Genomic DNA, 143,016 nt, shown 5'->3' with positions numbered 1-143,016 from the left:
ACGCGCTTTTGCGCACGTACTCAAGGTAATCTGGAGACCCTGGACAGATGACATTGTCAGCTAGCAGAACGCTGCCCTTCTGAATAAGCCCACACTCCTAGAGAGAGAATAGGTACAAACAATCACAGGACAATTATGGAGCATCACAGTGAGACCACCTCACATAAAAAACAAACAGTACCAGGTCGGGACAGGATGGTGAAACGAGGTTACTGGCGGACTGGTGTTACCTCTAGCAGTTTGATGTCAGGCAGGTAGCGATCTTTCCAGTGATCCAGAAAAACAAAGTCAAACGTTTCAATCCCAAAGCGCTCCCTAAGGTGTGGGATCAAGTCCCCAGATGCTCCCTCCACTATATTTACCTGGGGAAGGTGTAAGAGAACCCTTTAAGTCCCTGGGCAAGAGTCCTCAAGCTACATGTGTGCAGTTATGCATATATATATATATATATATATATATATATATATATATATATATATATATATACATATACATATATATATATATATATAAAAGTCAAGTGGTGTCTGGATGCTTATGCGTATATAAATACATATATATATATATATATATATATATATATATATATATATATATATATATATATATATATATATATATATATATAGGTATTTATATACGCATAAGCATCCAGACACCACTTGACCTTTTTATTTAAACAGGTGATTTATTTAAGAGCGCATAAGGCACTTTGTGTTGGGAACAAGTTAGTCAGTTAACGTATGAGCGTACACAGTAGGTACAGTAGCTGTGCATCACATACCGTGTCCTTGAGGCCTGCCCAGGCAATCACCTGGCGGGCGACTGCAGCATAATCCGGGTTAAACTCCAGCGTGATGAGGAGGCCACCAGGGGGCAGCAGGCGGGCGATGCGCACGGTGGAGTAGCCACAATACGTACCGAGTTCCAGCACCGTCTGAGGATTCACCTCACTCACCACTGAGTCCAAGATCAAGCCTAAGAGAGTTCAAACACACACATACACACGGACATAAATGCACGTACATTCATACGGCCAGACGCTCGTGACTAAACGGAAATCCACTCACCTTTCTCGTCGCCCACGTTCATGGCCCACTCCTGGTGCCTGCAGAAGTGGTCAATGGCAGAGATCACGCTGACACAGTCCTTCTCGGTGGCTCTCTCCTGCACAGCTCTCAACAGACGCTAAAATGAAAACAGGTAACTAAACAGGTTGGAAGAGAGTTTCTTCAAAGTCATAATAGAGAATGAATAGCTTATATAAATAACTAATGCATTGTGTAATATTATTAAAAATTTAACTATGATTGCCATGGTATGGTTGATGTGTATACACGCAGTACACGTTTGCCTCCGTCACCTGTGGTCTTGTGGTCCCAGTAAACGTATCAAGCACCCTCTCCACAATGTCGCAGTGCCACAGCAGGGCTAGACTGCCGTTGAACTGCACTACAGCAGGGATGAGCCAGGACCAGAGAGCATAGAGCGCCCCCAAGAGGCCTGCACAGGACAGTAGTAGCAACAGCCACATAGTGGACTAGTGGGGGGAGGGAGACAGGGAGAATATCAGAGAGAGAGAGTGTGTGTTAGAAAGAGTGTGCGCTAACAGCGGACCATACAGCACACAACCTTAACTCACCACAGGAGCAATGATGTGTCAGCCACACTACGCTACACTATACTGTTTCTGTTACATCTTAGCCTGAAAATCCGCTTGTTTCCTCAGCATTTTATTAAGCGCCCAATAAATTCATCAACCGCAATACAGTTTATTGAAATCCTCCCAGATTTAACTACTTTGGCCTTCTCACCATCAGATCCAGAGGAGTTAGACAGTCTTAACCAACTGCTTAGAAAATACCTGCAGATCAGCTCAAGATATACTAGTAGCTCCATTCAAATATAAAAAGGCCAAATTAAAAACGCTCGCTTGTAAACTTGAATAGTAAAGTCTTTATGTATTTATTTAATAATAAAATAGTGAATGTTAGACTAAATCTAAAACCTTTTATAGGAAATCCAAGTGGTCTGTCATCTGGTGTGGTTGATATTGAACAAAAATTTGCATTAGAAGAAATTATTGAAGCCTTTCGTACACTCCCACAATTAAAATTGGAGAAAATAATTTCACTGCTATATTGTAGTACTTGCACTTTAGACTCAATTCCATCAAAATTACTCAAAGAGGTATTACCAGTTGTGATTGAACCTGTTCTAACGGTAGTTAACTCATCCATTACCATAGGTCACATGCCCCAAACTTGTAAACTAGTGGTCATTAAACCTCTGATCAAGAAACCAAATCTTGATCCAACTGTACTCTCTAGTTATAGACCCATTTCGAACCTATCATTTATATCCAAGATCATAGAAAAAGCTGTGGCCCAACAATTATGTTTATATCTGAATAAGAATCACATATTTCAAATGTTCTAATCCGATTTAGGCCCCACCACAGTAACTTCCCCATAGCCCTAGTTAAAGTAACAAATTATCTCCTTGCCTCAGATCAAGGCTATGTATCTCAACTAGTGCTTCTTGATCTTTGTGCAGCTTTCAACACAATAGATCACAGGATCCTATTAGAAAGGTTAGAAAACTGGGTTGGAATCTCAGGTACAACCCTTTCATGATGTAAATCTTAGTTAATGGATTGCTATCAAGTTGTAGAGCTCAATAACGTTCACTCCAAACGCACAAAAGTGAAATATGGCATCCCACAAGGCTCCATATTAGGACCACTGTTATTTACATAATATATGCTACCATTGGGCATAGTTACAACTAAACATGGTGTCAACTTTGGATGCACAGTTATCTTTCTGAGAGAACTCAGCGTGTATTCTTTAATGGTAGTTTTTCAGATAGTAAAAAATTAATTTGTGGTGTTCCGCAGGGGAGCTGTTTGGGTCCACTTTTATTTTCCATATTTTTAAATAATCTACTTTATGCTGCCAATAATTCTGAAGTAGTCATTCAGAATGACTGTTGATGATGTAACTTTGTTCTATGCGTCACCAACCTTGGCGGAGTTGAGAGACAATTTAAATGTTAAATTGCAAAGCATTGTTGAATGGGTGAGATTGAATAAATTAGTATTAAACATAGCTAAAACTAAATGTATTGTTATTGGTAGCAGGAGCGCACTTGCCAAATCTAATGAACTTAATTTGTCTATAGATGGGTTGACAATTGAGCAGGTTATTAAAACTAAATTATTGGGAGTCAAATTAGATCATTTGTTATCTTGGTCGGACCAAATCGATCATATTGTGTCAATGATGGGTAAAGGCATTGCAATTTCAAAGAAATGTTCTTCATATGTTCCATTGGCTGTCATGACTGATGTAGTGCGGTCACTTGTTCTGTCACACTTGGAGTACTGTGGAGGTCTTTTCTGGCTTGGAATATGCTTCCTATAAATGACAGGTTGATAATTAGTAGATTTACTTTTAAAAATTTACTTAAACAAAATTTGATTGAGCTTACATGAATGTTGGGGTGTTCTCTGTCTCTGTCGTTTATTTTGTGTTTAAGTTTTTGGATTTTTTTTCTGCCTTGTCCTTTTTGTTTTCTGTTGAATTTGTTTGACTTATGTTAATTTCTGATTGATTGTTTATTTCGATTGATTTTGTTTCTGTGTGGACCCCAGGAAGACTAATAATGGGGATCCTAATAAAGAATAAATAATAAAGAATAAAGAATAACTTTCACTGCTATGCAGAGGACACTCAACTTTACACATCAGCCAAACCTGATGACAAATCCAGAAAAATGGAAAAAAAAATTGAGGCCTGTGTAAGAGATGTTAAATGCTGGATGTCACAAAACCTCCACCATAATGGTGACAAAACGGAGGTTTTCCTTCTGGGCCCAAAGGCTGCAAGACAGAAAATACCAGATCTAATGCTAAATCTCGCAGACTACCCCATTACACCTGGCTCAGTAGCCAGAAATCTCGGCGTCATACTTGACTCTGACCTGTCATTTGATAAATACATAGACAGTACTACTAGGATAGCGTTTCTACATCTCTGTAACATTGGCAAGCTAAGAAATACATTATCCCAGCATAATGAAGAAAATTCACAAAACATTGTTAGCTCCAGATTGGACTACTGTAACTCATTTCTGTCATGATGCTCTAATAGGAATCTAAATAAACTTTAAGTAGTTCAAAATGCCACAGCCAGAGTTATAACTAGAACTAGAAAATTCGATCATATCAGTCCAGTCTCATCAGCCCTGCATTGGCTCCCAGGTAAATTCCGGATTGATTTTAAAATCCTTCTATTAACCTATAAAATACTTCACAGGCTTGCTCTTATACCCCCCCCCCCCCCCTCCCAACTATGGAATAACCTTCCAGAATGTTTCCGGGACTTAGTTTGGCATTTGGTAGTTAATATGCCCGCTTAGATGAAGGTACAGATCCAGGCGTTCATGGGCAAGGGGTTTAATGGTAAACTGGGGCGCTGGGGCCCAAGTCTGTGTTACCTTCTGGTTCTGCCCTTTTAGCTAGGCTGTAATAATTTAATGCCAGGGTTGGTGCCACACTCCAGAAATGTTCAAATTTCCTCTGTCCCACATACAGTCCCATACAGAGCTAATTGTCCCTTTCTTTTCCATATAGCTGCCGTCCTACCAGAGAAATACTGAGACATGGAAAGACAAGATTTTCCTGCTATCCACCCTGGGTCTGCCACCTCCTGCCTGACCAGTTATAGATGAAGGATCAACCCACTGCCCTGTCTAACCAGTTAAAGATGAAGGATCAACCCACTGCCCTGTCTAACCAGTTATAGATGAAGGATCAACCCACTGCCCTGTCTAACCAGTTATAGATGAAGGATCAACCCACTGCCCTGGCCCCTCTCACCACCCCGAATTCTGTGGGCATTCTGTGGTTCTTCTCTATGTTACGTAGGTGCCAGAAGTGGGATACGTCTGCTGAGCTAGAAGAAATCAACCTATGCATCAATGATCTTGAAGGTTGGTGGTGACGAAGAAATAGGGGAACCAAATCTTCTTCTTGCTGGATGGATCCAGTCAGGTGAGAGCTTGTACATCTGCTGCTAGAACAGCATGATGACCCAGACCACGGCCCTCCAGCCTCACACAAGAACTGTGGGAGCATAATGAAATGAGTACTTATGCAGATGAGCCCTCACGGACCGAGCCTGCTTTCATCCCACCACTCGTGTCTCTATTATTATTAGTTTTAATGAGATGGGTGTTTACTGATCAGAGAGGCCTTTTGCAGCCAGACCTCTCTTATTCAGCCAATCAGCGATGGCCACACCCGCTACATGCGTTGGGTTGGTGTTTTGTTCTTTATCAAAGAAATGAGAAATGCGGAGGGGTGTACCGACCCCTGGTCCCCCGCCAATCACAATCGGCAGAAGCAAGGAGCTGCTAAAGTCCCGCCCTCAAATTGAGCTTTAGAAATTGCATGGCAACAAGCCTTTGGCTCGGAGCAGTGAGGGAGATAGGGCGTGTCTTTCCTAGAGAGGGACCACGGCCATCGACACAGGCTCTTTGTATGAGCGCAGACACACACAGCCTTACTGAGGACAGTGCAACATGGAATTCTGCCTCATTGAGTATTCTCATTCTGTGGAATACTCACCTCTGATTGGTCAATCAAAGTGTCCGGCGGTCTGTGAATTCTACGTTGCTACAGGCAACGTCTGTAAGAGACTATATTGCATGTAACTGTTAACCCTTTGCAGCATGGTGGTCACTATTAGAAGTCACCTTGTTTTTCCTCATTTCTTAATTTGCATTGGTTTTTAAAGAGGGAACCTCTACATTTTCTGAAAATATTTCATGTTGTTATACAGACTCTTAAAACAGTAGCACACTGGAAGTGATGTAAGCATTGTAGTTTCTCTGTTTTTTGGAGGGGTCTGTCCAAAATGGCTTACCAGGTGATCCAGGTTGGTTTTGTATGTATGGCAGTTGTTTTTAATTGTAGATAACATATTATAGACTGAGAAAATAGAAAAAAATAAAAATAAAACTAAAACAATATACGCATTTATAGGGCTAAAATGGGGTGGTTTTGCCTAGTAACCACTGTGAAAATATGTCAAGTAGAGGGTCACATGGCTCAAAATTGGTGGTTACCCATAGTAACCACAGTGCATGTAGGGCAAACACAGAAATCACATGGAGAAATGGTGATAGACATTGAGCCTATATGATCAAATTCAACATGTTCATTTATTTATTCTAATTTAGAGATATTTTATACAGCTAAGTTGATATACTCTATTTCGCAGTGCGTCATGTCAAAACAAAAAATGACTGCTGAGGAGGTAGCAAGACTTTTGGTAGAAGCCATTCCATCAGATTCTTGTAGTGAGAGTGAGAGTAGTGATGAGGATGATGAGGAAGATCAGGGCAGTTATGGAATCCAGGGAAATTAAAATGACAGCAGTAGTAAATGTGAGCAGGGCAGTGATGAGAACCAAAATAATGAAGGTCAGGGCATAGACCAAGCAGCAGCAGCTGAGGGCCTCAAGACAAAAGCAGGGGGAGTAACACTGTGACTATTCTTATCCCAGAATGTTGTGAACAAACTGGTCCAGTTGACACTGATGAATTGACCAGTCCAGTAGACTTTTTCATGTGCTTATTTGATGAGGATATTTTTGAGCATATGACATTTCACAGTAACCTGTATGTCACATAAGCAGGGAAAACTCTCCAGCCTGTCACCACTGAAGAAATTAAATGGATGTGCAGAGTGCAAAGTTGGACTTTAAATCAATCAGCTTTTTATCACAAAAAATGAAATAATACAATGCAATCTTACAGGAAGCTGAGAATTAAATGAAAATGTAAATAATTTAGTAAGCGCCAATTAATGCACAGTGGAAAACCAGGGAAAGCACCTCAGAAATGAACTTTGACCCTGAATAAAAAAAAAAATACCCCAATTTTTTTGTTTTAGTTTAATGGTTTGTAACTTGTTCATATCAATAAATTTGGTATTTTGCAAAACAAATTGTGTGTCCACCACCAAAAGTACCGGGTCTACAGCTGCCCTGGTAGCACTAGAGCAGAGCAGGAGTATTAATCCATATGGTCCCTGGGTACAGGAACGGGCACCAGGGTACAGCTCCACACCTTCAAGGTGTTTGTACCACGAGTGCATTTCTAATAAAATGAGAGTGTTCAGGCAGCAATAGAGAGGGATGGTATTAAAGATGTTATCTTGACGGAGGACGTTGGTTTTGTGTTGTGAACAGAAGCAGACAGGACCTTGAGCTGTGCTGACAGCATGATGAGTAGAAGCATCACAGAGGGTGATAATGTGCAGATGGCAACATACAAACACGGCCAGTAAAAGCAAACCCTGATAAAGCCCATAGGTGGCAGCTTTGAATATCTGATGTGAACTCTGACCCTGAGCCGCATTGCAAATAAACACTTCGATTAAGAGAAGAGAACATGAAGAGAGGGGAAATGCAATCACGGTAGCACAAGAACAAAATGAAGAATGGTGAGAATGTGCACATTTCTACCACGCCAGATCAGAGCTGATAAGATACATAGAATGTGTAGGGAGTGAGTGCCTCCCTACAGAGACAGTAACAAACCCAAGACCCATTAAACCAAGGTTACGATACGTTCAGCTCATGGGAAATTGCTGAAAGAGATTCTAAAACAGTCCAGAACTACTATTAGTAAATCAATAAAGAAACACTACATTAGACAATGTAGAAAACGCTACAGCAGAAAACATCACATTAAAAAAAAACACATTAGACAATGTATAAAATAGAGTCAAAACCACTCACTTTTCCCTGATAGCTGAACCCTTCGTTACTTTGGGAGTTGCTCTTCGGTTCAAAACTTTGTTTTTAGCTTGAAATTTCACTGGTCACAGGCAAGAACAAGGACCCGCATTCCCAACAAATTATATCTGTCCCTCCCTCTCTCTCTTTCTCTCTCTCCCTCTCTCTCTCCCCCCCTCTCTCTGTCCCTCCCTCTCTCTCTTTCTCTCTCTCCCTCTCTCTCTCCCCCCCTCTCTCTGTCCCTCCCTCTCTCTCTTCCCCCTCCTCTCTTTCTCTCTCTTCTCCTGTCAGGGAAAGGTATGTAACGTTAGATTGGATCACTCTCCTTTACTTGCACACACTTGCACTCATGCACACCCACACACACAGCTTATGAACTCAACAACAGCAGACCGACTTAACGGAGCTGCCTGTGTGAACTGAGACAGGGCATTATACAACTGAAACAAAGGGTTGCCAGCAGCTCCTAGCACCCAACCAATCAGAAGCCTAAGCAGGTATGTGAGGAGTTTCAGCTGCAGAGATTCACCCTTTGCACTGCTGGTTTTAAATTGTGACAATGCTAATTTTATTAATTGTATTAAAAGCTTTTTTTTAATCTTGTTCTTCTCTACTACAGTCATCTCTGCATGGAGGTTCCTCCACTGAACCATTAGGAGAGTTGTGTGTAAAAGTGCTGGCTGTGTTATAGCTGACCTTGTGCAACTCAACATGCTCCAGGTTACCATTGTTCTTAATCAAGTCATCAGTTTCTAATCCAATCAGGATTCCTAAACACACATAAAAACTCTTCGTGCATGATCAGCTTTAAATAATACAAACACCTGCTGTGGCATTGCAATGAGCAACTAATGTAGTTAATCCCGATTCTTTTGAAACGTCAATTTTGTGAGATCTGCACATGTGCTCTTACTTGGATTCAGTTTGTTTGGTGTGCATTGCTTTTGCCCTTCAGAGCTTCTCTTCAGTCTGAGCCTGGACACAGTTGCTCTTGACAGGCTGCATGTCTGCAGGTCTCCTGCCGGTCATAATCCATAAAGCTGTAAGCCCTCTAGGATCCTGCAATGCTATGCAAGAAACCGCAGGTTGTTAGTCACGTGCTTTAGATCAGATGTGGATAGTGAGATCCACTCTTCAAATCCCGTCAGTAATGTCATCTGTTCCTCTGTATTAGGGTGGTGGGGTGTGATAAGCAGCTCTTTGCTTAGCTATACTTGATTACTATACAACACAGAAAAGTACATACAACTTTGAGAGAGATGAGGAACTATATGACCCACAATAACAATCTGTATACTGTAACATATCAACAGAGATCGTAGAGATCCCACAAAATTTTTTCAACAATGTATATTGTGCAGTGTTATGCACACAAATGTGTGTGTGTGTGTGTGTTTAAGGTTGTTAAATCTGGGCAGTTAGTGTCAATTTCCTCCAAAATAAAGAGCCTTCACCATCCTCTTCCTCTTAACAAGTCCAGCTCCTTTACTCCAGCACCCAGGTGTGATTGCTGAGAATTAACCACTCAAAAGCAGATAAGGATTCATTCATCCTAATAGGTTATGCAACAAGCACTGATTACCCAGGGCTTCTCAGTGGATCTTGGGGTTTCCCATCATAGCGATGATTATGATGATGATGATCATGATGATGATGGTGGTGATGAAGAACTCCTCTAGTCTGAGGAGTAGGAAGAGGGAGGGGTGGGGCTGCCCCACGCTTCTCCTCCCCATATATTCCAGTTCGATCCATCTTCTCCAATCATGTCCATCATTGAATTGAATTTAATTGAATTGAATAAACTTTATTGAACCCAAGAGTGGGAAATTCAGTTCCCCTAGGGCCCCGGTGTAAAGCACTGAGATCCCAGAGTGGACACAGCATCAAGAGAGCGCCGCCATTGACAGATTAGGGGAGAAACATAGAGAGATAAACATTAGGAGGAGACAAAAAAATATGACCACAGATTTTTCTCACAACAGGACAACAGTCTGTGAGCACACCAAAAATCCCCATAGCACATACAAGCATTGATAACACAGACAGTCAAGCAAAGAGAAGCGAGATTCATTCAGATAGGGAGGGGGGAGCCAGGGGCCTGGCACAGTTTTTGTGTCAAAGTTTGCGGTGGGAGGCGAGAGCCATCTCTGACAGTCTCTGTGTAGGAGAAGGAGCAGGTAACCAAGACAACGACCTTCTGGTAGAATTTTGTTTGGGTGTCAATGTAGATAAAACGAATGAGGAATTTAGCAAGGAGCCTGTCCTTGAGCACATGAGCACACGGAACCCCTTTTAAGTCCGCGGGTTCCCAACTGATCCAAATGATCCAACTTCACGCGTAGAGCATTAATACCATCCACGATCGAATTCAAGCTTTTACTAACAGTCACAGTCTGCATTCCAACAGCTCTACCCATCGCATCAATCATGTTGGGCAATTTTCGTGGGTGTTCGATAACTGACCCCACTCTTTTAATTTCCAGATACACCAGGGCAACGCCTAATCCAATCAGCAGATCCCCAGCGATCAAAGTTCCAAATAAGAAGACGTCCTCGACATCTTCCAGGGAGAGAGGCGCAAGACACACATTACGCCACGTCCCCCATGAGTCAAACACATATCCAGCTGAGAACGTCCCGTCCGGACATGTGGGTTCTCCTGCACCATGAATTGTGTAAATTGCGTGAGAGACCACTTAATCAAATCCATTTTCTTTATTGAAATTCGAAGAGCAGTGTCAGGGTACTGAGACGAGATAGAGAAGCTAAGCGAAGTGCAGGAGCAAGAGTGCAGGAGCAAGAGAAAGTGTGACTGCCTCTCATGTTCAAATGTGGAAGGGAGGATGTTGAGGAGACTCTGGTGGTGTTTGCTGTGACCCTGGTGGAGATTCTGTTCGTGCTTGCTATGACCCGAGTGGAGATTCTGTTCATGTTTGATGTGTCCCTGATGGAGATTTTGATGGTGTTTTGCTGTGACCCTGGTGCAGATTTTGTTGGTCTTTTGCTGTGACCCTGTGGAGATTCTGGTGGTGTTTGCTGTAACCCTGGTAGAGATTCTGTACTAGTACTAGTACTGTGGGTCAGAATCACACTCACTTCTGTTCACCAGCACTTATCAGTTAGAGGAATTTGCTTTGGTGTGATGATACTGAAGTATCATCAAGATACTGAGTAAGAACACAAGATTTACAGCAGACGTGAACAAGTCACTAAGTTGCAAGTAACAAGTATGTCTCAAGTCTTCACAATCAAGTCTCGAGTCAAGTCCCAAGTCAATACAATCAAGTCTCAAGTCAAGTCCCAAGTCAATACAAGCGAGTCTCGAGTCAAGTCCCAAGTCTTAAACTTCAATTCCTAGTCAAGTCACCAGATGTAATTTCAATATTTAACACAATTGATGCAGTTGATTAGTAGTATATTAAGTTAGTCAGACTAACTAATGTTAGGCATTTGAGTGTTTCGGTTGGCTTATGTGAGATGTCATTGCAATTGTCGTCGTCACCTACCGCCCCCCCTCGCCTCAGTGACTTTCGTTCGTCCGTCCGTCCCCCCCGGTCCCCGCTTTCGAATTATTGTTGGTGCGGACAGCTCACACAAGTCAAGTTGCTCATGTGGACCCTTGTAAAGGTTAATTTTCGACCCCTGAGTTATCATATCCCAGCTAGCTAGCTAACCGTTATAGCATTATGTTAAATATACACAGCAGAGACTTGTTTGTGCAGCCTCAAATGTTGAACAGTTTGAAGTGGTTGCATCTCCATCTCTTATCCTGACTCCACATGTCTTGCATGTCACAGTTCTTCTTTTATTCACAACAGCATAATCTTTATAATTGAACAGGATAATTTTTGGGAGCATGTTGCTTGTCCTCTCCGCACAAATTCAACGCTGCTGCACCCCTCCCCCTCTCCCCCTCTAGGTAATGGATAAACTGAGCAGTTCTAATTTTACAGCACCATTTAATACAAAATGATCCAGTTATGTGATTCTATATTACTTGTTTATTGTGTTAAAATAAGCATTTCAAGTCTTTACAAGTCTTAAAGCTCAAGTCCGATTCCAAGTCCAAGTCAGTAAAGGTAAAGTCTAAGTCAAGTCACAAGTTTTCAGTGATGTTGTCGAGTCAAGTCACAAGTCATCAGTTTAGTGACTCAAGTCGGACTCGAGTCCACGTCATGTGACTCGAGTCCACATGTCTGATTTACAGTATGAACATAACAACATTAGAGATAAAGACACATCGCCCTCAACAAGATAGTATATCAAATGTATAGATAGATGCATAGATTTACAACACTGGGAAGATCTGGGAAGAAGAAACACAAAATACTTTGTGTGTATGCTACTCTTGCAGATATTACACCACATCATAGATCAAGCATTGACCAACTGCAGTTTGTTCTACTTTGCAGAGAGCAGGATTTCAAGCATTTTGGTCAAGATAAAGCCCTGGGTGCCCTGATAAAAGATCTTAAAGATCTAGAGATGGGCGGCATTGCTTTTCCTGATGGACAGGTTTGCAAGGGAATATTGTGTTCTATTGTTGGGGACAATCTAGGTGCACATAATATAGGAGGATTCATAGAAAATTTTAGTAAGAGTGAATACTTCTGTAGGTATTGTACCATTGACAGAGCAACTTTTCAAGCAGATCCTCTTTTCAAAGGCAGTAAGCGAACAGTGCAGTTACATAGAGACCACCTCCAGTCTCTTGAGTGATGATGCAGCTTTGAGTTGCAGTGGTGGTGTCAAATTTGATTCTGTGTTTAATCAACTAAGCTATTTTCATGTGTGTTAGCCAGGGTTACCTCCATGTCTTGGTCACAACCTTTTTGAAGGGGTTGTATCTTCTGATTTGGCATTATACATTTGTTATCTTGTAACAGTGGACAAGCAATTCACATATAGGGAACTGAATCGACAGATAAATCAATTCAAGTACTTAGGTAATGATGGTAACAACAAACCCTGTGAGGTTAGTTCAGGGGGAGAAAAGCTATCTGGCCATGCTGCACAAAACTGGTGTTTACTCAGGATGCTGCCAGTCTTAATCGGAGACAAAATCAGTAATCCAAGTGACAGTGAAATATGGAGGCTGATTTTGCAGCTAAGAGAGATTGTTGAGCTCATATGTGCACCAGCTATTTTTACTGGTCAAGTAGCCTATTTAGGAGTTCTAATGGTGGAATATCTGTATTCTCGATAGCAAGCCTTTCCTACTCAACCACTAAAACCCAAGCATCATTACCTTAGTCATTATCCTGAGCTGATCATTCACTTTGGGCCTCTCATACATCTATGGTGTCACGCTCGATGGAGGAGGCACGACGAGCGAGAATGGTGCAACACAAGACGTTTATTAAACACTTCTTGACGTGAAAGCTCCGTGCGGAGCGCAAGCCCAACAGACACACTCACGCTGACACGAAACTTTAGACAAAGACGAGCACACGACACTGCGCGAACGCACATTAAATAGGTGATTTACAAAGACCCACGTGACCTCGAGACAAGGCACAGGTGTAACTAACGAACACGCTCAGAGACAACCCATACCCACGGAAGTACAAACATGGACATAACACGCGTTGCGCTGCTCGGGGCTCCCGCTTGACTTGCTCCCGATGGCTTCCCTCGGGGAGCGTCTGCCCTTCTTCTGGGCGCCACCGGAGTCTTGGCTCTCTGCCGTGCACTGGCTGGGGTCCGCCTCGTATCCAAGGGCGCGCTGAACGCCCGCTTTGAACCGCTGGCTATACCAGAACCTCTTCGCACTCCCGAGGACGCCGACGCCTCGCCAGTCGCCGTCTCCATCTCCTCCTCACTCTCGGAGACGCTGCGACCAAGCGACATAGGCTCCTCCGGGGTCGGGCAGCGAGAACAGTCCATACCGCTTTCCTCCGAAGGAACCCGATGTTCTTCCCGCGCGGACTTCATGGTAGCCTCCGAGCACTGAGCGTCGCTGTCTTCCTCGCTCTCGCTATCTTGCTCGGAGGGAAGCAGGCGAACGGAGGGAGAGGGACTGGCTTTCTCCTGTTCGTCGGATCGCTCGGTGAACTCCGAACACTCCGATGGCGGAGGGCTGAGGTTACCCTCCTCCTCGCTGGAGTGCTCCGTCGGAGCCGAAGACACTGACGGAGGGGGGCTAACGTTGTTCTCCCCTTCGCCGTAGTACATGGTGGGTGACGAATATACCGATGGCGAAGGGCTGACGTCATCGCCCTCCTCACCATAGTAGACGGTCGGAGCGGAGAACAGGGATGGGGCGTGACTGGCTCCGTCGTCCGTCTCCTCCCCTCCCGACTCATCACTCCCGAACTCGTTCTCGGGTGGGGACATGACGAGGGAGCCCACGCTCACGAACAGAGGCGCATCCGACTCCTCTTCGGGATCCTCACTCCCGGACTCGTATTCGGGAGGGGTGAGGGCAAAGGCGCCTACACCCACCTCTAGGGACTCACTGGATCCCCTCTCTTCGGGGAGTACCAGGTGCGGTGCGCTCTTCTCCTCCTCGGGGCATGCCTGGGCTGGAGCGCCGCGCCTGACGCTCCACATCCTCTCGGAGGCCAGCAGGAAGCACGCTGCCCCTGCTGCGCTTTCGGCCGCCTGAGCCTGACGCAGCAGGCGCGCACACACGGGGTCCTGCTGCATCTCCCCATCGGGTACTGGCACCGCGCAGCGACGCGCAGGGGAAGCGGCGTGACGGCGCTTGGCCTTCTTTCCCTTTTTCCTTGCTGCGGTGTACCCTGGCATTTGGTCGGCTCGTCTTTATGTCACGCTCGATGGAGGAGGCACGACGAGCGAGAATGGTGCAACACAAGACGTTTATTAAACACTTCTTGACGTGAAAGCTCCGTGCGGAGCGCAAGCCCAACAGACACACTCACGCTGACACGAAACTTTAGACAAAGACGAGCACACGACACTGCGCGAACGCACATTAAATAGGTGATTTACACAGACCCACGTGACCTCGAGACAAGGCACAGGTGTAACTAACGAACACGCTCACAGACAATCCATACCCACGGAAGTACAAACATGGACATAACACGCAGACAACGTAACGGCACGCCCACAGGGAGGGGTCCGGAGCTGTTCCGTAACATATGGACTCTAAGATTTGAGAGCAAACATACATATTTTAAGCAATGTGCCAGAAAATTGCACAACTTTAAAAATCTTTGTGGAACCCTAGCAGAGAGACATCAGCTGTTGCAGGCATTTCTTTATGCTGGAAATTTTTTTCCAGCAGATGTTGCTGTGGTCAAAAGCGCAGAGTTTTTTTTAGGTGACTATAATGAATGAGATTAGACAATCAGTTTCGCATCTCAACTTTGAGTCTCTCAACACTGAGATAGCACATGAAGTTACAGTGAAGGGCACAAAATACAAAAAGAACATGTACATCTTGATTGGTGAACAAGAAGGCCTTGTAGTGGGAAAAATTAAAGTAATTCTCATTCGGGTTTAGAAATACATTTTATTACAGAGGAGCATCAGGCTGTGCGTCTTCCTGACATGGGTGCTTATAGTCTTAAACCATTAGGGAAAATGTGCTGTGTTAACCACAAGAATTTGCTAGATTACTACCCCTTGCCTGAGAACATGTGTGGGGCATGCCATTACTAATTCTTCACCATACCTTTCTGTCCTTGTACAAAGATGCCCCTCTTGATTGAAGACATAAAGGCTATCATTCTCAAGGCTTTGCCCAATATTTCTGAAGAGACTTGTGGACAGCTGATCTCTTTACTTCAGAATTGTGGAGTAGAAAATAAAGACGACCTACGATATGTACAACAAGTGTAACGGCGGGTGTAGGAGGCAGGCACCACGACGTTGTATGTGAACAATTAACATTTATTGTTGACTCAAACGTGTAAGCTCCGAGCGGAGCGTGAGCATCACAAACACCTCTCACGCTGACACGAAACTTTAGACAAAGACGAGCACACGACACTGCGCGAACGCACATTAAATGGGTGAATTACACAGACTCACGTGACCTCGAGACAAGGCACAGGTGAAACTAACGAACACGCTCACAGACAACCCACACCCACGGAAGTACAAACATGGACAAAACGACACGCAGACAACGTAGCGGCACGCCCACAGGGAAGGGTCCGGAAATGTTCCATAACAGAACCCCCCGCCAGGGGATCGCTACTCCCGGAGCGTCCCACGCAGCTGGAAAGCCCCGAACCAACACCGACGGGCAGGTCCGGAGCCGCCAGGATCACGAGCCTCCGAGAGCCGTCACCTCCGGAGGACAAATTTCGATTGGGGTGTGAAAATCACAATTGACAAAATATGGCACATTTCATTCATTTCATTTCTCGCTCTTCTCAGCGTTTGTATCCGCCTCCTCGCTCCGCAGCGCGAGCTGCTTTAAAGTTCTTTGATATGAAGGAGTTCAAATTCCTTTTTGCACTTTTTTATTAAGCAAATGTTTTGTCTTTGTTGCTTATTAAGGACATATTAATGCATTTATATGCAGATAATAGATGTATGTTGGTGCAATAAACATACAGATCTGAATTCATTTAAAATGTGTTCTTATTGAGAATAATTTGTAGTATCTTTCATATCCAATTATTTGAAGTGCGTGGTCATGTGGCCCTCCAATAATAGTGCTGAAAAAATTCTGGCCCTTTTTATCATGGAAGTTGCCCATCCCTGGTATACAGACACTACAATGACAGTCAATTTCATGGTATGTTAATACAATGGTAAAAATCTGTAATTCAGAATATAGTATAGAAACTGTAAAATTACAGTAAAGAGCTGGAAACCTTGCTGCCAGTATTTTACTGTATTTACTGAAATTCACGGTATTTTAATGTATTTTATACAACAGTAAGAAACTGTAAGTTAAAATACAGTACAGAAGCTGTAAAAATTACAGTATAGAGCTGGAAACCCTGCTGCCAGTATGTTACTGTAATATTACAGGTAATTTTTTTACAGTGAATGTATAGATATCTGTGTGCAAATTGAACTCAAAATTGTGACATCAAAGGTGCAGTTGAGTAAACACGAGAGTTCAGTGATACAGGCTGTGTGAGGTGCTTCAGAAGTGATTACTGATCAGCAGTGCAGGCTGTGTGAAGAGGCCGTCATTATGGTTTAGCGTTTACCAGCTTGACTGTAATGTTCTTAAGGGAGGATGGTGGTACAGCAGTCGTAGGAACCAGGAAAGAAGCTGCTCAGGCACCTGCTGGTTTTGGTTTTGAATGCTTTAAGCATTTTCTAGAGGGGCCTTCTAAAATAATTGGTAAGCGTGTGAACTTTCTCACGGCCTTTCCCAACCCTCGGGCAGCATTGGCACTGAGAAGCAGCGAGGCAGCTAACACCGCAGGATGACAAATTGATCCTCCTGCTCTAAAAGAAAACACTCTCACCCTCTAAAATAACACTCGCTCTAAGATAAACACTTAAAAATGCCATAAAATTAACTCACAAGTTCTAAAATAAACACACATGCTCTAAAATAAACACTCACGTGCTCTGAATTCTGCCCTTACATGCAAAAGAACAGAAGGATGTGCAACTTTGTTCAGGTGTAATTCTGAGGACATCTGAGCAAATAGTATTTAGAGATGCCAACCGGAACTCCTGTGGCTCCCCCTGCTGGTGGACAGATTCTTTGGCTCCACCTTCTGGCCAGAGAGCAGTTTCTTCCTCAAGCTCCTGGAAACAGCTTACAGCTGCTGAAATAGTGTGTGTGTATTATTACTCTTTGTGAAGTAAGTCTCATTTCCACAGGATGAAGCTCACTAAAATGTTGACCCTGGTTACGGCCGTGGCTACACTTCAGGTGATGAATGATGATTCCAGCTGATGAAGCAGAACAGCTTGCAGGAACCATAACTCCCATAATTCTGAAACATACCGATACATTTACTAACGCTTCTTCGTCTGATGCAGTCTGCTTTTTTGCCACTAGGGTGTGCTCTTCAGCAGCCTACAAGCCACAAAACGCTCTTTTCAGGATAAGTGTCATTAACTGCAGAAGTGGTTGCAGTCAAGGTTCCTAACCACCTAATCATCAAATGTCTAGGCTGCAGGTACCGGATGTCCAGTGACACAATTTACCAAGACAAGACATGCTGACACCAGATAATCAATGAAACAGCTTAAAGAGACATGAAGTATTCATAATAAATGGGGGTAGTAAATTGTTGCAAATAATATGCACTGTGTGTGTGTGTGTGTGTGTGTGTGTGTGTGTGTGTGTGTGTGTGTGTATGTGTGTGTGTGTGATGGAGAGAGAGAGCTAAAGAGAGAAAATATGCTTGTGTGAGAGTTAGTGTGTGAAAGAAAAAGAGAGAGAGAGAGAACGAGAAGGATGAACCACCTCTGCACCTCACCTCTATTGGATGAATAGAGGTTTCCAGCAGCTCTGGGGGAGGGTGTACCACTGTAAATGTGATATGATTCTGCTGGTGGGGGTGGAGAAGGGTGGATGTTAATGCTCTCTGTGGAGTGGTCAGTGCACTGGCTGGATCCTGATCAACACGTCATGTCTGTGAAAATATGCACTGCAGCCTGAACGAGTCGAAGCAACCACACACTGGGGCATCATGAGGAACCTGCACTGATCCTGCAGCTCTGGCAGCTCTGGCAGTGTTTTTGGAGCATTTGGTCAACCAGAGTGAGAACTTCACATTTCTCAGGATCACAAAGCCTGTACACTCACAGAAACTGAGCTGGTTTTTAGTATTGCACTGTGTTACATTTAATAATTACATCATTTGTGTTTCCTCAAATTTGACATCAAGTTCTTGTAGGCTGAAATGTCCACACGTTTTGGCAGACACAACTGACAACGCATTATATAACTGTCATAACGTATTTACAAAACTAAAGTAACGGTATACTGCTATAGCACATAGCGCAAATCCGATTGTAATGGAGTAAAAATCGTTTTCTCACCACATATTTACTCAAGTAAAAAGTCTTTCATATTAAAACTTCTGACAAGTACATTTTTTTCCAAAAAGCTACTTGAGTAAATGTAATGCGTTCCTACCCACCTCTGATATGACAGCTTTTATTGTTGTAACGATTCAGGGGTGGGTGTGACGCAATTGCAGAAATTTATGATTTTGTTAAGGAAAAGAGAACAAAAACACTAAACACAGGAGGGCCAACAAGCAATACGGTGAGTAGACTAGGGGAGCTATGCTAAACACTAGGGAGAGGACACAAACAAAGGGACCAGGGAGGAGGGAGGGGCTGGACGTGACAATTGTCATATGGACAATATTACTTCCAGTAATATGATTACAAAGTGGCATAACAAAATAACTAACAAACTTAACAACTTGACCCTGAAAAAATACAGGGGAAAGCTACTGAAATCTACATTGTTCACCCAGTGAGTAACCTCTACAGCTTTTCTTTTTTTCTCTCTCCGCTTTTCAGCGCCACCTTTATGTTTCGTAGATTGTTTAGACCCTGGCTTAGACTGCTCCATCTTTACGGCAATGCAGACTTATTTATTCACGTTTCAGTAGTGTCAACCGTGTCGCGGAGGGATCACATGATGAGCAGTGTCCGTGTGCAACTGGCGTCTCTCTCTTGACTCGACACTCGTGGGACACAAACAGGGAGATATAATTAATGTGGCATTAGTATGGACAAGGCTTTTCCAGTTTGTGACTACTTGTATTAGTAAGTGACACAGCGGCAGTATGTTTTCGTAGTCCGGCCTGGATTTTCCGGGACAAGTTGGTTTTTTTCTGATCTCCGCTGCATACCGTCAGCCTGCATCAACTGGCCCAGTCCGGAGCTGAGCAGGTTTGCCTGACTGGAGCGGGGGAGGTAATAGGCACCATTAAACAGCAGCGTGACTACGGGCCAGGGCCGCAGTGTGCGGCAATGGCTCCTCCACGAGCTGAGTTAAACCACCGGTGGCCGGCGGCCCAGCGGCCCACTACCCGTTGGCCCACCGGGGAAATCCCCAGTAGTAATGTATGGTAGTCCGCCCCTGGATTATGCCCACAAAGAGTCTAATTCAACCCAGTTGAAGTGGACTGAGGAGGCCCATTCAGCATTCAAAGCGCTTAAGGAACTACCTGCTCTGGGAATTCCAGATCCCCAGAGGCCATTTGAACAGACAGTTATAATAATAATAATTTTTTGTTGGTGCCTTTCATGACATTCAAGGTCACTTTACAACAATTAAAACATACAGTATGTAATAAAATTCTAACACAACAAACAGAGATAAAATAACTTTTGTTAAAGACAATAAGCCAGTTTCAACAAGTGAGTCTTTAGAGCAGTTTTGAATTCTGAATTAGAATGCAGTGTTCGTATGTGTGTGGGGAGTGTTGACGTTAAAGGAGCCTATATGACAAGTGTTTTGACTCAAGCCCATGGTGACAGAGAGCTGTAGCCTAGTCAGAAAAACTAGACCCCTTGGCTGCCCGGTGTGTAAGTGATAGCAATTGCAGAAAAGGCACTAGTAGCATCCAGAGACATAGTGGGGTACACCCAACCCACACTTCTGGTCAAACATGCTGTTTCTTGAATTTTACAGGACCAGAAAGTAGCACATTTATCCACACAGGGGTTTTGGAAACTATCACTCCCACCATATTATTCTGCCCAAGCAGCTGAGCTCACCGTTCCTTACCAGCTCAGGGTCAAAGATAAACCACCAACTAATCTCACAACTGTTGGGGCCATAGTACCGCCATCACAAATTGCAATCATCAAATGTGCCGCACACACCAGAACAGACAACACAGTAGCAAAAGGCAATGCCTTCACAGATGCCACAGCCCAACACACAGCCTCACAGGCTACACACACAGCAACAGAGAAGACACACTCCTAACAACCAGAGCAATACAAACACAAGCCACAGTGAAACAAAAACAGAGATGGGTAAAAGGGGGGTGCAAAACGTTGGGGGGAATCTGGATACACGCAGGGACAGGTAAGCTGTGTCTCCCAACAGCCTACATGAGAGGTAGGAATTGATAGAAATTGCGGTCTTCCCGCTTAGCAATTGACACTCGCACACGCAACTTTCGTTCGCCATCCCCCCCCCCCCCCCCCCCCCGCTCAACATCTGGTAGCCCTCCGCAATAACTGGTATCCAAGAAGTAGCTCCCAGTTCCAAAAAGGTTGGAGACCCCTGGTCTAAACGGTCTTCAGCGGTTGGCCACATGTTTTCATCCACATCACATCTGATGTTAGCCCTTGCCCTGCACCTGGGACAGAAACACTTGACATTCCTTATCCACCCCTGGCAGTCTTCAGCTGAAATGTCTCTGCAGCCGGCATCCATTGCATCCAGGAGAGACATTTGGTTAAGGGGCCCGATGATAAGACGATATGGCGGGAGTGTCAGGGCTGGCTCGGATGCCGTGCCTCCAGCCGCCACTAGCAACGATCCGTCACAGATGTTGACTTTTGTTCTGTTTTCTCCCGAGTACTTACGGCTTTATTTCTTACGCGTAGATTTTTCCGCGTTGTTTTGTGATATTTATTTTCTACAGTGAGCTCGCGTCTCTCTCTCTCAGTAGAGGGTTTTCCATCCACCGAGTTTTTGCGCATTTTGAAAATGCGCATGAAAAAAACTGGATGGAAAAAGTCCAAAATTCGAAAAAAGCCCCAAATATCGCAAAAAGATTTTTACGCTAGGAGGAGGTGGAAAAGTTAGACGATCGCATCCATAGGCGGAGCCAAAGGATGGGCCGGGGTGGCGCTGGACCCCCCTGAATTCTGATTGGCCACCCCAAGTGCCCCCCCAGATGACTGACATGTCACCGCATCGCACATCTTGTTGAGAGCCTGTTGCGTTTTGTAATCGGTAATAATAATCAATGCTCAATTTCATTTAGCACATGCAAGCAGCAGGCACGACGAATAATTTTTTTCAAACGAACGTGTTGTGCCAAATTCCGAGTCCCCTCGTTAGCACACGCATAAAGACGTTACAGTGATTTTAACTTAGTTCATTGAGCACTCTAGTTTTGTCCTAACTATATAATACTGCTGTAATACTGCGATGTCGTGGTCAGAGGTGAATTTCGGTATAGCCAGTGTGTATTTTATTTAAAATAATTAACACCCTTGAGCCAGTGTGGCTTTGGACATAGAATTCCGTGCCGTTTGCTGTGATGGATAATTAAAGTCTAGCTCTTATTATGTATCTGTAGCGCAGTGGTTCCCAAACTTTTTCTGCCGTGCCCCCCTTTAGTAGATGAGAATATTTTTGCGCCCCCCCCCCCCCCCTCCCTATTGACTAGGGATGCACCGATTCATGTTTTTCACTTCCGATACCCATTCATATCTATCTGAGGCTTGGTATCGGCCGATACTGATCCGATACCGATCTGATAAAACAGTGCTGAATCGACTTAAAACTTTTTTTTTTTAAACACAGACATACTGAATTACAAGTTTATTGAAAACTCTGCACCAGTATAGCACACTTAAACACACATAAAAACATGTAAAAAAAAAAGCACAACTTGCATTTGTTCAGTCAGGGCAATTATGAATATAACATTGAATGTAAAATACCAAAGAACCTGAAACAGACAAAAACAATAGGTTCACATCTTTGGTCAAACATGAAAAAAATAAACTGCAAGAAACCTTTGAAATGGTTCAAGAATTCTAAATATCATTTAAAATAAATAAGGAGATGAAATAAGAGAAACAGCAATACCTATGCGGCTAGTTTGCTAGCGTTGACATCACGCAGAGCACAAAGCATGTAACGGCCAGAAATATGTGTACTGTCTCTTTAAGGGAGCGAGTTGAGCGCGCGTATGGAATATTGTTGTTATTTAGCTTTCTGCCGTAGAAAACCACTGCTCTTTATTTTATCTTTATTTTATTTCTGTAAGTAACGCATTCAATGAGCTTTGGACAACTCACCAGTTCATGTATGAACAGTCAAGTAATGATGGAGCCCAGGTTTATTTTGGTCAACCAGCACATAAACGGACTAAGTGGAATAGCACCAGCGCGAGTACGAGTCAGTGATTCACCTCTTCTCTGTGTGCTTCGTGTTTCACTCGCCTGTTAACTGTCCAAGTTTTCTGTCCGTGTCGGAGTGTAACTCCGAAAAGCGTTACAAGCATAGAATTAGACTGAATAGATCTGTTTTAATGGATCGGTCACATTGTCACTGATACCCGATCTAGAATTTTTTCAGATATTAATATCGGAATCGGTGCATCCCTAATATTGACACATGTGCACGTTTTACTTTCAAGCTCCGCGCCCCCCCTGCAATAGCTCCGCGCCCCACCTAGGGGGCGCGCCCCCCACTTTGGGAACCACTGCTGTAGCGTCTTTATGCGGATAAACGAGGGTTGTCGGAATGCCCCACAACACCGGCTGAAAGCAAAAAGTGTCGCACGTGAAATGCTACAGAAACTGATCAGGAGTGAGTTTCCCAAAACGTTCTTAGCGCTAAGTAGGCTACTTCGTAACCTCGTAGGCCTACATTTCATTACGAAGTTACGAAGTACTTAGCGCTAAGAACGTTTTGGGAAACTCACCCCAGTTCAGTTAAATGTGTTCACTTCAGTAGATATATGCGGCTTTTAGCCCGGTGCAGCTTATAAAACATTTTCCATTTTTTTAAAAACTTTGAAGGTGCGGGTAATATTATGAATGAATTGTATTATAATTTTACATATTGTACATAAATAAATAGTAAAAAAGACACTTTTCTAGGAAAAATAATATTATACTACACATTACATCTACAGTGGTTTCTTTGCCCCCTTAAGTTTGTGTGACCGTATCAGTGATGTAAGTTACTGAAAATATGTACTCAAGTGCAATTAATTATTTCAAAAACAGTCACTCACTGATCGAGGGAATGCTGAAAGCACCTTTCCTATTTCGTATATTTGGATTGTAAGATATGCCAGAAGTAGCACATCTGTGTTTTTACTTTTACATGTTGTACATTTTGCACATTGTTAAAAAACTGCAAATTTCATACACAAATCTGATCTCCTGCGTGCTTAAGATGTACTTGATATGAAAAGTATAACATTTACAGATTTTGATTGCAATTGAATGATTTTTTAAAATATACATTGTCATAGTCTATGGACCCCCTAAAATAGCTTTGGCCACCCTCTGGCCACCCCAAGGATAAAAGTCTAGCTCCGCCACTGATCGCATAGCCAAAATTAGGAAAAACTGGATGGAAAAGGGTTTTTAAATGATAAACGTATCATGCCTCAAGTCATGTGGTTCTGTACATGATCGGGATGTAAAGATGGCAAATGCATACAAAAACAAGACTTAACTTCTCCATGTATAGAAAAGAAAAAGAAAAAAATGTTTCAAAACCTCAACATGCAAAAATGCGTAACTGTCAGATGGATGTAAAAACCACTATTGTTTGGCGTCCTCTCACGTGATCTAAAGTTTATTCGCATAACTGTAATTAATGGAAACAAGGCTTAATTCGCATTTTTTTCTGCCGAAACTTGGAAATTGCGCATTATTTTTTCGAAAGGTTTGAATGGAAACCCGGCTACTGACGATAGGCTCTGCCTATCTTACTCTCAGCGTGAGCCGGTGTTCTGTCGAGTTGTGCTACTTTGTCGAAAAATGCTTCCAGTTGTGTGTTTCCCATAAAATATAGCCTAACTCAGTATTATGACGCATTGTAATTATAAAATCAAGTACTTGCACTGTATGTATGGACAAGGGAAGCATCAATTTAAATCCATTATAGCTTCCTTATTAATATTTTACATACATGGGTAGCATATCTCGATAGCCTGATATCATACATCAAATCATGCTTCCCTTATCAAATCATGCTTCCAGTACAGACCCATGCACGTGTTTGCTGACAAAAACATAATTAAAAAGATAAGAAATTACTCACCTGAACGTAAACTCAACAGAAACAAATGACAAGCCTGTGAGTCTGCGCATGCGCAAAACCGCAAACTAGCACACGATGCAAAGCACAACTCGACAGAGCATCGGCACTTGGGTCCACCTCTCACAGTTTTTACACGCGGTTTGTAGGCCTACTCGTTGGTACCACCGCGTTACAGGGAGGAAAAGGAACCTATGTATTTGACCTCTGTAAAGACGTTCAGGGCATTTGTACATCTCCTTCATTCAGACACCTGCACAGAAGTTGACATAAATGACATATAGTTGAAGACATTGAGAGTGAAAATAATAGAAAATGTGAAATGTAAATGCATGTCAGTTAGCACTGCTCTGTTCATTTACTATAGGAAAAACAGGGTTGCCAGATCTCTCGCAATAGGCGCAGCATAGAGGAAGCATATAATACATACCTTCCCCCCAACCCATACCTACACACCCCCCATCAACATTTGACACAAACACCCCCCCCCCCCCCCCCCCCCCGTCAAAGTTTGACTCACACACCACCACCCTAAAACAAATCTCACTCCAAGTGAATTTGAAAAGTTGGCAACCCTGGAAAAAGCTAATTATGTTTTCTACCAGTATGGTACTGGTAGAATACCAATACAACCAGTAGTTTTAGCAGTGCTATCTGGTCAGCTCTAACAGGCTAGCCTTAGTGATCAAAGAAGGTCCATGAACATCCATGCTTCTGTATGTAGGTGTATATGAGCAAATCACATTACATGAGCAGGGTCTGATGTTAACACTTCCCACCACATCCTAGTTCTTCTAACATCTGCCCTCTTCTGGTGGTTGTAAATTGAAACTGCAAATCATTGTTGTTCCAGATTAGTAGCTCCACACATATTAATGCATATTAACACATGCTAACACACATTATCATTTCATGTAAAGCAAACACCAGCTCAGTGCCATCTGCTTTGAACAGAAATGTCTCAAGCCCTTTCAGTATGTTGCTGTGCTACACTGTAAGCACTAAAGTGTCCGGGGCTTCACTGTAAACCCACATGATGTTCAAACCTCCGGAGCTTCTGCCGTCTCCCCTGTCTAGCAAATCTCTGTTATGATCCTTCAGTGTAACGCTGTGTGACAATTTCCCCGCATGTAGATTTCACAGAAGCCAAACACATGCGATTGGCCAGTTCAGCTGCAAGCCTAGCAGATTATCAACCTACGCTAAAACAAAACCGCACTGCTCGTCGGATGGGATTATCCGAATTAGACAGGTTCTGCTGCTCGGAAGGAGATTAAAAATGATGTGTGTCAGTGTGTTTGCAGTGTGTATATGTGTAAGTGCATGTATGTGTGTGAATGATCATGAAATCCCATTTTTAAGAGAAAAATCCTATTTTAAGGGAATCCCTATCCAAACCCACATATGCATATGTATCCAGGTGTACAGTCCAGAGGGACAGAAATATTATTATATTTACTTTACAAAAGTTTCTTTCATTCAGAAAGATGAAAAATCACCAGCATGGAGAAGGTCTATATTCCCATTGCTGTAATCACAGTCTGTCTTGCTGATATGCAGAAATAAACCCTATTGGAACCATAGGTATACCTTGTTGTCTTGTGGCATTGTCAGGACTGTAACATAATGGAATAATGAATATCTATAGGCATACTCAAAACACAAAACTGAACTATTTGAAGCTGCTCAGTTACATGTTGAAACTGTTAATTTATTTAGACAATCCTTTCCCCAATTCCCACCACAAAAACTGTTGAATGCATTTAATGCATAATGAAGAATTCATGCATGTCTACTCTTCAAACCAGCCTGACCATCACAGACCCTCCAGCTGTACTTAAATGGTTCACCCCAAATGGTTAGCCATTTATCAAGACTTTTAAGCTACTCTTGTGAGTTTTATGCTAAGTTAAAGTAAAAAGCAATAATAACGTCATGCTATTTGTGCTATTAGTCATCTGGTGTGGACCAGAGGGTTCCATGTCTCGGTTCCTCTCAACGTTTCATCCTCTTGCTGTCAAGGATGTTTAACTCATCACTGTCAGCTCTGGGGTGCTCACTGGGGACCTGGGCCTGGAGTATCTGTATATATGATTTCTCTCAGCTGTTGAATGACAGCGCATGTTGTAAAAAGCACTACAAAAATAACTTTAAATTTGAACTTATGAACTTGTCATTGGAAGTTATAACTTATATTGGTAAGTTATAAAGTCATTGTCATTATAACTTATATGAGTAAGTTATAAAGGAAGGACTATATGATGGGAATTACAATATAAATAGGCAGGCTCATTAACTCAGTTAATGTTTAGGGTTAGGGTTAATGTAACTCATAATAGCTACAAAACTTCACTTAACTCTCCCTTACCTGACTTAATTGACACAGATTAGCCTAGTAACCTAGAAGACAGCAGCACAAAATAGTAATAGCAATGCCTCTATAACACATTTAACAGTCAGATTATAATTTAACATTTACCTGATGGGTACATTGTTCAAGTCTCTGGAGGTTTTTTTTGAGCATTTCCTCAAACCTTGTGTTGTATTGTAAATTTTGTATATCAAGTTGTGGATGGCAAATGCCTTCTCTAAATAAGAAATATTATATACAAAAGCAATGGTAATATTGTTTTATAGAGATACTTACATGCTAAATGAATAGAACCTTGGGTACTGCGCAGAAGTGAAATGCCATCAGGATGATGATGGAGGCATGACTGATGAAACAGTAGCTGAGTGTCTCATAACATTATTTAGTCCTTTGTACACGTTCTGGTTTGTTCTCTCGCATTCGATTGTGTTATGTGGCATTAGCACATATTCATTATAATATTCATTCATAACACTTAGGATAAGTAAATGCTTATCCTATTCTTTCATCAAAAAAAACCTACATTTACTACAAATGTACGATGCATTTTCTTTACGTTTCTATGAATAAATGTGTGCTTTGTGGCTTAACTGTCATCGTTGATGTATCACAATCATATGAAATTGTCTTTATTTTAATGTATCCTCACCTCAATTCTCACTTCCAGTGACACAAATACATCATTAAGCCCAGTTAGACACTTTCATGCTGCAGAGGCCAGAGAGGTGTGGGACGGTCTTGTAGTCACCAGCTAACTGAAAATATTAATTGGATTGTGACTGAGATTTTGATAAAATATAAAATACAGAAATGAACTGGAATGAAGTTCTACATAAAACAATGTTTAAAACAGAGATTATGGTGAACAAACATTTGCTCTTGTTAACATAATTTTTATTATGGTTGCCTTTTATATTTCTTAATGTATACTGTGTATATATGCACACGAAACAGTACAAAACTATTCTTCCATTAGAAATCCAGGCTTAAAACTAATTCTGAGAACTAAAGTGTCCAGAGGCAGCATTCTCATAGAGACCCGAAGCCCCTGTGTGTGAACTGAAGCCCAGAGTGAAGAGTGAGGAGTGAGTTTTACAGATTGATCTCAGTCCTGTGGCTCCGTCTCTGTCTACCCATGATGCTCTGCAGACTCAGAACATTCCCTTGCACGGCTGTTTTGCAGCAGACAAGAGTGGTGAGGTTTGTGGGGGACAAATTCACAGCAGGATGTGACAGAAGATTAAATATGACCCTGCTGAGGTTTTCTCTTAAACCCTGCTTTCCCCAATTTGAACCAACAATCCACAGGGCTTAGAGGGGTTTGGCCTGCATGCCTGTCAATAGTAATTAGGATCTGTGTGCAAGGTAACCACGCACCCCAAATGTCCCAGTAAGCTGCTTTGGAACCAGCAGAAATGTCAAACAGTAACATACATGACTCCTTGTGTTCTGCACATGTTTCACATGTAATTCATTAAGGCATGAATTGCAAGCTGTAAGAAATGCTAGTTAAACATGGTCCTTTCGAATAAACACTCTCTCAGTCTTTTCTGATCAATCATCCTCTAGCTATTAGGAAATAAGTCTGATTATGACTGATCAGCTGTCAGCATACAACATCAATCACATCACACTGGCCCGACACTGAAAAACAAAAGCAAAAAATAAAAATAAACACCCCAAAGACCTTTTATTTAGATAATAAGAATAAAAGGGCAATACAGTTTTGACTGATACATTTGATAGTCAAAATTTTAAAGAATTAATCTAATATTATTAGATATTAATATTAATAAATTATTATTATCTAATCTTATTCTCTCTATTTATTAATAATGCACAGTGCATGCAGAGTACATATTCTGTTGCAATTTAAGCAATGCATGTGGAATCAGATGCAATTCATGAGACTCATTCCATACCAGAGGGTCAAGGTTAGGAAGACCTTTAGCATTGTGGTCGTCATGACACCACGAGGGCTGTGCCTTTCTTTGCTTCTTAGTTTAGTCCAGCCTGCTGAACAAAAATACTGATGCAATAATACTCTCTCTATCCTGCGACGTCCCCTCTAAGAGATAAAGGAGGTTTGACTGCCATTGTGACCATGCCAAGCAGGATCTGTTATTAGGATCTGTTATTATGATCTGTTATTAGGAGTTATGCAAATATTTGAATCAAAACTTTTCTTAAATGTGTGTCCAACACCTACATTCGTATGACAAATGCTTAAAGTCTGTCACAGTTCAGTAGACATGATGGACAAAAGTTATTTATGTATTAGAAAAAGTATTCAGTGTATATATAACATGTTATGTTCCAAGGTTATATTAGAAATATTTTACTGTGATAAAGCCAAGTGGCAGGAGTGATCTGAAAGCTAAGATGTAGTCTGGGCTTAGTCTGGATTTGTCATTTGAAACAAAGCTTTAAAAATTCATGAAACTTAATATTTCACATATAACAAAGTATCAAAAATATTAACTCATCACTAGTAATAGAATTAACTTGTACAAGTTCCTCTCTCATTCATTACTGTTTTAGTTATTTACAAAAACAATTAATAAGCTAAAGTACAAACACATAATAGCTGCTGTTTTCATTGCTTTGTTTTAAACAAATAAATCTGCACTGCTATACCAATAACAAAAAATAAAATTAACTCCATAAGACCTAAAAATTATAGAATTCCTTCCTTCCATCTTCACAAAGTGTTGACGTAATGAACAATTGCAATAGAATGCATATGGTCACCTTGGGAACCACCAGTCAACCTCAGTATAATCTGTGTAAGTCAGTGAGATGGGCTGGACTTTAGCTCTGCGGTGCCCTGTGTTTAGACTTCACCTATAACATAGCAATCCCACTTTCAGGAAGGAAAAGCAGCTTAGATCTTTGTAAGCCAATAGAATCTTAATTGCACTTTTCTTCGTTTTTTTTTCCCCTCTGTAATGGACTGTCCGATAGACTCCATGGGGCCACAGACAGTGGTACTGACCCTGTTTGTAGGATTCCTTAACTCCTCCTTGTTTTCGCTGCTTGGGTATAAAAGCGTACAGAAAAGACAAGGCGATCAATCTGTGTGAGCAAAGAGTTCTGCAAACTGGATTAGAGAGCACCATCAATACAGGTGACAACAGGTAGAGGGAAAACCAGGTACGCAATCAGATCACTGATTGGAACTCCCTTAAAATTGCCTCGGGATGGCACAACAATGGGGAGAAGCAATGTTTGCGGCCAGAAGACGGGGTGAAGAAACGACACAGGAGTCACTCTTCGTATACACAAACAGCAATAACACCAAAGGTAAGGCTGCTATTCCACACAGTGGTATAGATGAAGGGTTTCATCTCTGTCGCTTCCAGTCGCACAGTCCATACAACACAATGACTTATGAAATTGCTAGAAAACTGTGACAGGTGGTGATTGAAAATGTATGGCAGCATGCGCTGTGGAATGAGGAGGCAGACACAAATGCTGAGGAGAGCGAGATTTATTAGAGGGAATTCTATAATCACGGTTGTTAAAGGAGGCATGGGTCATAACAGGTAGGCAGTCCAAACACGAAAGGTAGACAGGCATGACTAACACGGAACAATAATGAAACAAGGCAGGGTAACACAGAACAGGCAAGAATAACCACTAGAATAACAAACTCACAACTGAACAAAATAACAGATCGTAAAATAACCGACAAGGGACAAGGGAAACACAGGGAGTATAAATGCATAACGCTAACAAGACACAGGTGGAAACACTGATGACACGGGCGTGGCAGATGGAGAGAAACCATGACAACAAATGACAAGAAGGGATCGACAAGCAGGGAACAACACAGGCACAATTAACAGGGAACCGGAGTGACAGCTAGAAGAGGGAGGGCGTAGATCTACGTGACAGAAAAGACCTGATCTGGAGCAAGAGAGGGATCTAGAGAGGAATCTAGGGTGGGTTTCCACACCATCACAGTTCCAAACTCAGTTCCCAAACTTGCTTTATTCAACCCATCAGCTGGTTAAACCAGTGAGTTCAGTGGGTTCAGAGTTTAGGTTCAGAGGTGAGGTTGGGGTTAGATTGAAGATGAAAGCTTCTGGTCTTAAATCATACAGCACCTTTGCCCCATTTCATTGAAGGTTATGTTAATATAATATTTTGTTTGATATTTAAATGTAAAAAGGGTCAGAGAATAGCTTTGGTAAATTAGGAAATTATGTTTATTGGTGGCTGTATTATTGTGACCAAAATAAAGTATTAAATCAAATCAAATCAATCAAGGAAATGTGGCTGCTGAAACACTTTGGGGGGAAAAAGGGATGAAACACTCTTCTAAACCCTTCTAAGAATGTACTGAAAAGCAATTTGAAATGTATTTAACCCTATTTTATAGGACCCTTTGAGGGACCCAACTACCACATTGCCCCAAGATGGGTATACCATCTTGCTACACTATGGATGTTTGTTGTGGTTGTTCTTTCAACCTTCACCAATGGCCTGGTGCTGGTGGCCACAGCCAAGTTCAAGAAGCTACGCCATCCTCTGAACTGGATCTTGGTCAACCTTGCTTTGGCTGATCTTGCAGAGACACTAATTGCCAGTACTATCAGTGTCTGCAACCAGTTCTTCGGCTACTTCATTCTTGGACACCCAATGTGTGTTCTTGAGGGTTACACAGTGGCTACGTGTGGTACGTAGGTGCCGTCCAGATATAAATCAGTGATGAGACAGCAAATACACTGCATGGAAATGTAGAATTTCCATTTGCTGTATAATTGTTCTGCTGTGTTTTAAAACCTACCTCTCGCTAATTAATTCCTCAGGTATTGCTGGTCTATGGTCTCTGACTGTGATCTCATTTGAGAGATGGGTGGTGGTGTGTAAACCTTTTGGAAATGTGAAGTTCGATAGTAAAATGGCCATCGCTGGGATCATCTTTACATGGGCGTGGTCTGCATTTTGGTGTGCTCCTCCCATTTTTGGTTGGAGCAGGTAAGATCAATCATGTAGTAAACTTAAGTAGTGTCTTAAGTAATGATCAAAATGGCATTTAACCACCAACAGACACTTTGTAATGGTCAGAACTAGTGCTAGAGAATGTATGAAATAATCTGTACCTTTTTTTTCCATTTTCTTCCAGGTACTGGCCTCATGGTCTGAAGACTTCATGTGGACCTGATGTTTTCAGTGGAAATGAGGATCCTGGAGTAAAGTCCTACATGATCACGCTGATGATCACCTGCTGCATCATCCCGTTGAGCATCATCATTATCTGCTACGCTGCCGTCTGGTTCGCCATCCACACTGTACGCATCCCCACTGTTGCCAGTATGAAACTTCCTCGATTCCCTCATTACATCTTGGTAAACACTGGCATATCTGTCTCCAACAGGTTGCAGCACAACAAAAGGAATCTGAATCGACACAGAAAGCTGAAAAGGAAGTTAGCCGAATGGTCGTTGTCATGATTGCTGCTTATATTTTCTGCTGGGGACCCTACACCATCTTCGTCTGCTTTGGAGCCGCCAACCCTGGCTACGCCTTCCACCCTCTGGCTGCATCTATGCCGGCCTATTTTGCCAAGAGCGCCACCATTTATAACCCTGTAATCTATGTCTTCATGAACCGACAGGTAACTAACAAGTCGCCGCAGGCTCATGCTAACCGCCAAGTGATTCTTCATACTGTTTTAGGTTTTTGTTGACTGGTCTCTTGTAAGTTGTGAGAAAGATGTTTGTAAACATATCTTCCGTTGCCTTTCAGTTCCGTTCATGCATTATGCAGCTTTTTGGAAAGAAGGTTGATGATGGTTCTGAGGTGTCGTCCACATCCAAGACAGAGGTCTCATCTGTTGCACCTGCATAAAACACATCTTCCTGCTCACAACAAACGAGACCACAGGAACTTCAGAATGTTGAATGTGTAAACATGCTCTATTTATTTCTGAACTTTGAAGATGTTTGCCTTTAACATTCAGAATGTTGAAGGATGTGGAATCAGATGCAATATTCCATCAGCTGTTTGTGTTTGCAATAAAGTGTTTTGCAAGAAGAGAAAGTGTGGCTATGCTGCATCATGTAACCCACACTTGTTGAAATGGAGCAAAAAAAAGTACATTGAAAAATCTCTAAAGAATTCTAATCTTTAAAGAATTCTAAAAGAAAGAATGACTGAAGCAAGCCATTATGACAAGTTAATCCAACCCTTATTTAAAAAATATTTGATGGACAAAGGTATTGTTGATGAATTTATGTAATTATGTAATCTCTTTATATTTTAAGTAGATATGTACGTTAAAAAAAACAAAAACAAAACAAAATAGACTATGCTTTTTATGTTAAACTGTTAAACCTTTAGGGTTTGTTAAACCTTTGAGGTTTCATTATTTTATAATGGGGCAGTCATGGCCTGGCGGTTAGGGAACTGGTCTTGTGACCGGAGGGTCGTGGGTTCGATTCCCAGACAGGCCATGACTGGGGTGCTCCCCGGGTGCCGGGCTAGGGCTGCCCACCGCTCTGGGCACGTGTGATCCACAGCCCCCTAGTAACCACTAGTGTGTGTGTGTTCTGACTGCACAGATGGGTTAAAAGCGGAGGACAAATTTCGATTGGGGTGTAAAAATCACAATTGACAAAATATGGCACATTTCATTTAATACTTTTACCTTAATATGTGTAGGTACCATGCTAAACCAGCAGGTGGCAGTACCACTGTGTTCGAAATAGATTACTACATACTGGATACTGCATACTGGACTCAGTATACACTGGATACTGCATACTGGTCCTCGTAGTAGTATGCAGTACCGTTTCCAGTATGCGACAAAAGCAAAGCACACTACGGGGTCACGTGAACGTAGCGTTGCATGATGGGATGCAGTACACCACGAAGATAGCTCTGTTTGCGTACTGGAATATTTTGCGGAAGTAGTAGGTCATCCGGGTATGTTTCGCGTACTGGAAATTTTCATTTTGGTCACATACTGCATACGACATACTGATTTGGGGCTCGATCAGTATGCCAGTAGTATGTAGTAGACTATTTAGAACACAGCCTCTCATTCCTGGACTTCATATCCAGAAGGACGTTTCCCAGCACACCTGGACGACATCGCTTTATCAACGAGGAGCCCGTGGTGGAAATTCTCTCCTAATTCAGGGAGGACAACGACACTACCCAAAATCCTCAACACGTGAGACTCTAACCGCTGGGCATAGTTTATCAAAGGGCATAGTTATTTGGACTGCAGACTTATCTAAGTTTAACCAAAACCTTCTCAGTGTTTTGTGTTTAACTTTATTTTCATAATCTTCATCAAGATTTGTATATAGCTACAAAGTTATCTTTGCTGTGCATGCCACCATCTTTTATTTATCTGATTAATGGACAACTTGTAGTCTTCCTCATTCTCAGACACATCACATTAATTTTTAGTTATTAAGCCAGCTCCATTACTCTTTGTTCTGACCACGTTGGAATAAACCAGCTGAGCTCATTAACATACAGTCGCGCTGATCTACTGTTTAAAGTTGGCGCCATTTTAGTTGCTTTGTTCTCTATAGGAGAACTGAGACTACGGCTGTGTTCGAAATAGATTACTACATACTGGATACTGCATACTGGCCTCAGTATATACTGGATACTGCATACTAGTGCTCGTAGTAGTATGTGTCGTATCCATGGTTACAGTTGTGTAAGTGGTTATGGGATGTAGGAGGAGGAGCCTGGGGGTCGTGGAATAAAGGGAGTTAATGAGCAGACGTGTGTCACGAAGCGTGCTTATCTTGAAAGATTTAATTCTGAAACATACCTACCGAATGCCGAGCAAAAGTAGGTACACAACATTGGCGACGAGGAGTGAAAAATAAATTTACAAAGCAATAAGTAAATTTAAAAAGTTTGGCTAGTTCAGTATGGAGAAATCCGGGTTTCAGCACTTCGCATGCTATACCGAGCCGGCAACGCTAGGCACAAGGTGGAGGCGTTGGCTAACGTCGTTTGAGCTATACGCAGACGGCAAAGGGCTAATCTTGGAGGAAGATACCCCAGCGGCTACGCGGCAAAGGCGACGTGCACTTCTTCTGCATCTGGCTGGACCGGACGTACAAGACATCTTCTCGACTTTACAAGATACCGGTGGCCCAGCAGACTACAAAGAAGCTGTCGATGCTTTGAACGAGTACTTCATACCTCAAGTGAATACTGCGCTAGCTAGGCACGAGTTCCAAAAATTGCACCAGAAGCCAGGTGAGACCGTGCAACAATTTGCTACTCGCCTACGACAAGTTGTGAGAGACTGTGGATATGGTGACGATTCAGATAACCAGATTAGGGATGCAATTTTGAGTAGAGGAACGTCCGATTACGTGAGGAGAAAGTTGCTAGAAGTGGGTCGTGAACTGACGCTAGCACGTGCACTGGAAACAGCAGCACGCTGTGAGAGCATCGAGGAGCAAATGTCCGCCATGTCAGTTGCAACGAAAGAGGCCGCGGAGACGGTCAACCACATTTCCTCGAATGGAAAGAGGGGAAAGCAAGTAAGTGGAAATGCAAAGGCAAAACAAGGCAAATACTGTAAAAATGACGGAAAATGTTACCGATGCGGCAATAGCGACCATATGGGACGAGATCCGAAATGCCCCGCACGTGGGCAGACCTGCAATAAATGCCACGGGAAAGACCATTATGCAAAAGTGTGCCGCACCAAGAATTTGAGAAGTAGACAGGCTGTAAATAGCGTCGAAGATTCAAGAAATGACTTTGCATTTGTAGTCAACGATGGTGACATGCCCGAAAGGCTTACATTCCGTGTTGGGGGAGTGAATGTGAAAATGCTGGTCGACTCAGGGGCTACAAGCAATGTGATGGGGGAAAATGCATGGGAAAAGTTGAAAGTAGGACATATAAAATGTCACTCCTATGTCCCTAAGACAGAAAGGAGGCTTTATTCCTATTCCTCCAGTGAACCACTTGCAGTCAAAGGTGCGTTTACGTGTGACATCTCCATTGGGAACAAAACCGAACAGGCTGAATTAATCGTGGTCAAGGGAAACGGTGAACCACTGCTGGGGAGGGAAACGGCAACACGCCTGAGGGTGTTGAGAATAGGCGCCAACATCTCCGCTGTGACCGACCTAAAGCATACACTCCAACAGCAGTATCCCGAGGTGTTCAGGGGAGTAGGGAAATTAAAAACACGACAGGTCAAGCTGCACATCGACCCAGAGGTGAGACCTGTAGCCCAGCCATTTAGGCGCATTCCATTCAACCTTAGGGGGGCAGTGGAGTCCAGAATTAAAGAATTGGTGGACTTGGACATTATCGAACCTGTCAATGGTCCCACCCCATGGGTGAACCCGGTGGTGATAGTCCCAAAGCCAGGGAATGATGTTCGTCTATGTCTTGACATGAGGCGGGCGAATGAGGCAATAGTGAGGGAACGCTTTCCAATACCTACTGTGGACGAGCTACTTCAGGGCATGAATGGCTCAACCATATTCAGTAAGCTGGATCTGAAATGGGGTTACCACCAACTCGAATTGACCCCAGAGTCACGCGAGATCACCACATTTGCAATACACAATGGCATATACAGGTACAAAAGACTGCTCTTTGGTGTATCATCTGCCAGCGAGCAATACCAACATGATTTGGGGCTCGATCAGTATGCCAGTAGTATGTAGTAGACTATTTCGAACACAGCCTACAACTCACGCCTCATCACACGCGCACAAGCGCGTGCACACATTACTCTCCTCCCCTTTTTACAGTGAAGACTGGGTATCTAGTGTGTGTGTGTGTGTGTAAAAAGGGGAGGAGATCCTAGTTGATGCTGTTTGTTTTAGAATAGTTGGTTTTAAATAAATGTATCATTTATTTTCACCAAATTGTCTGTGTTGATGTCATTCAAAAGTGGTTGTTGCCAAAACCTCCAAAGAATTCATAGTTAAATCCTTCAGATACCAAACCATTAATTACCTTTAGTTGATAACTTATGGTTCTGGTATAATTAGAATATGAGACTCTAAATTAATGAGATTCTAAATTAATGAGACTGATTAATAATTAAGGTAAAACAAATTATATCTACTTTAAAGGATTATTATGTGAAACCCCTACATATGTCTTACTGACCCCTAACCAATAAGAGGCAGTAGACATTCTGAGATCAAACCACAAATCTCTTTAAATCCAAGTAATGCAGGATAGATTTGATGCAGGATACATGGGGGAGTTTGGGGAATCCACACCATAGCCATAGCGGCAGCCAAGGGTTGATAGACAAGCTCACATCTCAATAGGTAAAAAGAAAAGCAGGCAGATCAATAAAAAATATACAGCTCTGAAACTTGCACAGAAAAGTAAGAAAATGACGTGAATACACCAATAATCATGATAATTTAAGACAGGTACATTGGTAGAGCTGAGAAGCAAAATGCAAATCAAAATTGCAGGAGTCCTTAATAAAAGTAATTCAGGACAAAAACAGCAAACAAACCTTAAAAGAATCTTCACTGTAACCTTTTCAATGTGGAAAACTTAATATATTCAAAATATCAGAATGTATTTTTTAAACTGGAGATCAATTAACATTTGCACATAAATGTATTTCAGAAGGGCATTTCTGTTACTAGTGCCTTAAAGTTCATTTATTAAACATACACAGGACAGGATTTAGAGGTTAAAGTTTTCTTACAGTTACGGATAGGACCTCGTTGAGAGGAGCCAATCAAATGCGATTTCACTCATGCAATTAAGCTGAGTCCTGATGCTAAAAGCATTTCTTAACCAATGATGATTAACCAGAAACTGAAGAGCTGGTTTCTGCATGCTCTAGGATGTTTATGCTTCTGTAAAGGTGCAATTGTGGTCCACTGTGTAAGTAAGTAAGTCAAATTTATTTATATAGCACTTTTCACAGACAAAGGCCACAAAGTGCTTTACATATACATAATACATCCAACAAATATAAAACAGCACACAATATATATATAAAACAACACATAATTCACGAAGACAGAATGCATTTCTGTCTGGTCCATTTATCCAAATGCTTGTTTAAACAGGTAGGTCTTTAATTGCTTTTTAAAAGATTCCACAGAAACAGCCAATCTTAAAGACAGGGGCAGTGCATTCCAGTTTGGGAGCAATGACCGCAAAAGCTCAATCTCCACGAGTCTTTAAGCGAGAACATGGAACACTCAGTGAATTCAAGTCACTCAATCTAAGAGAACGAGCTGGTACATATGGGTGAAGCAGATCAACCAAATACGTCGGGGCCTGGCCATGCAATGCTCTATATGTAAGTGTTAAAATTTTTAACTGGATCCTGATTTATTTATGATTTAGTAAATAGTCTTGCTGCGGCATTTCGAATCATCTGTAAATGGTCACGGGCTGATTTTGTAAGAGAAAAGAGCGTTACAGTAATCAATGCGAGTTGAGATAAATGCATGCATAAGCATCTCCAGCTCTGAATCTGAAACTACACTCCTCAATTTACTGATGTTTCTTAAATGGAAGAAACAAGAACTTGACAGCTGTTTAACATGCACGTCCAACAACACCAACTGATCAAATACAACTCCCAAATTCCTCAGGTTTGAATGGACAACAGGGGACAGCGACCCAAGATTGACCTTAATTAATGGTTATTAATTAATTTACCTTAATTAATGAACCTATTAATTAACCTTTTCTGGAGCAACAATCAAAACTTCAGTTTTTTCAGCATTAAGCTGCAGGACGTTTTTTGTTGTCCATTCCATGACAGTATTCACAAAGTCTATTAGCCTCTGTAAACTATGGATCTCACTAGGTTTAAATGAAAAGTAGAGCTGGATATCATCAGCAAACAAATGATAAGCTACTTTAAAACGTTTTATAATTTGGCCCAAGGGCAACATATACAGAGAGAATAACAAGGGCCCCAAAACCGAACCCTGTGTAACCCCACAAGAAAGAGGAGCAGACTGAGACACAAAATCAGCAATAGTCACAAAGAAGCTTGTGAGATATGATGTAAACCAGGCAAGTGCTGTACCAGATATACCGACCAAATCACGTAACCTATTAATCAGAATTTGATGATCCACGGTATCAAAAGCTGAACTAAGGTCAAGTAACACTAATACTGAGCACTCACCTGCATCATTAACATATCATTAGAGACCCTCAGAAGACATGTCTCCGTAGAGTACCACTTTCATATATATTGTTATTTTCTAGTGCATCTATGAGTTGATTAGATACTAACTTCTCTAAAAAATTTTGCTAAAAAAGGAAGTTTTGATATAGGCCTGTAATTCTTTACCACATCTGGGTCTACATTTGGTTTCTTTATCAGAGGCTAAACATGTAGTCAGAACAAATGGTACCTGTTGAAACAGGAGCATATTAGGAGATACACAGGAAGTGCTTGTAACGGTAATGAACGTGCGAATAAAATTAACTGCAGACCGTTGGATGGCTCCTGTTTGACTACTGTTGAATACACTTCACATACGACATATTACATGGTGTCAGAAGAGTGCTGAATCCCGTCTCGATTGGAAGGAACTGCCCGGAGAGTCGAGGTAAAATAAATAAAAAAAAACTAGCGGTTAAAATAAAATAAAACAAAAAAAATTTCGCTACGCTAAAGCTAGCCCGCAGTTGGAAACTGAGCTTAGCAAATAGCTAGCGAAACGGATGCGGGACGTTGATGCTAAAGGAAAAAAAATGGATTCCCTTTTCTCTAAGTCATGGGTTAAAGTTCTCCGTCACTACGACGGATTTCCGTCATTTGGTTTTTTTGGGGAAAAAATCCGTCAAATCATAATAAACCACACACGCAGGCGCTATCTGTTTTGAGGAAATTTGAGGATGATGGCGGTGTCGCTTAATTGACTTGCGGGTCATCCCGCCTTTAGATTTTCGGACTTTACGTAGAAAAGTTATTACCTCCCTCCTGCCTGGGTGATTATACTTTCGGGAGTGACCGTAGCGCGCGACTCCGCACAAGAGTGCTGGAATTTAGGCTAAAGTACTTGAACATGCTTGAAATTGTAACTACTTCGTTTCACAACAAATATATGTCTGTGATATGAACAGTTCTGTATTACGTTCACAAATACGAGCCTCTTGTAATTCCAGGACGAAACATGAGAGAACGTGAAGACGTTAAGATTGGGCGTTTTGAAAATAAACAACCATTAAATAATGTGAATAAAAAGCGAATCATTTCGAGTATGTATATAAATATTTAACTGTATTAAGTTTAACGTGCTGGGAAATACTGAAATGGACCTTAAAAGTGACGTACAAGTGTAAAGGTGTATAAACTCCACAAACATGATGCGCGTTGTCGATTTGCGAGGTCGTGCACCTCTCAAATTTTGTAACTTCGCGCGCGCCGCGCCTCAGCGCAATGAACAGTCATGTTTGCAGGGTGCATTTCTTCCATTTAAAATGTCAACTTTTTTATTTCTAAAGCAATTTAACATGGATGGTGGTGTTCTGTTTGTATTTAAAAGCTCTATCCAGTGGTGTGATTTAATTTGCCATTTTTGGACATTTAAATTTTTTGTAACATACCTACTTAGCAGGTAATCTTACGGCTTATGTTTTTGCGATAGTGAATCTGATAAAAACAAGAGAACTTCATACCTTTTAAAACTCACCAGGATTCACTAAATTCGACTTGATCTTTAAATAATTTTCTGGAAGAGGACCCCCAGATAACTCCATTATATAAACATTTATGTACATTTATTGCTCAGGTGTTGCATTTTGTCACTTCATAGATTCTCTCTTCTCTCCTTAGACAGGCTGTATAGATAAATATATTTTATAAATGTGTTTATTGTGTAGAATTAGGCAAAAGGCCTTGACCCAACTACACCACATTGTCAGTAATTGCTGGCAATGTGTTTTGCTAGGAAAGATTTTCAGCCAAATGAAAATTTCTTGCTCTAACCCATGCTATAAGTCCACCGGAAAACTTTGACTTCACTGACTTTGCCAACTGGCCCAACTGGAGTAGGCGATTTGAGAGATTCAGAATAGCAGCCGGCCTGGACGAGAAGGATGGAGCTTATCAGGTGAATTCATTAGTTTATGCGATGGGCGATAAAGCAGAGGATATTCTGGTGACGTTAGATTTAAGTGCAGAAGATTTAAAGACATACAAGACAGTGAAGGAAGCCTTTGATAAATACTTTATATGCAAATATAATATTTATGAGAGGGCTCGTTTCAATAAGAGAAGTCAAGAGCCAGGTGAATCAGCGGAAGCCTTCATCTCTGCAGTTTATAAACTAGCAGAGCACTGTCAGTATGGCCCTCTGTGGGACGAAATTATCAGAGACAGGTTAGTAGTAGGTATCAGACATCACGCCCTGTCTGAAAAGCTACAGATGGACAGTGAATTAACGCTGGAAAAAGCAATTACCAAAATAAGACAACGTGAAGAAATTAAGAAGCAGCAACCCATTGTTAGAGAAAAAAATAATCCAGAACAAGGTGAGGCAAATGTTGACTTACTGAAATTCAAGAAAAAGTCAAACGTGCCATACAGGGAAGACAGTCCTTAAAAAGGGGCAAAAAGATTGTGGTTTCCGGTTCCGCTAGCGAGAGGATGACAGCCTAATTAGCGAGCTCCCGACGGTGTTTTAAAATACCCCCCTAAATTTACTTTTGTGCTAATACCAGTGAATATATGTTAAGATGGAAAGGGGAGTTCCGCAAATTCGGTGGAGGACGGGACCACTTCGAGTCATGGTGACCAAGGCTATTCCCCCAGCGCTTCTTTGTTGACCATGATTTCCCAACTGAAGTGCTTAAGAAATGGAACGAATACGCAGATGCCAAAAAAGTGCTGAAAAGTGAACGCATTAGGTTTCAGACTCCGTATCCGGCAAAGATGCGGGTTTTTTACGACTGTGACACCCAGCTCTATCAGGATGCAGCAGAGGCAACAAGAGATATGGCTGCTCGCGGACTTTCTGTAACCGTGGTACCATCTGCAGCATCCCCGGACCATGAGGAGATTCGGCTCTTATACTCCTGGCAGAAGGCAGGAAGACAGCGAAGGCGGAACGGCGGCCATGAACCCAGCGCAACAAGCGACAACATACAGAAAAGCCGTCACGCGCGAATCAAGGAAAAGCTTCAGGGATTCAGAAGATTATCTGTGAGTGAGAATTGATGCTCCATGGTTAAGTCACAAAGCATATGTTAAGTTGTACTAGAAGACAGAATGGTATCCCCCACCCCCCTCCCTTTATATACACCTTTGCAGTGATTGAGTAGAGCTACTATAACTTCTTTGCTTACTTTAATTTAAGGGATCCTACTTTATTTTAGTTATTCTAATTAAAGGTCGAGAGAACCACATTAGTGGTATGCTTATATTTTCTTCAACACACAACCTTGCTAGTGCGTGGACACTGTATAGGGCCCCACCATTGCAACGAGGTGGGATATTTCCCTATTGGGACCAGGACTACACAAGGCCCCACAGGGCTCTTTTGATACGAGCCTCAACCTTGGAAACACATGCTCTATTTTGTTCTCATGAAGACAATGTTAACACTGTTCACGATTTATTTCTGTTTAGTATTTGTTCTCTGGGAGAGATTTTGTTCGTGCATAACCTTAATGAAACTGGATTTAGTGGGAGAGTTGTCGGGGGCATCCACCAGGGTAAAATATTATGAATATACAGGACATTAAAATAATATCACTTAATGTGAAAGGCATTTCAAACCCAGTCAAGAGGAGTAAGATATTAACTAAAGTGAAACGGGAAAATGCTTAGATTGTCCTCTTACAAGAGACGCATCTTTCTTTAGCGGAACATGAAAAAATGAGGAGGATGGGATACACAAGGGTTTATTATTCATCTTACAAATCTGGTCGAAGGAGGGGGGTTATTATATTAATCTCACAAAAAATACCTTTCGAGTACATATCTGAGATGTCTGATAAAGAAGGGCGGTATGTATCGGTTACTGGAAAGATAAATAATGTAATATTGACAATATGTAATATTTATGTTCCACCTGATAGTAGTTTTGGCCTGTACAGGAAAATGTTTGACTTAATGGTAAGAGCAACAGGACTAGTAGTCTGTGGAGGGGATTGGAACCTTCGTCTCGATCCTAAACTGGATGCATCCAAAAATTTACCTCTTACATCACTACATAGGAAAGTTAACAACTTAATGGAGGAATTGGGTATATTGGACCTTTGGAGAGACTTCCATCCCTCAAAACGTGACTACACCTTTTATTCATTCCCCCATAACACATATTCTAGGATTTACTATTTCTTTGTGTTTAAGAGAGATCGCTCCAAAATAAGTTCCTGTGACATCGGTTCTATAGATGTGTCTGACCATGCATCCGTTACCTGTGAAGTTCATATTAGTGAGAACCCACGTAGAACACTGTGGAGACTAAACACAAATGCTTTAAATAACCCACAGTTTGTTGTTCAGATGAGAAGGGAAATAAAACAGTTCCTAGAGGAAAATGGGAAGGGGGAGGTCGACGCAGCAATAGTGTGGGATGCACTAAAAGCAGTCATTCGTGGGAGAATTATATCTTGGTGTGCTTATAATAAGAAAATGAAACAATTAAGGCTTTCTGATCTTAATAAAGAACTCAAAACTCTTGAGATGCTACATAAAAAGACTCCAAGCTCAAATTTGCTGACCAAAATAAAGAAAATCAGAAATGAAATTAACCTATTATATACCCAGGAAATAGAAAAAAAGATGACTTTTGTAAAACAAAAATATTATGAATCTGGTCCTAGATCAGCAAAAATACTTGCAAGAAGGTTACAAAAACAAAGGGCAAATAACACCATATACAAAATAAAGGATCCAGTTTCAAATACTTTACAATATAAACTAGAAGAGTTACAAAATTCATTTGAGAATTATTACAAACTTCTGTACTCCCAACCGCCTTTGGCGAATGAACAACAGATAGAGGCCTTTCTTAATTCTCTTAATTTACCTAATGTCTCTGAGGAACATAATAAAATCCTGACTGCCGAAATAACTGAGAAAGAACTAAACGATGCCATTTCCATGTTGAAGGCGAACAAGTCACCTGGCCCAGATGGCTTTCCCCCAGATTGGTATAAAGCATTTCGAACCGAGCTATTACCAAGCCTACTTAGAGCCTGTAATACTGTATTTAAAGATTCAAAGATGCCACCCTCCTGGAATGAAGCGGTTATCTCTGTTATTCCTAAAGAGGGAAAAGACCCTTCAGACTGTGGAGCTTACAGGCCTATTTCTGTGCTAAATGTCGATTATAAGTTATTTACGGCTATCCTTGCTAAGAGATTAGAAAAAATATTACCAGAGCTTATACATATTGACCAGGCTGGCTTCATTTTACAGAGACAAACACATGATAATATTAGACGCTAGTTGCATATTATAGACCAGGGGTACTCAACTAAATTTGTCCGCGGTCCAATTTTGGCAGATAGCTGTCACCTGAGGTCCGGGGGGTGGCGAACGCAAGTTGTTGAGCTGGGGTGGTGAACGTAACACTCGTGACGGAGTGTTTTTTTCAATAGCCCTGAAATAAATACTCCGGTTTAAAATTAATTCTCCCGTCAAAATGAATAAATATGTTTTTTTTGGGTCCGTATCCAGTTAATCAGGAATGAGATTGGGTCCGGACAGGACTGCGTTCGGGTCCGGATACGGACCGCGGTCCGCCAGTTGCCGACCCCTGTTATAGACCATATAGAACAGAATAAAATAGCAGCCCTGGTGGTAAGTCTCGATGCAGAAAAAGCCTTTGATTCGGTCAGTTGGATTTTCCTACACAAAGCTCTTGAACAATTTGGTCTGCACTCAGATTTTATCGGGGTCATACGGACTCTATACAACAAACCGACAGCACAAATAAAAATTAACGGCACCCTCTCGAATACTATTACTCTGCGGCGAGGAACGCGGCAGGGATGCCCCATTTCTCCACTGCTCTTTGCTCTTTATATTGAACCCCTCGCACAATGGCTGAGACAAACAGAAAATATTAGGGGCATCAGTATAAACGGGGAGGACCACAGAGTGGCTCTGTATGCAGACGACGTTTTGATATATTTAACTGACCCCTCTAAAACATTTCTAGAACTAATGACTCTTTTACAAGAATTTGGCAATTACTCTGGTTATAAATTGAATGTACAAAAGACCCAATTGTTAACTTTTAACTATTCACCCCCAAAATTATTAAGAGATAAATTTCAATTAAACTGGGATCAACGCTCACTGAAATATCTAGGCATACACCTACCAAATGAGGTCTCACGGCTTAAAGAAATAAATTATTATCCCCTTTTGGAAAAAATTAAAGAAGATATAAATAGATGGAACTCTGTTTCCTTTCTTAGTCTGAGTCACAGAATTAAATGTGTGAAAATGAACATTCTCCCACGATACCTTTTCTTATTTCAGGCGCTCCCTGTAGAAATCCCACTAAAAGAATTTTCAGAAATGGATAAAATTATCTCTAGGTTTATTTGGCAAGGGAAGAAACCTAGGGTTAGATATAAAACTCCGAGGGCAGAGGGGGGAATGGGGCTACCTTACCTTAAGGGATATTACTATGCGGCCCAGATTAGGCACCTTATCATCTGTGTTCCCCACAATTCTATGCCAGGTGGAAAGATATTGAACTTTCAATCATGAAAGACCCCCCTGTACATGCAGCACTGGCCCATACACATTTAGACAAGCTTATAAGAGATATTCAAAACCCATGGATTAAAACTCAATTAAAAACCTGGAATAAAGTAAAAGGAGAGTATCAGTTGAATGATAAAATACAGATGATCCAATGGTGCGCTTTTGACCCTGGATTCAGGCCTAACTTATTGGATAACCGGTTTAAAATCTGGATTTCCAAAGGAGTAACAACATTCTATTCACTAACGGAAAAGGGGAAATTTAGGGAATTTGAAGATTTGAAAAAGGAATACCAGCTCGAAAACTCAGACTTTTTCAGGTATCTGCAAGTACGCAACTATTTTGAACATAATATTAAACCTAAAACAGACCTTAAGGATCCCATATTAAAACAAATTTTGAGTGTATATGTAAATACCTCGGTTAAAGGGGCTATTTCCAAGATTTACAAAGGTCTCTTGGCGAAAAATACCCACTCCACAGACTACATTAAAGTAAAATGGGAAAGGGAATGTAATATGACAATATCTACAGAAGAGTGGTTGGATGTGTGTGAGTTTCAATGGAAATGTACAAACTCTCATATATAGCGTGAGTTTAATTGGAAATGCCTTATTCGCTTTTTTATAACACCAAAGCAGAAAGCACATTTTGACCCAGTAGGTGCTGAGTGTTGGAGGCTGTGTGGCTCTCGCGAAGCCGATTACTGGCATGTATTTTGGGAATGTCCGAAAATAAAACCATTTTGGGCGGAGATTCACAGAATTCTAACCATTATACTCAATAGTAAAATACCATTAGAATTTTTTCACTTATTTATGGGGAATTGCGATTTTCTGCCCAGATCTGCAGATAAGTATCTATTTGCCATCTTTACATCTGCTTGTAAAAAAGCAATTACAAGATGCTGGACGCTTCCCGAGCCTCCCACAGTCTCAGCCTGGATAGACATTGTTAATGAGATTTATATAATGGAAGCAATTACTTTTGCTATTCGCCTTAAGAAAAGTAAATTTATTAATCTGTGGGTTAAATGGGTCGGATACATAAAGCCCTTAAAGCCAGACTTTGCAGAAGTATTGAATTAAGGATCACTTGGGCTTTGTTTTTCGTTTACTATGTTTTTTTTTTTCCCTTTTTTCTTTATCTCATTTGTCCTCTACACTCAGGTCCTAGGTAATGTGGATAATTGTGTATTTTGTTATGCAGTTTTTTTTTCCTCTTTCTCTCTCTCCCTAACTGTTCAAAATATATATAATCTGTAAACAAAAAAAAGGACAGCAAATGGACAAATATTACTGTTTTGCATCTGCAATTTTCTGTTTTTGCTGCCTTAAAACAAAAATAAAGAATTTCAAAAAAAAAAGGGGGCAAAAAGAGTTCCAAAAAGGACAGAAGAACTGTGGACAATGTGGAAAATGTCCAGCACACTCCCTGAATAACTGTGCTGCACGGGAGGCAGAATGCAGAATATGTCATAAGAGAGGACATTTTGCTGCTGTTTGTAGATCAGGAAGAGTAGGTGCAATACATGAGGCGGAGGAAGAGGACACTTTTCCTGGGAGCGCTGTCCAGAGGAAATAAAACTGAATCATGGAAGAAGACACTGAAAGTGAATGGTCTGGATATTACCTTCAAGCTGGATACAGGAGCTGACGCGACAGTCATCCCAGGTACCACCTACTCAGAAGAATGCCTTGGTCCACTCACCAGAGCATCAATACCATTGTGCGGGCCCAGCAATGAACCACTAAAGGTGAAAGGTCAGTTCGATGGAGTAATGAAATATAAGGACAGGACAACAACACAAACAGTGTATGTAGTACAAAAGTTAGCTACTCCTCTACTGGGTCTGCCTGCAATCTCAGACCTGAAGCTACTGCATCTAGTTGACACAGTAAGAGAGCTAGAGCTAGACATGAAGAAACAATACCCCAAAGTCTTCATGGGACTAGGCTGTCTAAAAGGGGATTACAGAATAAAGCTGGAGGCAGACGCCAAGCCCTATGCATTATCACTGCAACGGCGTGTACCTCTACCACTGCATGACAAGGTAAAAGAGGAACTCCAACGAATGGAGAAGATGGGTGTAATAATGCCCATTGAAGAGGCCACGGAATGGTGTGCAGGCATGGTGGTGGCACCAAAGCCCAAAGGAAAGATCAGGATCTGTTCTGACATGACCCGTCTGAATGAGTTTATCTGCAGAGAGAGACATATCCTACCGGCCGTTTATTTATTTTATTTATTTATTTATTTAAAAGGGGACAATGCATTTTCATAAAACACATGATTATACATGGTTAAAAAAGCCAGAATTAGCCAAAAGGCTAGTTTTCATCTGTAGTCCCCGGGCCATGATGTAAAAAGGCAGTAATAAATTTACAAAAAGGAAAAAACAAATTCGAAATTACAGTTTAAAAAGAAGAGAGTAAGAAGGGGAGGACAGATTACAATACAGTATAATACAGAAAAAACACTTTCACCGTTGATGAAACCCTGGCCAAGCTTGCAGGAGCTACCATCTTTACAAAGTTGGATGCCACAGCCGGATTTTGGCAGATCCCCCTGCATCCAAAATCAGTCCCATTGACCACATTTATCACACCTTTTGGGCGATACTACTATAAGAGACTGCCATTTGGGATTTCGTCAGCACCGGAGCATTTTCAAAAGAGGCTCACGCAGATGCTGACAGGGCTAGAAGGGACAGTGTGTCATGCTGATGACATTCTCATTTATGGATCGACACGTGAGCAACATGACGACAGGCTGCATAAAGTGTTGAGGCGGCTCCAGGAAAAGGGCCTGACGCTCAATAATGACCAGTGTCATTTCTCAGTGGATAAAGTAATGTTCCTTGGCCACATAGTCAGTGCAAGAGGCATTGAAGCAGACCCAAGCAAAATTAAGGCGATCGTGGAGATGCCCACACCGCAAGATGCAGCGGATGTAAAAAGATTTGTGGGGATGGTCAACTACAACCCCTACGAGACCTGCTCAAATCAGATACCGACTGGGTTTGGGGAAGCGCACAGCAAAGAGCGTTCGATGAGCTACGCAAAGAGCTGAGTTCACCGACAGTATTGGCACAGTACTGCCTGCATAGAGAGACGATAGTTGCAGCTGACGCTTCCTCCTTTGGCCTGGGAGGAGTGTTGTCTCAGAAACAACCATCTAGAGAGTGGAGGCCAGTCGCCTTCATATCACGCAGCATAACGGACACAGCGTAGATACGCTCAGATTGAGAAGGAAGCGCTCGCGCTGACTTGGGCGTGTGAGCGTTTTCAGACATACCTGATAGGGATGGACTTTTTGATACAGATGGACCACACGCCTCTCATCTCCCTGCTAGGCAGTAGAGCACTAGATGATTTGCCACCTCGCATTCTGAGGTTCAGACTACGACCGCTTCGCTTCACATACAAGATTGAACATGTGCCTGGAAAGAAATTGATCACAGCAGATGCACTGTCTAGGGCACCTATTCAGGCATCACCTACACCTGAGGACAAGCAATTAGAGGATGAGGCGCGTATGTGTCTCAACTTAATAGTGGAACAATTGCCAGCATCAGACCAGAGGCTAGTGCAGATCAGGACTGCACAGGATGCAGATGAGGTCTGCAAAAGACTGAAACACATGGTGGAGACAGGATGGCCTCGGAGCAGACGGGTGCTTCCACCACAAGTGCAGTCGTACTGGCAGTATCATCAGGACCTGCTGGTTGTTGACAGACTCCTGATGAAAGGTGACAGACTCGTTATCCCGGTCACGATGCAGGAGGAAATACTCAACAAAATACATGAGGGCCACCAAGGCATGTGTTGCTAGGGCGCAGCAATCCATATGGTGGCCAGGTCTGACCAAACAGATTAAAAATAAAATAGAAAACTGTGCACGTGAGGTTCACCAGGCACCAGAGCCACTGCTGACAACTCCATTGCCGGAGAGGCCATCGCAGCATGTGGCAGCAGATCTTTTCCAATGTAACAATGTCATGTACCTTGTGGTTATTGACTACTATTCACGTTATATTGAAGTTGAGAATCTTACCTCCACCACAGCAGCTCACGTGATCGGAAAATTCAAGTCTATTTTTGCTCGTCATGGGGTCCCAGAATCCGTAATCACGGACAATGGCCCCCAGTTTTCAGCAGCAGAGTTTGCAGCCTTCGCCAGGGAGTATGACTTCGCACATACGACCAGCAGCCCCCGCTACCCTCAAAGTAACGGCGAGGCTGAGAGGGCAGTGAGGACTGTGAAATCTCTCCTGAAAAAGGGGGAAGATCCGCATAAGGCTCTCATGGCATACAGGGCCACTCCTTTGTCACACGGCTCATCCCTGGCACAGCTATTGATGGGCCGCAATATCAGGACACCCCTGCCTGTCAGTGAAGAGAAACTTCGACCTAGATGGCCAGATCTCCATGCATTCCAAAAGAAGGACCAGGACTTAAAAGAACAACAGGCCTTCTGGTTCAACAAAAGACACAACACGAAGACAAGACAACAGCTCAGGCCAGGACAAAGGGTCTGGATAAGAGACACAAAAGAAACAGGGACTGTCAGTGGTCCAGCTCAGACACCCAGGTCTTACAACATAGACCTGCCCTCAGGAAGTCTACGGAGAAACAGATCACACATCAGGGTTATTCCAGAGACTCCCAGAGAGACTAGATTGGGCCGGACCATAAGACCACCACAAAGACTGAAATTGTAGACCAGACAGGAAGCTGTGGTGTTGCTTCACAGGGCAGAATATACCCTGCACAGCTTGGGGACCCGGGTAGTCGACCCCTAGAGAAGGACAGATAGGTTTGAGGTTTGTTTAAAAAAAAAAAGCAGAAATGAAAAGTAATGAGGGTTACTTGAATGTTCAGTGCTCAAGTTTGTTTACTGTTGAAGTTTATTTAGAAATACGGTAAACGTAAAAGAAGTTCTGTTTGAAGGTCTGACAGTGAACTAAAGTTTATTTGAAATACTGCAAATGTAAAAGTTCTTTTGGAAGGTCTGACAGTGAACTAAAGGGGGCAGATGTAGTGAGAACAAATGGTACCTGTTGAAACAGGAGCATATTAGGAGATACACAGGAAGTGCTTGTAACGAAAATGGACGTGCGAATAAAATGAACTGCAAACCGTTGGATGGCTCCTGTTTGACAACTGTTGAATACACTTCACATACGACATATTACAAAACAGTTGTTTAAAATATGCTGGAATACAGCCTGTAGACGAATTTATAATAACTAATAAAGCAGGGCCAATATTTGGTAAAATCTTTAAAAGTAAATAACATGGTATTACATCCAAAGAACTTGTGGCTGGTTTAAGTTGCCTAGTCACCTTTAACATCTCCTCTATGGTGATGGACTGGAATAAATCCAAAATAGAAATACTAGGTGGTAAAGTACGCTTCAGCGGGCAAGTCACAAGCTGGATATTAGACCAAATGGTCATAACCTTATCAACAAAGAAAGAAAGAAACCTATTACAATCACTAACAGAAAAACATGGCAACATTGCAGGAGGTGGAGAAACAATGTTATTTATAGAGTCAAATAAAACCCTGGGATTTATCTTTGATGATGAAATTAAATTAGCAAAATAGGCAGACCTAGCATCTTTTACTAACGCATTAAATGAAAAACGTAAGTCTTTAAGGGCGTATTCACACTAGGCTCTGTGATCCGGGCCCGGGCACTGTTCCCTGCCTAAGCACGGTTCGTTTGGCTAGTGTGAGCGCTCCAACCGTGCCTGGGCCCGGATCAGTTAACCGTGCTCGGGCCCGCTTGAAGAGGTGGGCCAGGGCACGATTCGCTTGGACTCGGGCACGGTTCGCTTCTAGTGTGAGCGCTATCCGTGCCCGGGCCCGCTTGGTGCCTCTTCTGATTGGTTCATTTCGCTGGAACTCAAACATGACGTCAGTGATGCGACGCTCACATTAAACAGTCATAGCGGCAAAGCGATTAGCAGACAATCGTTGTGTTAAATTATCGATAAATCTGTGCTTGCACCGTGTTTCTGCACTCCCAAAACGACTCCAAAAATACAATAAAAAGAGAATCGTTAACTCCATAGTGTTGTGCGAGCGCGCTTTTTTTCCAAATAAAGTGGCGTTGTGATGACGTAAGCGTGCTCGGGCCGGCTTGATGAAGCCAGTGTGAGTGCAGGCCAGAGGGGGAGTGGGGAGGGGGGATAACCGGGCCCCAGCACGGAACCAGCAAACCGTGCCTAGTGTGAGTACGCCCTAAGATATAAGCGATGCACTTCTAACTTAGTAGATTTCAGTCTCTCAGACGCGAACCTCATCGGTTATCCACGGAGCAGCCTTGTTGCAAGTTGTGGACCTAGCTTTTAATGGTGCCACTTCATCTAATATGAAAGAGCACTGCTTGTTATATGCAGGCGTTAAAAACTCAACATCATTACAGCTCCGAATAAAAACACATGAAAATTGGGCTGAAAACCAACCTACTGATTTTGGGGTTATGAAGCGAGACTGCAACTTATTTCCATGATGCAGGGGGGCAACATTAAAGATAAAAAAAATACATTTATGAAAACTGATTAAAAGGTCTTCACAATTGATGTGATCAATTTCTAGCCCTAGTGAGAAGACAAGATCTAAAGTATGACCACCTATATGAGTAGCTGCTTACAAATTAAAATATTGCGTAATATTAAGAAATTCTGTGACCAAACAATCGGAGTCGTCATCAATATGCAAATTAAAGTCCCCAAATAATAACACTTTGTCCAGCTTAATGATCGAGGTCAGAAGGTCCGAAAATTCTGACAAAAACTGGTCAACTGAACCTGGTGGTCAAGAAATTAAAAAACAATAAAATGGCTTAAGCCTACCGACTTTGGTCACTTGCAGTTCAAAAGTGGCAAAATGATCTTTGTTTACTAATTGAGAAGAATGTCGATTCCTCCCGACCACCGCAAGTCCTCCACTACGTGGAGTCCCAATAAACGAACAGTCTGTAGGACATAATTCGTTTAAGTCAGTGGTTCTCAAACTTTTTTGACAAAGTACCACCAACTGTCAAACGAAAAACCTCCACGTACCACCTACTACCCCCCCCTCCCCCCCCAAAAAAAAAGGAAAAGCTGTTTGGCAAGTTTAAGTTGTTGACGGGGGCGAATGTAAATTGTTACCGGGAGGATGTAAAATGGACACGAATTAAGTATTATATCACGATGGTTGGCGCCAGAGCGAACTAGTAACTCATTGAATCATAGATGTGGATCAGAGGTAAATAAACTAGATTTTTTTTGTCGACGTGAGAAATCGGATGTGTGGTGTGTGAAGACGGTCAAATGCGTGTGTCTCACGCATTTGGCAACCCTGCTCATTACACACATATGTTATAATGTAGTTCTCCTGTAGTTCGTGTTGGTAGTGGTTGGTTTACAGCACAAAAAGTCTTCGTGCGACATGCCCTCATACTCATATCGCACGTAAACGAGCAAGTTGGCTAATTCTGCGAGTGACCGTGTCGTTTGAAAGATGCACCAGGTCGAACTGTTTAGCGACATTTTCTCCGCACATAATACGAGTAATCCCTTTTAGTTTCTGAATTTCAGGACTTGTCATAATTCTGTTTTAATAAAAAAAATGTGTTGTGTAAAAAAAAAAAAAAAGCATCTTTTATTTTCCGAGTTCATCTGGCGTACCACCGCGGGGTGCTCTGCGTACCACCAGTGGTACGCGTACCACAGTTTGAGAACCACTGGTTTAAGTGAATAAATTCCAAGTTCCGCTGCCACGTTTTAGTTAAGAATAAAAAATCCAAATTCTCATTTAAGAACAAATCGTTTAACACGTGAGCCTTGTTAGCCACAGAGCGAGCATTTATCAGACACATTTTCAATGAAACCGCTGAGTCCCCATTAGTTGAGATATTTATTGGAGAGCGGCATGCGCTGTTTTCGACGATCAAGACCACTTCTGGGGGGTGTTCCACAAAGCGGGTTAAGCGAGAAAACCCGGGTAAGTTAACTCAGAGTTCACGGAAACTCGAGATTTTCCGTTCCAGAAACCGAGCTTAAAGAGAACCGGGGTCAGTTACTGTAGCAACTTATGCTCTGAAGCTAACCTGCTCGCTGGCAGGTTAACTTGGACCTGACCCAGAGTTACAAACACGTCATCATGACGTGTCCTTTCCTCTAGGATCATGTGGATATTGAAACTCAGTTTATTCGCTGAGTTCTTCGTCGGGAACGCCTTATAAAACCCCGAATAGACATAGGCCTATCATTTTCGGATTATTTTTTTAATGAACGTTATCGTTTTTCAGCACAATCCAATACTTACGTCAATAAAATTATTAAGCGTCACATTTCAAATATTACACATCGCGGATCAGCCCTAAATTCTCTCCAGATTGTTATACGTCTTTTTTGCTAGTGGAATTTTTTTTTTATAGTGTAGGAGATGCGGGATCTGTCAGCAAAGCTACTGTATGTCGGTCTGTCCAAAAACTATGTCTGGCATCAAAATGACTAGTGCCCAGTTTTGTGGTGTTTCCTGGGCTTAAGCCAGTTATGGACATCAAAGAGGAATTCCACAGCATCGTAGGTTTGTCTTTAATTCACACGGACAATAAAGAAATTAAGCAAAGGAGAAGCAGTAGGCTATATAACAAACTTCATTCCATTTACATTTTAAGGATTTCCTAGAGTGATTGGCTGCATTGATGGAACCTACATATGCTACCTATTCCAGCACCATTAGAACATAAAGGCGATTACATAAACAGAAAATCCATCCATAGCATTAATGTACAGGTACTAACCTTTATAATCCTTAATGAATAATGTACTTATCTTTAATGGTAACAAAACTAACGTAGCTATTGCCACCAGCCACTTTCCCTCAAACTGGACATATATAGACTTACCTCCCCCTGACTATATCTCAGATTTGCCACCAGTCCAGAGACCAGTCCACCAGCCCTTTGGCACCATGCACCATGCACTTTATCCCTGTCCCATTTACCTACCTCACACACACTGTACATACTGTACTTATATTTTTATATTTCATACCTTATACTGTTATCTATTTTACATTTTTTTACCTTGCTTATTTAATGTCTATTGCCTGGCTTGCACCATGACCGTCTTGCACTATGTTGTCCTGCACTATGTTGTATGTAATTGCTGCTGTGATATTTTGTAGTATGTAATTGCACTGAGGCCTAGCCTAAAAGTGTTTCATTGTGCTGTACAACCCTGTTTCAGCATAATGATAATAAAGTTGAATTGAATTGAACTGACCGTTCTCCCCATCAAGATCATATGTGATGCTTCTCACCTCATCACAAATGTTGAAGCCAGATGGCCAGGATCCGTGTATGATTCCACACTGTACAACAAATCTGAATAGAGTAGGCCTGAGGTAGTGCAGTGTAATAGTTAAATCGGTGTAATGCAGTGTAATAGTTAAATCATTGCAAACCCTAGTGTGATTATAGGACACTATGACGGCCTCCTTCATGGAGACAGAGGGTATCCCTGCCTGTCCTATAGGCCTACCTTATGACTCCCTATTCAGATCCTGCACCTGGACCACAGTCCCGCTACAATCAGGCCCACAGCAAAACCAGAGCAAGAATTTAAATGATCCTAGGAATCCTCAAGGCCAGGTTCCAGTGCCTGAAGGGGCTCAGAGTTACCCCTGATAGGGTGTGCCACATAATAATGGCATATGTGGTATTACACAACATTGCAACTATCCAGGAAGAGCGACAGCCTACCATCTTTGACATGCCCACAGATGAGGAACCTTACATGCATGTGGGTGACAACAGAGATGGTGGAGTTGTCAGAGACTCCATCTGCAATCACTGCTTTCCACATTAAATCATGCACCACCACCCACCCCACCCCACCATCCACCCTGTAACCTTTTAATATACATTACAGTCAAATTCACTGTTATGTTTCATTATTTCATTTTTCTTGTAAATAAATATATTTTAGAATATATTTTAAGAATAAGATATAGTTATGTACTGCCATACCACTTTGTACTATATTCTTATACTTCATTTTTATCTGATGCCATGTGTGTTTCACACCACTCAGATTAGACCTGGAATCAGTAAGTGTTCAATTAAAAAATATTTAAAAACTCAATACAGTATTATAAAGGTGGAGAAAATAATAATATAATCGCACCCTTCTGCTAAATATAAAAATATCATTTTCACTCACGCATTAACTCTGTTGGCAATTTTTTGACATGCTGACTGCCTTTCTCTAGCAGCTACCGCAGTATTACATTTACGTTTAATAATATCTAAATATTCTGCATACGCAGTCATTAATACTTCAAGCTACAGTGGTGTGAAATACGATGCTCGGCTGATTTTCGCGTTTAAGTCCATGATAAATCCTATTTATCTGCGTTCCATTAAGAATGCCTTTTATAGTTACGCGTGAACGCGCTTCTGTCTGGGTCAACCTACTCAGAGTTGAGCGACCCTGATTACTTTAACTCCGATCCGCCGTTTTGGAACCGAAAACTCTGAGTATGTCAGATCGGGGTAAGACAACTCAGAGTTCAGGGTTAAGTTTAGAGTTTGTTAACCCCGCTTTCTGGAATACCCCCCTGGTAGCTGGAATACATTCCCGGAGATCTGCAGCACAGGTTTGTTTCCACAGACGTCGGGAATTGACCTGGAGACCTGCCCTAGTACCTCGCTTTCTCCTAAAGCGCATTGTCTTGTGCACGCGTGCAGTGTAGAGTCACTGTAAGATTCGGAGTTTACGAGGAGATTTGTAGAAACTAATAGCACTGATGCTGCTGAAATGAGTCCTGTGTCAATTCAGTCTGGTCTTAAGTAGATTCATTAAGTTCATCTTTATGAAGGTAGGCTGGCATGAAATGCCACCTATGTGTAATTTTTAGTTGCTGCAAATAATAAAAATAATAATAGATTTTATTTGTAACGCACTTTTAATTTTATAAAATCTCAAAGTGCCACAACAAAGGCAAACCTCAATCACAAAAAATAAAACTCCACCAAGGAGTAATAAATCCTTGGTCTTTATATATAATAAATTGTCTTTTATTCCACCTCACAGAATAAAGAAAAATTCCCAGCAGGCTTTGGCAGTGCATTGCTAAGCAGACGTCTGTTTGCTTTTGTGTTTTTGTGCGGAATAGAAATGCATAGTGCGTGAATATTACAGTTAACATGCGTTTGCTAACATGCATTTGTCCAATCTGTAGTCACATTTTTAAAACTCTAAACACAGTGAACACAACATCAGGCTTCAGTGGCTATACAATTAGTACAATTCATGTTGTTTTGCACAAAATGCAGTCATCTTACATGTTTCTATAATGCCTACATTTTCTATAACACAAGGTTATCCAATAACAAAATTCTGGATCATTTTTGTCTTATTTACAAATGCTTACACACAGCATGTCAAAAATGAAAACCTAAGGTTCAAAACCTTAAATATTGTATAAAATGCAAAGTTCTGCAAAAACAAAGGCAGCTGAAAAGCTATTACTGCAATACACTTTTTTGCACATATAGATCAATTAAATAAAATGAAGTACAGTAATGTACCGGGTCAGAGAGGAGCAAATATAACAATTTGTCCTGCATTGTCAAGTGCTAGTTCAGTCCTTCACAAATGCCAGATTGGTCCCTATAACAGTGACCTCCTTCTTTCGTTTTTGAATGAACTCTTACAACAACTGATTCCAGAAGCAGAAAGGGAACAGGTGGGAGGAAACACTCCCGCCCTACTCGCCTTTCCTCAACCCCACTAAGGAACTTTTTTCTGGAGGTGAAAGGTGTATGATCATCGGCCCCATGACCAGATGTCCCTCCTGGATGCAATGGATCCCGGCTGCAGAGACATTTCAGCTGAAGACTGCCAGGAGTGAATAATCCATCCTAAGCTTTTCTACCCCAGGTGCATGGCAAGGGCCAACATCAGATGTGATGTGGATGAAAACATGTGGCCAACTGCTGAAGACCATTACACGTAACAAGACTGTTCAGTTTTGTATCCTGTTTTTCCCCCTTGTGTGGTTTTTTCGTATATGTGTATTTTTACGCATTTGGGATCATAGCTAATTATGTTTACAGTTAGGCTACAATTTACCCTAATACAGTAAAATATAACATTTACTGCAAAACTGTTGCTGACTCCTTTTTCTAATCTACATTCCATATGGTACCTAACAGTAAATATCACTCATTGTGTAGACAGTATGTTGCCAAAAATGCACACATTTGGAAAAAAAAAGTCCAAACGAAGCGGAGTACAGTACAAATGAACTGACTAAGAAAACAACAGATGTAAAATGTCTGTTGTTTGCTGGGAAAGTAGAATATTACATGTATTACTGTTTCAGTATTGCCATCAAATGTTTTTTTTACAGTGGTTGTGCAGTGATTGACTATGTTCATCTCGAATAGAGAATATGTGCTAGTGTTTGATAGAATGATTGGCTACTGAACAAGGTTTGCTGTGTTTTAACAAAGTTGGTGTATAAAGAGGAAACTTTGCGTTGTGAAATGCAGAGTTGGTAGCTATTTAGTTAAGAAAATGCGCCTTTGAACAGGATATTAACTATTTGGCCATTTGTATGAGGTAAATGTGTTGTTGTGTTTAGAGTTTTGAAAATGTATATCAAGTATTGGAAAACGCATGTTAGCCGTCGTAAAAAACTGTAAATAAACAAGTTTGCTTGTTACGCAATCGGACTTTTATGTTGGAATTTTCTGGATGGTCTTGTATGGTTGGCGTTTTCACAGTACTGTTGGTTGGTACACACGTGTGAATATGTCCAAAGCAAGTGAGTAGGTTATTATTATTAGTATATTTGTTTGTCAGGTGTAATTTGGCATCAGTTTATTTCAAAATAGAAACATTATATAACGCCGGTATTTTATTGTTTTCCCTGTTACAGAACAAAAGCGAGCAAAACGTCTGGGTTTTTGTGGCAAGAAGGTGCGTAGCTTGTATTGCTAATCCTGCTAGCCTCTGACTAAACAGACCAGTAGGGTTTAATTCATCATTCACCTGCTAGGGAATTGGTTTGCTTTGCAACATTAGACGTTGAAATTTACAAGCACACTAAGATCAGTCGAAGTTCACTTACTTCGTGACTGTGGTAATCGAAAATGGAGCGTGATTAAAGTAAGTGTTCTGAATAGTGCTTCACATCTGTATGTCTCCAAAAAGGTTAAAGATGGGCAACAGAAAAACACTCAAGAAGGAAGGAAAGACCCAGGGTTACCCAATGTTCGCGCCTTTAAAGAACACAGCCAGAAACAGGCTGAACTCAGGCAAAAGAGGGTAAGGTACAACGTCACTGAATATGGATGAAATAACGCTTTCTGTCACATTCTACTCAAGCGTATACCCATAACGGGACTGAACGTTTAGTTTTAGTTGTGACGTAAAATATGCCCGAAACGTGAATGGTGTCTAAAACTTGTAGCCTGTGTTGTGAACTGTGACAGCTCGAGGAACAGCAGGAGCGGCAGCGTGTGTCCCGACAGAATGAGCTGATGAAGAGGAGGAGTCTGGACAGCTTCCAAAAAGACATCCAGAGGCGACAGAAAGAGTTTGAACAGAGGGTTGGTGTATACACTGCCGTGTGTCCAGGATTGGTGTACACACTGCCATGTGTCCAGTGTACCTTGTTGGGGCTCTTGAAACTAGCATCCTTGGTTTAGTCATTGATGACCCCCAATGGCATTATGGCAAAAATTATGAGTGAAATCAGAATTATTGACAGTTAAATTAAACAATTGCAAATCCATGACATAAATTGTAGAGGTTTGTTTTTTTAAAGGTGGCAACCTCTCATTTTTTCAGACAGCATATCACTTCTGATGCAGCTCTGGAATCTGTGATGAATGGTGTTTGAAACATTATATTTTCATTTGCAGGAAACGGAAATGCAAAATTTGGAGAAGCATGTAAATTTTGAAAACGAGAATTCAAGGAAGGCATACTACAGAGAGTTCAAAAAGGTAAGTGTAAGCGAAATATTTACATTTAATGTCCGGCTATAATGAACGTTCCTAACTGCGAGAATGCTATTGGCTGTACTTGAGAATGACTCATATCTCACGTATCTGTCGGTGTAGGTGATCGAAGCTGCAGACGTTATATTGGAGGTTTTGGATGCCAGAGACCCTATGGGCTGTCGATGTCCACAGGTTGAGCAGGCCGTGGTCCAGAGTGGAACTAACAAGAAAATTGTTCTTGTGCTTAACAAAATTGGTAAGATGTAGCTAGAGGGAAGAAAGGTATGTTAAAGGTAACCCATTAACCTGTACTTACTGTAAACACACCTTCTACTATTGGATACATGAGACATCAGCAGTTTGGGTTGTTGTTGAATTGTGTGGATTAAAACTCTTTTTTTCTTCTTCTTCTTCTAGACTTGGTGTCCAAGAACATTGTGGAGAAGTGGATTAAGTACCTTCGTAATGAATTCCCCACTGTGGCCTTCAAGGCTTCCACCCAGCAGCAGAGCAGGAACTTGGTGAGTGCCCTCTTGTGGAGGCATGACTAAACCTGTGAATTAAACAGCACAGAGGCTTCGAAGTGTCACAGACGACTGTGTAGTTGCATCCTGCAATCCTGGCTGGGTCCCAGGTTGAGTTCTTTAGGGCTTTTTAGCGGTATTGTGTGCTAGCAGCTGTTTGGATCTCCTTTATGTAGAAACGGAGCCATGTGCCCGTGGTCCAAGCTACTCAGGATCTATTGAGCAGCAGTGCGTGTGTGGGGGCAGACTGCCTCATGAAGCTTCTGGGAAACTACTGCCGCAGCCAGGACATCAAGACTGCCATAACTGTCGGCGTGGTTGGTGAGTGCCATACTGTGTCGTACGTGTTAAATCTGTTTGTCTAGTCTGGTCAGGTCATGCAGTTTTAGTGGCTTGCACATATGTGGCAGGATTTATGTTCATTTTTATTATGTAAGGGGATTTTAGTAACCTTAAATTGTTTTAGGATTCCCTAATGTTGGAAAAAGCAGCTTGATCAACAGTCTAAAGCGGACACGTGCGTGCCACGTAGGAGCCACCCCTGGCATAACAAAGTAAGGGCCTGCCTGCTGGCTGTTCTTACTGTTGTATTTTACTAGATTTAGTAGTTTTGTTTAATTCCATCGTTGTATTCAGGTGTCTACAAGAGGTTCATTTAGACAAACACATCAAACTTTTGGATTGTCCTGGTATTGTCATGGCAACATCAACCAGCGATGCTGCTATGATCCTTCGAAACTGTGTAAAGATTGAACAGCTGGTGGACCCAGTCCCTGCTGTTGAGGCCATCCTAAGACGCTGCAGTAAACAACAGGTAGCTGAAATATATCTTAGATTTTTTTATATATCTTATGTTTTTAATATTATTATTATTGTTAGTGCAGTGATGGTTGCTGTCAGGTCTTATTATTTATGCTGTTGATAGATCATGGAGCATTACAGTGTTCCAGATTTCCACACTGCTCTTGAGTTCCTGGCCCTGCTTGCCCGTCGTCAGGGAAAACTCCGGAAAGGGGGACTGCCCGACAGCGACAAGGCTGCCAAGAGCGTGCTCATGGACTGGACAGGGTGGGTACAGCATCAGGACTTTCATTACAGTACGCTGATGTTCTCTCCTGGACTTTTCAGGAAGTTGTGTCAAATTATGCAAGTAAACTCTTTACTCCAGAAGCCAATGCCTGTGACTGCCTCCTCTGTATCCAAAGTTCTCTTTCAATAGATGCAGGACCAAGGTGACCTTTATGCTCGGGTTTAGGCACCCGGTGGTTCATGTTGCCTCTTGCTCCATAAGCTGAGATTTTGCTTGAACATATTTTATTCATCAATTTACTTCTTGTTGTGTTTTTGGTTTGGTAGACACATCACATTGAAACCAGTTATCTACCAAAGCAGCTAATGATTCCCAGAGCTTCGGTTTACTTATAGAAAAACTGAAGTGGTTCCATTAAATTGATGAATGATATAAATATCATCAAGGCCAAGCCACAGTAGAAATGGTTCCCTCTGTTTGATTCCAGAGGGCGCATCAGCTACTTCACACACCCTCCAGAAACACACACACTCCCAACACATGTCAGTGCCGAGATCGTGGCCGAGATGGGCAAAGAGTTGGACTGGGAGGAACTGGAAAAGGGCAACCAGGAGACATTAGCTGGTATGACATCTTCAGTATTTATAAAGTGATCATAATGCACAAAGTGAAGGTTTGAAACATCTTGTGAATCCATCCAGTAGGTTTCAGTTTCGTAGATTTATAGGTTTGTTTCCCATTGGGTTTTAGAATGCGACTCTGCAGATGTGATGGGATTCTGCATGGCTACATCAGGAATGACCCACGGGGGTCATGAGGAGCCAGCAGAACTAGAAGTGGAGGAGTTCTGTGAGGAGACAGACTCCCAAGACACGGTAGAGGCTATGAATGCAGAAGAGGATTCTGAGGTATGGTGGTGCATTGTTTATGTAATCACCACATACAGGTTTCTTAATACAAATGTTTATATCATATTTGAAGGTATAGGGAAAGCTGTAGGTTAACCTCATATGTATCTCTTCGTTTAAGTTTGGACCCATGACTGTAGAGCTCAAGGCAGCGAAAACGAAAACTGGCGGTGAAGCGGAGATACAAGCCCCAAAGCCAGTGGATCTGCGCGATATCCTGACAGTTGACCCACTTCAACAAGGCCATGCACTTCTGGCTGCCAACAAGAAGCGAAAGAAACAGCAAAAACGAGCAGGTACCACTCATGATTTAATACGTTTCTGTATAGCACACAAAGTGGACTTTATAACACACATAAAGTTGTTTCCCAAGAACTAGTTAATTGACATGACTGCTAACAATTAATCTGAATCTGAATGTTGGTGGAAACATCCAGAAGCTGAAGGTTTGTTTCTTGTATCTGTCTGCTTTTTCCATAGACAAACTCGCCACCAAACTCTCAGATTCTCTCACATCAGCCATGAATTTTGGCTTTTTGGATAGCTGAAATTGAGAAATGAAAACGCTGGACTATAATTGGCACAGAGTGCAAAGACAATACACCTTATGCATGTATATTTCAATAGTGTACATTGTGTATATGCCAATAAAAAAGATATACTGATTACTGTACAATGTTGATACGCGTGCTTAAAGGGTAACAAATCAATATCAAGCATATGTTCATCCTACGTTGTTATTGAGTGAGTTGAATGTGCGAACACAGGAATAATTTACCCGGCTTTTTATGTCACTGAAAGTTACATCACTGCAAGTGGTTCCTAGTTGGGGGTTTCCCAACTGTTAGTACGTAGAGTTGTATTTGTGCCAGGGAACTATTTCTGTAGAAATTTACATTTATTATATTAGTAATAATTTTACAACTGTATTCAACTACGTCGAGGGCGAAGAGAAACGGAATACGCGGAATGACAGTCTGCCATAGGGGCCAAGACCCTTAGTCAAAACAAGGAAACTGTTATGGGAAGGACGGAGACTAGCTAGCTAACCTTACATCTGCGCCCTGAATTCTCCTCTTACTTTTCCAAACGGGTAAGCTGGCTAACGAGGCATCGGCTGAGTTTAAGGGCAGGGCATCAACGTTCAAGTTTAAGGTAAGGCGGATAGCTTGCTGTTTACGATACAAGTTCTCAGTTTGTTATTTTTTCCGAGTGTGCGTGCTTCAAAAAACGCGTTGACTAGGTGACTGACGTGGGACCGTGTTAGCCAGTTAGCAAACACGCTGTAATGGAGTTAGCAACTCCTTTATCCAGTGAAACTCGCGTACTTCTGTTTTTATCCATGATGATGTTAAACGTGACACTTAAAAGTTTGACGCGCTAAAATCACAAACGTGAGCTTACATTGCGTCGGCAGCTACCAAGCTAATGGCTAATGGCCAAGTAGCGAAAAGGTCAGCTAGCTAAGTTTGGCTAACGTCCCTGCGTTAACCGCATTAGCCAACATGCTAACTTCTCTGTTGTGTGTTTATTCGCCAGTTACCGTTAAACTACCAGCAGTGTTTTGATGACTTTGAATCGGCCCTCCCTCTCTCCTCGGAGTGAGTGTTTCGTTGTGGACGTACATGTTTAGCTAGGTCGGGGCCTTGGCTACGCCGCTAGCGCAGCTGCGTCCTGACAGCAGGCGTTTAGCTGTCAGAGCTCAGCCGGCGCTTTTCCCAGGCTGTCATCGGAAGATGGCTAACGAAACTAGCCGGCACCGCTGATATTGGAACAGAGTTGTTTAACTTTGAGGTAAAAATCCGTTTTATAAAGACGTATAACGTTCATGTATACTGCCAGTGTTTTACTTGCTATCAGCTTAGCTATTTATTAGCCGGGTAGTAAATGAGAGCGAATGTTGTCGTACTTCTGTTGTTGTTTGGGGGGGGGGGGGGGGGGGGGGGGTGTTTATTTATTTACTGGTCCAAAAAAATCCACGACTGCAAGCTGATAACTAGATAAACCGTTTGGAGTGTGTTCAGGCATACATGTGCCAAGCTAAAAAACTATAAATATATACGAAGATGATTACAGGTAACTGCACTGTGTATGTATATATGTAGCTAGCTAACATGAAATTTCGCTGTAGCACTCTGGAAACTGTAATTCACTGCAATTTTGACAATCTCTGTGTCCTTATAAACTAGTTCTTTCTAAAGTTTCTAAAGTGTATGGGATGATGGATTACGCTTCCCTTTATTCAGAAGCTATTGGAGAGTTTAGTGACTCAGCCAAATTGCATGGCCCTTTGCTGACTGACAGAAATTGTCTAAAGGTGTGTGCCCTTTGACAGACGTTTCTAGATATGCCCATATTTTCATTACACTGTGAATGATTTTTTTTAAAGCTTATATAATATATAATTTTAAAAGCTTAAAAAATATCACCAAGTGATCATTTTTTCAGTGGATCAGGTAAATATCTAATATCTATGTAAATATTTACATTTACATTTTTTATCAGAGTCACCACCTTAAGTGTACAGTGCACAGGTACCACATAACACATTCGATCCCTTCCCTCATCAATGTAACGTACTTTTGCACTGGGAAAAAAGGGTCACTGAAGTTGGATGCTGGACTCTTGACTCTTCCCCTGTCTCACTAGCAGGTCCTCACCAAGTTGTCTAACACATCGTTGTGGTGGGCGGAGAGATGACGTCACGCGTGTTGCTGCGGCAACAGCTGATGCGGGAGCAGGCTCAGGAGCAGGAGCGGCGCGAGGCGCAGCAGCAGGCGTCGGCTGCTCAGCTCCGCCCCCCAGACTCCACCCCAGCCATCTCCGTCACTGTCCCTGCCCCCGGGGCCCGACCTCCCCCAGCACAGGTTCCAGTGGAGGTGCTGAAGGTTAGTCTGCTGGTGCACATTCATCACGTCTCTCCGTTATCTCAATCTGTGTGCCGGCGTATTGATGATGATTTGGCCTAAATTTGTTCCTCTAGGTGCAGACTCATTTGGAAAACCCAACCAAGTACCATATTCAGCAGGCACAGCGCCAGCAAGTGAAGCAGTACCTCTCCACCACCCTGGGCACTAAAGTAGCCACTCAGACCCTTAATGTCTCCACACTGCCACAGTCCAGCTCTGCCCCTGAAATGGCGCCCTCTGCCAGCAGTGCCCCCAACAGCCCGATGGCACTGCTCAACCTGGGATCCAACAAAGAGGAGGTACCTGACTTCAGAGTGGCACTCTGCACCAGAGACTGTCATTCCCATTGTTGGCACCAGGTTGAATGTTTGTCCTGGTCTGTCATACCTGATTCAGCTGTTAAGGTCATTATCACACGTTTTAGTCAGGTGTATGAGCCAGGATCAGACCACAAAAGGGCTCCATGGGCCCTGTGGTATATGATTGACATTTAGTCTTCTTCAGATGCTCCAGTGTAATGCCTCCATGCTGTCTGAACGATGATTTGTGTGAGCTGTAGAGCCTCTATTGTTGTAATTGCCATTTGTAAATAATGTATTATGTCCTTAGTGAACCCGTATTGCCAATCATGGACTGGCTGGCATTATGTGGTGTAATATATTATCACAAAGGGACCCTAATTATCCCAGTCCTCACATGTGGCACACGGACGTCCTCTGAACCGTCTCTCATTTGAACCCACCACACACTGTGTCTGACAACAGAGCACACACAGCAGGGACAGTACACTGCACTCTTAATATTCACGTTGTCTGAATACATGAAACCTCTTTCTATTATTCCATATTTGTAATGTCCAATGTGTAATTTGTTTTTCTTCTGCTGAACTTTCCTCAGATTGATGATGTAATTGATGACATCATTAGCCTTGAATCTAGCTTCAATGATGACATAATGTCATTGATAGACTCAGGATTACAACTTCCCAACACAGTAAGTTGTTTGGTGATATGAAACTTTAATTTGAATGTTCTTGTCACACAGTGATTCATTCACCAGGTTTATTTTAATACATCAGCAGTGTAAGTAAGGTCTTTTTCACAGAGGGGTCACAGAATTGTAACAAAGTTTGTTAACAATCTTTTGTTGACTTGGCAGTATCAGGTGAATTGGAATTCCAGTTTGTAGAGGGGGAAATTTCTGTTTGTTTCACTTTTGGGTTTAGACACTGGATTTATGAGGTTGACTTTACAGGAGCAAAACAAAAAGGAAAAAAAAGCAAGTATTGGTTTAAAGAATATGAGTATATGTTAATATAAGAGTATGTTAATAGACAAATCATTTGAGGAAGTAGACAGTTTCAGTCATGGAGAGTAAAGTTGGTGTGTGAACTATCTACAAACAACTGGGGAACTGCTCTAGAGAACCAGGAAGCGGTGAGAGTGTCATATTTCTGTTTGGGGTGGAAAAACTTTTCTTTTTTTTTCCTTTTTTTTTAAGTTAGATTTGCCTAATCTGAAAATCTGCTGAATACATTTTACATAGGGTTTTCTTGAGGTTACATGTAGTTATTAAACAGGCCCACATCATGCATTTAATGCCTGTCTACTTCAACTACAGCAAACTGTTGCCACAGACAGAAATATCCAGGACATTTTAATGTGTGTTTCAGTATACATCTTGGTGTACTTAAAACTAGGGCTAGAGTATACTAGAGTTTTCAGGTGACATGGATATAATGGCTTTGATAGCACAGTGTCTCTTTAAATGTTATATAAGAAGGCCACATTCAGGAATGTGATGCTATATTGAACAGCCACCAAACATACTTCCAGGCTCTGAGGGGTTCTGATATCTTCATGAACAGAGAGCATTGGCTGACCATGACATTAAGATATGGAGGTCATGTGTCTCATTGAGACACCAGCTGTTTATAGGGTTGTATATCCTCAGGTTATTTGAAGGTAGCTTTATATTTATATTGTTTAAGATTTGTGCTATAATATAAAGATGAAAACGAAAATGACAATTGAAAAAATCCAAATCATTGCAGTGTTTGGATTTGGTGTTTGGTTTGGGTTAGGGTTAGGATTAGGATTTGGCTTTGGTTAGGGTTAGGATTAAGGTTCGGGTTTGTCTCTTAGGGTTGGGCTCAGTAACTGGATTGTATCACCACAGCTTCACATGTATGGGTCAGTAACTGGGCTGTACCATCATGACGCTCATCCAGAACCAAGAAAAAAAAATTAAAAACTGCTTTGTTTTGTGGCTGAATATTCAAATTCCCCTCGATCCGTTTTGTTGGGGTTTGCCTGAAGAGGGACATGTTTGCAAACGCTTCTTATTTTTCAATACAAATGAGCACTGCTAAAACAATCAGTCGTCCTTGGACGCACTCCCCATCAAAGCATGTCTTACTGTTTCTTGCAGTGTTGTGAGATATCACACTGCTGGTCCTGACTGTTGCATCTCTGGACGAGTGCAGCTCTGTAAAACATCCTTGCTGCCTTTGCAGTTTCACTAGCACATTTTCAGACTCCCATGCAGGTTCTACTTCTTGTATTTCTCTGCGTGTTTACTCTCATGTTTACTCTCATGTTTACTCTAGTGTTTACTCTAGTGCAGTGGTTCCCAAAATGGGGTGCGGAGCTATTGCAGGGGGGGCGCGGAGCTTGGAAGTAAAACGTGCACATGTGTCAAATTTGGGGAGGGGGGCGCAAAAATATTCTCATGTACTAAAAGAGCAGAAAAAGTTTGGGAACCATTGCTTTAGTGTTTACTCTCATGTTTACTCTCGTAATAACTGTTCTTTACATTTTACTTCAGTAAATGAATATTTAGAAGTCCATTCCTTGTTAAAAACTGCATTGTGTATCAATCATTCTTTTCTACTGTTAGCTGACATATAGAGCTAAGAGCTGATTTCTTGAAACTGTCCAACACATTTGAGTGAAGATGCATGAGCGTACTGACCGGACAGAATAAAAGCAGTGTTTTATTTCATGCACTTATCAAAGTGTAATAGGTGTCATAGTCATGCATTTACTTTTGAGTTCTAATTTATCATCGATCTCACCGGTCAGAGGGCCGGATGTGGCCCACGGACCATACAATGCTCAGGTCTGAGTTAGGATTAGGGTATGGCTTGGTCTCTTGGGGTCAGGTTGGGGTTTGTTAGGGTTAAGATAAGGGTATGGCTTGGTCTCTTAGGGTCAGGGTTGGGGTTTGTCTTTGGATTATAACTAGTATCCACTACAGGGCTCAGTCACATCAAGCTCGTGCCCCATGCCTGCTATGGTCAGACGTTTGTGAGGGTATCCCTCGCCATGTCTGTCCTCGCTGGTGCAGCCTCTCTCCTCCCTCCCCTCTCCTCTCTCCTCCCTCCCCTCTCCTCTCTCCTCCCTCCCCTCTCCTCTCTCCCCTCCCCTCCCCTCTCCTCTCTCCCCTCCCCTCTCCTCTCCTCTCTCCCCTCCCCTCTCCTCTCCCCTCTCTCCTCTCTCTCCCCTCCCCTCCCCTCTCCCCTCTCTCCCCTCTCCTCCCTCCCCTCCCCTCTCTCCTCCCTCCCCTCCCCTCTCTCCTCCCTCCCCTCTCCTCTCTCCCCTCCCCTCTCCTCTCTCCCCTCCCCTCTCCTCAACAGGACTGCATATGCAACTCTTAAAACATGGCAGACGCAACATCAGGGTTTTCTCATTGAGAACCGCAAAACCCTTGTGGAGTAGCTGAACAGATCCGACATCTCTGGACTGAAATTTCCCCGTCTACATCTGTTCATGCTGGCAATAGAGTAATCTGGTTTGGCATTAATATGGATAATCATGGATCTAATTAAGCAAGACTTATTAGCAAATAACATTCTCTCTGTGTTTTTCAAACACACAGACACAGTTTAAAATGTAGCTGTGGCACACAGATGGCCATCTAGGGTTTTAAACAGCACTGGGAAGAACTGTGCTGTCACTGAGGCCCCTCGGTACCGGAGACTCATTGTCCGGCTGTTAATTTAGATGTTTGCTGTTCTGTTTTTCCAGTTGCCAGGCAACTTGCTGGAAGTCTACAATAGTCCTGGCATGGCAACCCCTACCATCACCGTTAGTAACTCCTGCCCCGCAGATTTGCCCAAGATCAAAACAGAATTAAGCGGTAATGACCCTTCATACTCCACTTGGGACTATGTCAGAATATTTCATTAGTGTTTGATGTTTGAGAGCTGGGCTAAGTGTTCTGTTTGCCATGCTAAATTGCCCAATGTATTATGCATGAAGCCATCTTTATTTATGTGTATTTGGCACTCGGTTATGAAATGTGTATATAAATCTGTTTTGTTTTTTTTTTTTTGGTGTAGATGTGGAGGCCAAGGCTTTTATAAAAGAGAGGCAGAAGAAAGACAACCACAATCTGAGTGAGCTCAACTCCTTCCTCGTCAGCTCGTAGTGTCCGCTTCTGTGTCTCTGTGTGTTTGACTTTGAGGGCTTTAATTACTGTCACATCCTCCCGTGCAGTTGAAAGAAGGAGAAGATTTAACATAAACGACCGGATTAAGGAGCTGGGTGCACTCATCCCCAAGTCAAGTGACCCGTCAGTCCTTTCGCCTTTTTTATGCATTATCGAGAATCTTGACTGAGTGAATGAATAATAATGTCAGATTTTTTGTAATACTGTATGCGTGTTGGCAGGGAGATGCGTTGGAATAAGGGCACCATCCTGAAGGCATCTGTGGACTACATACGCAAACTGCAGAAGGAGCAGCAGAGAGCCAAAGAGGTGGAGCAGAAGCAAAAGAAACTGGAGCACGCCAACCAGACCCTGCTGATGCGCATCCAGGTGCCCCCACCTTCAGACCAGCCCCCACCCACAGCGCCTGTGGGCGTAGCTCCCTCGGCAGCGCCAGCAGGGTGTGGCCAGAGCTCTGCGGCAGAGCTACGTCCCAGCACAGGGGTTGGGGCACTAGGGCGGAGCCTGATGTGATCACTTTGAGTAGCTTGCTGAACTTGTAAGGTTTCAGTAGCTGATCCCGTGATCCACTCAGGCCTTACGGCAGATTACAGCTGAGTGCAGCTGCACAAGTGATCTGCTGCCGTTTGTTTATTGAAATTATTATTAATGCAATATTGCTAAGAATAATAATATATAAACACAATCATAACATAAATAATTGTATTTGTTTGTGTGTGTGTGTGTGTGTGTAGGAGTTAGAGATGCAGGCCAGGCTCCATGGTCTCTCTGGCCCCATGTCACGTGGCCTCAGTTCAGACACCCCCTTCCTCCAGCAGCAGACGCCAGCCAGCCAGACTCTGCCCAGCGCCCCAGGGCCGCCCCTCGGCCTCTCCGCCCTGAGTTTGGACGGGGCTTTGGGGCAGACCGTCCCTTCCACCTTCCTGTCCCCGCCGCCCTCTGGTTCTCCCGTCGGCATGGGCCTAGACGCTCCTCTGGACCTGGGCGCGCTGAACTTCGGCGAGCTGGACGACCCTGGTGCCGCCGCCCTGTACCCGGACGTCAGCCTGGGAGACATGCTGATGGAGGAGGGCTGCACGCTGTCCCCGGGGAGGCCGGCCGAGCCGCTCCTCTCCTCCGCCTCTCCTGGCGCCTCCAAGGCCAGCAGTCGACGGAGCAGCTTCAGCATGGACGAGGACTTGTGACAGGATGACGTGGTGGACGCGGAGTCGGGGACTTGGGGGTTGAGTGTAGAGGTCAGCGCAGTTTTCAGCAGCGGATGCTGATGTGTTCTCCCGTTGTGGCATCTAGTGAAGTGCAGAATGATGTATTCTTTCAGCTTTTGTGAGAATTTATTTACAAAATTATGTGGTTTCTTGCTGCAAAATTAACTCATAACAGTTTATTCTAAGCAGTCAGGTATTGTAGCCATTTTTATGAATTATGTAAAGAACTAAAAAAATGCCTCTGCAAAAACAGGCTTGTATTTATTCGCCTTTATGACTCATTTAGAGAGTACAGTGAGAGCAGTGAAATCTGTGCATGTGTTGACTTGTCTCCCCTAAATACAAAATGTGAATGTGTGTGAACGTGCGTGTGTGGGTGTGTGTGTTTTCGAGCAGATGTGAATGTGTGTGAGTGCATGTGAATGTGTGTGAGTGTGCGTGCATGTGTTTGCATGTTCGTTTAGAAGATGAGACTGGGAAATGAGAAAAAAGTGGATTTCCATGACTACATGAACTGGATAGATTTTTTAATACCAAAGGGAGTTTTTGCAGCTAAATATTGTTATAGTGACTTTGATGCAAAGTGATATGATAATGCAATACTAATAATGATTAACCTTTTATGAGAAATATGGTAAATGCTCATTTAGGACTGGTGCTTGGTCATTCAGAAAGTTCTCCACATCCCAACACAATTGGTCCGTTTTAAATTATTCTCTGTGGACTGGGAACTCGGTGAGCAGTTACATTTTGTCACATTTGTAATAACTTACAGGGGAATATATCTTATACCCTGTTTACACCGTTACAAAAATGATTTATTCTTCTATGCATTGCAGCAGTTATCTCGGATATTTCATGTGACACAAACAGCTTTTCAGTTGTATCTGCTGTAGGACCTACCTCTGCCTGGAGTGCTTGTACCAGCAGTCAGTGGGAATAATAATGTGTGTTGGTCTTTGAAACGTTAGTGTGATTATAACTGTTGGAGACGAGCTGCTGTCCCTGAACACACAGCAGTAAGCCATACTCATACTTGTGCCTTTAGTGATGATCAGGAATATCATTGGCTACGTTAACAGAGAAATAAACAGAAAAAAACATGTTTATGGAAAAAGTACAAAATGACATACACATGCTTTGTACAGATAGTAAAAATAAATATTTATGGTTGTAAAATGTTTATAATGTTTCTAACATGGATTTGATCCACATAGACTTGAACCCTGTGATTAATTTCCTTTTTCTTTTGAGATGTCTGAGGCACAGAGTGGGAGATGTTCTTATGCTGCACAGCAAGACCTTGAGTTTTATAGCATTAGCACTGTATGCACGTACAGCTCGGACTGTTCGCACTGTACACACGTACAGCTCTGACTGTTCTCACTGCGGACACGTACAGCTCAGACTGTTCTCACTGCAGACATGTACAGCTCGGACTGTTCTCAGTATACACACGTATAGCTCGGACTGTTCTCACTGTACACACGTACAGCTCGGACTGTTCTCACTGTACACACGTACAGCTCGGACTGTTCTCACTGTACACACGTATAGCTCGGACTGTTCTCACTGTACACACGTACAGCTCGGACTGTTCTCACTGCAGACATGTACAGCTCGGACTGTTCTCAGTATACACACGTATAGCTCAGACTGTTCTCACTTTACACACGTATAGCTCAGACTGTTCTCACTGTACACACGTACAGCTCGGACTGTTCTCACTGTACACACGTACAGCTCGGACTTCTCACTGCTCAATTATTTCTTCAGCCAGTTAACATCTCCCAAGCTGGTGCTCCTTTGTTAGTAGTCAACCAATGAATGCAATCTGTACAGTTCTGTTTTTAGTAGTTAACCAATCAATGCAATCTGTACAGTCATGTTTTTAGTAGTTAACCAATCAATGCAATCTGTACAGTTGTGTTGCAAAACACAGACCAGTGCACAATAGAAAGGCATGATGCCCTGCGCAGTGGGCCTGTCTTCTAAAAATACTGAATATGTTCATAACCTTAATGTATATTAAAATTATGCTTCGGTGCAGTGTAAACCTGTCTTGTATTGGTGAAATAAAAGGGATTTTTTATATTCTTTGATATATTTACAATGAGCATATTTTACACATATTTTAATTTACAAATAAGGATATTTTATAATTGGACTTTTTGTTCTTGGTGTGTTTGGACCAACACAAAGTAATACTATAATACTATAGATTGCAATAAAAATTGTGTGTCTTCACCCTTCTGTGTTTCTTGATTATAGTTTTGACTAAAACAAAAAAGATGAACCTGTCAGCCAATACAGCGTTTGTTACCAGCATCTTTGGTGGCTTCTTGGTCAGTGCTCGCTGCAATGGAGGTGTCAGTGCCCAAAGGCTTTTTGGCTGTTTTGAGGGCAAAGTGTAAATTACATGAGGGGAACTACAGCGTGCATTGACCCTGTCTTGCCTGTCATCAGCTAAGTGCTAATAATTTTCTCCATGCACTTGGTGTCTGAGGCACCTGCTCAAAGAGCCTTTCCCAGAGTTGTCTCAGCACTCTTGCAGTCATACCACAGCTAATGGAGGTGATGTCTCTCAGGGGACAGATTCTTCACGCTTTCAGTCAAAGCAGCTCATAAAGACGACTTCACTGTGGCTGTGAGGGGTCACTGTTTATTGTATTAGGAAGAGTGGCACAGATGCACTTATTAATACATGGACTGTGTCCTGCTCTCCTCATGAAGTAGTTTGGTTTCCAGCTGAATAAAACCATATAAAATAAAAGTGAAGTTGGACAGCTGTCTCTCTGGGGCCGTCTTCCCTCCAACCCACTGATCACGCTTCCCCAATTTCTGTAGCATCCACATACACAAACTTGTACTTGAAACAAATGATCTCTGCAGAAGTCTTTGTAAGAATAAATGATAATCTGGCTATAAATACCAACAAGTTAATGAATGTCAACGTGGCAAATGAGCATAAGTAAGTACACCATGAAGACCAGTGACTTTTTCTGAGGAGGGTGATCGGGTTCTGTCATACTGTAAAGATGCTGTTGACATGCTAAGTAACTGTTAAGACTGCATTGTGAGGGAGGGGGGAGCGCACAGCCTTTCTCTCTTCACAGTGGATTCACATGCTTCTCACACTGTCCCCAGAAGATCAGGTTCCCTATCAATCATCATCATTTACCGACTGCTCTGATACATACTGTAGAGGGCTTCAGTGGAAAAGGAGCTGAGATATTTCCATGCCTAATTCCAGACATTCGGTAGCATGAATACATAAGTCACATATGGAAGTGTCCACACCGGCTCCTCTACACAGGCAGCAGTGGGCATGGAGACAGCTGGTGGGCTCACAGCAGGGACACACTTCCAGAAAAGACTCCAGAGAGGATGGATCACAGCAGCATGCTCTAGAGCACAGCGCTGAGCACAGGCCACCCACGCAGACCTGACAGCCGTCTCCCATCGCAATCAAACAGTCCTGAAGTTGACAGAACAGACAAGCCAGCACCAAAGATGCACACGGGTCTAGAAGAAGAGGAAGAAGAGGAAGAATATATGACATAGGATAAAATGGTGTATTGGGTTTTGTTCACGGGTTTAAGGAGCACACATGAGGCTGATGACCAGCATTTGAGAGTCTTTGGCTCCATTGTGTTAAGAACAGAAGCAGAGGATATTCCCTTGGCCGGGATATGGGGAGATGCTACAGACCTCGTTTAAGCTCTTTTAACTGGATATGGGCTATGACACATATGTCAAAGTCAAGGCCCGCGGGCCAGATCCGGCCCGTGAATTGATTATCTATGGCCCCCTGGATGATATTTAATTACTGTTAGAACCGGCCCGCAGGCCACAGCCGCCCGCTGGTGTTTTGCACGCACAAACACTACATTTCCCACAATGCAACGGTAGCCCGCAAAGTCACTGCAGCGCGCACAAGCGGCGAGGGTCAGCGCGGCGAAAATAACGTAATCGCAGTGGCTCAGCTCGTGCGCGAGCGTCTTGCGCGCTGTCGATTCGCGAGGTCGTGCATCTCTCGAATTTTGTACTTTGCGAGCGCCGCGCCTCAGCGCAATGAACAAAGTCATGTTTTCAGGGTTCATACACCTTTATAAGGTGGAATTCAAGCACTTGTACGTCACTTTCAAGGTCCATTTCAATATTTCCCAGCACGTTAAACTTAATTAAGTTAAATATTTATACATATACTCGAAATGATTCGAAATAATTCGCTTTTTATTCACATTATTTAATGGTTGTTTATTTTCAAAACGCCCAATATTAACGTCTTCACGTTCTCTCATGTTTCGTCCTGGAATTACAAGAGGCTCGTATTTGTTAACGTAATAAAAGAGAACTGTTCAGTCAGATAGCTATTTGTTGTGAAACGAAGTAGTTACAATTTCAAGCATTTTCAAGTGCTTTAGCTTAAATTCCAGCACTTTTCAAACCTTTATTACTTTATTCATGTTTGCTTGTTGAAAAATATTTTCACTTGAAATTACTGACAGATCCATAAGAAAATTTAAGCATGAAATAATATACACTGTGTTAGGTCTTGGTTCAATAGGCTATGTGCAATCATTTCAATGTTTTAATAAACATTGAACCAGTCCGGCCCTCGGCTTGTAGCAAATTTGTTTTTTTGGCCCTCGGTGTATTTGACTTTGACATCCCTGGGCTATGACCATACAACCAACATGAAGAAGTCAGAATGATGTCAGATCTCACCATCGCCAGCCACCTGTCGGCGGTGAGTTGTCTGCAGGCTGTGTGGAGTGTTCGATTCAGAGGTGCAGGAGTGTAACTCTTGGCTTTGACGATGGTGCTGAAACCTGTAGGATTTGCTTGTGGGGCACAGAGAACCTTGAGGCTGTGTGGATGCAGATAACTGTGTGCAGACAGGATGAGTATGATGGACCCTGCTGTTCCTGTCCTCCTTCACAGCCCCGACTGGCGGCTCCTGCTCTGCCGGAGCACCTGTGCTCTGAAAAGCTAAATCTGACAATGAAAAAGAATAAATACACCTTCACCAGCTCCAAACTACTGGACAGATGTTATTAGAATAGGTTTACCCAGAGGGAGAGATTTTGTAGTTGACTGAGGATAGTCTTCCATGCCAGGACAAATTCTGTCGCCCTCCCTTGCTGATGATCCTACGTCAGAGAAAGAAAACCATCATATGAACTTAAGCTGAAGCCTCAGGAACATTCCCCTGAAATGCACGGCGCCCCCTTCTGCTCTTACTGCTGCACTGCACAGTTGATCCAGTGATGTCTGCAGGCGTACTGAGGTCATCTTTGAAGAGAGGCGATTTTAATCCACTTAGATCCAGCTCAGTGCCCATGTTTCCAAACCCTCAGTGATGTGGTGTAGTGTCGTAGTGCTCAGATGCAAAGTGTGCACACAGGAACATTGTGAACTCCTGAACATTTAATGAAAGACTCAAGAGTCAAGGACAAGAGCAAAAGTTAAAGGTGATTCTCATCTGCAAACAGAGTGCTTCAAAAGTGCAAACACATGGCAGTAACATAGTACAAGCAAATCCTTTTAATGTTTTCATTTATTTCTTACAGCTGCAGCCTGATCAACCCTTTCACTAATGGTTTCTGTTAGTTTGAGAACCTTGACAAGCAGTGTTGCACTAATGAAGCGCCAAACAGCAGTTATTAATAAATTATTAATCTGGCACGATGGATGCAAAGAGGGAGACCAGTGAACACAGGGCAATAAATCTCAGCAGCAAGCTAATAGCCGATCTTTGCTTACTTCAGCCATCGCGTTTTTGAGAAAATGCACAGCACTTTTTAAAAGTCTGCACAATTCGCAAAGGCTTTGTTTTGAAACAAAACATCTATTAACATCTATTAACATCTATTCACAAAATACATTTAATATATAGCCTACATACATATACATAGGTTTGAAAATTTGACAATAAAAATATCATAGATATATCCTATATTATTTTTAAATAGCATTGTTCCCCAAAACAAAATCAAATAATCAAAGTAATCAAATAAAGTAATCAAATAAAAGGCGTTTATCATGCTTAATTATCAGATTTAAATTAACTTATTAAATATCAGTTTTCTGTTTTGGTCTATTCACTGTTCTAAAATGCAATATCACATAGAAATTAACGTATCTGCAAAGAGGAAAACTATTGAATTCCTTTTGGTTTCTGTATTTTAAACTGTGAGCCGAAATTTCTACTGTCGTTAAATAAAATAATGGAAAACTAACCTTGAAAAGCCGTTTCATATTTTTCTCAAGCGGCCGCTGTTTTCCCTTCTTACTGCTGGAGTGAGCTCTTATCTTGTAGCTACAAAAATTTGCGGCTACTCCCCGTATTTAAATACAGGTCTTTTTTAACTTCGTGCACTGGGCGATTTTGTTTGACGTAAAATAATATTCGCCAATCTAAAATACAGATAAATATAATTATCCACCTACCAATAAAAATTATTATGTTAATAATGTTAGTAATTTTTGTTTAGCTTTATACATTTGTCGGAAAAAAATGTTGACAAGCATGGGACTTTTATTATGAACAACCAGTCACGACCACAAATGAAAACAGGCAGGACGGTTGTAGTTAGCTTGTTTCCTAACTTGTACTGGCTAGCTAGCCTCCGGGTTTACCAGGACGTGTTCATCGCTGACGACTGTGGTCACTATTATTTTACATTGTTTCAGTAGCTTAATTATCTCTGCATTTCAAACTTATATTTATATAAACGTAGGGACTGACGTCATCAGCCGGTCGTTTAATCGCTCGAGGCGCTTCGGGTTCCGACGCTAGTTAGCGAGCAGGCTAGCTGCAACGCGGGGAGAGACCATGGTAAGTTAGACTGCTAGTTAAGTTGAGAAGACATCATCCTAAACATATTTTTCTGTTAAGATTATATGCCTGGAGTATCAGTAAGAATAATCATGTTCATGCCTCTGATTATATAATAAACTCGTCGTTTTCAGTTTACTCAAATGGCAATCTTTGCTAGCTAGCTAACTGGCTAGGTCAGCAGGCTTAGTGCACTATTTCTGAGATGGGCTACATAGCTAACTATCTGACATGTCATTTAACCTATCAGCTAGTAATTATTAATGAAATAAACATTTACGTACGTTAAGACTGCGATTATTCGCAGCATAAACTGTTGACGTTATTAACTACTAAGAATGTTGTGTGTTGGAGGAGAATAGTAACTGTTAGCTCGCTTGTCTCCTGTCTGCGCTGTCATGAATAGCTAGCTAGTGGTTACACGTTTTGAAGTAATCAGGCATTTCTAAGAGCATTTTAATATTTCGTAAGACATGAGTGAAGCGAGTTCGTTGACTGCTTAAGGGTAATGCATTTATTAAGATTTCAATTTAAAATATGGCCGTATGAGGCGATTCTAATCACCCTCCGTGTGTTTAATGGTCTTGTCTTTTTCCACCCAAGGACAGCGAAATGTCTGATATGGACCAGCCTCCTACTGTGGACAACAGCGGTTTAGAAGAGGAGAATGCACCTCTCTACTGCATTTGTCGGAAATCTGACATAAACTGCTTTATGATGTAAGATTGATGTAAATGAAACATGGGTGTGACTTGCAGTCCTCTTTAAAGATGCACTATTCACATTTCGCTGAAAGTTTGCATCACTAATAAACCATATGTCTGCCTTTGTGTGTGCACAGTGGTTGTGACAACTGTAACGAGTGGTTTCATGGCCACTGTATAAATGTGACAGAGAAGATGGCCAAAGCTATAAGGGAGTGGTACTGTCAACAATGCCAAGGTGAGTGGCCCTTTCCTGCCCTCCCTGCATAATTTACATCTGGCCAGTAATTGTTAATTTACCTGTGGGAAATGTTGCATATGAAATATTTGTATTGACTTGTCACAGTGTTTCTAAAAGCTTTAGCAAACAGCTAATATAAAGTTGTCTTGCCCTTCAGACATGGATCCATCCCTTGAGATAAAATACCGGCTCAAGAAGACAAGAGAGAAGGAGCTTGAACCAGAAAAGGGAGAAAAACGATCCAGTACTCCAGACTTCACACTTGATAGACGCCGTGGATCTAAGGTGAGTTTCCCAAATCTTCTCTTAAGCTTTAGTTGCATGCTTGTGCTCACCTGTCTTAAGTCCTAATTAATGTCTTTATTTACTAAATAAAATGGAATAAAGTACCCATACATCCAGGTACATGTTTATGAGCAATTAAATCGTGTGTGCTATTTTGCTGTTGTGGTGTATTGTGTTAGGTGAAGAGGTCTGCACGCATGTGTGGCGAATGTGAACCTTGCAGACGCACCGAGGACTGTGCTCAGTGCGACTTTTGTAAGGACATGAAAAAATTTGGGGGCCCAAATAAAATCCGTCAGAAATGTCGCCTGCGGCAGTGTGTAGTCCGTGCACGGGTAATCTCCCTTATCCATAGTACATCCCTTAAGTTGGGTAGCTGTTCTCTGCCTGAGTACCGCTGATTTTTATTTTAATATGATTTCCACAGAAAATGCTGCGTGTGCGTGATGAGGAGCTTTCCTTGCGTGAGAGGAGGCAGAACATGATGCACAGAGACAGACGATATTTGGATGATTACGACGAGAATGAGATGGAGCTTTATCAGCATTTCACAGAGCCAAACGTGGTATAGCAACATATACTTGTAGTTCCTAATGCTTAGGTGCACATTGTGCTAAATGATGGTGCTGAAGTTTGTGGGGGATGTTTTTCCCCCGTGCATGTATAGATGTGGGGTAGCGAGGATGAGGATGGCCCTGTTTACAGCCCTGCCCGTCGGAAGAAAGCGCTGAAGATCAAACACGTTAAGCGCAGAGAAAAGAAGTTGGATAGAAAGGTATGTAAAGCTGAGTCTTGCTCCGAGCAGGCCTGATTAAAAGATGACCAATGTGATCCTGAGAGCACCCGGTCCTGGCCACCCACGTGGCACATTTACATTTACAGAAGGAGTCCCGCCGGCACAGGCAGAAGCAGAAGCACAAGGATCGCGTACGGCACGGGGACAGGGCCGACACCCACCACAGCGGAGACTCGCACCAGTGCTTGGGCCCAAACTGCATCGAAACAGCGCGGCCAAACTCGAAATACTGCTCCGAGGACTGCGGAATGAAGCTCGCTGCCAAGTTTGTTCTCACTATTTGCTTTCTGATATACGTATGTGCAAGTCGATTTGGAAAAGAGCCTTGGTGAAACTCTGTAAATGTATTCAGCTCTTGTAAATAATGGAAGAACTTTGCTGGCTTGTGTTTTGTTAGCTAGCTAATTTATTTAGGCAGACTTGACTACTAAATCATTTTTAATCCAGCAGTTGATGATTTCAGAATTCACCATCTCTGATCAGGGTTTTGTTCTTAACTTTGTCCTTTTAATACATTTTAAAAGTAGTTTTTAAATGCATAATTTAAGATGAAATATTACAATAGTTGAAACGGTAGGACTGACAAGGTAAGGTTTTGCCTCTTTAAGGTCTTTCTGGGGGATGAAATGTATGACCGTTATGATGTTGAAATATCGCTGAAATGACTCATTTAATGCATGAACTGACCCAGTCCGTTAAAAACACACAGACAAGATCAGGTCTTGCCAAAAATGTACCATCTCAAACCTAATGCAAGACTTGTTACAGCAAAAGGGAATCTGAGCTCGTTTTTTTTTTTTTTTGTATTGGTCCGGTAGTCGGATCTACGAGATCCTGCCCCAGCGGATCCAGCAGTGGCAGCAGAGCCCGTGCGTAGCCGAGGAGCTGGGGCGGAAGCAGCTGGAGCGGATCCGGCGGGAGCAGCAGGCGGCTCGCATGCGCCTCTCCGAGATGGAGCGTCGCTTCCACGAGCTGGAGGGCATCATCGCCAACGCAAAGCAACAGGTGGTGCAGCAGGATGAGGAGGTGAGAGCCACCCGCCATGAGCTGCTCCACCCAAGCACGCTTGCTTTTCAGAGCAGCCATCGTGATGCAAGATTGTGTGTGTGTGTGTGTGTGTGTGTGTGTGTGTGTGTGTGTCCGTCCTCAGGTGAATGAAACGGAAAGCGAAGACACTGATCTGCAGATCTTCTGCGTGTCTTGCAGTCACCCCATTAACCCCAAGGTGGCGCTCAGACACATGGAGAGGTGTTATGCTAAGGTGAACATCCTTCATTTCTTCTTTGCCTCCGTTTTTATTTGCAGATGTCTCTGTTAAAAGTGTGTTGTATGACGTTTTTCCCTTTCTTTGTTTTGCTTCTTCTCCATTTTCCGCACTTTGAAATTATTTGTGGACAGTATGAGAGCCAGACGTCTTTTGGTTCCGTTTTCCCCACACGAATAGAGGGGTGAGAGAAACTCATTCTCTCTCATTGTGTTTTCATTTACTTGAATGCATTCATTCATTATAATTATTTAATATTCCTTTATTTATTTTTCACAATTGTATTCATAGGGCAACCAGACTCTTCTGTGATGTGTACAACCCCCAGAGTAAAACCTACTGTAAGAGGCTTCAGGTCTTATGTCCAGAGCACTCTAGAGACCCCAAGGTGAGAAACTATTCACCATAAATGCATAAACATTAAAGCTCATGCATGGTTTGGTTCACTTGGATTTATGTTTCTAAAAACGTATGGAAGGTGTGGAAAGAAATCACCCACAGTAACCCAGCTCTCTCGTGTTCTCAGGTGCCGGTGGATGAGGTGTGCGGTTGTCCTCTAGTGCGGAGTGTCTTTGAGCCAACGGGAGAGTATTGCAGGGTGGCCAAACGCAAGTGCAACCGGCACTACTGCTGGGAGAAACTCCGCCGGGCCGAAGTCGACCTGGAGCGTGTCCGAGTGGTGGGTCGCGTCTGCACGACTTATGCACCAACTGTGAATGTTTGTGTTAAAGCAGCTGTTTTTCTGGTTTTTAAACCACTGCTCTTCTACAATAACTCTCGGTTCAAGGTGACCACAGTATTGAAGATTAGAGTTTCCCAGTGTTTATTAACCTCATTTTAACTTTTGAATAACTTTTGTAATCGTCTTATTAGTTCAGTCAAAATTTCTGGTCCTAGAACTGAACAACTGACACCATTTTAGACGGAGGAATGACTTTGAAATTAAACTTTAAAACTCATACTGGTTTCTTCTTGCCTGTCTTTGTCATAGTGGTACAAGCTAGATGAGTTGTTTGAACAGGAGCGCAATGTAAGGACAGCGATGACGAACAGAGCAGGACTGCTGGCACTTATGTTACACCAGACCATTCAGCATGATCCGCTGACCACAGACCTGCGTACCAACAAGGACAGATAGCCACACCTCCCAACAAGGAACATCCCAACAGATGGCCACGCCCTCCCATCAAGGACAGATGGCCACGCCCTCCCATCAAGGACAGATGGCCACGCCCTCCCATCAAGGACAGATGGCCACGCCCTCCCCCCCCATCGACAGATGGCCACGCCCTCCCCCCCATCGACAGATGGCCACGCCCTCCCCCCCATCGACAGATGGCCACGCCCTCCCCCCCCCACCGACAGATGGCCACGCCCTCCCCCCCCACCGACAGATGGCCACGCCCTCCCCCCCCACCGACAGATGGCCACGCCCTCCCCCCCCACCGACAGATGGCCACGCCCTCCCCCCCCCCATCGACAGATGGCCACGCCCTCCCCCCCCCCCATCGACAGATGGCCACGCCCTCCCCCCCCCCCATCGACAGATGGCCACGCCCTCCCCCCCCATCGACAGATGGCAATGGCCACTCCCCTTCTCTTTTTTTAACCTTCCATTAAGAACAGATAGCTATGCCCCACTTACACTTCCTAAGAACTGATGCCTGTGCTTACATCTTCCTTGCTAGTTTCTTTATTGCGAATCTGTTGCCTTTGTGCAGTGTTTTGTTAATGTCTTTGTCTTAAATTGGTCAGATTTGACTTTACTAAAAGATTTTTTTGCAAGTTGTAGATCTCGTTATTTGCCTTATGTGACCCATTTTTTTTTTATTATGCTCATTTCAATATGAGTGATTTAAACCAATGACATGGGGTTAATAAAATGAGGGAAGTAATGATACTATTACAAGACCTGTCCCAGTCCTCCTGATGATTTCTGGATGGTTGACTACACCAGATATACATATTCACATGAATTGCTTCACATCCAAATTGCTAAATGAACTGGATAATGGACTAGCTGCTAATCCTGTTTGCCTTCCACTGGGAGAAGCCTCGCTCTCCATCCAGACTGACACCAGCCCCTGACCAGTCATGTGTCACTTTCCTCTCAACCACATTTCCCCATCATACCCAAGTTCCCTGATGCTTCATTCCTCTCTAATGGTGTTTGGGGTGTTGAAAGGGTCCTATCTCACCTCTGCTTTATCTGGCATGTGGTTGCTTCTTCCAGTCTCCTGTGAGACAGCCTTGTCTCAGTTTCCAAGACACCTTCCCGTGCCCTCCAGGCAGGGTACCCGCGGGTCCTTAAAATGTCTTAAATTTAGTTTTCCATATTCAAGGCCTAAAAATGTCTTAAAATGTCTGGAATTTTATGAGGGGAGGCATTAAATTATTATAAGTGTGTGTTGTTCAGTTGTTCTGGCGCGATTGCAGAAAAAAACCACTCCAGGGTCCTAGTGCTAGATTCCTAGCGTTGGAGTATACAGCCTCAACAACGTCAACATTTTTCGTTCGCCAACCCCCCCCCCCCGGTCAACAATTCTCATGCGCCACCCCCCCCCCGTCAACGATGTGGAACACACCTGCATCCCCAGTAATAGTATAATTTTTTCTTGTGAGAGGTATTAAAAAGGTCTTAAAAGTCATTGAATTTGAGATAAAAAAAATGTGCAGATACCCTGCCTCCAGGGATTCAAGTGTGAATTCCTGCCCATTCTCATTGAATCCCTGCTCCAACCTCCTTTGGCTCACTTGGGCCCCTGTATTGTACCACTTCTCTTACTCATGTTACCTTAAATTCTTCCTCCAAGGACTTGAATGATAGGTGTTCATAATGCATAATGCTTTTTGCAAACTACTAACATATAGACCTATTCCAAAAAAATGAGAATATCAGGGAAAAGTTGATTAATTTCCATAATTCCATTCAAAAAGTTAAACTTTCATAGATTATAGATTCAGGGCCCACAATTTAAACAATTTATTTGTATATTTTTACATAATTTGGGCATCCAGGGGGGTATTTCTGAAAGTGGGTTTAACTAACTCTAAACTTAACGCTGAACTTTGAGTTGTCTTAACCCGATCTGACATACTCAGAGTTTTCGGTTCCAAAATGGCTGATCGGAGTTAAAGTAATCAGGGTTGCTCAAGTCAACTTGAGTAGGTTTACCCAGACAGAAGTGCCTTCACGCTTAACTATAAAGGCATTGTTATTGGAACGCAGATAAATAACATTTATTGTGGACTTAAATGCAAAAAATCAGCTGAGCATCGTATTTCACACCACTGTAGCTTGAAGTATTAATGACTGCATATGCAGAATATTTTGATATTATTAAGCGTAAAGGTAATACTGCGGCAGCTGCTAGAGAAAGGCAGTCAGCATTAGGGGTGTGTTTAAAAAATCGATCTTCATTTGAATGATTTGATATCGATTTATGAAACCTGAGATTGATCTTTAGAATTAGCCAATTTTCCCCGCATATGCGTACCATTTTAACGTCTCACGTTTTATCTCGCGAGACCATCCTTTTTTTCTCGAGCACCGCCACTTGGCTGGGGCCATCAGTTAAGCATGGCTGCAGCAAGAGTAAAAATGCCCAAGAACCTGAAGGCAGATGTATGGTTACATTTTGGATTCAGAAACCATGATGGTAGGGAAGAGTTGGATAAAAGCACAGCCGTGTGTAAACTGTGCAACATGGAGGTGAAATATTGTGGGAATACCACAAATCTGAGAAATCATTTAACGCCATCCTGATATTCAAAAAACGCCAGAACCCAAACAAACTCCACTAGAGAAGGCATTTGCGATCTATCTACAAGTTCTCCCCGTGCCAAAAAAATAATCGAAGTGCTTGAATTCCACTTTTTAAAACACTTACTAGACCAAATGCAATCACTCGTTGCAGTTCCTTTCTCTTCCTCTGTTGTGTTGTCTCTTCTCTTGTTTTTGACTATTTTCCTGTATTTCTCATGGAGGATCATGAAGTGATTGACTGCATTTGGTCTAGTGTTTTAATCCTTGCCATACTCCAGAATGGCAAAACAACATCCAGTGTATCATGGGCTAGAGACCTATTGTCACTGTTGGGATTCTTATTTCTCAAATGCAGGAAATACTGGAACACCTGGCGATTTTAGGAAGTAGGAAGTTGACAGCCACTGATGCTGGAGCTGGGCTGCCCAATGAGATAGACATGACTGGATGACCTTGTGGCAGGAGCTTTCTCCACCTTTCTTCTCTTCTCCGTTGGAAGCGTCCGCCTTGATGTTGAAGTCATAGACTTGATGGGCTTGCGTAGGACGCTCCGGGAGCTTGCTCAGCGCGGGAGAGAGGGGTTCTCAGCAAAGTGCCGGGCAAATGGCCTCGACGAGGCGGCTGACGCTGGGCCACTGAGCAGGCCCCGCTGCCCTGTCCGAGGAAGCAGCTGCAGGCAGACACAGACAGAAATCAGTGACACGGCTACAAGCCAACCTAGAAAATCCTGACGCTACTGGATTACTGAAGGTTCGCCTACCGCTTCAGACTCTGTGTCCCAGCGACAACAGAGGTCTACGAATGGCTGCTTTTGAACCGTCCCTTCTAGGGCTGGGTATCGATTCAAATTCCAAGAATCGATCCGATTCCGATTCTGAAGATTAAGAATCGATTTATTTCAATTTCATCCGATTTAATCGATTCGATCCGATTCGAATGGCTGCTTTTGAACCGTCCCTTCACCAGTCGGTGTCTGTGACGTGGCGGGCAGGCAGCACTGCCTTTGTCGCTCTCTGGCAGTTTGTCCTGGAGAGCAACGATGCCGTCCACCCTCTGCTGTGTCACAAAAGCCTGGTGACGCAGCTCCACCGGACTGTCAGCCACGTCGACCACGCGATGATCGCCTTGAACGCCGTCGGGTCCCAGACTCTCCTGGGAATTAAAGAAAGAGAAATACAGATATTTCTGTATCCTAATCGTCAGGACATCACCCCTCCTTCCCCTCTGTCTTGCCAGCAATTAGCAGGACCAAACATCACCCTTTATTATGTTAATTCACAGAGCAAGACTGAGGCAGCAGCTCTGTGAGCTCTGTGGTGCACCCAGAAAGCCTAATACTACCGCTACTAATATCCTCTGTAAATATATTATATAGCTACTGCTAAATTTTTGTTGTGTATCTGTAAATAAAGTATAGCACATGTATTTGTTTGATCCTCTCATTGCCTTTATTGGGTATATTCTGTCTAGAATAGATTCAAACTATTTTTTTCCCAATTATTTAGCTGCTACATGCACAATGAATGGATGGATGGCTGGATGGATGGAGTGTACTTGGTGTTTAAGAAAGCCAATTAGCACCGCCATCATAATGCTAATTTCCGCTAGCAATCCTATGGGATTTCCAATATATCATTAGCATCAAGCTAATTGTCGGCTGAGAGTGAAGTCAAACCTTTCATATATTAGGGTCATTCCAGGATTTTGGTACATTTCCTGTCCCACCACTTAAATTTCAAATGTACATATCCAAAATATCTAAATGACAATTTTTAAAAAAACATTGTACTTGTTATAAGACAAACTGTAAAATTTGGTGGAAAAATAAGCGCCTTAGATATTATTCAAAAGACCGAATACCTTTGAACCACCTCAAAAAATGGCCATTTTCTCTTGTCCCACACATTGGGTGACCAACTCCTTTGCCAAATTTAACAATTAAAATAAGCTCTAAATAAATTACTTCCTCTTGTATATTGTTGAAATGCATCTCCTTTACTTATGAAAGCAACTTATTTGGTCTACATTGTATTGCATGTCACAGTTTTTACACTATTAAGTTGTGTCCCACAACATGCGTGCAACCCTGTTACCATAAGGAATTTTATCTGGCAGAGAAAGGGTTAAAAATATTTGTGTACTAGCACAAAGGAATTTGCATCACAAGGACATTTCCTGCCCACATGGCAAGAAAAATGGTAAGTGCTCTAACAATTTTCAAGGTTTTTTTCCAAATATGTTTGTCCAAGTTGTGTGTGTCACTCAGTGAATGCAACCCTGTTCCTCATATTGTAAGACTAATATTGAGTAGAGTCAAAATTTACTTTATATACTTATATAACCATATTTGTCCTTGATCTTGTATACATAGCTAAATTTTACAGTGAGCATCTGTTCCTGGGGTAGACCACAATTTAGCCTAAATTTGCAACCCTGTTAGTCGCAACCCTGTTACTGCATACCAATTTACTGCACACCAATCTAATAAAGAAAAAACTTCTTCCATATCTGAGATTGACAAATCAAACTTTTTGATAGTTTATAACCTGTAGATTATAAATATATGATTTAAAATGATCAAATTGAAGATCAAATTTTCAGAAGTTACCACCCCTGAAATGTATCAAAATCCTGGAATAACCCATTATCATTTCCTTCATTTGATTATTAATGAAACTAATAGTATATTTTTTATTAAATTGAATTATCAATGTATCTTTACCTTATAAAGGATTAAAGGTGTATGAACCCTGCAAACATGACTTTGTTCATTGTGCTGAAGTGCGGCGCGCGCGAAGTTACAAAATTCGAGAGGTGCACGAGCTCGCGAAGCGACAGTGCACGAGCGGAGTCACCACGATTACGTCGTTTTCGGCGCGCGAACGTGACGCGTCAAGTATAAAGCTGTGAAGTTTTCTCAACAGCTGGCAATAGTGTTACTGCACAAAGGAGCTGTCTCACTCCTCAACATGTTGATCAGCTCCTTTTCTTGCAGAAAAAATTGACAATCTCCAAGATGTCAGAAAGCAGTCATGAATAAATCTTAGTTTTGGACCTTAATGTTTACAATATTCAGAACTATGTTCATAAATGTTTTTGTTACATGTAAAAAAAAACAACTTAATTTGCACTTTAAAAGTCTGTTCAAAACCGCTTTCAATGCCTTTTCTGGTAAAGGAGCTACAGTTGTGATCAAATTTATTCAACCCCCAATGCTGCGAAGGGTTTTATGGAATTCAGTGCACATTTGTAATTGTGTTCATAATGAAATCTTACAAGGACTTGTTAAAGAACTAAATGCAACTAAGATAGCATCAATTTTTTTTGTCATAAAGTATTAAATGGCCTTTTTGTGATTTCTTCATTGACACAATTATTCAACCCCTTTACGACTACCACTCCTAAGAACAGAGGTTCATTCCAGTGTTTTCCATCAGGTATTGAAAACATCTGTGGATGTCAACGAGCAGCAATCAAGCATGATAAGCACCAATTAGGCAGATTTAAAAGGACTGTGATACTCAGCTCCTTCTAGACATCTACTGGTGTGTTTCCAAGCATGGTGAAGGCAAGAGAATGGTCCCAGAAGACAAGAGAAGAGGTTATTGCTCTTCACAAGAATGGCAATGGATATAAAAAGATTGCGAAGTTGTTAAATATTCCAAGAGACACTATCGGAAGTATCATTCGCAAGTTCAAGTTAAAGGGCACAGTGGAAACGTTACCTGGTCGTGGCAGAAAGAAGATCCTGACCGCGACTGCTGTGCGCTACCTGAAGCGTAATGTGGAGAAAAATCCCCGCGTGACTGCTAAGGAACTGAAAAAAGACCTGTCAGATGTGGGCACTGAAGTTTCAGCTCAGACAATAAGGCGCGCACTGCATAACGAAGACCTCCATGCCAGAACGCCCAGACGCACCCCCTTGCTGACTCCAAAGAACAAGAAAAGTCGACTGCAGTATGCCAAAAGTCATGTGGACAAGCCACAAAGGTTTTGGAACAGTGTACTGTGGTCAGATGAAACTAAATTAGAACTGTTTGGGACAATGGACCAGCGCTATGTTTGGAGAAGGAAGAACCAGGCTTATGAACAAAAGAACACCTTGCCTACTGTGAAGCATGGCGGGGGGTCAATTATGCTTTGGGGCTGTTTTGCTTCTAATGGTACAGGAAAGCTTCAACGTGTGCAGGGTACCATGAATTCCCTTCAGTACCAGGAGATCTTGGAGGAAAATGTGATGGAGTCAGTCACAAACCTGCGGCTTGGGAGACGTTGGACCTTCCAACAGGACAATGATCCGAAGCACACATCCAAGTCCACTAGAGCATGGTTGAACATGAAAGGCTGGAACATTCTAGAGTGGCCATCGCAATCACCAGACTTAAATCCAATTGAGAACCTCTGGTGGGACCTAAAGAAGGCAGTTGCAGTGCGCAAGCCTAAGAATGTGACTGAACTGGAGGCTTTTGCCCATGAAGAATGGGCTAAGATACCCATAGGTCGCTGCAAGACACTTGTGTCAAGCTATGCTTCACGCTTGAAAGCTGTCATAACTGGAAAAGGATGTTGTACTAAGTACTAAAAAATAATGTCACTAGGGGGTTGAATAAAACTGATAATGATGTGAGCACAGTAAAGACATTTGTGGTTATTCCATCATAAATATTATGTTATGTTTGTCTAATTTATAAGTGCCTCTTTGATATAATTGTAAATAAGATGACTGAAATGATCAAAATCAATGTCAAACTGGCCAAAACACTTTATTTCAGTGGGGGTTGAATAAATTTGATCACAACTGTATGTGGAAGAGTGTGCATTAATTGATATTAAAAAAAGAATGTAACTGTTGTTCACAGTATAAACACACTAATATCTTAATACATTTGAATAAAGTTTGAGTGTTCCTTGTATCATTACAACATTTCACATTCAAACTACACTTTTTATTGTAACTGAAATGTCCCTACAAGAATCGATATTGAATCGGATCGAATCGAATTGAATCGGGACCTTGTGAATCGGAATCGAAATGGGAAATCAGTGGTGATACCCACCCCTAGTCAGCATGTCAAAAAAATTACCAACAGAGTTCATGCATGAGTGAAAATTATATTTTTTTTATTTAGCAGATTATATATATATATATATATATATATATATATATATATATATATATATATATATATATATATATATATTAGTGGTGGGACTTTAACGCGTTAATTTCGATTAATTAATTACAGGAAAATTAACGCACTAAAAATATTAACGCATTTTAACGCATGAGACACTTTTGCACCGTGGAATGTTTCTCCGTGCACGAGTTCCAGACATACAGATTATATGGACGCACAATAAGATGAGCATGATGCAGATGACTGAAGAGGCTACGTTGGTGGATGGGAAATTTAAATATAAGAAACTTCCAGATGGAAGTACAAACAAAAATAATGTTATTTGCACTTTATGTAGGAACGAGTTCGCTTATCACAGGAGCACTTCCACCCTTCGTTACCGCCTCAACGCAAAACAGTTTGGGGCTAACGCGCAGGTCAGTAATGATAACTTAGCTGATAAATGTATTCCTAGTACGATATGGTGAGCAAACGTCCGTATTTCCCGGGACATGTCCGCATTTCACATCCTGTCCCGGGCGTCGCGGGGTTTTTTTAGGTGAGGAAATGTCCTGGGGTGAGTTTCCCAAAACGTTCTTAGCGCTAAGTACTTCGTAACTTCGTTCTTACGTACGAGGTTAAGAAGTACTTAGCGCTAAGAACGTTTTGGGAAACTCACCCCTGGTTTTTAAATTACCTTCATTGGACCATTAAGACTGGATTAAACTTTCGCGAGTGACCGTAGCGCGCGACTCCGCACGCGTTTATACATGACGCGTCATATTATTTGCAGTGTTGTTCGCTCTCTGTGGTCGAAGATAAAGGCTTACAAGAAGCGCTGCACATTGCGTCAACTGATGCAAGTTACGAACTGCCGTCCAGAAGGACAATGTCGAAGAAAATCCAGCTGCTGTAGGAAAGGGAAGTAAAACAGGTTATTGTGAAGAGCGCCACAAATGTGGCTCTGACTGGGGATCACTGGACCTCTGTTAGCAACAAGAATTATCTTGGTGTGACAGCTCATATTATAAATGATGAATCTGATCTGATCCAGTCATTTGCTTTGAGCATGCAGAAGACCACTTCTAGGCACTATGGAGATCCCTGTGGCAGAGGCCTGGGAAATTAAAGAAAAATATACCATCTAAAATGGTGTTAAAAAACATCTTCTGATTTACTTAAATTCTTCCAATATCCTGAGCAAAACTTCCCAAATTAAACAACATTTTTGGTCAGAATTTCCAGTGTTCTGAACTGTTTTCTGTACTCATCTATTGGTCTATGTAGTAGACTGGTGGAAAAATAAACAAGATGTTGAAGTTTATGATTATGTTCATTGATTCATTCATCATTCAAACTTGAATTAATATTTCTCATGTTAAATACTGAAATGCGATTATAATGTGATTAATTTCGATTAATTAATTACAAAGCTTCCGATTAATTCGATTAATTTTTTTGATCGTGTCCCACCCCTAATATATATTTATGCCTAGGAAACACCACAAAACTGGGCACTAGTCATTTTAAAACCAGACATACTTTTTGGACATACAGTAACTTTGCTGACAGGTTCCGCATCTCTTACACTAAGAAAACTTCCACTAGCAAAAAGACGAAGAGCGATGTATAAAAATCCAGAAAAAAATGAGGGCTGATCCGCAATCTGTAATATTTGAAATGTGACACTTAATAATGTTACTAATGTAAGTAATGGATTGTGCTGAAAAACGATAACGTTCATTTAAGAAAATCATCCGAAAATTATAGTAGGCCTATGTCTATTTCGGGGTTTTATAACATGTTCCCGATGAAGAGCTCGGCGAATAAATTGAGCTTCAATATTCACAGGATCCTGGAGGAAAGGACATGTCATGACGATGTGTTTGTAACTCGGGTTTAAGTTCAAGTTAACCTGCCAGCAAGCAGGTTAGCTTCAGAGCATAAGTTGCTATAGAAACTGACACCGAGTTTGTTTTAACCCGTTTTCTGGAACAGAAAAGTCCGGGTTTTAGTGAACTCAGAGTTAACATAGCCGGAGTTAGACACTTAACCTGGTTTCTGGAATACCCCCCAGCTCATACAACCCACTAAAACAGGATTTCAAAACAATTCGAATACTGTGGAGAAATCAGCCCAAATTTTGAAGGGCATGAATGTTTTAAACAGTGTGACACACTAATCATCTACTAAACTCAAAGCACCTGCACATATTTCCCCAGGTGTCATTAAATTGCTTCAGTTTGGTTCAATATGGGGAAGACTGCAGACATAACAACTGGCCAGAAGACCATCACTGATACGCCACAAAAGTTCATAGCTAAGGAGGCTGGCTATTCACAAAGTGCTGTGTCCAAGCATATCAATGGAAAGTCTAGTGGAAGGACAAAATGTGGCAGGAGAAGATGCACTAGCAAAAGATATGACTGTGGTCTTCAGAGGATTATCAAAAATAATTCACATTCAGACGCATCTGGGAAATGGGCTACAACTGTGGGGTTCCTCGGGTCAAGCCACTTCTGAACCTGAGCCAACGTAGGATACATCTCAGCTGGGCCAAGGAGAAGGGCTGGTCCTCTTTTCCAATGAAAGTAAAGTGTGTCTTTAATTCAGGAACCAAGGTCCATGGGTTTGGAGTAAGATTTGTAAGGAACAGAACCCAAACTGCTTGAGGTCCAGTGTAAAATACCCACAGTCAGTCATGATTTGGTGCAGGGGTTGGTAAACTCTGCTTTCTTTAATCCAAGGTCACTGCACCAGTCTACCAGAATGTTTTAGAGGACTTCATGATTCCTTCTGCTGAGGATCTGTATGGAGATGCAGATATCATCTTGCAGCAGGTCCAAGCCGCCAGAAGCACCAAAGCCTGGTTTGATGCCCATGCCATCACAGTGCTTGTCTGGCCAGCCAACTCACTGGCCGTAAACCCCATTGAGAATCTATTGGCGCATTTCCACTAGGGCCTGCTTGGCGCGGTACGGTTCGATACGGATCGATTCGGTCGCGTTGTGTTTCCATTACAATGGTGGACCACCACAATGTGGGTGGAGTCGCTGTTGGCGCGCGGGTTGTAGTGTCGTGACATCATTTGTATGCGACCACAACACCGGTCGATGCCCCTTAACACATACCATTATTGTATCTTATTTATCTTTATCTTCATTATTGTATGTGGTTGCTCTAATTATTGATAATAATTTGGTATTACTCAAACAGGCTGAACACACCCTGCATAAAAAGCATCAGTCATACAATCAAATGAAATCAAACTTTATTATGAAATATAGATATTTAAAGTACAACATATGTAAATAATATAGTTATAGTTAAAAAAGTGCAAAAAGCAAATTACCTAAAAATAACGTATAGCTTTATATGAAATAAATATTTATAGTACTACAAGCAACATTTTGTGTGCTTTTACTGGAATCTGTCTTGCATGGTGTTCACAAGTTTGCCAAGCACCCCGAGGAAAGCCCGGTTGAAGGAAACATTTTCCGCCAACTCCGCTCGCCTCGTCAGTGGAAGGGGAATCTTGAACGTAAAAAATAACAAATATTAAACACAAGCATTCCCGTGAAAGCAACAACAATATAGCGTAACTGCACAAAATGTGTAGCACGTCATCGCTGCTCATGCTTTGTTTATGGCTACAGCTAACTAGCAACTAGCAAGGCTAAGAGCTAGCTATTGTACAGTAGTGACTGTGGTGGTAACATTAACTACAAACACAGCTCTAAATTCCTGCGTTTACAATAGATGCGTTCATATTACGTTCATATTACATCTTTTACGAGCCTAGTAAAACTGAAATCACAATACACTCACCATTCTCCGTGGCCTCCAGCACCGACATTGTCGTGTCCAGCACGTTTTCTCTTCCGTTACTGGCTGGCCGGTGACCGTATATGGCATCCATTTGCTGGTACCATTTCCAGTCTTTGCGGTTTTGCTCCGCTGCGTCCGTTATGGTCCTTCACCGCCCGGTAATCGCTTTTAAGCTTTTTTAGCTTGGACCGACCGGCACTGCTGAACGATCCGCTGGTAGCCATGAGTGGCCATTAGCGCAGAAACCTCGCTAAAAACCTTTACATTTCTAGTGGCCCCGTCCAGTTCGCCCTGGATTTTTTGATCGCTGATTATTAACAGAAAGGTTTGTACCTCGGCGTTTGACCAGGGAACAGACTTCGCTCCTTGGGTTTTAAAAATGGCTGAGGAGTCCATAGCATAGCGGAGGAGTCGCTCTCCTGACGCAACCTGTGACGACACTCCCTGGCCAATCAGTATCATGCTGTTCCTCCACGTCACAGAACTGTACCGCTTCGGAATGGTTAGAACCTCGAGCGAGTAGGTACGAAAAAAGTACCCGAAGGAACCGGCAGACTGGGACCTGGTACTAATGGAAACACTCACAAACCGTCGCGAATCGAACCGTACCGCGCCAAGCAGGCCCTAGTGGAAATGGGCCATATGGGGTAGTCTCAAGAGGAAAATGAGGGCCACCAGACCCAATAACAAAGAAGAGCTAACAGCAAGCATCAAGGAAATCTGGGCCCCCATAGTAGAGGTCTGTGCGGGACTGCTTTTTTAATCCCGCTCCTACTTGCTTTAGTCCCGCTCCCGCCCGCTCCTGCTTGTTTTAGTCCCGCTCCCACCAAAAAATTGCTTGTTTTATTCCGGCTCCCGCCCGCTCCTGCTTGTTTTAGTCCCGCTCCCACCCAAAAATCGCTTGTTCTAATATGAATTTAATTAATTAAATTTAGTACTTGAAATTTTCTTATGTATTTATTAAAACAGCAATATAGTGATGGATCGCGTTGTCCCATTTCTTACCACAGTCCAAACACATGCCGTCAGGTGACGTACAGCAACACTTTCTGACATCTATCACAACAAGCAAATGGTAGACGACTTGCATCTCCATTAATTACAATGGATTAGGACTTCCATACATCAGACTTTCCTGTAGTTGGCTTACTTGTGGTGTATTCGCCTGTTTTAATTTTCCACAGCTGAAACTGGTTGACCGTCTACAGTCTCTGCCATTTCTGTATCAAAATGACAAAATGACGCACACTTCATGTTCACGTGATTGTAATGGTGGCGTACCCGCAGGTAATGAGGGATTCATATGCAGGTGGAAAATACGTAGCTTTTAATGAGAAACAAAGAATAAGCAGACCCCGTAGGGAAAGCAGGCAGCAGCACAACAAGGGCAAGGGAAAAGGGAGAGTAAAAAAACCAGGCAGAGTGTCAAAAAACCAAAAACTGTTCTATCGTGGCAGGCAGAGGTACAGGAGGGCTAGGCAAATGGGAGAATATCAAGAGGTCAGAGCAAGGATCAATAAACCAGGAATATCAGACAGAGTATGTAGAAATACGGCTTGGTATGCAACACGGGGAAGCAATACTTCGCAATGGAGTGTGTATACAGAGTCCTTAAGTAGGGTGTGCTGAGTGTTTCATTGGATTCAGGTGTGCTGGTTAGTATTCCGGCGATGGCTCCCTCTGGCGGTCACGGGCGTGATTGCTGTTCCTGACAGTGATCAGTTGCTTAGCCAATATTTTAGTTTATTGCTTACTTACTGAATGATTAGTTGTTTTTGTCCTTTTCCTTATGCATGGAAATCCTTGTGTTGTTATTATTATTATAATTTTCTAGACTATTTATTAATTTGCGGGATTTTTCTACATGTATATGTGGTCCTGTTCCCGTATCGCCTGGACTAATTAAACTCCCGTTCCCGCCAATAACAATTAAATTCTGTCCCGCACCGCAAGATATTCTGACGAGTCCCGCGGGACCCATGGGTTTACCGCGGGAGTGCATACTTCTACCCCATAGCTCCCAGGCAATGACACAGGCTGATTGCTTCAATGCCACGCTGCATCGAGGCAGTGATTAAAACAAAGGGATTCCCAACCAAGTATTGAAGATTGACGTATCGTTTTGAAAGTACCATATTTTGATTTGATGTGATCCTAATTTCTTTTTTTTTCTGCCAAAACTGAAGTAGTTTGGGCTGATTTCTCCACAGTAGTCATGGCCTGGTGGTAGGGAACTGGTCTTGTGACCGGAGGGTCGTGGGTTCGATTCCCAGACCTGAGGCCATGACTGAGGTGCCCTTGAGCAAGGCACCTATCCCCAACTGCTCCCTGGGCACCGGGCTAGGGGTGCTTACTGCTCTGGGCACGTGTGATCCAGTGTTGCCAACTTAGCGACTTTGTCACTATATTTAGCGACTTTTCAGACCCTCTAGCGACTTTTTGTACTAAAAAGCGACTAGCGACAAATCTAGCGACTTTTTGTGGTGTTATTGGAGACTTTTGGCGACTCTGAACAAACACGCTCTTTAGTTGCTGTCCTCTGGGCCGTGAGCCCCACAACACTCAGTGCAGTCTCACACTCAGAGCAGACCCTCACCGCTCCACGTCCACACTGCAAATGAACTGCGCATGCCCAAAGCTGCTGCCGACGGGGGATGTAAATATGTGAGACACGAAAAGAAATCACTGAATTTAACTCACACAGTCTCAGTCATTCTTCACCTCATTCACCACGTAGCCGGTCACTCGACTCATCCACAGTGCAGCTCTGTGAAAGCTAAACATCTAGCTTGCTCATCATGTCTCACTCTAAACTCTATTCTCAATGTAACCCACATAAATTGTACTGGGTTACTGGTCGTAGGTATAGTGTTTGCCCCAGTCCACTAGATGGTGCTGTGCCGCGCATAAATTACGTCATCGCAACTTGAAAGAAGACTTGAGAACGGCATCTTTTTTTTAGTAGTTAATTGAGTTCCCACAAGTAGTATAAATATAAAGATTTGACAACATTTTGACATTTAACCATTTAATTTCAAATTTTTCCTTTGTTTAACCTATCCAAGAAGAAGTATTTGGTTGAATTGGTCTTAATCATTGAATCTCCGGTGAGTGTCTGTTTTACAATGCGAGTCAGTGCATTAGACATTGGTTAGCTTCTTGCTACTCTTGAGGTAAAACGAACTATTCTGATGGTCTAATTTTGTATTTTGTTATATGTAGAGTTAAAGAGAAAAAAAAAACCAGTCGGAGATATATTGAAACGGAATTTTATTATTTTAAAACCGTCGTTTAGTGTAGTTTTAAAACCGCCGTTTAGTGTAGTCTTAAAACCGCCATGTTACCTCAGAAAGAAAAAAAACCGCCATTCTGATCGCGTGCACCTTGCGTGTGCGCGTTTCCGTGATGTGGTACAGGAGCGCGTACAAACAATGTTGAGCTACGAGGTTACTCTATAGGGTTAATGTTTTATGCTTAAAGCCATCGTGATGACATTTTGAATGTAATATAATATGGTACACATATAGTGAGTTGTTAATGGCTTACTGTTGATATGGTAATTGTCTAACTGTGAATGTATGTCTCACATGTGTTAACTAGCGTTATAAATGTCATTCAACTGAACTGTTACTATATTGCACAGTTGTTTAAGTGTTTGATTTACATTAGATAGAGAAACAATATTTGAAATAATATTTGAGCTTAAGTGTTAATACTTAAGATATGAAGTGAAACAATCTTGCATGGTATTAATGAGGCTGTCTTTCACTGCCATGTGCAGATTGGTTTTTTTTTTGTTGTGATGCATATTCTGCCACGATTGAGAGAGAGAGCGATACGGCGAGCCAGTGACCTTCCCAAGGATCGTGATCAGCGTGTGTGTGTGTGTGTCAACCTGTGACCTGGATGCACCCTACTCACATCAGCCTTGGACGACAGATAAGAATTCATATATACATCACTCACATACTACCCGGGTAGTGATTTTAAAGGCCTTGTTTTTTTTTATTCTTTTTTTTGTGCTTTGAATTACGCAGTGCGTATGAAGATTTTTTTTTTTCTTCCTATTTTTTTTGGGGGGGATTTAACATTGAGTTGAGCATTGAACTTTATTATATCTTTATATTATACCTTGTACATTGAGTAACTGACTGACCATACGTTCTGCTGACTGACAGAGTTTTATATATATTTTTTTTTACTGTGATTCTTGGCTTTTCTTTCTTCTTGTTGTTTACAATAAATATTACTGTTTACCTTTCTCATTTAAATTCTGGTCATTGCCAATTCTCTCCCTATAGTCGAACCTAGCTCCATGACCCTAGTGATACAATAAACCTGTATGCTAAGTTAGAATCCTTACATCTCTTTTCGTGGCGAGCCAGCCAGGAGAGTTTTGAGCACGACCTCGACCATTAAATCAACATTTGTTTTAGTGTTTTCCACGCATTAAGTGGTCGTTACGTTGAAGAAAAACAATTATTTCGAGACATGGATTTCGAGCAGAAGTATGGTGTCAAACACGAGTGTTCCGTGGCCCTATTCGGTATTAATCACACTGATACTGATGCAGACATCACTAAAACTTTCAAGAAATACGGTAAAGTAGCTCAAATAGTGAGATTACCAAGCGGAGTAGATGGTAAATGTTCCGCCATCGTTGAGTTTGAATCTGACGCTGCAAGAGCTTCCATCGAACCCCACTTACATTCTAGCATACAGAGTGTCACCGAAACCACTGTAACATGGTACATAGTGTCGAAGCCCTCATGCTGACAGTTCATGACTCTAGCGACTCCAGCGACCTAGATGACAGTAGCGATGCTGACTCTGTCCATAGCTTCATTCCCCTCATAGCCAGATGTAGAAAGACCCCCACGCCTACGGAGCCTTACTTAGAGGCACCTAAGCAGACTAAGAAGAAACCCTGTGCTGTGGCTAAGCAGAGCGACGCGCCCCCTGCATTCGAGGAGCTGGACGAAACGATGCTGAACCCGCCAGAGGTGAGACGTTTCGTCGTTGAACATGTGATAAAGGACAATACCCCCCAATTCCAGAACCAGTCCAAGTGGTTGCGCTCCTTCTCAGGCAAAGTGCCAAAACCACCAGGCGAAGCTGATTTTGAGACATGGCTGCTTCATGTGGAACTGATGTTCCATGACCAAACTTCCATCGAGGTGCAGCGAAGGAAAATTCTGGAAAGCTTGCTTCCCCCAGCGTCAGATGTTGTGAGGCAGCTAGGTTCATCTGCCCACCCTAGGGACTACACTAGGCTTTTGGAGTCTGCGTATGGTATTGTTGAAGATGGCGAAGAGATTTTTGCCAAGTTTCTCAATACGAATCAAGACCCTGGAGAAAAAGCTTCCAGCTACCTGCAGAGGCTGCAAACTCTGCTGAGCACTGCTGTGAAAAGAGGCGGAGTCAAGGCGTCTGCTGTGAACCGCCACCTAATGAAGCAGTTTAAGCGTGGCTGCTGGGACCATGACCTCGTCCTGCAGCTGGAGCTGAAAGGTGAAAAGTCCCTCGATTTTGCTGACTTCCTGCTGCAATTACGAACTGAGGAAGACAAGAGAGCAACCAAGCTTGAGCGCATGAGCCGCCATTTGGGGCCATCCAAAACCAAAACCTTAATGAATACTCAGAGTGTGGTGAACACCGCCTGCGTCTCTGAATACAATGCCGATATACTACAAGCCTATGTACTGGAGACTGAGAATCTCAGGAAACAAGTTGCTGCGCTGCAAATGCAGCTTGACTCAAAGAAATGTAGAAAAGAAAAGAAACCTGCAGTCCCCCAGTCTGCCCTGAATCGACCCACAATCCAAGCAGAGGCTCAAATCCACAAAGCAATTTCTCAGGTTCCACCCAGGCCCCGGCCCAAGGCCTGGTTCTGTTTTCGATGTGGAGGTGATGGCCACATAGCCAAAGCTTGTGAGAATCCTTTGAACAAGGCTGCTGTCGACCTCAAGTACAAAGAATTGAAGGTGAAGCAGGACGAATGGGCGGCTAAGTATGGTCCTTATTTAAACTGAGCGCGGCTTCTGGAGGGGGGCATCCTGAAGCCATTGAAAGAGACACTAGTCCCGAGAAAAGGGGAAAAACACAATGTTGCTCCCTTACGCCCACAGAAAAGGAGCTCATGACTGGATTAGTCGGCTCAAGGTCCATGGTTAGTGTCGCCATCGGAGGAATCCAGCATGAGTGCCTAATTGATTCAGGTTCACAAGTGACCACGATCTCCCAGTCTTTTCACGATACCTACTTACCTTCTCATCCAGTTAATCCCCTAGACAACATAATTGACATGGAGGGAGCAGCAGGCCAGCGTGTGCCTTATACAGGTTACATTGAGGTTGACATAACATTCCCTGAAGCTTTTTTGGTAGGCCCAAGACCGTATCCACCTTGGCCCTCATTGTCCCTGATTATAGTGTCATCTCTGTCCTCATTGGCACTAATGCTCTGGACCTTTTATATGAAGGCTTCAATGACAGAGCCATTGCACCTGTTCAAGAGACCTGTGCATATGCTGTTCTCGTCAGGCACCTTCGCAGTCTGTACAGGGGCAAGACCGCACACAATGATAGAGTGGGCGTTGTCAAGCTCCTGCACAAGAAAACTGTAGTCATCCCACCAGGTCAACGAACAGTGCTAGACGGCTACACAAGAAACGTCAGTAGTTTTCCTGAGGCCCCCTTGCTCGTTGACTTCCCCTCTCGTTCACTACCAAGTGGGCTGACGTTTTGCTCTTATGTCATGTCAAGCCCCAGGAAGACATCTTTCAAAGTTCCTGTCTTGCTGAAGAACGAAACCACACATGACGTCACAGTGCCAGCACATTACACCTTAGCAAACCTCACAGCTCCGCTGTCTGTTTCTCCACTTACTTCCCTGAAGGGTGAAGGCCCAACCGGGTGCCCAGAGCCTGGATGCTCTGTGGCTGCTGAGAGCCCTGTTGCCTTGGACCTTGGCGATTCACCTCTCTCTGAAGAGTGGAAAGAAAGGATCAAGGAAAAACTGAATTCTATCCCTGAAGTTTTCGCAAGAGATGACCTTGACTACGGACATACAATAGCAGTCAAGCACAAAATCCGTCTTTCTGATCCAACACCCTTCAAGCAGAGGGTGAGGCCTATCCACCCGTCTGATTATGAGGCCGTCCATCTCCACCTGAAGGAGCTGTACGATGCCGACATCATAAGAGAATCTGAAAATCCGTTCGCATCACCGGTCGTCATCGTAAAGAAGAAGAGTGGTAAAATTCGATTATGCGTTGACTACAGGAAACTGAATTCGCAGACAATCAAAGATGCTTACGCCTTGCCGAACATCGAGGAAACCTTTGCAGCTCTAACAGGATCCAAATGGTTCTCTGTAATGGATTTAAAGTCGGGCTTCTACCAGGTGGAAATGGAGGAGGACGATAAACCCAAAACCGCCTTCGTCACGCCCATGGGATTCTGGGAATTTAATAGGATGCCGCAGGGGGTTACCAATGCTCCGAGCACCTTCCAGAGAGTCATGGAGAAATGCATGAGTTCCCTAAACTTGAAGGAAGTTCTTGTTTTCTTAGACGAACTTATTGTTTTCTCAGAAACCCTTGAACAGCACGAAGAGCGGCTTATGAGAGTCTTGCACCATCTAAAAGAATTCGGGCTCAAGTTGTCACCTGAGAAATGTCATTTTTTCCGGAAATCCGTGAAATACTTGGGACATGTCGTCTCTGAGAGTGGAGTTGAAACTGACCCCGACAAGATTTCAGCACTCACAACTTGGCCCAGACCAAACAATATCAGAGAGCTCAAGTCTTTTCTCGGGTTCACTGGCTATTACAGAAGGTTCATCAAGGACTTCTCAAAAATAGCAAAGCCCCTCAACGATCTGACTGCCGGCTATATCCCTGTAAAGAAAAATAACAAAACTAAGTCTTTCTCAAATGCTGACCTCAAGTCACCTTTTGCTGAAAAGTGGACGTCTAAGTGTGAGGAAGCCTTTAATAACCTCATCGAGAAGCTGACCACTGCCCCAATCCTTGGCTTTGCCAATTCAAGTTTACCCTACGTATTACACACTGATGCAAGCCGTCATGGTCTTGGGGCGGCTCTTTATCAACAACAAGATGGACAGATGAAGGTCATAGCCTACGCCAGTAGAGGACTGTCGAAATGCGAGCGAAGATACCCCACTCATAAGCTTGAGTTCCTTGCTCTGAAGTGGGCTGTAACCGACAAGTTGTCACACTACCTCTATGGTGCAGAGTTTACTGTTGTTACCGACAACAACCCCTTGACATATGTACTGTCATCTGCCAAACTAGATGCCGCCGGACATCGGTGGCTTGCCGCCCTGTCCAATTTCAACTTCAACATCCAGTACCGGGCCGGCAAGAGAAACCAGGATGCAGACGGTCTGTCCAGACGCCCCCACGACTGTGAACAGGCAGATTTCAGTGCTGAGGCTGAAGACAACAGAGTGCAGCAATTCCTGACTAAGTTCATGAGGGAGGAGAGTGACGCCACCTTCCCTCAAGAAGCAGTCAAAGCTGTTTGCCAGAGGCATAACCTAGAAAAGCCCTGCAATACAGAGGAAGAGAGTAACCATTTACCTGTAATTGTTGAGTCCCTCGCCATGGATGCGAACGTTATCCCGCCTGGGTTCACCCACTCTGATCTGCTTCCGGGGTCTTGCACCCTTCCCAGGATGTCACAGCTGGAATGGGCTGCTGAACAAAGGGCTGACCCGGCAATCAACAGGGTCATTGAAATTGTCAGTGCAGGAAAACGGCTTTCATACCGGGTGAGGCAGAAAGAGGATAGAGAAGTCCAACTGATGCTATGAGTTCAGGATCAACTTGTCATTGACAATGCCGTCCTTTATCGTAAGAGAGTGAATAAGAGTGAACCCTTGTTCCAACTGGTCCTTCCCAAGAAGTACCGCGAAATTGCTCTTGGAAGTCTCCATGATCTAGTTGGACACATGGGATTTGAAAGGACAGTCGACCTCGTCCGCATGTGTTTCTATTGGCCGAGGATGACCATGGATGTTGATGCAAAGGTGAAGACTTGTGAGAGATGCGTTCGTCGCAAAGCAAAAGCTGAGAAGACGGCTCGTCTAGTGAACATCCGGACCAGCAGACCACTCGAACTAGTCTGCATGGACTACTTGTCCTTGGAGCCTGACGTCAGTGGAACAAAGAACATACTTGTCATCACTGACCATTTTACTAAGTACGCTGTTGCCGTACCAACCACTGACCAAAAGGCCAAGACAGTAGCCAAGGCTCTGTGGAACCATTTTTTTGTCCATTATGGTCTGCCCGAACGCCTCCATAGCGACCAAGGTCACGACTTTGAATCTGCAGTAATCAAAGACCTCTGCCTCTTCCTTGGGATTGAAAAGACAAGAACTACTCCCTACCATCCGCGCGGTAACCCAGTTGAGCGGTTTAACCGTACACTTTTGGAGATGCTGGGTACCCTTGAAGAGGAAAACAAAGTCAAGTGGCGCGACTATGTTCAACCTTTAGTACATGCGTACAATTGTACCAAAAATGACACAACAAGCTTTTCTCCTTACCAGCTAATGTTTGGGAGACAGCCAAGCCTACCTATTGATGTTGCATTTGGCCTTAACCCAGCCGGCCAGAGTAGTGTCACTCACACGGAGTATGTGAAGCGTCTCAAGGAAAACCTGCAAGAGAGCTACAAAATTGCAATTGAGCACAGTGAGAACGTTGCCCTAAAAAACAAAGAAAGATATGACATGAAAGTAAGGGAAACTGTCCTAGAAGAAGGAGACCGTGTCCTGGTCAAGAACGTTGGATTGAAGGGAAAACACAAGATAGCGGATCGTTGGAGCCAAACCGTTTATAAAGTGTTGAAGCGTATCAACGATTCTCCTGTCTATGTCGTTGCCCCAGTCAACTCTGATGGTCCCGAGAGGACGTTACACCGTGACTTGCTCTTACCATGCGGTTTCCTGGTGCCATCCATCGAAGTAGAAGTGACTCAGCATACAAACAATGTTGAGCTACGAGGTTACTCTATAGGGTTAATGTTTTATGCTTAAAGCCATCGTGATGACATTTTGAATGTAATATAATATGGTACACATACAGTGAGTTGTTAATGGCTTACTGTTGATATGGTAATTGTCTAACTGTGAATGTATGTCTCACATGTGTTAACTAGCGTTATAAATGTCATTCAACTGAACTGTTACTATATTGCACAGTTGTTTAAGTGTTTGATTTACATTAGATAGAGAAACAATATTTGAAATAATATTTGAGCTTAAGTGTTAATACTTAAGATATGAAGTGAAACAATCTTGCATGGTATTAATGAGGCTGTCTTACACTGCCATGTGCAGATTGGTTTTTTTTTTGTTGTGATGCATCTTCTGCCACGATTGAGAGAGAGAGCGATACGGCGAGCCAGTGACCTTCCCAAGGATCGTGATCAGCGTGTGTGTGTGTGTGTCAACCTGTGACCTGGATGCACCCTACTCACATCAGCCTTGGACGACAGATAAGAATTCATATATACATCACTCATACTACCCGGGTAGTGATTTTAAAGGCCTTGTTTTTTTTTATTCTTTTTTTTTGTGCTTTGAATTATGCAAAGTGCGTATGAAGATTTTTTTTTTTTCCTTCCTATTTTTTTTGGGGGGGATTTAACATTGAGTTGAGCATTGAACTTTATTATATCTTTATATTATACCTTGTACATTGAGTAACTGACTGACCATACATTCTGCTGACTAAGAGTTTTATATATATTTTTTTACTGTGATTCTTGGCTTTTCTTTCTTCTTGTTGTTTACAATAAATATTACTGTTTACCTTTCTCATTTAAATTCTGGTCGTTGCCAATTCTCTCCCTATAGTCGAACCTAGCTCCATGACCCTAGTGATACAATAAACCTGTATGCTAAGTTAGAATCCTTACATCAAAAATACAGGAAAGAGTGGGAATCAAATCCTGAATTTAAAGGCTGGCTGAAGCCGTGTATTGGAGATAATACACGGGCATACTGCCTGTATTGTAAGATTGATTTCTATGCCAACTAGTTCCTGCTAACTGCTACTCATATATTAACATTTAACAACAAAGCAAAAAACTATTTATGTAATTTACGTAAAAATTATTTATACAAAGCATTAAAGTCATGTAGTTCTTTTGAGAAGTGACTGCCTATTTCAAAGGCAACAGATGTTGTTCATTTGTAGTTTTAACATATTTAGGGTGTTTTTTACTCATTTTTTTCTCTCCCAATGTTATTCCTTCAAAAACATGTATTATGCAAATTAGGTGATGACATCATTTAGCGACTTCTAGCGACTTTTAGAACAACCAATAGCGACTTTCTTTACTGAGGAGTTGGCAACAGTGGTGTGATCCACAGCCCCCTAGTAATCACTAGTTTGTGTGTGTGTTCCACGGACGTAATTTGGTGGGGGGATGGGGGGAACATGTCCCCCCAACTTTTTCAAAAGTCCCCCCCAGTTTTTACAGTTAAAACCAAATATTTAAATAGCGACGATCCATGTCCCCCCCACTTGTTATTACAAAATTACGTCCATGGTGTGTTCTAACTGCACAGATGGGTTAAAAGCGGAGGACAAATTTTGATTGCGGTGTAAAAATCACAATTGACAAAATACTGCAAAAATCAGTAGGCCTATTCTAATTTTTTGAAATTGTGTTTTCTTGGGTTTTATGAAGCCCAAATTATGTAAAAAATAAACAAATACTTGAAATTGTTTAAATTGTGAGCCCTGAATCTATAATCTATGAAAGTTTAACTTTTTGAATAGAATTATGGAAATTAATATTTTCCATGATATTATAATTTTTTTATGGGTCTTAATATATTTTAATAGACAGGCTTGAAACTATGGTTTCAGCTGTTTATTTTTTGCATTTTATAGACTTTTTCTGTTTAAAAAAAAGTCTTATCCACTTGAGTATATTTATCAACAATTTTATGTACATTCTGAAACACAAAATAGCATGGATAATCAGAAACGTCCTGCTTCTAAGCTTTCTGATATTGTATATTAAAGGAGCAGTTAGCCATTTTTAGCCATTGTAGCAAACAATATTTTTTTCATTCTTCAAATGAACTAAATTTATGCTCCACAGAGCGGGTCCACCAGAGGCTTATTGCTCCTTTAAGCAAGGAAATTGTTATGTTTTAGGACCATATGGTCTTTGCTACACATTTTGGTAAATCTCACCAAAATAAATTCAGTTCTTGATGTTACTCAAAATGCCACTTCCTGAGTTTCTATTCTTGAGTAAAAAAAAAAACAAATAGGTTTGTATTTTAAATCGCCTATGATTGTCCACAAGTGTCTACAAAATATTCTTGTCATGTTTTAAAAATGTTGAGGACATAGTGTATCAATCTACTGTACTAATCTACTCGTTGAGATAAGGTGAATGCTCGTTTAGAAAGCGCTTCATTTTACCTTTTTTGAGATACAGCCATTGAACCTGATCTCCACATGCAAAAATCGATTGCACAAAAACTCCAGCAATTACAATGGGGCTCCGAGCACTACGTGGAACTCTCCAACTTAAATTATTTCACACGAAAACTATTTTAATGACCTCGACAACAAATATACGAAATGTGCGTCAGAACCGTTGGCAAATGAAACACCTTTATTGGGAGAGTCGGCTATGAGTTTCGCATTGAAATTTGTATGAGGACGGCTGAAAACCACGAGTTCAGAATCTTGATCAGATCAATCTTTGCGAGTCGTGCGTTAGTCCAGGGAGAACGTGGGAGATTTCACAGATCTGCGTGACCGAGCCGGTGTGTCGGTGCCGTGCGGTGACGTAGGCTGTTGCGCAGCTCGGTTCTTTGTCCGAGTTCAACAACAGTTTCCGTTTCCTGGCTATAAAGTAGGTATTTTTGAATTACTGGATATATTTACGAAAACCGAAGCTGAGCCCATTAAAATAAATTAAAACTAAGGGGGAAATCGCGACATTTGCAAATGTAAGCATCGCACTGGGACGCCACGGAGAGACGGTGAATAAAAACGTATCGGGTGCGCGAGAGAACTTTTCAGGTTTGTCGGTTGCTCGTGCGCGGACGGCCGCCTAGCGAGTGTAGCCCACACGGCTAGTCGGTTAGCACGGCTGGTTAGTCAGTTAGCCCCTAACGAGGCGCGAACGGCCAGTCTGGTTGACGTATGTCATTTGGGGGCTCTAAAACGTGTAGAAAATGTAGGTAGTTAAGAGTGTGTCCGAATAGACGTGCTGCTACGCGCCGTGTTGGTTAAGGATACATCACCCAGTGGGTCCGGAGGAGACGACAGTCCCCCTGGTTACTGTTTCCTGGCCAACGGCACGTTGTTGGTTAGCTAACGTTTCCAGGCTAGCTTGATGCTAGCCAGTGTTGGCTCGTTTGTTTTGGACAAATACGTGGTCTGCTAGTTAAAGTTAATACGTGCCCGGGTTTGTTGTGATGGATTAGAGCTACGTTAAATGATGCTAGGTTAAACACTGGTCGGATTGTGACTATTGTAGTTAGCTGGCTAGCTAACCGGCTAACTACTTGATTGAACTTGAGATAACTGCTCATTTTCTGTAGGCGAACCCCTAATTTTCTCGGCGTTTAATATCGACGGTTGCGATTAATTCAAGCTCGATGTAAGCAAACAACTGTCGTGGCTTATTACTGTTTGAATTGTCGTATTGAAGCCTTTCTAGGAACGATATTGAGGAGGAAGAACTTCAGACATGGAGAAGAAGGGAGGGGATGCAGAAACAGACCCCGTGTCGCCGATGGTGAGGGAAGATGGTGATGACTCTGAGCACAACACGAACCACTCCGGCAGCACGGAAACAACAAACAACAGTGTTGGGCAGGACATAACTGGAAATAAGACCGTCGAAAGCCTGGAGGAGCCTCCCGTCGACTGGTTGGAACCTCTGGAGGAGGATTACGACGACGACGACGACCAGAGTTGGGACGTTGACCTGGAGGGTCTGGCCAGGGAGAGTGAGAGGAGTGTGAGGGGGAGAGGCGGTGGAGCAGGACGGTGCGTTAACACCACACCAGGTTCAGGTGGCTGTAGAGCAGGGGTGTCCGAACTTTTTGCAGTGAGGGCCATATTTGGTGAGGTGAACATGTGTGGGGGCCATCCATTCAGCCTGGCATTCTGGGGAGAGGGAGGGATGTCCAACCATTCAGCCTGGCATTCTGGGGAGAGGGAGGGATGGATGTCCAACCATTCAGCCTGGCATTCTGGGGAGGAGAGGGGGTATAGTATAGCATACACTGCCATCTGCCGCTATAGTATAGTATATACTGTAATCTTCTGGTGAAATATAAAATGCAACTAAGCTCACGTTCTGAACCTTCTGAAATCTTGGACTTTCTTTGCACATGATTTCTATGACTTTGATGAGGTACTGCTTTATCAAAGCACCTTCTAAGAACGGTTTGCCGTGCTGGGCTATACGTTTAATAGCTTCATGTCTTGCTGTTGTGGCGTTTTCCTCTATTTTGTTAGTACGTAAAAAAAAACTGTTGAGCTTGCAGGTTAGCTGTCATTTGCTAGACTTTCTGTGTTCGTTCAGGACTGGTGTATGATGTGTAGAACTGATGTTTGGTCTCATAATGCCGATGAACATTTATACTTTTTCATCACAGCAACAGCTTCATTGCAAATTAACCCGATACACTTTCCGAACTGAGAAGTGCAACAGAGTTGAGCTCAAGCTTCTTGTGTGGGCCATATTCAATTATATTTTCAGAATTTGCTGCAGGCCAATAAAAACTGGACATTGGGCCGTAGTTTGGACACCCCTGCTGTAGAGGCACGTGTGCACTGTTTACACCACTAAAACCCCAATATGTTTTTCAGAATTAGGAAGAGAGGACGGCAGTTCACAGAAGAAGGCTGGGAGGACTTTCCACTGCTGGGACAGGGGTGGAAACGCAGAGTGGTGCTTCGTCGTTCTGGCTTGAGTGTGGGGCAAAGTGACATCTACTACATGAGGCATGTTTGTCATTAAAATGCCACAGTTGTGTTTCCTTGTGTACGTCTTCTCTTCCCAGTGGCCCAGTGCATTGTTCTGAACCAGTCCTGTGTGTCTGCAGCCCCACAGGTGAAAGATTGAGGAGTAGGATTGAGTTGCTGAGATATACTAGTAACACTATAGATCTTACAAACTTTGACTACAAACTGGGGAAATTTCTTGATGACGTACCAAAGAGAGGTCCAAAGGTGAGGTAACTCGCAAGCAAGGTGCATTGTGTTTGTTAAGCGTGTGGGGTATATGCACAGGTAGATCCAGCAGTGTAGAAATCTGCTAATAACATCACATTCTTCACCCTGCAGAGGAAGAGGCTGGGCCGCTCTTCCCCAGGCGACTGTGGTTTCTCATCAGAATCCAGCTTTCAGAACGAAGCTGTGGACGTTGGGGACAGGACCTACAGTCCCGGGCCTCCGTTCAGTCTGGCCCCATCCTCCAGACAAAGTGAGGCCGGCACCCCTAGCCCGGGCCCGTCACAAAGGGACCCCAGTCTGACCCACGTCATCCCGTCCATGCTCCCCAACAGACCCAACGGGCCCTCCAAAGGAGGCTGGGTCCCGCGCGCCGCAGATCCCTCGGGTGTTCTCGGGTATGTGTAGCCTTCATGATTTCCTGTGCTGTTCCTTTTTTATTATTTGATTTTGATATGATTGGAGTACTGAAATGTCTCTGTACATTCTTTTAATTTAGCATCTGCATAAGGTGTAGGAACTCCTTTACAGGTACAGAAGGACAGACCAGCTGTGAAAAATGCAGTAAAGCATGTAAGTGACAAAAGTGCAAATAGTTTTTTGTTGGGAATATTATCTTGAGAGTGAGAAGCATATCATTTGTGACACTTCCTTCACATGGTTCCAGATGGACTAGACTTAAAACAACGCTGCCCACTTCTTGTCGTGTAGTAATCCTTCCCACTTACTGAAATATAATCTTGCTCAGAATCTTGAAATCCAACCAACAGCACATGGCACAACAATAGATTTAGCTAATTATTAGGGGTGGGACGCGATTAAAAAAATTAATCAAATTAATCGGAAGCTTTGTAATTAATTAATCGAAATTAATCGCATTTTAATCGCATTTCAGTATTTAGCATGAGAAATATTAATTTGATGAATGATGAATGAATCAATGAACATAATCATAAACTTCAACATCTTGTTTATTTTTCCACCAGTCTACTACACAGACCAATATATGTGTAGTGTGCAGAAAACAGTTCAGAACATTGGAAATTCTGATCAAAAATGTTGTTTAATTTTGGGAGTTTTGCTCAGGATATTGGAAGAATTGAAGTAAATCAGAAGATGTTTTTTAATAGCATTTTAGCAATTTCTTTAATTTCCCAGGCTTCTGCCACAGGCATCTCCATAGTGCCTAGAAGTGGTCTTCTGCATGCTCAAAGCAAATGACTGGATCTTCATCATCTATAGATTCATCATCTATATGAGCTGTCACACCAAGATAATTCTTGTTGCTAACAGAGGTCCAGTGATCCCCAGTCAGAGCCACATTTGTGGCGCTCTTCACAATAACCTGTTTTACTTCCTATTCCTCATCATACAGCTGCTGGATTTTCTTCGACATTGTCTTTCTGGGGTGAGTTTCCCAAAACGTTCTTAGCGCCAAGTACTTCGTTACCTCGTTCTTACGTACGAGGTTAAGAAGTACTTGGCGCTAAGAACGTTTTGGGAAACTCACCCCTGGACGATAGTTCGTAACTTGCATCAGTTGACGCAATTCGCAGCGCTTCTTGTAAGTCTTTATCTTCGACCACAGGGAGCGGACAACACAAATAATGTGACGCGTCATGTATAAACGCGTGCGGAGTCGCGCGCTACGGCCACTCGCGAAAGTTTAATCCAGTCTTAATGGTCCAATGAAGGTAATTTAAAAACCAGGACATTTCCTCACAGGATGTGAATTACGGACGTTTGGTCACCCTATCGTATTAGGAATACATTTAGCAGCTAAGTTATCATTACTGACCTGCGCATTAAGCTGGGCGAACACTGTGCGATTTTTGGCCCATTTTCAGCCGATTTTTCACTCGTTTCGGCTCAATCGCGTGTCGCGCATCGTATAGTTTACACAGGTATACGAGGAGCGATTCAAAACTCCCGATCAGAAATCGCAGCGTCGCAAGAATATCAAACGTGTGAAATTCAAATCGGTCCTCGTGAGAGTATCGCACTGTTGAAGCAGCTCCACGAGCCGACTCTCCCTGCGATTTAGTCGTACAGTTTGAGCTGGAGCTGAGTACACGATTTTAAATATCGCACAGTGTACGCCCAGCTTTAGCCGCAACATGTTTTGCGTTGAGGTGGTAACGAAGGGTGGAAGTGCTCCTGTGATAAGCGAACTCCTTCTTACATAAAGTGTAAATAACACTATTTTTGTTTGTAGCCTACTTCCATCTGGAAGTTTATATTTAAATTTCCCATCCACCAGCGTAGCCTCTTCAGTCATATCCATCATGATCTTATTGTGCGTCCATATAATCTGTATGTCTGGAACTCGTTCACTGAGAAACATTCCACGGTGCAAAAGTGTCTCGTCCGTTAAATGCGTTAAAATGCGTTAATTTTTTTAGTGCGTTAATTTTCCTGTAATTAATTAATCGAAATTAACGCGTTAAAGTCCCACCACTACTAATTATATATTGATACTCAGTAGTAACGATTCTTTACAACCAATCAGCAACCTGCAGTGATTTCACAACCACTTTTGGTATAACCTTGGCTCATTTTGAACCTTGACTGAGGTGATGCACAAAAAAAGTTAAATGGCGAGTAGAGCTGAGCTGATACCATGTAGTGGTAAAGGGCCATCAGTGAAGCTTTTGTGCTCCCTCCTTTAACATTTCTAATGTAGTGTTTCGTCCCCTTCTGTTTAGCTAAAGATGACCGCAATATTGTCTTCAGAAAGGTGAGTAATGGAGCGTGTGTCATACAAAGGAAATAACCTGTTAGAACTGCCATGACTGCTAGATTTGACTTTTTCTCCTTACTGGTCCAGTGGCTTCCGTGTGGGTTCTGTCGGGCATGCCAGGTGACCGAGGACTGCGGCATGTGCGCAAGCTGCAGAAACGGCAAGCTGAACCCGGATTTGCGGCAGCCAGTGAGGTGCCGCAGACGCAAGTGTTTGTGCCCGTCCCTGAAGGTAACCCAGCTACGGCGGGAGAGCAGATGTCTCATTGATCTGCCTCTCATGCTGCCTGATCACGGCCACTTATGGAGCCTAATTGTAATCTGTCTTTTTTAGAGGAGGTCGGAAGACGTGACTTCTACGGCACAGTCCGGTTCAACAGTACGTTTACGTGTTGTTTTTCTAGTAGTATCCTATTGATGAAATGACGAAGGGTTAACGGGACGACGTGGCCAGTGAACCTGTCCAATGATTCACTTTTCACCCTTATTCGCCAATGGTGCTGACTTTCAGGTTTTTGTGCATCGTCTGCGACAAAATTCACAATATGAAGCAAATTGTTTTTCTCCCTTTCATGTCAGATACAAGAACGGCGCTTGTCAGAACGATTAGTAGCTATTAACACTGTTTCCAAGGTAGGAAAAAATATCCCACTCTAAACATCTACCCCTTCTGAATATTATAATCTTATAGTCTAACGATTAGTGTATGGGCATTTTTCATCAACTTCATCTTTTCTTATTCTTCAGGAATCTGTGCCAGGTTTTAAGGAATCCCAGGTAATGCTTACAAGAACTGAACAGATCATATATATAATTAGGCTGTGAATTGAAAAATAAAGTGCTTTAATAAAGTGCTGGGACTTTATTTCACAGTACAGTGATTCGGATGTACAGTCGCCATATGATGATGGCGACGACGACGATGGTGACGAGGTAGGGTCCTGCTCTACGAATTAGGTCACTCACTAAAGGATGACAAACACAGGCTACAGGTCTTTGATACAAGCAGTTAGTCAGATGTTTGTGTAGCATTTGTGCCAGGATGTCCAACTTGAGTTCCAATGAGTTTGGGTTCAACTTGACATTGACTGCAAACTGTTTATCACCCTGTTGGGTGCAGAGCAGGTGTCGCTGGCATGTCCTCTCTGACTGTGTGTGTGTGTGTGTGTGTGTGTTTGTGTGTGTGTGACCACACAGAGGTTACTGAAGAAGAGCCTTCGGTCGTGTGGCCGGTGTAAAGGCTGTATGTCGAACACAGACTGTGGCATCTGCGATTACTGCATAAACAAGCCCAAGTTTGGTGGGAGTAATAAGAGATTGAAGTGTCGCCAGCGCCAGTGCAAGAGAGAAACTAAAGTACGTCTCCCGCCACACGTGTGTCTAGTGCAGTTCTCGCCTGCATCTCTGTTGTTTACCGAATTGCCGTTCTCTGCTCCATAGACCTGGGTTGCACTGAACAGGACCAGGTTCACGTATAACCGCAAGAAAATGTCCCGCCGGAACAGGGAATGCTGGAACTTTGAGTTCTCTGATAATGAAGGGGAGCAGGAGAGGAGAATGAAGGATGGCGCTGTTGGTGCGTGGCATGGGGAGAAAGACCGGCAGGGCAGCTCCCACTGCAACGGGCAGGTAGGACAGGTCACAGCACCGCCGCCTTAAAATGGAGGTCACAGCACCGCCGCCTTAAAACGGAGGACACAGCACCGCCGCCTTAAAACGGAGGTCACAGCACCGCCGCCTTAAAACGGAGGTCACAGCACCGCCGCCTTAAAACGGAGGTCACAGCACCGCCGCCTTAAAACGGAGGTCACAGCACCGCCGCCTTAAAACGGAGGTCACAGCACCGCCGCCTTAAAACGGAGGTCACAGCACCGCCGCCGCCTTAAAACGGAGGTCACAGCACCGCCGCCGCCTTAAAACGGAGGTCACAGCACCGCCGCCGCCTTAAAACGGAGGTCACAGCACCGCCGCCGCCTTAAAACGGAGGTCACAGCACCGCCGCCGCCTTAAAACGGAGGTCACAGCACCGCCGCCGCCTTAAAACGGAGGTCACAGCACCGCCGCCGCCTTAAAACGGAGGTCACAGCACCGCCGCCGCCTTAAAACGGAGGTCACAGCACCGCCGCCTTAAAACGGAGGTCACAGCACCGCCGCCTTAAAACGGAGGTCACAGCACCGCCGCCTTAAAACGGAGGACACAGCACCGCCGCCTTAAAACAGAACAAATGTTATTCAGTGGAAATTTTACTTACTCTGCTATCTTAATCTGTAGCTAGCTATCTGTCTATTGCGTGAGTTATATAGCTATCTATATTTGAGTTTTATGTCTACATTTGTTTGTTTATTTTGTTTTATTTTTGGTTTTTTGCTCCAGCCTCATTCTTCTGATATGGCCCACAGTCACAGACCAAAAAGCACCTCCAGTGCAGCCAGAGTTCAGGTTTGACATCCTTCACACAATGCCATAAATACAGACAAATAGCACTGCAGGAACTTCAGATATAGCTGTCCACTTTCTTGGCACTACTGACCGCGTTCATGTATCCCTATTCCCTTAAAGTCCAGCCTCCAGGTGGACACTGTCGTGAGAAACGGCCCCCAAACCAGACGAGACGCAATGAAAAGTCTTCCTGCTGTAGTGAGTTGTGTGTGCTATCTCTCTCTCTATCTCTCTATCTATCTCTCTTTCTCTCTCTCTCTCTCTCTCTCTCTCTCTCTCTCTCTCTCTCTCTATATATATATATATATATATATATATATATATATATATATATATATATATATAGATAGATAGATAGATAGATAGATAGATAGATAGATAGATAGATAGATGGATGTATAAGCATGTATAAACCTAATTATATATATATAATTAGGGGTGGGACGTGATTAAAAAAATTAATCGGAAGCTTTGTAATTAATTAATCGAAATTAATCACATTTTAATCGCATTTCAGTATTTAACATGAGAAATATTAATTTAAGTTTGAATGATGAATGAATCAATGAACATAATCATAAACTTCAACATCTTGTTTATTTTTCCACCAGTCTACTACACAGACCAATAGATGAGTGCAGAAAACAGTTCAGACCACTGGAAATTCTGACCAAAATTTAATTTTGTTTTGCTCAGGATATTGGAAGAATTGAAGTAAATCAGAAGATGTTTTTAATACCATTTTAGATGGTATATTTTTCTTTAATTTGCCAGGCCTCTGCCACAGGCATCTCCGTAGTGCCTAGAAGTGGTCTTCAGTCATTTGCTTTGAGCATGCAGGATCTTCATCATCTATAGATTCATCATCTATAATATGAGCTGTCACACCAAGATAATTCTTGTTGCTAACAGAGGTCCAATGATCCCCAGTCAGAGCCACATTTGTGGCGCTCTTCACAATAACCTGTTTTACTTCCCTTTCTTCATCATACAGCTGCTGGATTTTCTTCGACATTGTCTTTCTGGGCGGCAGTTCGTAACTTGCATCAGTTGACGCAATGTGCAGCGCTTCTTGTAAGCCTTTAACTTCGACCACAGAGAGCGAACAACACAGCAAATAATGTGACGCGCCATGTATAAACGCGTGCGGAGTCGCGCGCTATGGTCATTTGCGAAAGTTTAATCCAGTCTTAATTAAGTTTAATCAGTCTTAATGGTCCAATGAAGGTAATTTAAAAACCAGGACATTTCCTAACTTAAAAAAACCATGGACGCCCGGGACAGGATGTGAAATACGGACATGTCCCGGGAAATACGGACGTTTGGTCACCCTATACTAGGAATACATTTAGCAGCTAAGTTATCGTTACTGACCTGCGCGTTAGCCCCAACATGTTTTACGTTGAGGTGGTAACGAAGGGTGGAAGTGCTCCTGTGATAAGCGAACTCCTTCTATTGTATATAATATAATATATATATATATATATATATATATATATATATATATATATATATATATATATATATATAATATAAATAACACAATTTTTGTTTGTACTTCCATCTGGAAGTTTCTTATATTTGAATTTCCCATCCACCAGCATAGCCTCTTCAGTCATCTCCATCATGCTCTTACTGTGTGTCCATATAATCTGTATGTCTGGAACTGAGAAACATTCCACGGTGCAAAAGTGTCTCATGCGTTAAATGCGTTAAAATGCGTTAATTTTGTTAGTGCGTTAATTTTCCTGTAATTAATTAATCGAAATTAACACGGTAAAGTCCCACCACTAATATAATAATATTATATATATATATATATAAAATGTACGTGTATGTGTATAACATAGTGGCCTTCTTACTAAATGCCCTGATGTTAATTACTGTTGCTTCTAAGCAGTTTGTCTGTGTTTGTCTGGGTAGGGGGCGGAGCCTGCCCTCAACGCAGCCGTGCATGCAGCGCACTTCGAGCGTGAGACGCAGCATGTGAGATGTGCTCAGAAACAGCCAAGGGGAGCTGCCGCCACACCACCTCACTCCCCTGTGCTCCCCCGGCCTCCGGCCGAGGAAGAGGAGGATCAGGAGGGTCCGACGGTGAGTGGAGATGTGGGGTGTTGAAAATAGACGTGCCGTTTGAATTATTGTACATCATTACGCCTGAGGAAGTAACAAGGACGACCTACCGAAATGTGGATTGTGTATATGCCACTTGTACAAAGCATGGTTTGGTACTGTTAATTATTGGATGAGTTAGTATGTAATTAGCATGTAATGGGATGAATTAGCATGTAATGTTCATTCTTCAGACACATCCATGACTTTGTAACATGCTGCCGTTCCATCCAGTCTCATGTTAGTTAGGAACACAGGCTAATATTTACGAAAAATATGTGCGATTCATTCATTTTGCGTGGCTTGGACTTCATGTTTGCAGATCACACAGATCTTCAGCCTGGGGGGCAGTTTTGGCAGTGGTGGCGTGGACCTGGAGCCCGAGCTGCTCCAGCTGCTGTCAGCCTTGCGCGGCGCAGTGTTGCCCGTGCTCTGGTGCCCCGTCCTGGCCGAGGGCCCTCGCCTTCAGCTCCTGCAGTGCTCCAAACTCTCACCCATGGCGGACACGGCCGTGCAGATTGAGCCCGGCTTCCGCTTTCACGTCAGTGTGCAGGGCCAGCCCCTGCTGCCCACGCATAAGGTCTACTACAACCATCCGGTCCGGCTAACTACGGCGACAGAGGTCGCCGCCTTGCTGGAGGACCTGGAGAGGTACGCCGTGTGCCGGGGTATGGAGCGGGACGTCCCGGCCGCCCTCGGCCCTGTCATCCCTGAGCGTGCGGCCACGTGTGAGTTCCTCGTGTCGCCGGAGGTGAAGTGCTGTGTGATGTGTAAGAAGGCTCAACAGAGACAGTGAGGCGGCCGTACATGTCTGTCTGGGGAGGGCGCCTCTGCCTGCTTCACTCTGCCCACTGTCAGTACAGTCACATCACTGAGTCTGGAAGAAAGCAAATATCATAATATGTTGTTGAGTTGATGCCCTGTCGCGTCTCTTAGCTGAACAATAGGAAGCCACACAACTAGACCCATCCATCACAGGACACGCCCACTCTGGGATGTTTGGAATGGGGCGGAGTTTCCTTCCTGCTCTGTACAGCCTTACCGAGGCAATTCCCCTCACAGCAATACTGTGTTTATTACTCACAGTAGTTTCTGTTCTTGTTTGTTTTGCTTTTACTGTGGACTCAAAAACACAGGTTTTGTATGTGTGTTCTAGAGGAAGCATAAGAAAAGTGTAGTACTGTTTCCAGCAGTATTTGGGTCTGCCAAAGAGTCAAAATGACCCTGATCCCAGCTCATACTGCTTATGCCTGTCTGGATCCTGAGAAACCTGTATGCTCTTGTATTGTAATGAATCTACATTTGGAAAATATACATGAGATTTTTATTTTCATAAAAGACAGTCTTCTGTATTGTATCTCAAAATGGAGCATTATTTGTTTTGCCTTGTAGTGTGTAGTAGTGATCACTATTGGTTGCACTCTTTGTAGTCTGATGGTATAAGAGGTCACTAACAGCGCCTACCCTATGGGAGATAAGTCACACATTCATGGCAGGTTCACTGATCTTCAGGCCAGATGCTATTAAAGTGTTGTTTATTCCGTTATTCGTGAGCTTGCATGACACAACCTCACATCTCTGGTACTGGGGGCTGTAGCGTTGCAGCTGGGTTAACACGTTTTGTGTGTTCAGAACATGTTTTAAATGTCAGTAACATCACCGTTGACCACAGCCTGCTTCTTGGTATTCATGTAGTCAAAATGAATTTGCAGAAATCTAAAATAAAATAAATAAATTCTTATGGAAGACATGGTCTGAAGCATTTTCGGTAGGGCATCTAATTAAGCCCTGACTACTGTGAGTTCTCTTTTAGATAAGGAGATTAATAGAGGATAACAATTTTAAAAATCACATCTCAAATCCTGGATTTTACAATCGCTGGTCTGTAATTTGTCATACAGTAATAGGAGTACTCAAAGCATAGCCCATATAATCCAGCTGCTGCAGATTGTTCACCCCTAACTGCTCATCTGTAATGACAAAGTGCCCTACCTAACCAATATATTAACCATTCAATTAATTACCAGTGTTCAAGTCCTGGAACTGGATTGGGGTTCTGAAAGTGAAGACTTCTTATCCCAGAGGAAACTGTTTGAGCCCAGTGTGAAGCCACAGTGGAATGGTAATCTTGGTCCAAAATATGCTGGGAATGTTTTACTGTAGAGGATGATGTGATTACATAACAGAACAGCTATCCTTTAATAACCTCACTAGTGTCCTAGCCGTTAGGCAATGGACGCCTGTCGTAGCTTAACTTGCCGGTCTTGGCACTCTCAGATATCCTTGTTCTGGTTTTAATATTCCTGTTCTCAGGGGTGAGATTTTGGGAGTGCAAAACTAGTTGATCTGCACACAGCAACACCTGCATCTGATGTTTTGTTTTTACGATATAATTACTTTGTATTTTACAACCAGATGTTTCTGTTTTTAAATGGTACTTATTCATTTCAGAGTTTATTGGAAAGCACTTGTGAATCCGAATGAACAAAGTTTTCAGAATTTTTTTTGTTCAACTTGTTAATTTACCAAGCATAAACATATGATGTCATTTTAGACAAACTGCGTTTTTTTTCTAGCTCATAGGTGTTAAAATGTTGCAATAGTTTACCAATATAAAATGCATTATTATACACATCTCAACAAATAAATTGAGTTTTCAAATAAGCAAGAACTGCGTCGCCCACTTTGGTGGTAAGGAACAGTTACACAAACTGTTACCTGGATATTCTCACAATACTCACAATATTTGTTGAATTGCCATTATTTTCTTATTAAATCTGGGATATTTCTTATAATTTTGAAGTACATTATGGCTAAGGGCGAATTTGAAATATATATATATATATATATATATATATATAACTAACTAGCTCACAGAACCTTGAGTTCTGCATCAGGATTGTAAGTTTCAACCCTAAAAATAAACTCGGGACGTGTTATTTCGGCTGTGCTCAGGATAGCCTAAAGTCGAGCAGGAAAGGGTTAAAGGGGCAAGTGCGTCTTCTACCGGCCGTGTTGGCCAGTCTGAGTCGGACCCAGGCAACAACGTGAAGTAAACTGCACATCGAGGAGGCGTCGACGGTGACGCTCGCTAGTGGAAAACAAGATCGTGGCTTTAGTACAATGATGCACGCAGTTCCTCACGCGGATCCTTCATGATGTGACTCATAAGCTGGTGCATTTTAATTGGAACCGCAGGTCCTTCCATATGTTCTGTTTACAATTATGCAATTGCCACCGCAGTCTGCTTGATACGTCGACCTGTCTCGTTAATATATCAAACAGTGATGCGATTTTTTTGCTTGCTTTGAGAGGCACAGGAATTATTTGATTCTAAGATGACCAGAAGCGCTCTCTGATTGTACGCTAACGGAAGGACCTGCTCTATGTCCTGTTGGATTTACCGGACCTTTGGGCGTTTCATCAACAATTGCACAATTAATGTCCGGCGATGGCATCACCGTCACCTTGTCTTTTGGCAAGTAACCTCAAATCTGATCCATCTCCTTTTCACGTTCTATTACTATTTAGATTTTTTTAATCAGTGTAAAAAGTACAGAATTGTGGTTTGTTGTAATGCCGTGACAAACTGCTGTATGTAATATGTTTGTTCATATTGTAGATGTCTGGGGTTAATTGCTCCGGATCTTTGTGCGTGTCATGTTTTGGATAAGCCGTTCGCCAGTAGACCTTACTGGCGTGTCTTCCAGTAGACCTTACTGGCGTGTTTTCCAGTAGACCTTACTGGCGTGTCTTCCAGTTGCGCCACGCGCACAATTAATATTCTGGTGAGGATCTCCTCGCCAGGATACCGGCTCCTATTCGAGTCAAGTGAATAAACTGTTCATTCTTCATATATTTTCACACTATTGACTAAATGGTATGCTAGTGTTTCATTTACGACAACGCGACAATAAAATAGTCTTATTATGTGGAAGGAGGAGCAATAGACTATATCGTGCATGGATACCGAACCCAGGCTGCACGAGACAGCGGCGCATGCTACACGGAACTGGGGTCTCATTCAGACGTGTTTTTAGACCGCATAACTGTCTCTCCTCTCATGTCCTCAAGGTTTGTATCGTTTTTATTTATTTATTGTTCAGTCTGTTCTTTCTGGGCTTTGAAATCACCCACAGCCTTACATTAGGCCTCGTGGCTGAGTGATTTTCTTGAGTGAATTCCTCGTGTTGCATCAGATGGTTTCTCACCGTGCGTCTAATTTAAGCAGGCAACTCCTGAGAAATACACGCATGATACAGTCTGCACAAAGAATGCAAATGCGCGTTTTGCTTGCATGCCAGCCAGCAAAAAATGCGCAAAGCCTCATCTTTGTTTGTTTTTATCTTCCCCGGTGTTTGTAGGACAAATGTATGCAAATATTAGCGCTTTAAAGGTTATTAAGTGGAATAATCCGATAGGAGGAATGTTTTGCAAGCGATGACAAATTATTTTCTACATGCAGGATACAGTTTTGCTACTTCACTTGCTTTGAAATTGGCAATTCCAGCTGTGGACAGAAGCCACAAAACGATTTAAGAATACCTCTGCTCTGCGACTAGGTAGTCCACAGTTTACCCACTGACAAAACTATCACTCCCTTGGTATTGTTCATGCAAACAAACCTTCTCTTTGGGCGCATTCTTTTCTGTGTTTTCAAATGTGCCTCATCAAAGTCGCAATGTGTTTCACAGAGGAAAGCTCAGGATGTGTGTCTGCATGGTGCAGCTTTCCTCTGTTTTGCTGGAGTTAAGCTGCAGCGACAGATGCTGAAACATGCAGATCCATGAGTAACTTCTCACACTACTTGTCCACCAAATCTACAGCTTGCACACAAGGCAGCGTGATGTGAGCAGGGTTTGGCATTGCTGTTCTGTTAGCACATCTAGACCGTGACACTACAAGTGCCAGCTCCCAGGATGCACCTCTGCGTCCAGCGCACTTCCCTTCTCCACGTCCCCGGCTTTAGTGGCCCAACCCATGCAGCGCAGGGTGCCAAGGAGCCCCTGTTCAGTCCACTGTTGCTCGATGTCCTGTCCATGAGGGTCAGCAGAGACAGCTTCTGAGCCAAGCGTGGTGTGTTTTCCCCCTCAAACCTGTGGATCCTGTGTCAGGGTGTTGGTAGAGCGGAGATGCAACATAAGGCATCAGGACTGTGTAACAGTGCTGAAACTCCAAAAATCTCAGAGGAACTTCTTGTTGTGCTTCTTGTCTACTGAATTAGACATGAAATACTGTTCATCTTGAAATAATTGAATAAAGTGATTTGATGCTAGTCAGAAATTTTGGACTTTTAAATATGGTCCAATATCATTTTACTGGAAATTACATTTTAATCTACTTTTGTTCTTGAAACACTGTTGTGTTGTTGGAGATGTCACTTTAACTCTTTTCCATGACTTATTGTGAATGCAAGGCAGTGCATTAAAAGGCATGAGTTTCATTTGAGCTTTGGGGAGAACATAGCGCTCACCACCCAACCACCCAACACATTACAAGTGTGAGCAGGAATTACAGTGAGCAGGAATTAAGTACACCTATGCTCAAAGGAGTGATGCTCAAAATAAAAACATTAATTAGAATTACAAAGAAAATCTCAAGAAGAATTAGGAACTTTCTCCCTGTCTGGGCTCTCTCCTGAACACTGCGTGTGAACTTGTCTAAACAAATAGTCTTTTGTGCCTGGGTGAGTTGTGTGTATGACCCAAACACATTGCCTGAGGCAGTGAAACCCCCGGTCTCCACTCGGCTCTCGCTGCAAAATGTGCCTGTTTTCACACAGGGATTTAGCACATTGTTGCCAGGCAGGAGTCACTTTTACTGTGGCCTGTCTGCTCTGCCCTCGGTTATTTAGCAGTAAAGAAACAGGGAAGAATGCACGAAGTGTCAACAGGAGAGGGAGTCTTCTCTCATTATTCGAGTTCCAGTAAGATCATTGTTAGCTACCGGCTCTGGCTCTACCATGGCGTTCCCTACACCTCACTGGAACCGCAGGATTGGCCTGTTTTCCAGTTATCTCATCTGCGATCTTTAAAAGCTGAAATTTAAAGCAAACCAAGGTGGCAGGTGAGGACCCCTTTGTGCTGGTGAATCAGATCAGAACTGGAGTTCTCCTGTCACCAGTGTCTGGGTCAGTAAAGCACCGGAAAGTGTTGAATTATGACTTATTGTGGTCAACAGACAAATTTGGCAGCCAGCTTTAATACGGCCACAATCTACATTTTCCGAGACCATTTAAGGATGTTGGGTAGGGTGCTTATGTGGGCAGAGTTTATGGTTTATTTGAAGATAAAAATGGAAGTGGTGTCTAATGTCTGTTGTAACTTTAGGGGGTATTTGTAGATATAAAAAAAATATTAAAGATCCATTCATATAAATAATTGTCCTCCATTAATGTCAAATACCAGAAGATATTCATAGGTCACCAATACCAAGCATACCTTTAAGCTCACTTCCTTATTTTGGACTATATTTCAGTCAATATATGAAAATAGATCAGTTTTGAATTTTGCACAGTATGTATTTTATAGTTTACTATATATACTATGTTTTGTACAGTAGGCTATATATTTTTATAGTGTAGAACTCAATATTGGAAATATATACAGAATAGCCACAGCATATCTGTGGTGTTTCAACAGCATCATTTTAAAAAGCACAATGCAGTTGTCCTTTTTAGACTGTGGCAGGCTAGATGTTTTCCTTACTGTAGGTGAAGCACTCAGATGCTGGTGGAGGTGAGGAGCATGTGTTCATGGAGATCACTCATACGTGTTTGACTGCTCAGCTTGTGTCATCTATGACTAGACTCTGGTATCGTTTATTCTCTGCTGACAACTTTATTCTTAGTCTATGGATATTTTTGTTGTTGGCCAGACAAAACCATCACAAAGTGCCTATTTGTGAATTAAACACAATTGTTATACTCAATATTGAAGATTTATAATTATATGAATTATAATTTACAATTAAATTACTTGTAATTCATAGATAGTTTGCACTTAACCTATTTACTAAAGGCGAAGACCTCTTTGTCAAAGCCTGATCCCTTGAACATGTCAACTGTTATGTCTTTGAACACGTGACTTTCCATCAGAGATCATATCTACGCTAAAGTGCTCAGCAGAGCTTTCACAGCAGTCGGCTTGGGCCTGTGTGCTGTCACTCAGTGCGTGAAGGTGGAGTCATCTGTGAAGGGGTATCTCCTCCATCTCCTCCAGGTGCTGGTCGGACGGGACTCCCGATAGCTGTGACAGGAAACACATAACAACATGTTTGCAAGGCCACCAAGAAAAGTGCTAAGTGACATTCCAGTTTCTCCAACAAGATCTGAACACCCGGGTCCCTAACACAGTTGGGATTACAGTCCTAATCTGCCATGTGTTTGTAAATCACTCCATAAAATTATACTACTTTGGTGCAGTCTGCCATTCACAAGTTCTGATGCTGGGGAAGCCAGAGGTTAGAGAGGAGCGCGCCAAGAAAATGATGCATGTGAGATTTATGTTAGTAATCATATGAATGTCAGTTTACTAGCATGACAGGATTAGACGCACTGGTTACTGTGGGCCTGGCTGAGTTCTTACTGCATATGAAGGAGAGCCACTGGAGAATCAGGAGAACATAACAGCAATCTTCTGACGGTGGAGGGAAATCAAAGGCAGGACTCACACATTTCCTGCATAGGACTGCTGGTTCCTCGTCCTCTCCTTTGATGTGCCCTCTGCATTAATGCCGTTATGTGTGCTGTGCACCTCAGCAGGAGGAAGGGGCTCAGGAACACGCAGGACACCAGGCAGGAGGAGCCGTGCAGGACAGGAGAGAGGAGTGGAGCTGTTGCTGAAGCCTGTAGCAAACACACGTACCTCTTTGGCCTGCTATGAAATTACAAAGGAATTTCAGAGGAGACTTTAAAAAGAATAATAATGGTCAGTTATATTGACAACTGTAACATGCATAGAAAAGTATGTGAGGAATCTAAACAGGTGCATGCCTGTCTCATACTGCATGCCAGTTTCAGATAGTTACGTATGCTTAATTTGAATATCTAGTAATGTTTTCCAAGAAAATACCCAAGCAAAGAATGGATGTTAACAAAAGAATTGTGTGAGTATGGGTGTGTGTGTGTGTGTGTGTGTGTGTGTGTGTGTGTGTGAGTGTGTGAGTGTGTGAGTGTGTGAGTGTGTGTGTGTGTGTGTGTGTGTGTGTGTGTGCTCTTTGTAAAGGGTTTTGGAGGACAAGGTAAACAACGCTTTGACTACATTATTCTTATCACCCATAATAACAATGTACTTATTTATAGTAAATTATAATTACTTATACATGTAATATATATGCATTTATTACATGTAAATATAATTATTTAATGGTAATTACATTATTATTATGCTAGCTTTATTCCAGATACCTATTAATAGAGCATTTACACTGCTATGTAATCTATTACTATCGTTGCTGGATTGATAAATGTTTTATAATATAATAATGTCTCTATTAGCTTACCTTATTAGTTTACTTATACCGTGAGATTAGAAACTGCGTCGTTTCCTCACCTGTCAGTTTATTCAGACGAAACCACTCGACACACGTGGAATTTCTGAATGGCCATGTAACCATTTCTCTATAGGGCTATACAAGCATCGAAACATTGATATATGTCGAAATCAATCTTTCTTACTTCTTAGTGTGATTCTTCCTTTTGACGCACAGTAGACGACCTTTGTAAAAATGAGACTTGGTGTTCTTCCCCTACCAGTCCTTTCTAATTGGTTTTGTCCCTGTTGCTTCACACACAAGGAAATAATAGAACACGGTGCACGCGAACAGACGAGATGAAATTTAGAAATGACGCATCAGCAATTTAGGCGTCGAACAGATGGATTGACCAATAGAGTCCTGTGTTCATTAATTAACCCGATTCCGTTTCTTGTTCGAAGAACTTAAATGTGATTCGTAGCACACTTCTTCAGGTCAAGGTAAGTTCTTGAAACCACAAAAGAAAAAGATATAATACCATAGATTTAAAGTTGACTTAATCTTTTATGAGCTGTAAAGTAGATGGCTAGAATGCTATTTAAATATCATTTCTAACATCTACTTAAAATATGCAACACAATCCTTTGATTTAAGCTGTTAAACATCTGGAAATGTAAAGAGTAAGGAATTTTTAACGCCAGTAATGCGCCGAAAAACATTGTACGTTTGCAGAGAACGCTTGAGAAGTGTTTTAGTTATATTACCTTTAGTTTTATTGTAGTTTTTGAACGGATTTGAATGTTGACGATATGGATAATAACATGGCGGTGTTTACACAACCTTGTTAAGAACATAAACATATACATATATCTGGGTTGGCAAGTAAATACAAGTTTTGTTTATTGGGAGATTATGTATCTCTGAGACAAACTATACTCACCAACCATGAGTATAATTTCTGTTATATATATATTTTTTGTTGACTAAACTTCATTTACATTTGCAGCATTTTGCTGGCACTTTTATCCAAAGCGACATACAGTTATGACTCTTCATTCTCAGATATTATGCTGCTGTGTATATCCTCACCTAGTTTAACGGATACCCTATCCTCAAATCCGCTAAGTCCCGCCTGTACATTCTTCTCTCATCTCTTTGCCTGAGAATAGTTTTGATCATTTATTCTACATCTTCGCTGGTCCAATTTCAATCAGCTACGCAGACTCTGCGTGTTTGTTTTGGTTGTAAGTTTGTTTTGGTTTATAAGGTGTGGTGATGACTCAGAAACTCTTGTCTTCCTGCCCAGTATACAAGACCACATTTATTTTTCATCATCTCATCTTTTTCACAATTACTTCTGTGGCTTCTGCTGAAATGTAGGGAATGTGGCATCCAAATAACCATGTTAATTTGGGGGGGGGGGGGGGGGGGGTGTTGTTTAGCTTTACAAATGTATTTGTTTGTGTTCCTTGTGACAGACAGGAATTTCTGTGAATCATTGCTGGTGTATATTGTGCTGGCGAGACCGTTCTGCTTTGTCTCACATTTTCTGAGGTTCTCATTACAGAGAGAGAGAGAGAGCTTCCTGTTGACATGTAATACTCATAATAGTCTGAGCTTTGACCAAACATCATCTGTGTTGAAAACCAGAAGCTTTACAAAAACGTTACTGTCGCCAGACCTCATCTTTACATTAAACTGCTTTTGACTTTCATTCCACAGTCTGGAACACACTTAAACTGGCTTCTCAACAGACATTGACAATTTGCTTTTGGTTTGTTCTTTTTCATGCTTTCATGATACATGATGCTTTGATACATTTTGTTGTATTTACCTAACCCTAACGCTATTTGTGAAAGATGCCTAGAAGATATTCCAAAAGAAGGTGTTTGTAGTAATATTATCATTTTCCTGTAGGGATTATATTACTGAAAGGAGTTCCAGTAACACCAATTTATAGTTCTGCCTGTTCCCGCTTCTGGTGTTACTGCAGAACCAGCACCAGCAGAATCACACACGACTGAATGTCATGGATCATATGACCGCAGCTGCAAGGTGAGGTGAGACGACGATGAAGCCATGATTTCACCTTCCTGACAGGTATCTAAGGTCTGTACTTCGTATCTTTCAGGAGGTGAGAGTTGTGTGGGCAATTCGATTGGCAGGACGCCTTGTGCCACAAACCTATGGAGGTCAAAGGGCATTTGAATACTGACATGGGTCCAGGTGGGTGTTCATTTGTCATTGGTGGGTGTTCATTTGTCATTGTTTGTCATTGGTGGGTGTTTTTCATCGGTGCGCATCACATTGGTGACCCAGCTGGGGCTTGTCAGGGATGAGCTTGACATGATGGGGGTGTAGGTAAATTACTTCCTCTTCGACATAGTTGAGGGTCAAAAACAAAAATCCTTTTGCAATGAACAAATCAATTCCACTTAAATCCCACTCAGTCCCAGCAGGTGACTGCTTCACTTGCCAGTTCATGACAAAAATGTATCCTGTAGGTCATTAGATTATACTCCCACTTCAATCTCAGCTTCAAACAGGTTTGAAAGCCTTTGCTAATTTAGGCCCTATATAAGCACTGTGTGTGTGTGTGTGTGTGTGTGTGTGTGTGTGCACAGACGTCCAGGGCACAGGGGAGAACATGCAGCAGGCGGAGCGTCTCTCCGAGCTGCAGGACAGGAAGCAGACACTGCAGACGCTCCTTAACAGCCGGCTGGACGAACTACGCCAAGTGTGTCTGCTGGAGGCGGTGCGACAGCTTACATCACACACACACACACACACACACACACACACACACACACACACACATGGATTCTCGAATGTAAACAAACGTGAAGCTGTCGACGGTGTGTGCAGGAGCTGACGGGGAAGCTGCCGCGTGCCTTTCCTCTGGACGTGGGGGATCGACCCCCGTTTATCCAGCGCAGGCTGGGCCTGCCTCCCCCCCCCCTCTCCAGGGCAGAGGTGAGGTTGTGGGTCAGTGCCTCCTCATTAGTGCCGCTCGCTCTCTGCAGGCCTGGGGGGTAAATGGGCGCTTGGTTTCCCGCAGGATGACCTGGTCCAGAGGAGACAGGTGAAGCTCCTGTTGGGTGGCGGACTGAGGCGGACGGTGGAGTCAGACACAACCACAATGCACGGCAAGAGGACCGTTCACCGTGGGTGTCACACAGGTGATTCAACATACGCAACTCAGGCCTGCATTGTATCCAGGACAGATCTGTGTGATTTGTGAGGACTTGTGCGTGTGCGTGTGCGTGTGCATATGTTGATGCAATCTGGTTGTTTTACTGCATCTTGTTTGCTTGACGCCCGCCGTGCTAATGCCTGCCGTGCCAATCTTGGCCCGCACTGTCAAGTGTGTTGGTGCAGATGAGGAGGAACTCACGTCTCCTCATCGTTCCACACTGTGGAACTGTGGGAAAAGGAGACAATGGAGGCAAAGCGTGGGTCTCTGAGCACCGCACTCGCTTCCTTCCAGAAGGAGTGCGGTGAACAGGCAGCGCTCAGTTTGTCTTTCTACTGCAGCGCCGCGAGCGTTGACAGACAGACGCTGTCAGCTCATCGGGCTCAATCCGCTGCGGCTGGTGCTGGTGTGTGGAGCCACATATGCGTGAAAAGACATCAGTGTTCATGTAAACCGAGGGTCACTAAACGAGCGTGTCACATGACGAAAGTTTATAGGCGTTTGGTGTTGTGTGTCTTCTTAAATTCATTTGCAGAGGAAACGGTTAAATCAGAGAGCAGTTCCATGTCAGACTCCACTCAGTCCCAAGACACTGGTGAGTCATGAACATTCTTCAGCTATGTATTGTGGGTACCTCAAACATAGAATGATAGGCAGGTTTACGGACAGATAGAATGGCACCCAGGTGGGTGGGCAGACAGAATGATACATAGAATGAGAGATGCCTACTTCCATAGACAGATACATAGACATTAAGATTAACTTAATTTCTCGAGGGATCAATAAAGTTTATTCTATTCTATTCTAAATTGATTAACATAGATTAAATGTAAATGTGTAAATGTGCCGTATTTTGTCAATTGTGATTTTTACACCGCAATCGAAATTTGTCCTCCGCTTTTAACCCATCTGTGCAGTTAGAACACACACACACACCAGTGATTACTAGGGGGCTGTGGATCACACGTGCCCAGAGCGGTGGGCAGCCCTAGCCCGGCGCCCGGGGAGCAGTTGGGGTTAGGTACCTTGCTCAAGGGCACCTCAGTCATGGCCTCAGGTCTGGGAATCGAACCCACGACCCTCCGGTCACAAGACCAGTTCCCTACCACCAGGCCATGACTGCCCCAGTATTTAAGATTAAGATAAAGTATTTATAGATGTAAATGTAAATGTAAATTAAAGCCTCTGTGCACCTGTGTTCCACAGAGGAGTCGTCCCCTAGTATGGCCCAGGGGGAGCGGTCCCTGTCTCACCCCCGCCTGGCCTTGGCTAGTCCTGACAGCCACCTCTGTAGGAAACCATCTCCAGTGGAGATCTACTACGAGATGAGGACTCGTCGCAACTCCGCCTCCAGCTCCGTCAGGTACCTGACGTAGTCCCACCTTACTGCAACCTTGGATTACTCTTCCTTGGGCAGTAGGTAATGATCATCCGTGTATGTCATCCCAGTCCGAGCCACTCCCTGCCAAGGAGTACATCCAATACGGAGGGCAGGAGTGTTCCAGCCACGCCTCTTCTGTCTCGAACTGCACCAATCAGCATTCATATGAGGTCCAGTAATATTTAATAAACTTTTTCTTTGATCCCATTTTTTTGATTTCCTATAAACCACAGATTCATAAACATCAATGGACACACACACACACACACGTGTGTGTATAGGCCCACCACTAATATAAATATAAATAATATATATATATATATATATATATATATATATATATATATATATATATATATATATATATATATGTGTGTGTGTGTGTGTGTATTGTGTGTGTGTATCCATATCCACACGCACACACACACACACTGTATATATGGATGGAAGACGTAAGACGTGCTGCAATTTTTTTTAACTTTAAAAATGTGATCATTTCAAAATTGTGTGTTGATATATTGATAACGTGTTTATTCAGCTAAACATGAGATTTGAAATGTAAGCCAACATTTAGTACATTTAACCTGTTTTCGGCGGCGACGACTCTTCCACTGGGCTGCATCAGTGCTTGACCCAGCGTCAGCAACATTAGCAAACGGGTGCTTTGCGTTTAAATGGTACTTCAGACTGGTAAAACTCCTACAATAAACTAATTCCATGCGTTGCATAAGGTGCAAACAACTTTAGTCTTGTCAATGTCTCCATTAGGAAGCTTCTTAAAAATGAATTTTCCATGAAGCAAACCTGGCGGTGGCTACATCCATGTATACACATGACACGTGCAATTTGTTGTGGGTGGTAATTCACAGGTTTGAAAACTCGTTCTCGCCCCCTACTGTGCAATTTGGTTAGGAATTTGGTTTGCTTACCTATTTTGACTCAGTTCCCAACCCAACTTTAAGAATAGATTAACGGCGATATTTTTTATATCGCCCGATAAGAGTATTACATTATCGAACGCCGCTAACGTCGATAACGGCCCACCACTAATATATATATATATATATATATATATATATATATATATATATATATATATATATATATATATATATATATATATATATATATATATAATGTGTGTGTGTGTGTATCCATATATACACACACGCGCACACACACACTGTATATATGGATGGAAGACGTGCCGCAATTTTTTTTTTATAATTTAAAAAATGTGATCATTTCAAAATAAAGCCATTATTTACTTTATTTACATTTACATTATTTACTAAAGAAATATATCTATTTATTTGGGCCGCTATCTTGACATGCCTGATTTTATTATGTTCAGAGATAATATTGAGGGAAAAAGGGCAACATTGTCTAAATGGTGTAACCATAAAAATGCAGCACCAAAACTATAAGTTGTTGAAAAAATGTGTAATGTGTGACGATACGGGGTGAGCGAAGGACGAGACACCGAATCCTTGCTGTAGTAGACGTCACTTTAATATATATACGAAGAAAGCGCGTATAGCGCACGAAGAACATCCAACATGAACGGAGACGTGTATACTTTAGACAACGACGAGCACAGGACACTGCGCGAGCGCACATTAAATAGACAAACCACATTAGCCCCACGTGATTACGAGACGATTCACAGGTGAGACACATTATTCACATATTCACATAGCCTTCACCACGGAATTCCACTGACGCAGACGATGCACGTAGACTACGTCAACACACGCCCAAAAGGGAGGGGCCGGGGTCCTCAACGTGACAGACGCCCCCTCCAAGGGCACTACCCGTCCCGGGGTGCCAACAGGACCGAGTGCCCCGAACCCACAACGAAGGGCGGATCCGACGCGCTCAGTCCTGCGTCTGGGAGGTGACTGCCCTCGGCGAAGCGTCCGTCACGAACCGCCTAGAACACCCTCCCTGGGAATACAGGGGAGAAGACGTTAGACACACTCAACGGAACAGACACGAATACACACACCGGTACATTAACACATAGAGGAACGAGAGGGAAAAAGGGGTTAGATACACAAACGGGCAGTCTTACGATTACAGGCACACACACAAGACACAGGTGCCAGGCTGCGCGCCAGGAGTAGGGCGATAAGGGGAGAGAGATCGGGAGCTGCAGGTGCCGCAGTGAACGGTCCTGTTCCCGCCTTTGCTGCCTAGCCTCCGCCCGGTGCAGGGCGGCTGGCGGACGTGCCGGGCGCAGGGCGGCTGGTGGACGCGCCGGGTGCAGCGCGACTGGCGAACGCGCCGGGTGCAGCGCAACTGGCGAACGCGCCGAGTGCAGTGCGACTGGCGGGACTGGCGGGCTCCTCCCCCAGCTGACCGTTTGGCGCGCCCCTCTCTCCTCGCGACCGCCCTCTGGAGTCAACTGTGGGCACTTCCACTTCCATCTCATCCACCTCGCTGCCCCGGCTCCAACTCATGGGCTGCTCCGGGCTGCCACCCCGAGAGCAGTCCATGCTCTCTCCTCCGGTGCGCTCGGCGGACAAGCTCCACCTCCCCTTTACAGTCCCCGCAGAACACTCAGAGGGGGGCTGACTGTCCTCCTCCTCCGTGTATATGTCGCCGTCCGTGCCCTCAGAGATGCCTGAGTGCACGGACAGAGGATGATCGTCCTCATACCCCTCTTCCTCTTCTCCGTAGTCAGCGGGGTGTGTAGAGCGCTCCGACGGCGAGTAGTCTTCGTCGTCGTCCTCCTCCCCCTCCTCTATGACGGAAGAGGGACCTACGGGTGGAGGGAGGTAGTCCTCTTCCTCTGACTCCTCCTCCTCCTCCTCCCCGTAGTCTATGGTGGACGTGTCGCGTAGGCCTCCTCCCCTTCCCCACCGTAGTTTACGGTGGAGGCATCGCACAGGGAAGGAGGGTATGCCTCCTCCTCTTCGTCCTGCTCCTCCTCCTCGGAGTCCCCCACCCCAAACTCCGCCTCCGGGGTCGAGTCCGCGACGCAGATCACACTGGGACTTCCCTCCATAGGAGAGAGGGCGCGGGATGGAGGGGAGTGTCGCTCCCTCCAGATCCGGACCGCGCCCTGGCGGAAGAGCTCCGCCAGCTCGGGGTCTCCTTCCTCGACCCTCCGGGCTGAGGCCAGCTGGAGAGCGCATACCGGGTCTCCCTCCAATTGCGCCAGCGTCGGTGGGTACTCCTCCTCCTCGAGCTCGCCCTCTGGTGGCGACGCCTCGTAGAGCTCGGGGACGCTCACCCGTACGGGTGAGCATTCCCGAGAAGGAGCGGGGTGCCTCTCCTCCCACACCCGCGCCGCTGTCCGGCGGTACTCCTCCGCCAGCTCGGGTATGGAGGTTTCCCGAGCCGCGCATAGCAGGTATGAACACCCGGGGTCCTGCATCAGCTGCGCCAGAGTCGGCGGGGTTCTGCGGCGCGGGGGAGAGGAGGAAGAGCGGTGGTACCGCTTACCGGGCTTCTTCCCCTTCTTAGGCTTTGTTTTGTAGCCTGGCATGGTTGTTGGTGTCTCAAGTGGCTCGTCGTTCTGTGACGATACGGGGTGAGCGAAGGACGAGACACCGAATCCTTGCTGTAGCAGACGTCACTTTAATATATATACGAAGAAAGCGCGTATAGCGCACGAAGAACATCCAACATGAACGGAGACGTGTATACTTTAGACAACGACGAGCACAGGACACTGCGCGAGCGCACATTAAATAGACAAACCACATTAGCCCCACGTGATTACGAGACAATTCACAGGTGAGACACATTATTCACACGACATAGCCAAGTCAAACGTCTGGTATGTCTACTGGTGGCTCCTTTTTGGTGCCATTTTGAACATTTTGAGCCAGAAGAGCATGTAACAGTATGTAATGTCAAACAGAAGAGCATGTAACAGTATGTAATGTCAAACAGAAGAGCATGTAACAGTATGTAATGTCAAACAGAAGAGCATGTAACAGTATGTAATGTCAAACAGAAGAGCATGTAACAGTATGTAATGTCAAACAGAAGGAACTCTGAAGACTCCAACTGCCACAAGTCAAGACAGGGCCGGCGCCACGGGGGGCGAAAGGGGGCGTTGCCCCATTTATTTTACAACAATTGCTACATGGCGCCCCCTCGCCCGCTCAACAACTTACGTTCCCCCCCCCACTGTATATGTTCTGGCGCCGGCCCTGAGTCAAGATTAGTAACTCTCTGTAAAATTTGACAAAATAAAGCAGATTTAGGTCATGGTCAGGTATGATTAGAATACATGTCAAATGGTTTGACCTCAGTGAAATGTTAATAAATATAAAGCATCATAAAATATTCAAGTTAATATAAAAAATTGTTTGAAATATTCAAACCAAGGTCAAGTGTTTACATAGTCATCCACAATAATGCATGCAAAATTTGGTTTCAATTTGAAATGCCCTGTGGAGTAACTGGGTTACACCATTGCATTTCCTTTATGAGTCAAATTTATTTCTACTTTTGTATTTTTTGTATTATTTTTGTATTTGTATAGGAAGTATGTAGGTGGAAACCTGTGTATGCAAACAACAAACTCTCTCCTCTTCTAATAGATGCCTCTACAAGTAAAGAGCACGTGTTAATGGAAACACAGGTGCAGATGAGGGAAGAGTGGATCAGTATCAGAGGCAGTACAGAGAGAGAGAAGAATAAAAGGGTGCATGATGAAGTTTTGAACCTTACTCCTCTATCACTGCATTCAACAGCAGATGAGCAGCTTTTAAAGGCCCTCCAGAGCCCATAGTGTATGTTGCTGATCTTGACTATGTGATGCCAAGTTTAAAGAGACCACAGGCATCCTCCACTCATGTGAGGGTAGAGCAGAAAAGTACCAGCAAACAGAGCAGTGCTGAAGAAAAGGGAGAAGCTAAGGTTCATAAAAAATAAGGAATGTGAGTAAAAGAATGAAGGCAAAAAAGCTGCAACAGAAAGTTGATGAATGCAAAGCAAAGAAAAGAATGAAAGTGCATGTGAGAAACAAGACGAGAGACAAAAATAAAATAGCAAAGGAGAAAATGGAGATGGTTGTCACCTTTCTCACTGAGATATGGAGTTTTTCTTCGGTCTGCTAGATATTGTCTTACATTTGATTGTTTTAAATGTAATATGATGAATAAGGTGTATGAATTGTTCTTAGTGTACTATAATCAGAGATCAGTCCGTTTCTTCATTGTTAAAAGTATTGTTTTATATAGTATTTTAAAAATCTTTTAGATTTTGATCACATTTATTAAAACATCTAATTCACTTAACTTCATAACTTTTTATTCAACTTTAATTGCTTGTCGTTTGCTTGTTGTCAGTTGGTGTAACCGATAAATGTTGATTGGTCTAACCAATGTTTCTCATAAAAATCTAATATTGCACAAAAAATTTACTATGCATATGACTTCAGCACTGTATTACACTGTAAAAAGGAAATTTAAAATTATTTTAAACTAACTGATCCAAGATTAGAGAGAAAACATTAATGTCTATGGCATATTGACTTGCTCAGTACACCAAAAACCCATATTATCTTAGTTTAGAAATAAAATATTTTAAATATAAATTGAAATTATATTTAATAATAAATCACTTATTTCATCTGTACACTTACATAACTTCTAGAAGGCTGAATTATTGAATACTTTGTATTATTGAATACATGCTTTTTTGGTTACACCATTTGATAATTAAATGTGACTGTGATTCTTTAATTGGTAAAAAATTGTAAAAATGTCATATAAAATGCTATGGCACCAACAGAAATCCACATTATACATCTAAACAAACATCTAGCACATTGTTTTAACATGTTTAAAGCATATTTGTGATTTGGACATCATACCAACCCTTTCTGTTTGATATGATATGGTTATGATGTTTTATAATTGTCTTGGTGTATTGTCTTATCAGGCCCGACCCTGCTGGTGCTCCAGTAAAACAGCAGAACAGTAGTCCTGACATCCCACAGTTTGTGCCGCTGGCGTCTCTGGAGAGCTCCTCCTCTGACTGCCGGGGCTGCCCGTACAGCTCGCGCGCCCGCCGCAGCAACAGCACCGAGGCCTTGCTGGACCGATCCTCCCTGCAGGAGTCCCTGGGGCCACGCGACGGAGCGCACACGCGTGGCGGCATGCCCCCTAGGGCCGGCCCCTACAAGAGCTCTGAGTCGCTGATGGACGGCAAGCTCCGGCAAGTATACTGGGGCAGCCCGGAGAGGCCGCTGGGAGGAGCGGAAGAGCAGGGGCGCACGCGCTCCTCGGTGGGCGGGAGAGCAAGCGGCGTGGGCTACAGCGAGATCTTAATGGACTACATCTGGGGCAAACAGCAGAGCAGAGCCGCCCCGCCGGCCCTACGCCAGTCGGCCGGGCAGGCGTGGCCCAACCTTCCAGCGGCCGCCACGCCTCCTCACTACAACGGCTTCTCCCATTCGCAGATCCACTTGGCCGCTGCTCCGCCCCCTTATGGCCCCGTGCTCCTGTCTGAGCCCCAGGCCGAGTCGCGGAGGGTCAAGGTCACACGGACCAAGTCGTGCGGGCCCTTCATCCCCCTCCAGCAGCAGGACGCTGTGCTGCTCTCCCCGTACGAGCCCACGCACCCGGCCTCCTCTTCCCCCACCTCTTCCATCCCCAACCTGCTGCCTCTCCAAGCAGAGCTGCCCCCCACTGCCGGTGCTGCCTTCAGCTGCAGGCCTGTGCCCTTCTCGCTGCCCACTCCGGATGACTCTGTGCGCAGCCTACACAAGGCGCTGGCCTTGGAGGGCCTCCGGGACTGGTACCTAAGGAACGCCCTGGGTTACAGCACCCCAGCCAAGGGGCACGAAGGGCTCCCCTTGCGACACGCCCAACACCTGGCATCCCAGGGGCAGTCTGTCCCGCTTGACCCACTGTACTCACACCGCCAGATGCCCCAGTCTGCCTCCTTTCATGGACACCCCCTGCGGGGCAGGTAAGTCTTTCCCATCAACCCTGTCGGTCATCTTTGTGAGCAGAGTAGGTTCTGTGCTGCTTTGTGGGGTTATGTAAATCATGTATTCTCTGTCAGGTCTCTGGAGCTCTCTCTCTACTCAGAGCCCTTCCTGTCCCAGAAGCCCACACCAAAAGAGGCCGGCACGGACCCTGCTGCCCCCGGGACTCTGGTTTAATCGCCTGACCATGCCTCCTTGCCAACTATTCCACATGACATGTAACAACACAGCTGTTCAATCAGTACAATATGAGTTGTACAAATAGAGATGAGTTTGGTTATTAAGCCCTAGCAGATATGTATGCTATTGAAATTATTATTGTATTACAGAGGTACATATGATTTGGGCATTATGAAATAACAATCTTCTGTTCACCTTTATATATATTTTTGCAGAATATTATATATACATAATATATATATATACACACACACACACACACACACACACACACACACACACACACACACACACACACACACACACACACACACACACACACACACACACACACGGTATATCACAAAAGTGAGTACACCCCTCACATTTCTGCAGATATTTAAGTATATCTTTTCATGGGACATCACTGATAAAATGACACTTTGACACAATGAAAAGTAGTCTGTGTGCAGCTTATATAATATAAATTTATTCTTCCCTCAAAATAACTAAATATACAGCCATTTATTTCTAAACCACCAGCAACAAAAGTGAGTACACCCCTAAGAGACTCCACCCATAAATGTCCAAATTGAGCTTGTCATTTTCCCTCCAAAAAGTCATGTGACTTGTTAGTGTTACTAGGTCTCAGGTGTGCATAGGGAGCAGTTGTGTTCAGTTTTCAAGTACAGCTCTCACACTCTCTCATACTGGTCACTGAAAATTCCACTGTCATCAAAGGACATGGATTACTGGAACCATGTCCTATGGTCTGATGAGACCAAGAATAATTTGTTTGGTTCAGATGGTCTCAGGCATATGTGGCGGCAGTCAGGTGAGGAGTACAAAGATAAGTGTGTCATGCCTACAGTCAAGCATGGTGGTGGGAATGCCCTGGTGTGGGGCTGCATGAGGGCAGCAGGTGTTGGGGAGTTACATTTCATTGAGAGACACATGAGCTCCAATATGTACTGTGAAATACTGAAGCAGAGCATGATCCCCTCCCTCTGGAAACTGGGTCGCAGGGCAGTGATCCAGCATGATAATGACCCAGACACCTCTAAGACCACCACTGGTTTATTGAAGAGGGCAAAGGCGATGGACTGGCCAAGCATGTCTCCAGACCTAAACCCAATAGAACATCTCTGGGGCATTATTGACACTTCAGGAACTTTCACTAAGGGGTGTACTCAGGTTTGTTGCAGGTGGTTTAGACATTAATGGCTGTATATTGAGTGATTTTGAGGGAAGATATATAAACTGCACACAGAGTACTTTTCATTGTGTCAAAGTGTCATTTTGTCAGTGTTGTCTCATGAAACGATATAATTACATATTTGCAGAAATGAAGGGTGTGCTCACTTTTGTGAGACACACGCGCACACAAGAATGTGTGTATTCAAAATGGCTATTTTGTAACGAATATGGTTCATATTAAGTCATCTAAAAATATATAAATCTACTTGCAATTTATTCATGCATTTAAATGTATTATACCAGATGTGAATGTGTAGCATAACTGTTGGGTTATATATCAATATATGTAGCTATTACAAGTGCAATGTACCATTGAGAATATTTAACAGAGGACCTATGAAGTGAGACAGAAGCTTGCAGACAGGCCGATGGTTTGGACATAGAATTCTCACCTTAATTCATTACAAACACTGGCTCCTCATGGACACATCGGTCCCTAGTGCTGGACTCATTTCACACACATTTTATTCCAGGAAAACGTAGCGGGTATTTTTCACCCTATTGATTTTTTGCATTATATATTCCTTTATAAAAGCAGTAATTTAGTTCCTAGACTTAAGTTATGCTTGGGAAACAAACGCTTAATGTAAATGATGAGCCTCTGAAGCTACACAAATAGGGTCTAAATTACTGTGCATATGCTCAGCCGCTGGGACCTCACTTGATAATCAAAGTAAAATGATAAATTACCTCCGCATCTATGAGCAGATGAGCTGCTCGTTCACTGAAATTGTTTTATATTGTCTTATAAATCACACCCCATTGTGAAGTCCACTGAAATTGTTGAATTAAGGAACAGTTCAGACATGTCACTGGACTATTTCAATAGTTTGGATCTGGGCTCTTTCGTTTGCATCTGTCATTGGGCTCTTTAAACTGTGCACACTGCTGGGCAGCTGCGTAGGTTTGCTCCCAGACAGATTGTTTTATATTCACGTGTATTCCTGTTTTACCTGAGGTCTGAGTGTACCTGAGTGTTTTAACTCTGTTAAATCGTCAGTGTTGATTATCATTGCATACATTCCAGAAAGTTCTGTAACTGTGGCTTGACAGTGGCACCTTCATCAGTACTGTGGTAGCTGGATGTTTGTGACTAACTCCAGAGAAGTGGGGACCTCATTCCAGGGCTGGCTAGCCTGGTGCTAACATCAGCTGAAACCTCCTGCACCTCCACTGTGTGTAGCCTAACCCATGGCTAAGGACAGGACCGTTGCTCAGCGGTACACAGCCATCATGGTACATGTCAACCCTAGACTGCAAAATTCCCAGTTGTGTTCCAGATCACTCATTTCTGCAAAGGATGCTTGAAGCTGATTGGACAGTGACATTCCTAATTGAGTGTGTTTGGAGTTGCACTTTGTAGCACTTGCATTTCGTAGCAGTAGCAGGTTCCTCACAGTTAAGGGTGAACATAACCTACAGGCAGATGTGGAAGTGTGAAACCTTGTGTAGTTCAGTGTCAAAGGCCACCCTTCCAGTCACGGAGTCTGCCTTAAGAAAGGCTCGAATGCCAAATGGTGCCATGAATGTTGCGTTACGTGTCCTCACGACTCGCTGCATTTTAATGTCGTGAGAAATTATGTAAGCAGGCCTTATGTCCGCTGACCTTCATGTTTGATACTGCACCATCTCTTCAGTCCACCATCCCCATCAGTGTGGTTCCTCCTCTCAGCCACTCATGCCCCTCAACTGTTTGCTGGTTGCCAGATGTTGATATAGTTTCACATTCACTCTTTGTTTCTGATAGCCCATTCCCTTTGACATAATTATGCAAAGTTAATTAGGTCAACACTACATAAACACTAAAATACCAGAGCATAATACACGTCTAACTTGTGTCCCTCATGTGCTAGTTTAGTTGTGTCCTGTTTTATGAAGACATTTGACATTTGCGTTATGAACTACTGCACCAGTCCTGGTCCTCACACAGCATCCTCCTACGCTAGCACACCTGATCCATCATGTGTTGAGCGGGAAGACATGTACAAGGAAGCACTACAGGGTTGCCCTTGGCTCACGGAAGAGGGCACATACACAGACTGTCAGCTGTTCCGTTTGGAAGTGACGCTGTGGAAGGTGAGAGTGTCACTTCATGTGTTGTCACTCGTCTTTAGTTCAGCAGTGCAGCTTTTAGAACCTGAAACATAATGACCAAACCGCTGTGCATTCTGGGAGTTTGTTGTTGTGTATACTTCACTTTCAGTGACTATGTAAATATATAAAGATGCATTTAGCAACTTGAATAAAACTAAATATATATTGTATATTTATGTATGGATCAGCTTTTTGTATACATATTTATTTGCAGAAAACTTGACTGTAATGTGTCCACACCAGCAGAAGGAATATTTGAAGGCTATACTGACTGAGTACTGACTGAGTGCTGACAGTAACAGTTGGGCTTCAGCCGAGCACTTGGCTGACCACGATTTCGCCTTCTTGAATTTTTTTTTTTGCCTTTTTTTCCCTCATTATGCAATAGTTGATATTGTTTCTCGATTTTATTACATTAAATATAATCTATACATTATCTGTATGGGAATATATGAATTCATAATAAAGTTTATGATGCGGTGATTTGTTTATTCCCCTAAACTCAACTAGCTCCACATAAATCATTTTTTTGTGAGAGATGACAAAGCTAAATTAAGGTTGTGTCTCAGCTGAAGGCTGTGACCTGTGACCTGGGCCCTGTGCCCCGTGCCCCCTGGCAGGATGTGGTGGGAACGGTGGCACTTCAACATGCCATGTGGCAATTCAGTTGTCGCATCCTCCTTACATACAACACAGACAGGACAGTGTGTGTGTGTGTGTTTGTCTGTCTCTCTGTCTGTATCTATCTATATATATTAATTTTGTACTGTTGGGTCATCCTGTTATTTTCACATGTAACATGTATATTTTTTCTCTCTGTAGTTAAACTACCTGCATCAGATTTAAAAGTGTGATGCCTGCCCACAAAGTAAAAAAAAAAAACGAACCAGCTTCAACATACCTGAACAAAATCTAACAATCCTGGGCCGTTGCTCAGGTTCCATGAGCCATGAGCTCAGCCCGGCTCGACCAATCAGCTCTCCAGCCAACTGCTCAGTCCTAAATATACCACCTCCTCCACACACAAAAAACCCCAGTAAGACTCTTCAAAAACTATATACATGAGCATTAAACCGTAATAAATAAAACATATACCGTTTATATTATATAAGAATATTATATTTAATATAAACATCAACATATTTGTCTTACACAGTAATATATTCAAGACACAAGAACTGGACTTGTACGGTGTCTGTAATGACTTCTGCCTGATGGGGCACAAGTGTGAATGCTTAGACTCTAAAGGCTTAGTGATCCTGAGAAATGTGAAGATCTCACTCTGGTTGACCAAATGCTCTAAAAACACATTGGGCTCACATTTAAATCTCACTGTGGAGACGTCATACACGGACACACGTCAGCATCCCAAAAGTAATGTAAGCCTGAGTTTAAATACTGCCGTTTAAATGGGCCTGCACTTTTGTTGTCAATACTTCACACACGTTCCTCCCTGCTGGCAAGTCACTATTGAGGCTGGCGATATTTGAGTTCAGTTCACATTTCAGGCATTGATATGTGGTTAAAAATAGAGCATCCCCTGTGCATTGAGGTGGTGCTCTGCATGAATATGTGTGTATGAAGCAAGCACCGACTGCATTTTTGCAATTCAGACGGATGTTTGCTTGCAATATGACAGATTGATGTTATGATCCCTCCACATCCTAACTAGCAAGAAACCACTCGATCAAAATCGAATGAGCTACATTAATTGTTCTAATAACAACGCTGTTGTATAGCTACAAGTCAAGCACCACTATTTACAGAATGACCTGCTTCGTGTCTACAGGGTTACTGCCAGAGCTGCAGGTTCAGTGCAGGTTCCTCATGATGCCCCAGTGTGTGGTTGCTTCGACTTGTTCAGGCTGCAGTGCATATTTGCGCAGACATGACGTGTTGATCAGGATCCAGCCAGTGCACTGACCACTCCACAGAGAGCATTAACATCCACCCTTCTCCACCCCCACCAGCAGAATCATATCACATTTACAGTGGTACACCCTCCCCCAGAGCTGCTGGAAACCTCTATTCATCCAATAGAGGTGAGGTGCAGAGGTGGTTCATCCTTCTCTTTCTCTCTCTCTCTCTCTCTCTCTCTCTCTCTCTCACACACACACACACACTGACTCTCACACAAGCACATTTCTCTCTTTAGTTCTCTCTATCTCTCTCTCCCTCACACACACACACACTGCATATTATTTGCAACGATTTACTACCCCCATTTATTATAAATACAGAAGTATCATGTCTCTTTAAGCTGTTTCATTGATTATCTGGTGTCAGCATGTCTTGTCTTGGTAAATTGTGTCACTGGATATCCGGTACCTGCAGCCTAGACATTTGGTGATTAGGTGGTTAGGAACCTTGACTGCAACCACTTCTGCAGTTAATGACACTTATCCTGAAAAGAGCGTTTTGTGGCTTGTAGGCTGCTGAAGAGCACACCCTAGTGGCAAAAAAGCAGACTGCATCAGACGAAGAAGCGTTAGTAAATGTATCGGTATGTTTCAGAATTATGGGAGTTATGGTTCCTGCAAGCTGTTCTGCTTCATCAGCTGGAATCATCATTCATCACCTGAAGAGTAGCCACGGCCGTAACCAGGGTCAACATTTTAGTGAGCTACATCCTGTGGAAATGAGACTTACTTCACAAAGAGTAATAATACACACACACAATTTCAGCAGCTGTAAGCTGTTTCCAGGAGCCTGAGGAAGAAACTGCTCTCTGGCCAGAAGGTGGAGCCAAAGAATCTGTCCACCAGCAGGGGGAGCCACAGGAGTTCCGGTTGGCAAACTGCATCTCTAAATACTCTGATCAGAAGTTAAGCACATCCTTCTGACCTTTTGCATGTAAGGGCAGAATTCAGAGCATGTGAGTGTTTATTTTAGGCATGCATGGCCCCTGCGAAAGGATGACATGCAAATCCGTGAAGCACTCCACGTTTGGGGCAGTCATGGCCTGGTGGTAGGGAACTGGTCTTGTGACCGGAGGGTCGTGGATTCGATTCCCAGACCTGAGGCCATGACTGAGATGCCCTTGAGCTAGGCACCTAACCCCAACCCCAACTGCTCCCTGGGTGCCATGCTAGGGTCTTTCTCTCTAATGTTATGTTCATACTGTAAATCATCTTACCATGTTCTTACTCAGTATCTTGAGTATTTATTCTGTGGTTGTCAGGGATGTCAGTGATGTCACTACACTCTTGTCCAGTCAGTGTTATACTCTGTTGAGCAGTTTCATCACACCAAAGCAAATTCCTCTAACTCAGGGATGTCAAAGTCAAATACACCGAGGGCCAAA

At 42.9% G+C, this 143,016-nt stretch overlaps 7 protein-coding genes and 2 long non-coding RNA genes across 25 annotated transcripts in view; 7 read left to right on the top strand and 2 right to left on the bottom strand.

Moving 5' to 3' along the window:
- The window catches only part of comtb (catechol-O-methyltransferase b), an 8,189-nt gene extending 241 nt beyond the window's left edge, over positions 1-7,948 (bottom strand). The window contains exons 1-6 of the mRNA XM_077007176.1: positions 7,812-7,948; positions 1,364-1,540; positions 1,071-1,188; positions 785-978; positions 231-362; positions 1-97 (exon numbers count right to left, since the gene is read on the bottom strand). The exon at positions 1-97 is cut by the window's left edge and continues 241 nt beyond it. Of these exons, the coding sequence (XP_076863291.1) occupies positions 1-97; positions 231-362; positions 785-978; positions 1,071-1,188; positions 1,364-1,534 (712 nt within the window). The 5' untranslated portion in view covers positions 1,535-1,540; positions 7,812-7,948. The remainder of the gene's footprint in view (positions 98-230; positions 363-784; positions 979-1,070; positions 1,189-1,363; positions 1,541-7,811) is intronic.
- Positions 7,949-8,120: 172 nt separating this feature from the next.
- Positions 8,121-16,309, top strand: LOC143515166 (uncharacterized). Its single transcript, XR_013131046.1, has 3 exons — positions 8,121-8,305; positions 8,428-8,528; positions 10,292-16,309. It is a non-coding gene; the product is annotated as an uncharacterized LOC143515166 (long non-coding RNA).
- Positions 16,310-30,216: 13,907 nt separating this feature from the next.
- Positions 30,217-32,946, top strand: LOC143515146 (red-sensitive opsin). Its single transcript, XM_077007149.1, has 6 exons — positions 30,217-30,370; positions 31,452-31,748; positions 31,882-32,050; positions 32,199-32,364; positions 32,451-32,690; positions 32,822-32,946. The coding sequence occupies exons 1-6, from the start codon at positions 30,268-30,270 to the stop codon at positions 32,921-32,923; spliced, it is 1,077 nt and encodes a 358-aa protein (XP_076863264.1). The 5' UTR covers positions 30,217-30,267; the 3' UTR covers positions 32,924-32,946.
- Positions 32,947-58,507: 25,561 nt separating this feature from the next.
- gnl3l (G protein nucleolar 3 like) lies at positions 58,508-62,918 on the top strand. The gene is made up of 15 exons (XM_077007075.1): positions 58,508-58,598; positions 58,713-58,753; positions 58,988-59,101; positions 59,269-59,385; positions 59,701-59,784; positions 59,902-60,037; positions 60,199-60,302; positions 60,482-60,626; positions 60,772-60,859; positions 60,942-61,119; positions 61,231-61,373; positions 61,823-61,959; positions 62,086-62,243; positions 62,365-62,539; positions 62,724-62,918. Exons 1-15 carry the CDS (start codon positions 58,529-58,531, stop codon positions 62,789-62,791), a joined length of 1,758 nt encoding a protein of 585 aa, XP_076863190.1. The 5' UTR covers positions 58,508-58,528; the 3' UTR covers positions 62,792-62,918.
- A 341-nt stretch (positions 62,919-63,259) lies between these two features.
- tfe3b (transcription factor binding to IGHM enhancer 3b) lies at positions 63,260-73,019 on the top strand. 4 transcript variants are annotated; one of them, XM_077007117.1, is made up of 9 exons: positions 63,260-63,398; positions 64,896-65,131; positions 65,227-65,451; positions 66,050-66,145; positions 69,181-69,292; positions 69,495-69,551; positions 69,652-69,727; positions 69,826-69,973; positions 70,339-73,019. In XM_077007117.1, the coding sequence occupies exons 2-9, from the start codon at positions 64,940-64,942 to the stop codon at positions 70,786-70,788; spliced, it is 1,356 nt and encodes a 451-aa protein (XP_076863232.1). In that variant the 5' UTR covers positions 63,260-63,398; positions 64,896-64,939; the 3' UTR covers positions 70,789-73,019. The 4 variants fall into 4 exon arrangements, with proteins under 4 accessions (XP_076863232.1, XP_076863223.1, XP_076863251.1 ...); XM_077007108.1 differs by having other exon boundaries at positions 64,893-65,131; XM_077007136.1 differs by lacking the exon at positions 63,260-63,398 and adding an exon at positions 63,897-64,037 and having other exon boundaries at positions 64,893-65,131.
- Positions 73,020-77,383: 4,364 nt separating this feature from the next.
- Positions 77,384-82,313, top strand: cxxc1b (CXXC finger protein 1b). Of its 2 annotated transcripts, none has more exons than XM_077007096.1 (14): positions 77,384-77,653; positions 78,257-78,372; positions 78,495-78,595; positions 78,756-78,883; positions 79,063-79,218; positions 79,311-79,448; positions 79,551-79,658; positions 79,769-79,944; positions 80,498-80,705; positions 80,830-80,940; positions 81,078-81,127; positions 81,235-81,331; positions 81,470-81,622; positions 81,935-82,313. In XM_077007096.1, exons 1-14 carry the CDS (start codon positions 77,651-77,653, stop codon positions 82,079-82,081), a joined length of 1,692 nt encoding a protein of 563 aa, XP_076863211.1. In that variant the 5' UTR covers positions 77,384-77,650; the 3' UTR covers positions 82,082-82,313. The 2 variants fall into 2 exon arrangements, with proteins under 2 accessions (XP_076863211.1, XP_076863205.1); XM_077007090.1 differs by having other exon boundaries at positions 79,766-79,944; positions 81,935-82,312.
- Positions 82,314-83,561: 1,248 nt separating this feature from the next.
- Positions 83,562-106,297, bottom strand: LOC143515104 (uncharacterized). 2 transcript variants are annotated; one of them, XR_013131039.1, is made up of 3 exons: positions 106,133-106,297; positions 85,470-85,861; positions 83,562-85,379 (listed from the first exon to the last, which is right to left on the bottom strand). It is a non-coding gene; the product is annotated as an uncharacterized LOC143515104 (long non-coding RNA). The 2 variants fall into 2 exon arrangements; XR_013131038.1 differs by lacking the exon at positions 106,133-106,297 and adding an exon at positions 96,355-105,912.
- Positions 106,298-106,431: 134 nt separating this feature from the next.
- On the top strand, positions 106,432-117,944 carry mbd1b (methyl-CpG binding domain protein 1b). 7 transcript variants are annotated; one of them, XM_077007008.1, is made up of 18 exons: positions 106,432-106,571; positions 107,376-107,716; positions 108,545-108,679; positions 108,781-108,907; positions 109,022-109,305; positions 109,407-109,480; positions 111,613-111,644; positions 111,735-111,878; positions 111,981-112,025; positions 112,226-112,279; positions 112,394-112,423; positions 112,520-112,579; positions 112,844-113,002; positions 113,087-113,275; positions 114,021-114,086; positions 114,207-114,284; positions 116,010-116,180; positions 116,521-117,944. In XM_077007008.1, the coding sequence occupies exons 2-18, from the start codon at positions 107,415-107,417 to the stop codon at positions 116,992-116,994; spliced, it is 2,424 nt and encodes an 807-aa protein (XP_076863123.1). In that variant the 5' UTR covers positions 106,432-106,571; positions 107,376-107,414; the 3' UTR covers positions 116,995-117,944. The 7 variants fall into 7 exon arrangements, with proteins under 7 accessions (XP_076863123.1, XP_076863130.1, XP_076863148.1 ...); XM_077007015.1 differs by having other exon boundaries at positions 106,564-106,668; XM_077007033.1 differs by lacking the exon at positions 106,432-106,571 and adding an exon at positions 106,619-106,741.
- A 1,309-nt stretch (positions 117,945-119,253) lies between these two features.
- Positions 119,254-136,753, top strand: ccdc120b (coiled-coil domain containing 120b). 6 transcript variants are annotated; one of them, XM_077006969.1, is made up of 11 exons: positions 119,254-119,676; positions 126,667-126,728; positions 126,805-126,899; positions 127,298-127,428; positions 127,539-127,646; positions 127,732-127,852; positions 128,402-128,461; positions 129,073-129,229; positions 129,316-129,417; positions 135,152-136,183; positions 136,280-136,752. In XM_077006969.1, the coding sequence occupies exons 3-11, from the start codon at positions 126,860-126,862 to the stop codon at positions 136,377-136,379; spliced, it is 1,851 nt and encodes a 616-aa protein (XP_076863084.1). In that variant the 5' UTR covers positions 119,254-119,676; positions 126,667-126,728; positions 126,805-126,859; the 3' UTR covers positions 136,380-136,752. The 6 variants fall into 6 exon arrangements, with proteins under 6 accessions (XP_076863084.1, XP_076863060.1, XP_076863099.1 ...); XM_077006945.1 differs by having other exon boundaries at positions 126,591-126,728; XM_077006962.1 differs by lacking the exon at positions 119,254-119,676 and adding an exon at positions 119,735-120,272 and having other exon boundaries at positions 126,591-126,728.
- The last annotated feature ends 6,263 nt before the right edge of the window (positions 136,754-143,016 follow it).

The sequence above is a fragment of the Brachyhypopomus gauderio genome, chromosome 1 (genome assembly GCF_052324685.1).
Source record: "Brachyhypopomus gauderio isolate BG-103 chromosome 1, BGAUD_0.2, whole genome shotgun sequence".
NCBI lineage: Eukaryota > Metazoa > Chordata > Actinopteri > Gymnotiformes > Hypopomidae > Brachyhypopomus > Brachyhypopomus gauderio.
This window is presented reverse-complemented; position numbering and strand designations above follow the sequence as displayed.

Coding starts and splice junctions, on each gene's coding strand:
- cxxc1b (XM_077007090.1), top strand. Junction 80,941..81,077: donor TGGAGAGGTGTTATGCTAAG/GTGAACATCCTT, acceptor ATTTGTGGACAG/TATGAGAGCCAGACGTCTTT. Junction 81,623..81,934: donor ACCTGGAGCGTGTCCGAGTG/GTGGGTCGCGTC, acceptor TCTTTGTCATAG/TGGTACAAGCTAGATGAGTT.
- LOC143515146 (XM_077007149.1), top strand. CDS start 30,268: ATGGCACAACAATGGGGAGAAGCAATGTTTGCGGCCAGAAGACGGGGT. Junction 31,749..31,881: donor TTACACAGTGGCTACGTGTG/GTACGTAGGTGC, acceptor TTAATTCCTCAG/GTATTGCTGGTCTATGGTCT. Junction 32,691..32,821: donor ATGTCTTCATGAACCGACAG/GTAACTAACAAG, acceptor GTTGCCTTTCAG/TTCCGTTCATGCATTATGCA.
- ccdc120b (XM_077006969.1), top strand. CDS start 126,860: ATGGAGGTCAAAGGGCATTTGAATACTGACATGGGTCCAG. Junction 126,900..127,297: donor GAATACTGACATGGGTCCAG/GTGGGTGTTCAT, acceptor GTGTGTGCACAG/ACGTCCAGGGCACAGGGGAG. Junction 129,230..129,315: donor TCCGCCTCCAGCTCCGTCAG/GTACCTGACGTA, acceptor ATGTCATCCCAG/TCCGAGCCACTCCCTGCCAA.
- tfe3b (XM_077007117.1), top strand. CDS start 64,940: ATGACGTCACGCGTGTTGCTGCGGCAACAGCTGATGCGGGAGCAGGCT. Junction 65,132..65,226: donor TTCCAGTGGAGGTGCTGAAG/GTTAGTCTGCTG, acceptor TTGTTCCTCTAG/GTGCAGACTCATTTGGAAAA. Junction 69,552..69,651: donor GAAAGACAACCACAATCTGA/GTGAGCTCAACT, acceptor CCTCCCGTGCAG/TTGAAAGAAGGAGAAGATTT.
- mbd1b (XM_077007008.1), top strand. CDS start 107,415: ATGGAGAAGAAGGGAGGGGATGCAGAAACAGACCCCGTGTCGCCGATG. Junction 112,424..112,519: donor CAGGTTTTAAGGAATCCCAG/GTAATGCTTACA, acceptor TTTATTTCACAG/TACAGTGATTCGGATGTACA. Junction 114,285..116,009: donor TGAAAAGTCTTCCTGCTGTA/GTGAGTTGTGTG, acceptor TTGTCTGGGTAG/GGGGCGGAGCCTGCCCTCAA.
- gnl3l (XM_077007075.1), top strand. CDS start 58,529: ATGGTCTTGTATGGTTGGCGTTTTCACAGTACTGTTGGTTGGTACACA. Junction 59,785..59,901: donor ACTACAGAGAGTTCAAAAAG/GTAAGTGTAAGC, acceptor CTGTCGGTGTAG/GTGATCGAAGCTGCAGACGT. Junction 60,038..60,198: donor TCTTGTGCTTAACAAAATTG/GTAAGATGTAGC, acceptor TTCTTCTTCTAG/ACTTGGTGTCCAAGAACATT.